Here is a 138,616-nt window from a genome sequence, read left to right on the forward strand (position 1 = left end):
ATCAGCAGAGCTAGCCACGACTGCTCAGGCTAGTTAGCATGGCCACCGATGATAGTGGGTAAACATTTTTCCTGTAAAGGTAAGTTGTTTCTCCACCAATAGCACATCGAGCAGCATGAACCCGAGATGATTGACAGCATTGATGACTGACTCCTCCTGGCTTTGATTTGCTGTTATTGACAGACTTCAGAGCATTTTTAGAGATTGCAATAATAGCTCAGGGAAGGGGTGGAGGAGGTTGATTTTTTTTCATGTATTATTTGTCTTATACTGTCACAAAAATGTAAAAAAAAAAAGAAAAGAAAAAAAACACTTTTTATAAAAGTTACATCCTTTAATGTGATAAATGGAGGCCTGTGACACTGTTTGTTGTTTGCTTCTACAGCAGGTGAGATGATGGCAACAAAACAGGCAACAACTCAATGTCTCTCTCTTTCTAACCCGCATCTCAGTAAACCAGAATACATATGGTGTTGTCAGTTATTTATGTGTAAACATGTGAATAATAAGCATATGCCGTATTCATAAGCGTATTCCAAGGATATAACTATTTTTAGTTTAAGTTGCTTTGAGCTGATAGAATCTATGTGTCAACCTGATCTATCTACTACATGAAAGGCAAATATTTCACTGAACTTCACTGAATAAATTCCACACGACTGATCTCTGTCAACCCAAAACCCACCTGAAATTATCTCTAATAGGAAAAAAAATAATCCGGAAGGTTGGAGTGTGAACCAGACATTCTGTTCAAAACTGGAAATTTCATCAAACAAGCTGAAAATACCGTGGTTATAAATACATGATTTTAAAAAAGCAGCATGATGACACCACAATGCTTTATGGAAAACAACAAGAGAAGTGCCAATCTTTTGAAACAATGAGACTTTATTCATACTAATTGGAAGCTATCGCAGCATGTCCTCTCCTGGATGGTCTTCAGTGCCATCCGTAGTCTTTGGTGCAGCCCAGATCTGAGCTGCATGAGAAGGACTTTCCGCTTTGCTTTAGTTGAAAGAACCTCACTGAAGGCTCTTCCTCTGGGATGCTCTGGGGAAGTCCGTGTGGGTTAAGAGAATAATCTCTTTTTTCACTGAAAGGATTATGCTTTTGATTTGGTATGCAAAGAGTGTCTTTTTTTCAGTCTTAACATTTCTCCCTTGCTTTTATTGTCCCCCCCATTGAAGTAGGAACATAAAAAAACACTTAACAGAGGAATGTCTAGAAGTGTCACATACGAGTCTGGGGTCTAATAATAGAAAATAATTGGTACAGTTGTTTTGACATAAGTGTGTGTGCATGGTTGTTTGTCCTGTCTGTCTCTGTGTTGCCCTGCGACAGACTGGCAACCTGTCCAGGGTGAACCCCGCCGCTCACCTGGAACGTAGCTGGACATAGACACCAGCAACCCTCCTGACCCCACTAGAGACAAGGGTGTAAAGAAAATGGATGGATGGATGGATGGAGGTTTTGACATATGTCATCTAAATCTGGTGTGTTGTCCCCTTAAATTATAGAAATTATTTGTATGCGCTTGGCCCTTTAAGTATATTGCTTTTCAGGATTTGAGAGATGAATGTCATATGTACTTTAACTAAAAATGGCATCTGTTTTCATGTAATTTCTGATTTAAAATAAATCCCAATTTCTTCCAATTGTTGCAGTCAGGCTTAGCAAAACATAGGTCAACACAAGAGATGAAAAAATAAAGCAGAGCTAAAAAAAAGTGGAACTTTTTAAAAATCTGTTTAAATAACTGCTCATTTATACTTGTACTTTTAAATATTCACTCTATGAAGCAACAAAGTGGTTTTCCTTTAGCGTCGGGTAGCACAAAAATTCCATTAGAAGTTTATCTTGAAATGTTGTTTACATTCGGCGTCTAAGCAGTTAAGCTCCATCTCTTAATAAGAAAGTAGTTAAGAGTGAATTATTCCATATGGTCCCAACAGAGCTCTTCACTCTCAGACTGAAGGTTTATTGGCGATTCCTAGAGTTTCTATAAGTCAGTGCTTCTCAATTCCAGTCCTCAGGCCCCCCTGCATGTTTTAGATGTGCCTCTTCAACAGCTGATTCAAATGATTGCATGACATCTTCTGCAGCCACCTAGTACTGCAGGAGCCTGTTAATCACCCAAAGATTCAATCCAGGTGTGTGGCAGAAGGGAAACCCCTAAAACATGCAAGGCAGGGGGGCATGAGGACCGGAATTGGGAAACACTGCTATAAGTAGATGAAATGTTTTAGTTATCATTACCGATCTTCCAGTTTTTATCCATTAGGCAGACACCCTGTCTACTTTTAATAGGCTCAACATTTTCCTTTTTGACAAAGGCAATTATTAGAAGTTACACTGAACTATCAATATAGTTGTGCTGCTTCAGGCCTAGGCTATATGAGAACATGTTCACCCACTTTTCCAGACTAATTTACTCTTACTCTTCTCCATTTGTGTGTGATTTCTCTTCTTTTTGTAGCTCCTCTTTGCCCAGCTCTTCTGTGCTTACATGTAATTCTTCCCTAGAAGGGGCCATAAATTGAGCTATTGCACACATTAACGTTCTGCTCTCAGTTTGTTTTCCTTCCACAGCAGACACAATTAGCCCGTTGATTCTGTCTTTAACTCTGTATCTCTCCTGGACAAAAGCCATTCAATGAGCTATTACTGCCATTAAGCTATCCATGTCTTCACACCTGACAAAATGCTTGTGTGCTTCGCCCTGAACAAAGATGTTACCTCTATTAACTTTGTGTACTCTTCGTTTTTCTTGCCTGTAGAAAACGCACCTGCCTCTGTGATTCCGTGCTGCTCAACCGGACCCTGGTTCTGCTGGATGTTTCTTTCTCGTATAAAAGCGTGGTTCCTTTCCATCACAACTTGCTCAATCTGGATGAGGGATTCCTGCAAAGCTAAACGTTTAATGCAACCTACTCAACTTCCATAGCTGACTTATCATCAATTGATTTTAAATGAGGAAATTAATTTTGATTTATAGTAATTTAAAGTTGGACTTCATAAGACTTAGATCTGAGTCTGATTATAGTGCTGGATTGGAGTTGATTCTATTGAATGAGCTGGACTCCCAGTTTGAAATCATGATTTTTTTTTTTTTTATCCAAAATCCAAAAATACTGATCAGACCACACCACTACTCTGCAACTACAGCTGCCACTCACACTTTACATCTAAGGTAGGATAGAGAAATATAAAAATGGAGGGATCTGGAGGGGGGATGCACCCCACACACCTGCAGCCCGGGTTCGCCCTTTTCCAGCGGTGGTTCCTATTAAACCGGTGAAATCAAAGGAATCCACTCTCATCTTTTCACTGTGAACACGTAGACAGCTTCCTCCTCATTATCACAGCTGTTTCTCTGGTTACACTTTTATTATATAAAATGTTTAACTAGACAAAAACCCAGCTGTCATTTAACAAACTGTTTCCAAGTGCGGCCAAAGCACCAAGGTCATTCTGCGCTTATTTTCTGCTGCAATTTTTCCCCTGGCGAATGTTTCTGCCGGAGAGGAAACAACAAGGTGGAATGCGTCTTTGTAAACAGAGGACACATCACAGTAGCTGGAGTTGTTGAACAGCTAAATTGAATACCAACTTTTATGTGCAGACAAAACATTGCCCAGATGTAGAGGACCCTTTAGGTCATGTACTTTAAAATAAAAAGTGTGTTTCAACCAGATTGTGTTGTCAGTTTCATGGTCTTCTCTGTAACAGTTTTGTTCACGGAACAAGGTCAAAGAAAGGGTAAGAGTTGTCTCCCTTTCATTTTTTTAAATTTTATTTCTAAGACAGGAAAAATCTTTGCTCAACCCAAACTGAACTAGCAATGAAGGGATGCAGCTCATGTTACCTTATTGCTTCCTTTCAGTGGGCTTGTAAAGTCAACTTGCATAGAACATTGTACGCATATTAATTACACTGTACAGTCCATTTTTATCTTGATGAACCTCTATCAAGAATTGTCTTAAAGATTTAGTTTAGAGCACAATACTTTCTCATATGAAGCTATTTTTTTCAGTTTAAAAGGCTTGAATATAATGAATATTCTCTGTGTTTGTTACTAGAGAATAGCATGATGTTTAATCAAATTCAGGCTCGTTCGCATTGACAACACTTTGGCTGTAAAATAATTGCTCTCCCTCTTGGCTTGTGGTAAATAATAAGTAGTTCTTTATCGACTCTCCTAAGACGAAGGTTAAATTGAAATGAAATCAAAACTAAATGTTTTATCAGAGCTCAACTAAAATCTATACTGACCTGTAAGCCATGTATATTAAATAGATCATTTCCAGATTCCCTCTTGATGCAAGCGTATATAATCAGCGCTATATCAATGTTGGTCAAATAATAAACAGTTGGAAAGATGTGGCAATGGAAAGATGTGCCCAGGGCGCTGCAATCTGAGGGGCTCACATTTAGCACATTTGAAGTAATTATTTACTTTTGACAAGAAATAGCAGACCTTTACTGGTATGAAAGTTCACTTTAGATTGAGGCAGGCAGGAAAAACAAAATAAATTGGTCCAATCTGGACCGAAATGTTCCATATTGTCTGACGAAGCATTAAAGTACATCATGAGCTAGGAGTTGGGGCTGTTTTCAGTTTTCTGCAGAAAACACTTTAAAATATTTGTCAATGTGGGTTGCTATTTTACTCATTTACCTTAAACCAGCTTTGAGGATCTGTAACAGCATCAGCAAAAGTGCAAACTCATTGGCAGAGACAGACAGACAGCTATCACCTTCATAGTCTTAGATGAACTGTTGTTTCAAGTGAACTCAATCAGGTCTGTGTGGTTGCTAAAACACCCCGAATAGAAAGAAAAACAAGGAGACAGACTTCTCTACATAAACAGTGGTTGTTTGTAAATTGCCATCTACTGTCTGGCGGATGAAAACAGCCAGGTTATTATAGAAATAATATGTATCGAGGGGAGCTATTTCTACAAATGAAATGCGGAAAAGAGTTTTGACACATGTGCAGGTCTGTGCTGTGACTCAGAAAAACAGTGGGTGAAAAATGGATTTCAATTATCTGACAGACATCTATTATTTATGCTAGCCCATAAGCATCAGGGTGGGTTTTATGTTGCACCTAAAGGATTCATAAGGAATGTTCAAGAGGACATAACTTGCAAAATGACCAGTGGAATGAATTATTCTACGTCAGACTCATGGTTCTGCTTCAAAGCTCAACGCCTGCTCTTTCCAGGTCTCACTGCGGACAAAAGAAGAAATGAGGCATGTCTGATGTTGTTTAGCTTTGTATATTTATGTTTTATTAATAGCAATTGCTTGTATGTTTGTAAAGGCCAGATTTAATGAATGCTTTGCCTCCTTGAACGTAATAAGCTGCTACTGGCTCCCTGAGCAGAACAACGAATGTTCACAATTACCAGTGAGTTTTCAGGTCATTGTTATTTCAGGTCTCTAGGAGAGAAGGTGTAGTGGAGTGAGAACACAACAAATTATTTAAAATCAATCTCAAAACCACTGGAAGAGTGTGCCGTGTTTTCAGCAGAGATCTGCTGTCTTACATGAAAAGCAGCATCTGCATAAATATCAGATAAGCATCCTTTACTTGCATCCTGTCTGCTAAATTCAGCTCCAGGAGTTTACAGATGAGTATCTAACAAAGCCTGTCTCTCAGACTGATGGAGCTGAAACAGAAAATGTTGGCCGCAGTCAAAAACGCTCCGTTTAGAGAAAACGGGGGACAGAGTTTAATTAAAAAAAAAAAAAAAAAAAAAAAAAAAAAGCTGCAGTGAGGCATTTATATCAAATAAAATGGATCCAGTAAATGCTGGAACAGATGAACAGGCAAGCTTCAGCAGCAACATAATGATTTAAAAAATATGGAGACGGTTATTACTTTGCCTTAAATATTTGCAGAAGAACATCAAAAGTGGCCTCTTGGTTGGATTCAAGATTTGAGTTTTAAGACAGGAACTAGAGAGCACAAGATGATCTGTCTTTCTTCCATTTGGTTTGTTGTTATGATAGTTTTAGTCTTTTTTTGGCTTTTGGTTTGTAGATCCTTTTAAGTTCAACTCTAACTGTGTTAAGTAGTCTCCCCCTCTGTTTCCTCCTGCCACAGCTGTTCCACATCCACTAACTAACTCACCACATTTCTTTGTCATTTTCCATCTGTCTCAGTTTTTAAACTGAGTTCATTTTAATCAGTTTGTGATCAAATCTAAAGTATTTGCAGATATCAAAAAGACAGAGCAGAACTTTCCAAAAATAAAAAAAAATACCATAAATGAAGACAAAAATCACAAAACATGAAGAAGATAACGCTTGCTGAAATTGCTCATCAAAAACTTAGGTTGATCAATGAAATAAAAAATGGTAAATATTTAACTTTAAGTTAAAAAAAATAAAATAAAATAAAAAAATTGAAAAGAATCACTTTTAAATCAAAATAAACTCTCCCTGACCTCTTCAGTATAGCTGTTACACAACTGAAGTCCAAAGTAGAAATAAGACGCCTTACCATGTTGACGTCAAACAGACAACGTCAGGTGACAACAGCTATTTAGATTCAGTTTTAAATACTCAAGTTTAAGTAGATATTTAACTTATTTCTCACAGTGCACAGATAATAAATACATAAACTTTAGAAGAAATTAGAATAAAAAGGAATAATGTGTGTAAATCAATTTGCATATCTAATATATAATGGCAACATTTAAAGATTAAAAAGTGTGGGACCTAAAACTGAGCCTTGGGGAACACCATAGTTTGATACTCCACTGAACAGTTTTATATATTTATAAAGAATTTCTAACCCTGAGACACAAGCTGAACAGCTTGAGGACGGCTGCAGAAGTTCCATCATGTCTGAGTCGTTCATGTTCACACTGATCGAGTAACAGCCTGTCTGGTGACTTCATCTCATCGCTATGCAGAATCCTGTTGACTTCAGCAAAGGACCTCATGTAGAAAGATCTTAACCAAATATATTCTGAAAAAACTAAGAATGAAATATAGTTTTAGGGGTGCTGATTTGACAAGATCATTCTGCACTTCCTAATCACAGAGGAATGTCACATAACATGTTATATGACGATGCATGTTTGTGTATGCACTACAGTCTCACTGTTTCTCCACTTTTCAAGCACTGGCTGCCTGAACACTTTCTTGTGTTTCAGCCTCTTGAGATCGGAGCTCTCAGAATAGCCCTGCATGACGGATCGTGAGGATTCTCTCCGTCTTCTCTCATCGCTATGCAGAATCCCGTAGACTTTAGTGTGTCAGCACTTAGCTCTAAGAATAACCCAGCACTCATGCCAGAATGCATGTGAGGAGTTTCCTTGTCACTAAAGTCCATGCCACCTATTTGCCTGCTTTCTTTTTCCTCATTTCATTTTGTGTATTCCTCTGTACTCCATTCTGATTAGGTTGTATTTAAAGAGAAATGTGTTTCTGGAAGACTGGAAGATTATTCAAATAACTACCAATCTGATCTGAAGGGATTTCTTGGACTCAACATTTCAGGAAAGTTGCATTGTAAACTCAGATATGAAAGTCTGGCATTAAATCAAACTACACTTTTCCTGTTTTTGATCAATTTATTTCAGACAATTTTAAGAGAGACTTCTGTGTAAGAAGTTTACATGCACTAGGATTACTATATCTTAAAAAAAAATGTATGAAAGCCAAGATGATACTATCTGAAGCTCCTGAGGCAACAGTCATTACTCACAGTGACACAACTCATGTACAAACATGGCAACTCAGAAATGAAGAAGCTGTTATTTCAAAGAGAACAAGAGAAAAAAAGCCAAATTATTGATAGTAATTGAACCTCAGAGACAAAGATCTTAATTATTGGACACACGTTTTGTGGTCTGATTAAGTTAAACTTGACAAATACACAAGTTTCCTATTGCTTTTACGTGTGTTCAGCCATAGGGGAGTTGGAGTTGATGTGTGGTGGGTGAATGCCTCATCTTTGGTTTGTGTCGGACTCAACTGCATTTTATTCAAACAAGGATATTGAGATACTTTTCTCTACTTTGATTGGTTGGGAAGCCACCAAAAGACAAAGTTTGCCTTGTTCTCCATTCATGCAACAACGACCACCAGTCAAGAAACTGTGCGTGATTAAACTATTTACACACTTTCTTACTGCTCATGTCTGTTGAAACACAGTTCAGTGATTAGCTGTACCATTTCACATCTTAAATGCATGTGTTAAACTGAGATGACACCACAGTACCAAAGATCCAGCTGACCAAAAAGTGGACCATTTGGACAAGTTGCCTCCTGTGCTGATTTGTTCCTCTGAGGTTCTGTAATAACTCCATAATAATCACACACCATGGGATTCTCCCACCAAAACAATTTCAAATTAGGTTAAAGGTTACTCAGTAGGGTGGTTCTAATTTTAGTTTATCAAAAACAGGAAGGAACAGTGGGAATATTGAGGAAACCTTGGGTTCATGTTTTTATTGGGGGCTGCAGCAGCAGCAGAACAACAGGCCCTGTGGAGCTTTTGAACATTCGGCACACCCTGGATCCAAGTGATGTAGATATGCTTTAAAACCAGCTAAGCTGTCATGCGCACATCCCTCACTTCTCACTGCTAATGTTCTGCAGTATGGAACAGTGAGCATGACTCTTCTCTGCATCCCTTCTTTGTTATTCAGTGGCCCTTGCTGGTGGAGAAAAACCTGGGGTGTGTGGCCTGATTTCACCCCTGGAGCCCTAAGGGATTCAGGCAGCCTGTCACAGCCAAGCCTTCCACTCAATATATTATTGATTTAGCTTATAAAAGTGAGGTTAAAGTCAAAGAAACAAGAGTGGGAGTAAGTTAATCATGAGTATTTGGCAAAGAATAGTTATATATTGCAAAAAAAAAATAAAGACCCAAACATTTTTAACTAGAGTTGCGAACCACAGTGACAATGACAGATGAGCTCAGAAACAGAACGTGAAGTAAAGAGTGATGGGAGTTTGCATGGGATGCTGTGTAGAGCAGGTGGCCTCAAAGCGTTGCCTTGTAACAACAAGCTCCCTGCTTCCTGCAGGCTGTTGTGCCACAGGCAGAAACATCTCCATGTCACAGCACATCATCCAGGACCTTTCACTCATTCAGAGAGTCACAGAGGAGTGAGGTTTCTTTAAGGTCAAAATGTGGAGAAGTTGGTCGAAAAACAACTAACTTTGAATTTGGTCTTATATCTGGTCACTTTCACTCTTGCTTAATTAATTCAATGAATTTAACTGATTAACCCGCAAATCATCTTTTTTTCTTTTCTTTGCAGATAAACTGTCTAGATTGTTTCTTAAGGGTGCTATCTTCATGTAAATTTGTCCAATTCTGCAATATTTTTTGCCAAAACTCAGAACTTAGTGCTGCCCTCTTTGGGTCGAATGGTGGCTACTACAGTTTAATTTTCCTGTTAGTTGCAACAGCATGGTTGATGACTATCTCTCTGCCCTGGGTTCTCGTCTAAAACCATCTCACTCAGAGTCACCAGGAGTTTGAATAGCAAGCATTTGCGAGCATTGATTGACAGCATTTCTTGGTTTTGCCCGTGTGGTTCGTGTGCAACGTGGACACAGAGTGGAGTGGGTCTCCTCTGCTCTAACTGCAGCTAGTTTGCTGCAGGATGACTGGAAATATGTCGGGGATTAATATATTAATGTCTTGATGCTTAGGAAGAGAGAGTGGGCGATGGCAGCAGTTGCTTCTCACTCTGAGCACAATTATTACAGAGCAATGTGTGCTTTCACTTGTTTTTGCCATAGATATCTCCAATAAAACTTAAAAGTCACTAGTTGTGTTTTTGAAACACAACTAGTGTGTTGTGTTTCTGAGAAGTCTCTAAATATTGTGACAAAGTGACATGTTGGCAACAAGTCTTTCCATCATCCTGACTCCCTACGCTCATCGTTGTCTCTTGGCCCCGTCCATTTTGGTGGAGTTTTTCAAAACTTTTACTGGGGTTAGGGGACTTCTTATGTTTTTACAGGGGTTTTGTTACACTTTAAAAGCTACATTTTATTGCCAGCCTCAATTTTTTATTTTATTTTTTGAATGATTTGGTAATTATGCAGTACAATGTAATACATTCATTTCCCCCCTCTAAAGCAATGGTTATCCCTACTGATACCATTAGCTTTGTGTACCTTTTTGTTTTTTATGAAAGGTACCAATGGTTAGTGCCTCTGTGTTTAACTGTCTCATTTCTGGTTGAAGCAATAACTATATGCACCGATTGGTTGTCTGTTCTATATAAAATACTCCCAAGTCCTAAATACTAATGTAAATATATCAAAACCTGTCTTTGGTGTGTGCTTTTTTAAAATGGTGAAATTTCTAAAGGTATGTGGATTTCAAGGCTTACATGTTGACATATTTTTGTGTATGAGGCAGTGTTTGCTTCTGTCATTTTAATTGGAGTCAGGTTTGAATACCTGCCTTACTTCATTTAATCCAGTCCTTCAAACATATTGGAGTTGAAATGTTTTGTGTCACAAGCCCATCAAATTAGATTTCTATGAGCAAAGTTGATGCTCATAAGAGTAAAGAATCTACAAAACTACCTTTGAACAATCTGAACCGCAGCGGTTCAAGGAAATACAAACAAGCCGAAGACATTTAAAATCCTTGTTATCATGCTGGGGGGTGACAACCACACCACTGCCTCCAGAAGTTATTCTTTTTTCAAAATAAAAAAAGAAATAACAAGGTAGGAAACATATGAATCACATTACTCACAATGGCTTAGCTAAAGGCTTGTAGCTCCATATTAGAAAAAGATGAAACAAAATATCCCCGCAAGGATACCAATAACAATGTACTGATTTACAAAATGGTCAATGCTGTTTATAGAATTAGCCTGTAAAGTATTATTGTGACGAGTCAAAATGATGTGAAAAAGAGTAATCCCCAGCAAGTGAGTCATTCATTAAGCTTTAACCACACAGGTTCTTTCATCAAACATTGGATGCAGAAATAAATACTTGAACTTGTTTACCTAGTCAAATACCTGATCTTATCCCAGTGAAGCAATTCTTACCGATATTTTAATTGACTGAAATTAATTGCCTTGTACCACACTAATTTGTTGGAAGATATTTATTTGAGAAGCAAAATTGTTTCAGTGCAGGGTGAAATGAATATATATAGTTTTCTTTTGTGCAAGATCTTAGTTGATTGAGTAATTTGGAAAACAGTGAAAATGACTAGAAGCATGATGGAGAAGTTGGGGAAAGAGCAAGCAGTTTGCCATCACATTTCATCTGCCAGTCTTCAGCGCCTCCTAGTGGTCACAGTGTGGGATTACGTACCACTGCACAGCACTACATTAAAATAAAACTAAAGACACTGGCCTCTCTCTGTATTAACTTATTAGTACGGAAGAGTTTTGCCAATTTCACTTTTTACTCTCAGATGAGGTGTAGTACTGCAGAAGGGACTGACGCATTTGAAATAAATAAGCGGCATCATGTGGAAACAACATATTTGGAAATACCAACGAAAGGTCCCACAACATCAGGTCTTGCAGATGAACAATGACCCTAAGCATACCAGCAAATAAGTTACAAAGTAAAGCAAACAAAACATTTACCCCAGGTCAATGAGTTCCTAACAAATGTAAAGGAAATATGTATAAAGTTTTTAAGCTTTTCAAAGCTTTTCTGGCATTTATTAAATTACATTATTTAAATAATGATCACAAACCTAAAAGCTTAGTCTCATTCAGTGCCCAGCAGTGGCTTTGTGTCCAAGTATATTTCTTCAGCAACGTGTGAGGAATGGTGGAAAAAACAAAAGATGTAACCAGTCTCTGTTTTTTTCTTGCAAAATGTATTAATAGCTGGGTTTACTGTTTTCAGATCTTGCTGGGTCAGAGCCAGGTTCGACACTTTGAGATGACTGATTTGATTTGCGTCACCCACTTTACCTCATAGACTGCAGCAGCTTCCAGGGAAAGATGAGACTACCAAATGATGCATTGATTCAAGAGGTGTTTAACCCTCCTGTTGTCCTCGGGTCAAAATTACCCGCTAAACTCCCCATAAATCCACTAAATGTTATTTTAGGACAACAGGAGAATTAATAAAATATGTTGTTATTTTACAGGACATGCAATTGCTTCAAACAATTGCAGATTCCTCGTCTAGGATGGGCCACCCCCTTTTGACTTCAGGAAGCCGCTGTGGGAAAACAGGAATGTAGCTAAAACACTCCGTGTGTGTGTGTGGGGGGGGGGGTGGGCTTGCGTGTGCATGTGTGTGTGTGTGTGTGTGTGTTGTTGGAGTTACCATGCAAGCTAACAATGTTTGACAACAACAGAGGAGGATATCTAAATGTGTGAACTCCACAAACACTGGTACATATGATGGTACCAGTATTTGTTTGTTTTTTAAGATACAAAAACTTTTTTTTAAAAAAATTATATACTTTTTTATTAAAATTAACTACCTTTCTATTATTCTGAGGGTAAAAGACTGATGTTATGTAAAAAGGATAATGTGTAGAAACGCTGGCTGTAACATAGCAATCTTAGGATGAGGCACTCTTTATGAAAGTGTTACCTCAAGTGTCAAGAAGTTAAAAAAATGCTCCCAATCTTTGCTAAGCAGTTGCTGTAGATCAGTTTTGTTGTGCAATGGGGCAATAATGGGAAAACAAAACCCTGCTTCAGATTTTATGTTTCCACCAGGCATTTTGGATGTTTTTAGGCACAGAAATATTCTCAATTTCATAATTTATTTTATTTAGATTAGACTCCATTCACCTAATTTTGTTTCCCTGGGTCTGATAATTAAACATTTTCTCCATCCGTCCTTCTATTGTCTTCTGCTTGACCGATGTCAGGTCACTGGGGCAACAGGTCCTGGAGGGAAACCTAGACATCCTTTTGTTTGGTTTTTCTCTCCAGCTTATTCCTTCAGGCCAGAAATGCTATAAAGTCCCTCTAGTATAATTTGAAACTGCACCTGGGTTTCCTCCCAGTGTCCAGAGAACCTGTAGAATGAAAATGCACTTTTTGTTTTTGTTTGTTTGTTTTTTTGTTTGTTTCATTGCTTTGTTTTTTGTTTGGTTGGTTTTTTGTGTTTGTTTTTTTTGTATTTTTTTACTAATTCAGGTCAAATTGGAAAATCATTATGTACAGTGGTGTGAAAAGGTATCCAGCACTTTACTTTGTCAACTGAAGTGTTTTTTTAGACAATTAAACATGGCTCACTCTGATTCTCTGTAATCACAATTAGTCATAATTAGAAATGGCCACAACATTTCCTCTTTAGATTGGGGCACAATTGGATTGTTTGTTTTTATTTATTATTTTTATATATATATATCCTTCTTCATGTTGTTTGACAGGTTTGAGGTTAGTTTCCAAACTCTATAATATATAACATTAAAAAATGTTTGGTACAAGCTAGTATATTGTTATACTAGAGTTATACAGTATGACACAGCTTATATTTCAGCTGCTGTTTCTCCAGGAAACAGAACTTTGTATTACATCAATCAATCTATCAATTTTATGTATAAAGCACCTCTGTGCTGGAAGCACATGTGGGGGGTTGTTTTAGGGAGATTGTTTTTTTCTGAACCAAGTTACAGCAAAGCTTCATGGTTGCAGCAAAATCCAGAGTTGTGAGTCATTGCTCATTTTCTTTGCTTAATAAAATAATAATTAAAATGCATTTTGATTCGTTCTCGATTGACTCAGTGTTTCACTTTAGGTGAGATTTAACTATTTCCTTAACACAAGCCTCCTGTGCCGAGACAAAACCAAGGAGGATATGAGTTCAGCGGGTTCATCTTTTTGTTCTCTCCTCTCTTCACAACTAAAGAAAACAGCAAAGTAATGCTGGGTTCCTGAGGAAGCAGGGTACGCTTCTGGGCAGTCAACGCTGATAAGACAAGCCACACGCCCCCACAGACAGTCTTCGTCTGCTACGCACTCCACTTCTCCCACTGCAAGGTCCTCCTCCGTCCCTTCCAGTGTCTCTTCTTCTGCTCACAGGAGTTGAGTTTTGATCGCACAGCAGCAAACCACCTTCACTCAGGATGGGCTCCAGACCCCCTGGACTGCTGCTGCTTCTCTCCAGCCTCCTCCACATATGTAAGAATCCGCTGCTGTGTTTCTTTATGGATAAAGAATAACGCATAATTAAAGCGAAATCCCTGGATTCTCACTTTTCTGTTCTCCTTCCTCTCGTTTCCTTTTTACCTAATACAGTGAAGTGTGCCAGAGGAGAGTCATGTAAGTATGGCTTTTTTTGTGTGTTTAAAAAGTATTTTTATGGTATTATCAATCCATCCAAACAATTTCTATATATTAAGTGTGAGATTTCAAAAACTTTCACATCATCGTAGTTAAATAGAACAAAAATAACGTGAAGAACTATATTTGTTCAAATTTTATCCTGTCAAAGCTTTTCTTAACATTTAGTCTTCTTAGTAAATCTCCGTCACACCCTCTTCCTTCCCGAAGGTCTTTGTATCAAGTCTTGGGCGTGCATCAAAAACACAAGCAATAGCTTTCTTATACAGATTTTCAAAGAGAAATAAAGAAAAAAATGTATCTAACATTATTTCACTTCAGTAAAAGAAGGAGCTTCATTACATAATTTCTTTTAGGCATGACCTTAAACTCTTTTTCCTCACTGTCTGAAGTTAAATCAGACCAAACTTTGATTGCTTTAAGTTAGTTAGAATCACCAAAATGATCTAAATTTACTACAGGCAACAATAATGAAATCGAAATTATGTCAGAGATTAAGATATTAATGTCTTCAAAGTCTTCCTGAGGCATAGTTAGGCTTGCTCTTTTGTCAAGTTTGTTCTAAAGTCAGGCTAATCGCTTTCAGGAAACTTAAGTTCCCTAAAAAGTATTTCAACCATGTAGTTTTCAAGACATCTGTTTAGTTTCCTTGTTTTTGCTGAGCTTAATTGTGATGCTAACCTACTTATGCTAAAAGTTAGTTTTCTATCTCTAACCAATGTAAAATATTACCTCAGTAACTAATAGTAGAGTGCCCAACTTATAATTATGTGTTAAAGTAATAGTTACTAAGACAGCTTGTTTCTGTAAAAAGAGGATCCTGGTAGCAGCACTTCTCAGGGAGACATAGGCCCAAACATAGTTTCCTTCCTTCCTTGTTGTGTTTGTTGCATCAGTCATTCTTCCTTTTTGTTTCTGACTGTTTACCTCTACTGTTTTTTTTTCTTGCCTCTGTGCACTTCTACGGGATCCACAGCATACATTATAGATACTGTTGGTCTCTCAATCCTGCCTAAAGACAATGTTCAGAGTGGAACCAAGGTGATGATTCGTTGCGACGCACGCGTCAGTTCCAGCAACATTTCTCATCTGGAATACCTTTTCAAGTTTAAACGGGATGACGTCGAAATCCACACAGCCAATACCACAAAAGACTCTACTTACTATGAGATCAACCCAGCCAGGGCAGTCGACTCGGGAAATTATCAGTGCCAAGTCTCTGTGAAGAACAAGCGCAAGCTCAGCAACACCAAGGCACTTGATGTCAAAGGTATGTTTACACAACCTCACACAAGCACTGTACATTTTTTAGTTAAAGCAACACGTCATCTGCATATAGCCTAATTTTAAGGGTTTTGTGAACAATTCTGTTTTGAGGGATTAATGCCAAAAATTAGCTAAGACGCAGGTTTTGTATAAGTCCATCCTGGTCCAGGTTGATAATATGTGAAGTCATATAGATTATTTAGACACCTTTCATCCATTAACATAAAATTTTGGGTTATTTTCCAAATAAGAATGGGCAAAGCATTTTCCTTAGGTGTCAAAAGTTTGTACGACATTCCCTCTGACCTGAAGATGTGATTTTTAAGAAAGGCATCTACACAAAGTATTGACTCAAGGAGGCTGAATACAAATGCATGCCACACTTTCACAATTTTCATTGGCAAAAAAGAGAATAAAACCTATTCTTCCTTCCTTTTGACAATCATCCACTACTTAATGTTAGTCTTTTTCTAATCTTTATGAAATATGCAAAAGCTTTTAGTGATCAAATATATTTTAAAAAATTTCTTCTGTGTGACTTTTGTAAGGTCTGTGTATATGTTTCAAGTGATTTTCACTGTCTCTGTGGGCTTCCTGCTTTCAGGCCTACAAACCCCCATTCTTCATCTTAATAATTCAGCACCCTATGAAAGTGAGGAGTTCAAAGTCACCTGCAGTGCTCCAGATGAGAAAGGAGGTCTTACATTCAACTTTTACAAAACATTTGGAGATGGACAGCCTCAGCGGATAAAGAAGCAACAAACCACTAATAATGTTCTAGAGACCACTCTGACACTCAGCCACATAGGGGACTGCTTTCTGTCCTGTGACTACGAGATCAGTTTGGTCTCAGGTCCCACAAGCTCTAACATCAGCAATGAGATTCAAGTGAAAGTCAAAGGTATTTATATGAAGTTGAAGTTTTCCACTAGACACAAATGCTTAAAGAGAAAATGAGTGTGCCTTACATTTTTAAATTATGCTTTACAGAGCTCAGCATCATCCCGGACATGACTATATTACCCAACGATATCTATGAACCAGATATAGTAGAAGTGACCTGTAAAGTACAGATTCATTTAGCAGACATCGAAATATTCCTTGTAAAGGACCGGACTGTTCTCAGTAGAACCACGGGTAAAACTCTCATTCATCGATTTAGTCCAAAACCGACAGACTCTGGAGAGCTTGTTTGCAAGGCAGAGTGGAGAAACGTCCAAAAAGAAAACTATAAAACCATCAAAATCAAAGGCAAGTCAAAGTGTCCTCTTTACTAAATGCCTGATGTAGCACCAGGTAAATTGTTGCTGCAACTAAACTATAAACGATGACAATTTTTGTATTGTGCATGAATTTTGTTCTCTATATCCAACAGAAGTATTTTCAAAGCCCCAGCTGTATTTGGAGCCCGTGGACCTGTTTGAAGGAGAATCATTCAGACTTAACTGTTCGGTCAAGGTTTTTTTTCCTGAGATGATTGGTAAAACTTTGAAATACCACCTCTACAAAGATGGCACAGAATTGATCAGTTCAGCCACATATGCTGCTGTTGCACACCCTAATAGTAATGGAAACTACTCCTGTAAAGTTGAGGGCACTCGTATTTCAACCCCTCTTCATAAGGAGAGCGAAGCAGTTATTGTTAAAGCTAAAGGTAAGTCCTCTGAGGTATGCAGTTTTAATCAATCCAACGATTCTCACGTACTAACCACATTTATTAGAGATCAAAGCGCAGATCAAAGCCCTTTAGATGCCCCAAATTATTGGCAGATTTAAATTTAGCGTACAGATTTTAATTTTAACTAAATTTTTCTTTTACGTTAAAATTTTGGAGTGTACCATCCAGAGGGCTAACTTTGATATCCCTCTGGAATCTGTGAAGGCAGCTAAAGATTATGGTAAAGGAAAGACTGGAAAGACTTAGAGTTTATTACCAAAAATAAACTGTCAAAGTACCATGTGAAAATTTACAAAAAGCTGGTCAGCAATTGTTAAAAGGTATTGAAGGTACTGAATGATTTAATTCTAGTCAAGGTTTTGTCTTCTTATATCGGGAAAGATAGAGATAATTCTAGATGCATTTTTTAAAATGAATATAAAATAAACAAAAGCAGATAAATTATTTGCAAGTTGCTTTTTCGTAGTTCTAATATCATTTGAGGAAAGTATTTCTCATTTTGCCAAAACAAACTTTCTGGCAGAGTAAAAATGATCTTATTTCTAGATTTGCCAGACAATATTTTAACCTAAACTGTAACATCACTGAATTGACATTACAGGACTATCAAAACAGTTGGAACCAGATTTTGTGCTTAGCTGGTGAAACTTAGATGGTCTATAAATTGAATATACAACCGGCTGATATATTTCAGTATATTAGTGTACTGTGATGAGAATGAATTACCACTAATGAAAACCCCAAATTTGGTCTATTAGATTTTCTGCTTGGTCTATTTCTGTTGTACTTGCAGCACAATCAAGCAGATTGGGTTTATAGTCATACGATAAACAGGAAATAGTACTACTGCCAGTGTGAGCATGTACCAAGTCCTGCTGGAAAGCAAAATCAGCATCTCCATAAACCTGTCAGCGCAAGAAGAATACAAAAAGTGTTCTGGTTGTCCAGACCTTGAACTTGATAAAGCACAGTGGGACAAAACCAGGAGAGGAGACGACTCCCCAAATCACGACTGACTGTTGAAACAAAAACTGAACCTCAAGCAATTTGGATTGTGTCCCTTTCCAATCTTCCTCCTAACTTTTGGGACCAAAAGTTAGGTCAAGTCCCTTTTCTTATTGTTAACACACCTTTGACTGTGTTCTGAAGCTGCTTAACAAAAGTAATACAGCAATTGTAGCTCGGGTCCCGGTGACTCATGAAGCACTGACTCCAGTTCATGTCCACTAAATCTCCATCAAACTACTGGATGGACTTAACTGAGTTATTGTATGAAACAAAACAGCTCAGGCTTTAATCATTCAGTGAATGAACTGTCTTTCATTCTTTCCTTTGTCTTGTTGTTCTTCCCAGTCCCTGTTTCAGATCCTGTGCTGAGTGTGGTCGGGGGCAAAATTCTTTTAGGCAAGGAATTCCAACTGATCTGTCACAGTCACACGGGCTCTTTTCCCATCAAATACACCCTTTTTACACATAATGGGAGGAAGATGAGCAGGGAGGTGAGCAGATCTGAGGACCGGGCTACCTTTGACATACCTCCAATTTACAAGATCTCCGATTTAAAAACTTTTCTATGCCATGCAAGTAATAATCCACGTACACCTTCTAAAAAAGCTTTAGGGCAGCTTCTGCTGAAGTCAACCAATATTATCGGTAAGCTGTATGCAGTAATATCATAAATGTTGCTTTTTCAAATTGTTCTCAGAACATGCGTATTTCTAACACATGTTCTGTTGCTCAGAGCCCATCTCAAAACCAGAGCTGACCATTCATCCCAGCCAGGACATCACTGAGGGACAAAGTATACAACTCGTCTGCTCTGTACAGACAGGCAGTCGACCCATTAACTTCACATGGTACCACCAAGAGTCCAATGGAGCGCTGGCTTCCCTCTCAACCAACAAACTAGAAGAATACCACAGCATATCTAGCGCCAATAAAAAGCACTCTGGGAAATACTACTGCACGAGCACAAACCCAGCTAATGAATCCAAATGGAGTGAATCTGTCACAATCGAAGGTGGGTTACAGCATGTTAGCACGGTGTGCAAATTCTTGTAATTATGAGTGAAGTGTCTTTCAGTAATTGATTATGGAAAAAATGTGTTCTACAGTGAAAATGGCAGGGTGGAAGAAAGCACTTATCATTGTCTTCTGCTTCATACTTCTCCTCATCCTCTTCCTTGTGATTGCCTTAAAAACACGGCTTTTTCATTTTAAGAGGCAAAGAGCAGCGAACTTGTCAGTGTAAGTGGTATTTGCTCATGGACTTATTCAAATATCACCTCTCTTAAAGGGCATGCTTTATTATTTCTACATTTATTTTTGGACTTCTGACTCTCAATAGTTATAATTTATATTTCCATGTCCAAAATGGAGAACCATGTAAGAAAGTCTTAAAAAGAATTAAAAGAATGAAACCATGCAGGTATAAGACAAGTGAAAACACAACTGAGAAATGTTATATAAGGAACACCTAGTTCAGATATCAATCTGTCACACCATGTAAAAGAAAACAACTTGGAAATTTAATTCCCTTTAAGCCAAGAATATGAAGTAACTAGTGTTTTGCATTTTGGAGAAACCACCCGGTTCACCTACTCAGTATATGGCTTTTAGTTATTGTGCTCACACTACCATTATTTATGTTACAATGAAAACTACATAACGTTGAATCTATTCATTTAAGGAAGGACTTTTTCATCTGTTTTCTGTTTAAAACAGCTTCAGTCAACATCTTGTCATTAATAAATTGTAGTGTGATTACTGTTTCAAGAAGCCCTCCCCTTCAAAATGTGACAGAGAAGTGTGTCACAGTGCTTATCCGCTTTTATTCATGTTAGTACTGTTAAGATTTGAACATTTTGTTGCACAAAGCTATGATAAAATATGCTCGCTAAGGTCATTACATGTCTAAAACGCCCTCTGCTCATTGTGCTTTGTCTCAACCCAACCCCAGGAAGTCAGTCAGCACCAAAGTAGAGCGACTGAGTCTCACACAAGCTGAGGTCATTGATTCAAACGGTAACATTGGTCGTCCATCAAAGCAATGCAGTGGAGTGCAGTATACTGGAGTGATAAGAACGTTTTATTAATTAACACTGCTGATGTTTTTGTCTACCCTGTGCAGCCACCCCAACCATGATGGGAAAAAGTGTTTGGAGTGACCAGGTCTCAGGTTCTGGTGGGTATGGTGCGTCAACGGCTGTCATCTAAACATGTGGAATTGAGAATGCTATTTTAGAGAAAACTAACTTTAACCAAACTGTTGTGCAGAGTCGGATGACCAGAACAGCAGCATGTTACCAGAAAAAAAGACTGAACCTGAATATACTGAGGTTCAAATAAAAGATGCAGACCCAACCAGAGGTGAGAGATTGCATCCATGCGAAAAGACAAACACAGACGTAAATTTATACAGCAATATTCTTTTAAAAGTCTAATATTTTGTTTCATGTTAGCGCCGGCGAAGCGGGGCACGGACAACATCTACAGCGAAGTCCGCAACTCCCAGCAAGGTATGACAGTCATCACTCGCTTTAGTGAAATCCTTCTTAGCAAATCAGTGAACAGAAAAATTGTTGACATTAAGGAGAGAGAGAGAAAAAACAGGAAACAGGATCAACTGAGACTGTGGACATTTCATTGTTAGTGAAAGAATGACCCATTAAAAACAGTAGGCTCAGTCTCCAGGTGGCCACTTCCTGCTTTCGTCAGAGAGAACTTCCTGTTCAAGCAAACAGTTTGCGCTCTCATTCAAACTTAGTGACCAGCCGTTTGATTGTTCGATGCCAAGGAGACTACTGCTGCCCATTGTCTAGTAATGGGGTTGCTTTGTTGAATCAGTGACTTTTGCTGAAATTAAAGCGGAAACACTATTTCTGTACCCCATAAAATCTGCCTGTGTTTGAAAGCCGTGTAAGTGGCTACAATGCATTTTAAATCATCCTGAGAAGCTCCTTGTTTCCTGGAACTACTGTGCTGCTTGTGGAAATTATTATTACTAAGTAAGTCCTCCTCCATATCCTTCTGCTTTTGTTTCCTGAGAATGTCCTTTGGCTTTGTTTTGCAGGTGTCCCAGAGGTGCCTGATGGTGTAAGTGACATTTGGTATTAGTCATGCATGCACACCCAGACACATGCCGTCCTGATCCAGTCTTTGTAGTAATTTTCAGCTACGTTAGACAATCTGAGAGAAAGAAAAGTTGTTAAACTAAATTTTCAGATGCCAAATTGGTGGTCTTCAGAAGTGTAGAAAGATGAGGCTGTGATAAATCATGTCTAAGGTTTATTCACATTTTGTATGTGACAATGTATTCTGCACAAATAAGCAGACAAAGAAACACGTGTTAGAAGGAAAAATCCTCCCCAAAAGATAAAGCTGCAATAACCTGTCTGTGAGAGTATTTATGCCCTTAAATTTATACTTCGTTGAATCATCTTTTGATAATGTTTTAGCTTTCAGCATTCTCTTGTCAATTGTCTCTTTTGGGTGACTCAACACATTTTCTGTCAGATTTAGTTTTGAACTCTAGCTATGCCACTCCCAAACTTTACTTTTCCTCTTTTCATCATCGAATAAACCTTTTGGTTTATTTGACTACAAAGATAATCTGAGATTAGGGTCTGCTTGAGGCCGAGTCGGGTCAGACTGGATTTGACTCTGAAACGTTTTCGGGGTTATCAGGTGGTGATGGGGACCATTGGAAAGACTCTGTGGCTTCATTATGGGATCAGTGTACCTCTCTTTGTTTTGCTGTTAATGCAGCCGTTCATTGGACATGAATGGCTATATTAATGAAATAAGAGGGTTGATTTAAAAGTTTAATCAGGTTTACTTTCAGGTTTATTAGGGTCTTCTTGACCTTAATAAACCTGAAGACCCAGAAGACCCAGATCATTAACCTGCCACCCCCATGCTTCATAATAGCTGTGGTGTTGTTCGGTATTGGAATCAGCCTTTAGGGTGCCTGCTAAAGCACAATCTGTCTTGTCTTTTTATCAGTAATGGAGAAATGTCCAGTTTCATCAACATTATAAGGCGTCAGGTGAACTCAAATTCGGATTAATCGGAATCTTTGTAGCTGATGACAGATGACAAGACGAAATGATTTTTGCAATTTTTAAAATTCTTGTATTTTTTCTCTTCAACAGGTTGTTTTTGATTGAAAAACACCAGTTATATATATATGTCAAATTTAGTGTGAAGTAGTTTTTTATACCATAAAAACATGGAATTTTAACAAAGGTTCAGAGATTTATTTTTAAAAGCCAGTGTATGTTTTTATAATTTATGTCTTCTTTCAGTTCTCTAGCGTTTAATTGGATATATTTTACTTCACTAACAGTGATATGCAATTTAAACTTCTGCTTGCCACAAAAGCCTAAGCATGCTGCTTTGTTTAACGCTGGAAGATGCATTGTTTCTCACATTTCCGCAAGCTCATTTCCTCCACGCTTATCTTTACATTCCTCTTTTTTTTCAGCTAAAAGAGTTCAGAAGAGTTACAGGACAAAAAAATAATAATCTGCATTTAGGACTTTTTTCTTTCACCTTTCCATAATACTCATCTTGGTATTGCTTCTGCCTTACACTTAAAAAGTACACCATCAGTCTTCTAATCCTCAGCTATGTTTTGCAAGGAATATAACAATTTTCATCTGTTATTATTGCTGTTATTTAGTTCTGTTTGTTGACTTGTTTCTGATCACCGTTAAACATGATTTGTTAAAGAATCTTTAACTCTGAGATTTATTTTATTTTCACTCATCTTAATCTGAGTGTTGCGTTTCAACAGAAACCAGTGGAATATGCCCAGCTGAATCATGACGGAAATCACCAACCTGACAACAGTCAGGTCAGCGATCAGACCCTGAAGCGTGAAAACATAACCGACTCTGAAAATAACACTGATGTTTGCACTGGTGACCTAGAGGAAGGAACCTGTGACCCTGCGCCAGACTGCTGATGATCCAACAAACGTATTTGTTCCCCTTTTCACCCATCATGTTATTGCAGCTGATGTTTTTTTTTTAACTAGAAGAAGATGAAACCTTTTGCATTGCACAATTATATTCTTGTATTATTGCTGAATTCTGTTAAAAGGTTCCTCTTTTTGATCACATGAATAAAATGTTTTGCTATTAAGTGTCATGTTTTTTCGGCTTGAGAAACAGCACGTGTCTCTTTAAACTACAAAGACTAAAACTTAAACAAGACTATTAAGTGGAGGGCTTTGAAAATGTGTTCATCGCTCACATTTTCTACCATTTTAGATTTTCTTTCAAGCAAAATTCTTCAGATCATCCAAATATGTAATATTAGCAGTGGATAATTTGTTGTTTTTAAATGGTAATTTTATTTCTTAAGAAAAGCTATCCAGACTACAGCCTGAAACCTGGTTGTGTCATCGTTTGCGGCAACAGCAGTCAAGCATTTGTGGTGACGATTATGAACCTCACACATGATCGTCGTCGTCATGTTAAGGAATTTTGGTTAATTCTTCTTGGGGAGAAACCTTTTAACCCTTTCATGCATGAATTGTGATCCTCGTCTGTCTGCCATATTGATTTAACAAATTTTTTTTTTTTTCTGCACTTACAGCGGATGGCTAGTGATGTTGGTTTCTGAAAACCCGTCCATGTTGTATGCCAAATGTAGCGGGACACGCTGTACATTTTAATAAGGCCTCTGGGATCAACAAGATGTTTTTAGGAAACTTGAGAAGAGATGGGCCTTTGTGTTTATTTTGATCAGCTGGCCTTGGCTCTTTCTAATGAAGTCTCTTTCTCGCTGTTGAATCCTGAGCCTACTGAGACCTGCATTGATTTAGGTGTCGTTTCAGAATGTTTTGTTACCTTCTCGAGTCTTTGAAGAAACTTGGGTGGTCAACTACTTTTGGGATTTTGTCCATTTTTTGTACAATGGCATTTACTGTGGTTTTAGATTGATAAATGTCAACAAATTTAATTCTCACCTGCTCTTAAATTTCCTTAGATGAGTTTGCATGACGTGTTGTTTACTTCTTGTTGTAAGACAGGTTGTCTTTAAATGGGTTCTTGATTCTACAGTTCAGGCAAGATGTTATGTTTGGGTGTGGCTGGTTAGATTGAATAAAAAATGTGCCTGATTAGCGGTTAATTCGTAACCTAATGAGGGGGACAATTGTAGTTTTACACAGAGCCACTTTAAGTTTGACAAATTTATTTCACTTAATAAAAGAAATTATCATTTGAAATCTGCCTTTGTATTTACTCCCGTTATCATTGTCTGATATTAAAATTTATCTGATGATCTGAAACACAGAAAAAGAAGAAACCTTGACTGACATTCTGCAATGATTATTCACACCACTAGAGGGCATATTAGAGGCAGTTCTTGAGCTGAAACTCTCTTCTGGGTGTGATCGTCTTTAATATGATTAAGTCTGTCACTACACCCACTTTATCAGGGGATCAGTTTCATTTTCCATTATCTAAGCATAAACTAAACGACATAACGCTCATTCAGGTCAAAGCCAACAAGATTCAGGTCAATCCTGCTGGATCAGAAGGTCCTATGAGGACTGCTGGCAGAATTTAAAGGCTAAAATGCACTTAGGTGGAATTATAATTGTGATACCTAGAAATAAATCGCCTAACCCAAAAATGGTTAGTACCATGAGTATTTATAATTGACTGTACAGTATATGTTGCTAAATGTGGTGATTAGATAAACGTTATTACTTCAAGAAAAGGAAAACCAAAGATGAGTTTGTTTGCTCTCATCTATTGACCATCACTAAAAAAATAATTTAGTAAGACTTTACACAGAGCTCAAAGGCCTAACAGAATGTAACTTTGTGTTTGTCTTAGAAAAGGAGCAAGCACTTCTGGTCCTCGAGGGCCGGTGTCCTGCAACTTTAAGATGTATCTCTACTTCAACACACCTGAGTCAAATAATGAGGTCATTAGCAGGACTCTGGAGAACCTGACTGCACTTGGGAGGTGATTCAGCTGTTAGATTCAGGTGTGTTGGACCAGGGAGATATCTAAGAGTTGCAGGATACTGGCCCTCCAGGATCAGGAGTGCCCACCCCTGTCTTAGAAACCTAATTTTAGCAAGAATCCACGGTATATTTCACATTTTCGTGCTCCATTTCTCTATTGAGTATTTAAGGATTTTTCCTGTTTCCAATATTACTAACAGCTTATTAATTTTAAAATACAAAACTGCAATAGTCATAAACCTGGTTATACATGGATTAGCAGAGCGTATGTACTCTTCATTTAAGTCACTGCATCGTAGCTTAGCTCAGTGGAGGTTACTAACCTCCTCAAGTTATGCTTAAATAAACCAAAGACAGAAAAAGATCTTAAATATCAACTGCTAAACGAATTAACCAGCCATGTATTTCAGTATGTACAGTAAGCATGTACAGTGCAGATAATACATCATATAGCAGTGTAACAATATAAAACCTCTTTCTTTGTTAAATGCCAGGCACATTCTCTATTTGCACTCTATATATCTAATGATGGCGTTTTGATGAAATAATGTTTTCAGTCCAGTGTTTATACATTAAAACTTATTTGAAGAATTATAAAAATTAGCTTTTCTCTCACTCCCAAAAGGTTTAGTCAAGAATCAAAAAGTTAATGAAAAAGGAACCTGTTGGGAGGGCAGTTAAAAGCTTTATGGAACAGTTATTTTCACCAGGTTTATTCGGATAACTGTCAGGATCTGTGTTTTTCTATGTGTTTATGTTGAGTTTCTGAGTCTCCGTGTTGTCCTGTCTCCCCTTGATTGTTTCCCAGGTGTGTCTCATTTCCGTGATTACCCTCTGTGTATTTAACCCCACCTGTGTCCTTTGTTCCTCGTCGGGTCCTAGTCGAAGCTGTCGTATGTTGTCAGTTGTCCAATTGTTTTCCCCGTTGCTACGTGTGTTGAGCCCTGGCTCCAGTTCAGCAGTTCTGCTGGGGCTTTTGGACTATTTTGGATTGTGTGTCAGACTGTTTTAGGGCCTCATATTCATCATTAAAATCATCACTACTCATCTCATCCTGGGTCTGCTGTGTTTCCCTCACCGCTTCCACCACAACTCAAGACAATAACTTCTTTCCCTTAATGATTAAAATCATCTAACATATTCTGCCCTTCGCATTTATGCATGCTATCTTTGCGTATAGTTTTAGAATTATCTAAGTCTTTAAATCCGTAAGGAAGCAACTACTTTCCTAGATAATAAAACTTTCTTTACAGTGTAAAATAGCATTAGTAGTTTTGCGTATCTCTTTGAAGCACATTAGACCTTTCAAATAAGCTTAAAGACTTTTGCTAGTTCTCACTAAGTGCTGTAGAGCATCTGGATTATGGGAATCTCCTTTTCGACAGGAAACTCTGACAGAGTCTCAACAACAGATCAAATGTCTGTGAAAATCTGCAACACTCTACACCGGTGTAAACAAGGGCACTTCCACTAACTCACGAGCTGCTGTGACTTGTTCATTTGCATGTGTTATGATCTGTATAGAAGAAAGTTAATCTCTCTTTCTAAATGTGAATTTATTCTAATTACAGCAGGTTAAAGACATGCCAGGTTTGTACTCTTTCTTGATCTCAGAACTTTGTTTACCGAATGTGAACTGGCTTAATGAATCCATGCGTTTGTGGTAACAGAGTTTTACAATATTTTTTGAGTGTGTACCATCCCCTCGAACTTCAAACGGCTAGTCCACGCTATGATAAGGGTCCTTCTTGGCTGTATGGCGTCCACAGAGGTGCCAAAATGAAAACACACACGTGTAATAAAGACATAGCTGTACCTCATTCCACTCATGTTTTATTTGTCACATTACTTAGTCAGAAGACTGGACTTGACAGCAGGGAACAGTATATTCTGAACTTCAGGTACACAGTAATTGATACTGTGTTATGTAATGAGTTGTACAGCAACATTAGAAAGCTGCTGGAGTGCAATTAAACCTCAGGAAGAGAGTTTGCATTGGTGGATTAATGTACTAAAGATGCAAAATACATAATTAGCTGTCTTTGGAGGTATTGACTTGGGTTTGCTGCATTGCTCAGGGTCAACCCAGATGCTGTACACCACAGGTGTCAAACTCCAGTCCTCAAGGGCCGCTGTCCTGCAGTTTTTAGATGTGCCACAGGTACAAAACACTGGAATGAAATGGCTTAATCACCTCCTCCTTGTGTAGATCAGTTCTCCAGTGTATTTTAAATGACCTAATTATTCTATTCAGGTGTGGTGCAGCAGAGGCACATCTAAAAGTTGGAGGACACCGGCCCTTGAGGACTGGAGTTTGACACCCCTCCTGTACACTCTGCCCAAGGATGGCTCCTGGTATGGTCTGGAGATGATGGATCTGGTACTGTTGTGCATCGTAGTTATAATATATGAGGTCAGGTGTCCTGGCAGGATTTACTATACAAGGCATGACCCAGAGCCCATCAATACTTTTCACTTGATTACCAAAGTGTATAGTGTCAAAAAGTACGATTTAAAAGCAAAGGCGGCTTGACTTTGCTTACATGTGTCAGGGTTAGATAAATTCAGTCAGAGTGAAGTTCTCTGCTCACCCTCCTTCACTGCCGCACGTACCCTGTCTCTGTCACAACCATGTAATCAGATCCAGCCCCTTTTGGATCTGGAGCACCACTCTTCAACTGTCATTGGCTGTTGTGCTAAAATTAGCATAATGGCCCCTGGGAAATGCATTCTGGGAATAAATTGCCTTCAGCTTTGGCCTTATAGAGCTGGTGCCTTTTCTGATTTTCAGTTGCAGCAGTGAGGTCATTAATGTCTCGCTTCGGCAACCAAATATTTATAGTCATTTTCGCACTGTACACATATTTGCGCACTGTAGCCACAGTTAAATCCTCCTGCTTAATATGGCTTTACAGAGGCGACAATCATGATTGCAATTAACCATCACAAAGTGTCTTATATTTTATTAGAGTAATGCCTTTCTCTAATAAAGGCATATAATACTGTATGTCCAGCTGTGGTAATAAATCATAGCCACATAGTTGCACCAGTTACGTCACACAACGTGATTGAGCACATGTTTCACTCACACCTTTGAGGGAGGCAGATGACAGAGCAAATCTTTTGTTACAAGAAACACATTTATAAATTTGTCCTAATAAACACAAAGAAAGAATTCTGAAGATAAATCATTTAGAGTTTCTTTTTTTTTTTTGATTGTTTGACTGTTTCTTCTACGTAAGACTGTAGTCACACTGTTTCTTATCTTGCCATGTATGTACAGTATGTTGGTGCACCAAAAGAATTTCAGGACTTCAGGAAATTAAACATATTTTTTTGAACATCAAGTCCTGTCATGTCTACGAAGTATCTGTCTCATTCATACGTGAGACAGATATGGTTAAATTCAATAAACTAAAATACATATTTAGATTGAGCCTGATTGTCAGATAACAAGTACTTTTTGAAAATAACACCCTTAAAGAAGATTTTAAACATACTTTTCATTAAACCCATTTTGGTGTTCCAGGTGTGTATTTTTACTGATCTGATGTGATATTCAAATTTGAAATATCAGGTTTCCATTACCTGTATGTGGAAAATTATCTCATTTAACAGAAATAAAAGCTCTCAAACATCTGTATTTCAAACATTTATCTGGGTGTAATTAGTGTTTCACTTAATGATAAAGTTACTGAAATAAATGAGCTTTTCAGTAAGGAGTCTGTATCCCATTTATATTGAGATGAAGTACCGGTATACAAATTTTACAAGGGATGAAGCAACTTAGATTCTGCAATGTTGTGGCCCCTCTTTCTGCCACTTTTCCATCAAAGCACCTTTACTCCAGAGCCACATCCAGAACATTCACACATTGGTAGAAATCACAGGCTGAAGAGCCTCGTCTGAAGCCACATCGGTACACCGGAAGTTGTTCTCAAAAGTTGGTCTCAAAAGTACAACTTTCTGATTACAGCACAGCGACTCTTCCCACTGAGCTACAGTCGCTCCAGTAATGAGATGTAACAAAATAGATCCGACTCCCCTGACATCCCAGCAACTCCAAGCATTCGCCATACCAAGATGAGTTTTCATTAGTTCATACAGAGCGTCTGCACAGTCTAGCATGTGTCAGTTCCTTCCAGTGACATTTGTGTGTCATATATATGGTGCCTATGTAAGGTGTGCATGTTAAATGACTGATGAAGTCAAGTGGTTAAAAGTTTTAGATAACATGCTCATTGACTGGATATAGCTACAAAAATATAATAAGTTAGTAATCTAAGCAATCAAGAATTATAGCACTAATCAGGACAATTGATAAAATTTTATCAATTGTTGATTTTATCAATTGAAGATTGGCAAAATAAATAAAAAACTAAATTGATCTTTTTGTTTTGTTTGGTGCACAACTGAGTAGAAAAAAAAACAAAGCCATGATTTGTGCTGGGAAGTTTTTTCTGAAGTGGAATCAGGTGAAATATGAGTTATAGCCATTCACATGTCAAAGGCACTGTCTGCTTTGAACTGGGTGCATGAGATAAAATGTATATGATATTTTGCTGCAGGCAACAAAGCGGTCTAGGTCATTCGGTTGTGTAACACAGAATTGCCCTTCTTTTGATATGTAAAGGAGACATTATGTCAGTCCACCTGTTTGATGTCCTTGATCTTTAATTGTTTAAGCCTTGATGAATCCTGAAAATTAATTCTCACAACCTTGTTCCAACCTGGTTGAACAGGAGAGAGATGTTCAGTGGACCCATGGCAACTTTATTACTGAAACACCCATTGTGCAACAACAGATTAAAAAATTAGGAACACTAATGCAAACTTTTAACCTCCGTCCTCCTTTTCCACGGACGTGGACTCCAGCTAAAGTAACCCTATCCCCGCACAATCAGCCGCTCCAAGTGCCTCTGGTCTCATTGTACCCCAGACAGCTGCAGCTTTGTGTATGAAGAGCTTTGCACCCCCTCTCATGGGACAATTTATTCACAGCTGTACTGCGAGTGATTTAATTTTGGATGACACAGGTCACTGGAAAATATAAGGAGTGTGCAGAAAGCAAAATTCAGCTTAAATCCAGTGTTCAGAAATCTGCAGAAATCTGTAAAAATACCTTTACAGATATTTTTTTTTAATCTGTAAAAGGTTTATGCCTACAGGCAGATGAAGTGACCAAGATTATAAGGTCATGAAAAGGTGTCTGTTAATAGCAGGCAGAGCATACTTTACCATCAGACAAAATAAAATCTAAGTAAATGCAAAAAGCAACTTTTTGCTTTGCTTTGTGCTTGACCAAATTTTGGGAGAAAAAAATTAAATCTGTCTGAAAACCAAAAAGTAACAGTAGGCCAAAAGCAACATAGATCTGGGACCAAATAGCAGTGTGTCAAAGCCTGAAAGTTTTTTTAAATGGTGTGTTGTATCAACACAAGTAAATATACTTCATATATATTTACATATAAATGGCAGATCTAACATACTGAGATATCATTAATTAACATTTACCATTTCCAAAGGAAATATGAACTCATGAATGGAGAGTGTCAGGAAAGTTTGTGGTTTTAACATAACAAAAGGTACAACAAAGTTAAAGGCATCTGTTTCCTTTTGCAAGGTACTGAATGTGTTCCTTGAATAAACATATTACGTATTTATTTGCAGTAATCGAAATACATATTTAGATAACTGTATAAATATGTTCCATCCATCAATCCATCCATCAATCCATCCATCCAGATCCAGTGAGAACCCTAGAGATCCCTTTATCTGGTGACATCTTTAGGAATCATTCTGAATCCCAAGGCATTCCCAGGTTCCACCTCCAAACAGGGACCTTGGAGGCATTTTAATCAGATGTCCAAACCACTTCAACCAACCTATTTTCATGCGAGGAAGCAGCAGCTTGGATGACAGAGTTTCTCAATGGCTCATTGGAGCCATTTGTTCTTTTGATCAGAAGGTAGACAGCCTGGTAAAATGAGAGCTTTGCTTTTTGCCTCTAGGAAAATATTGCAACCAGCGGGGGAAAAAAATACTTTTGGAAGCTAAAATAAGAACCTAATCTGCGAACTGCTGTAGAGTGAGACAGAAATAAAACTGAGGCTGCCAGGAATCTGGTCATGAGTTCAACAGAAGATCTCTAGCAAATACCTAGAAATCACATTTGATATAATGTAAACCAAACCACCAACAAAGTGGTAGCCAGAGATTTTGTAGGAGGCTATTGAGTTTCGCTTTGAATTTCCCATAATGGAATCACCTCTATTGAAGCACACATCACCGTGTCCCCTCTTTCCCACTAACCCACATGGGATTATTGCTTCCAGATTTAGATGCCAACTCCCTTATTTCTGCCCTCTGCGCGTGCCGTAACCTGAAACTTGTCGACCTGAGCGAGTGTCCTCCAATGGGCCATTCAGATCCAGACTCAAACTAATCCCCACTGTGCTTACAGCGGTACAGGTGTGCTCATGTGTTGACTGACCGGAGCCACAGCACTGCTCCGGACATTACATGTAACTAGGAAAGCAGAGAGGTATTTTTCACAGCTCATATTTTTAGAAGTTAAAGTCCCAACCAACCTGCCTCTTACTTCCATCAACAATCTCAGCAGAGTTTTAAAGAATCTGTAGCTGGATTTTCTGCAGATAGATTAACTTTTACTAAAGGACCATTATTACAAATTTTGTCTTATCCTTGGCTCGTCCTCCATTCTCTCTGTCCTTCTTCTCTGCCTGAAAAACAGGGCAAAAAGATACAGAGGAATTCCTGAATATCAGTAAAAGTGGGGAAATTAATAGATTTTAAATATAAGTGCATTTAGACTCTCAGAATTGGGGAGTCTAAATGCACTTTAGAGTCTCCAGTTTGAATATTTAGAATGTGACTATTTTATTCAAAGACATACAACTTGTACAACTTTTTCTTTTCAAACTGTAATCTGTAGCTCTTAATACTTGTAATAATTTGTATGTCCAAATTGAATAAATACTTTAAGAAACTGCAAAACAAAGGGTTTCACAAGGCAACCAGAATGCAATCAAAACTGAGGAAGAACTCCAAACTCAGGAGTTGATGCATAGCACAGTGTCCACGTGAGAGACAAGCAGCAATAAAAAAGTCTTTGGTTTGAATTTGAGTTCATAAAGTGAAGGTTTAGAAGGTGTTTTATCCAGTGAGCAGAAGGAAGGAATCAAAAAAACCTAAAAAATAAAGATTCTGCAATTAAGTCAAAGTGGCAAATGACTGCTTGTTTCTTTGTCACCAAAATTTTTGGGGGCTGTGAACTCACAGCATCATTGAAGTTAGTTTTTAATCATTTCTGCTCTGTTAATTACCAGCAAAACCCTTACCAGCACTCCCATTTTTTCCAAACAACTTTCCACCACAATACTTTACATTAGCAAAGGCATCCAGTGGTTTTTTAAGTTTAAAGTATTATTTGACCTCAAATGTTTTTGTTTTGTTTGTTTGTTTGTTTGTTTGTTTGTTTAAGGACATGGGGTAGTTTAATTGTTCCTATTCGTATCAACTATCACTTCACCAATTACATTATTTGCTCTTTGGCTTTTTAATCTGCCTGCATAGGAATGCATTTTTATTTTATACTTCAGGTTAAAACTGTTAAAGAGGATCAGAGCACAATATATTGCTAACAATGTTAGCTTCCTTACTCAGGACACATATGAAACAGCTTACTCTGCCAAAGACAAGGGTTGACATGTGGGCTTCCATGGACTAATAAAACTTACAACAAACAAGTTAAATGCGGAAGGTATGAAACATGCACATCGAACGTTGTTGCCTCAGTGGTGTGTGATTGGCTGCTTTCCCGTCCCTGTTTTTGAAATGTTGTGTCCACAATGACCTTGTTGAAGGCAAGAAGCCAAAATACCTTCTTTTACAGGGCCTACAAAAAGGGCTGAAAATCAAATATTAATGTAGTCAATAAAAACTAACCCTGTACCTCAATGGTTCATGACAAACCTGGTGCCAGTATGTGAAGGAGACATGTTTGATATTCGAATTTTAGTCACTCCGCTTGTTTATAACTGTGTCAGATTGGCAATTTGACAAACCATAACGCTGGCTCTAAAGGACAACATGGTCAGATGGGTGTGTAGTCTGACTCTATGTTTAGCTAGAAGCGGCAATGTGTGAGACTTTCACTCTGGTATGTGACAAACAAACATTCCAGACAAGCAGAAGTTCGCATTTCCTTTGGTGAGCACATCGCTGCCAAGTGCCATTGGAGACGCTGAAAGATGCATCAAGAATACCCGAGCACTGCCAAATAAGACACTGTACAACAGAACAGCCACCTCAAGAACTTGCCTCACCAAAAAGTACAGTGTCAGGACTTGTTTTTTCACCAGTCCTCAAGGTGAAAAAGCATTAGGCTGCAGCTACACATAGATACCATACTTGATTGTCAAGTGGATCACATTAAATCCACATTTCTCTACAACATTTTGGAAAAGTGTTGTAGATACTTTTGTAATTATCAACAAAAAACAACAACATATCTATTAAAAAGAGATGCAAATAATGAAAAATCTCCTTTCACATGAATGTATGCCCTGGAACTAATATAAACTAATACTTTTCTTTAATTTCTGCACTTAATATCAATTCTAGCATTTAGTTTTCTATCAGCCATCAGTGATAGAAAATTATCATAGCTGTTAATACAGCTCAGCTGTCCTAGTGGTTTTCACACTTGCAGTATAAAGATTGGAGAACTTTGCACATTTTACAAGCAGTATGAGGACAACTTATTTTTCCTCCGTTGTTAAAAGAACAGAGTTACAAATTAAATTGTGCAGTATTAAGCTATACACAAATTCATTGCGGCAGTAGACCACAGGAAAGCAAATTCAATTTTTACTGCAATTTTAAAACCTCTCCCCTGATCTCTAACAATAGTTTCTCAACACGCTATGTTCAAATTCACCAAAATCCTCTTTCTTTCTCATTTTGCTGCCTGGATTGAACTTCATGTTGTTTACTGGTCAAATAGTTACAACAAAAAATGTCCTCAGAATATTCCTACAAGTTGTCTAAGTCACTTCACTGACACTTAAACCACAGTTTGAGAAGATGTAAAACATGTCTTTTTTCTTGACCTCAGGTCACTGCGTGTAACCACATCAAACACCATGTCACTTTTAGATCATGTGTTGTTGTTTACTACTATAGAGCTGTTCTGCAATCTGTTTTTTATCATTCTGTTCTTCTGTTTATCATGCATAAACAAAATACGTCAGTATTACTCCCTGCATGGTGTAGCAGATGTTAATTATAGTTGTTTATATCGGCACGCTAAGTCTGTTTGGCTCAGGAAAAACTAAGTGAACTTTGTGGCTGTCAACATTTTTATGATCTAGGGGCGGTTACAGTGTCAGAGGGCATGTGACCAAAGTGGGTGGAGCCTGCCATGGGTCACTCATTTCTAAGCTGAAGTCATTGGATTTTAAGCCCTAAAATAGCACTACAGAGCATATATAGGGGTGCAGCTCCAGTTGCTCCAGTAGACCATAGTTCTGTGCAAGAGTCGGCATACTGTTTGACAAATTCTGATTAAAAGAGGCGAAATGAACCTTTGACTAGAGGTTCATTTCTAATCAACAAAAGAAGAAGAATATAGACTGAAGATTTGAAAACTGTTGGTATTATTAGGGACAAAAGGACACATCGTAAAGGATATCACGAATTCCTTGGATTGTTCTGCCTTCTGGGATTTCCTATTTCCCTCCTTTTGATCTAGAAAGGAGGTGCGACATCTGCAAAGATGAAGTACAACTACCCAACACCGGTGACCACCTACACACGAAGTTCACAGTACACACCAGTGTACCACTCACCTTCCTACTACAGCCCCTCGCATTTCACGACGACATCCACGTATGCTGCTGTATCAAAGTACACCCCAACGACACAGAGTAGCACTTATTACTCCCCGTCACTTTACACGTCCACCTACAAAGCTGCATCGACGTATGTCCCTTCATACAGCAAGGTTTCAAGGTATACCTCAACTCGCCGCACTCAAGCGAAGGAATGCCCTGCACCTGTAATACCGGTGGCACCTGCAAAGAGGACTGTGCACTTCCCCAATGACATCATCTTCCTGGACATCGTCAGGCGAGGGGATCTGGAGCAAATCGGACGCTTCATGAGAGCAAGGAAGGTCCGCGTGGACACACTGTTCCACTCTGGTGAGCGAAGTCTTTTTCTATTCCGTTGGCAGGTGCTCATCTACTGCTCTGGTCTTGGAAATGATATTTATTAGCAGAAGAACCACGTGTATATCTAAATGCATGGGATTGATTTTTGCATATCTGCAGGTATGGCTGCTCTGCATGAAGCCGTGCTATCGGGAAACCTGGAGGTGGTGAAGATCCTGATTAAATACGGCGCTGATGTCCACCAGAGAGACGAGGACGGCTGGACACCACTGCACATGGCCTGCAGTGACGGCTACCCAGAAATTGCCAGGTACTATCCTTAGTTTCCCATGTCAACTACTTGGATGTGCAACAATTAAATCTTCCTAAGATTAAATTCCTCAGAGGCAAGAAACTAATTACTTATTTCTGCTTTTATACGGAATTTACAGAAACAAGGCCACACAGACAGCTACTCAAATCTATAAATGCATTTAGAAATATGGCAAAAATCTCTGTTTGATTTTTGCAACACTATTTTTCTGTTCTTTTTAGGTATCTCCTGTCAATGGGAGCAAGCACAGAAGCGGAGAATGAAAGCGGACAAAAACCTGCAGACCTCATTGACCCAGACTGCAAAGATCTGGCTAAACTGTTTGAGACAGGCTGTGTGTGAGAGCAAGTGGACCCGAGGGAGAGAGAAGGCTTAAATGTTGTAAAAATAAAATGAGTAGCAACACCAATGAAGCATTTTTCTGCGGCTTGTGCAATACCTTTGATCTTGGAAAGCAACATTTTCAGAAGTGCAAATCGTCTCTGAAGGTTATTCAGTTTTTTAAAATGTCATCTTATATAACACAAACTTTATTGCAGTTGAGTATTTTCTCTTAGTTCATTGTAAAACTATGACATATTTTGAATAACTCTCATATCGGAGCTGTAAATAAGATTGTGTGGCTGTCTGTTATGTGATTCAGTACGTGTCCTTTAACCTAAATGTCTTTCCTTATAAATTCTAATTCAAAATTAATAATGTGTTTATGTTTGAAGAAATGCTGAGTTTTTCTGTTACAATCTTTTATCACTTGTATATGTGCTATATTTCTATATAGCTTGATGTAAGCTGTAAACTGTTGGCTCTCAAGTCATGGCTAAATCTACACAAGAATCTGGACTTATAAAGTGTTTTGTACAATGTTGTGCATCCTCACTGCTGGGCAGAAAGAGGATCAATCAGATTGGTACAACCTACTTGTATGTTGTTCAGAAAGCTTAAAAATACAGGTCTTGTTTTGTGAAAGCTCTTGCACCTCCACAGCATTTTGAGAAATGTATTTCACTGATATTTGTTGTAAAAAGACAGAATATTTTAAGTCTTATAATTTTCAGTACAATTATTATTTTTGTACTTTTGATAAATAAAGGACTTTTTACAAATAAAAGGCTGTAGCAGTTTTATTATGGAATGCAACAATGAACCTCAAAAAAAAAAAAAAATTAAAAATGAAGTAATAAAATCCTAGTTGATGGTCCAGTTGCTGGCTCTCCAAATTGTCCTTGGGAAGGACCAAAAACCTCAGAGTGGATTTCAAGATGGTCAGAGCATAAAAAAGCACTACGTGTATGTGTGAACGACTGTATTAATATGTCTATCACTGTACAACACAGAGTAGTCAATAGTTTTAGTGAAAAAGATATGAAAACAAATTAAGTTTGCATAAAAAATGTTTGACATTTTGTGTCCTGCTAAGGTTTCTCAATGGAAACGGAGGTATGGTAATGTAAAGAAATAATAAATAAAAAAAACAGCTTTTAAGATGAAAATATATATATGTGAATAATAATAGTAATAAGAAGAAGAAGAATAAGAATAAGAATAATTTTGTTTTTAAGTTTGTACTTCGTTTATTTATTATTATTTTTTTAGAATTTTATTAGTTGTTTTGAAAGTCTTTCATATTTCTTCCGCGTCTCTTCCCGGAAGTGATTGGTTGGCATTGGCAACGATTTTTTTAGCCATATCTTTCGGCGTACTAAGTCTTTGAATAAAGAAATAAAGGAAAGAAATCAACGAAGGTTTGTTGTTTATCTTAACGCTTATTTAAAGGACAGCGTGAACGTGTTGTTATGACCAGTAATAACTCAGACATATTAGCTGGAACAAGCTAACAATGTAAATCGCCAACTAGCTAGCTGCAAGGCTACTGTTAGCTTGGTAAAATGACTGTTTGAAATGTTTTGGTTGCACCCCATATGATAAAAGCATGGCGTATGCCAGAAAACAGTATTAGTTACGTTTAGTTTTGTCAGAATTTTGTGATAATGTCTCTGTTACCAACAGTTAACATCATTGAAGCTACTCGAGGCAAAACGTAAACAAAAGCTTATTTTTTTAGCTAACCCCTTACGTTGCAGACGTGTTGTTGAGTATAGATTTAAATAAAACACTCCACTCTGTTTGCCGCTAAATACTTCTGCTGTATAATGGGGTATCATGCCTTAATTATATAATCTAATTTATTTGAAATGATTAGCTAGCAAGGAGCTGTTAACTCTGGCTGCAAGCTAGTATAGCTGTCGGATTTGATCAAAATAAATTGCTTGTATTGTATGTAAAACTAAAATGAATGCCCAGTATTATGATCAAATACTTACAATGGTTCTGTTGGGCTTTAAGTTTAGGACTTCGAGTTGTTGCATCCCTCTAAATCCACTCACCACAGAGGAGCAAGGAGCGAGTACAGACTGCAAACAGAATGACCAGGTCTGCAAAACGTTATGTTAGTAGTCAAGTGCCTGATTGTAAACTGTACTTAAAGAGTAGCTTGCGGCGTAGTTGCTGATTTTATTCTTTGTATATGTGTGAAGCTCATCTGCTCCCAGGATGGTGAATAGTTACAAGAGGACCTCAAGCCCCAGATCTCCGACTAACAGTGGGGAGCTGTTTACTCCAGCACATGAGGAGAATGTGCGCTTTATACATGATAGTAAGTACTGTATTCTACAATTTTGTATCAAAATTGTATATATATATATATTTTATCTTGGGACTAAAGTTGAATCGTATTGTCCTAGAAAAGTCTTGGTCGGACCTTATTGCAACATATTGGAATTTACAAAAACATCTTCTAGAAGTAAAGCTCCTGTTAAAATTTGAAATGTTTCAATCTGTATTTTTCTTTCTGCATCTTTATTTTTTACTGGCTGATATGTTGATGTCAATTCAACATCTTACACACTTTGAAAAGGCTGCAAACTATCACGAACTAGCCAAATAGACATGTTTTTCTTTGTTGTTCCAGTTTAACCAATAGCTTCTTTGCAGTGAAGATAATTTGGAAAATGTTTTAAAATGTTGTGTTCAGTGAACTATGCAACAGAACTTATTTCACAAAAGTTGAGCTGCTGCTCCTATATGCAGATCTGTTTTCTATGTCCTTGGGTCCAGTTCTTCTTGCTAAGAAGTAGTTGAGATGTTGTCCATACAATTTTTTTTTCCAACTTTTGGACTCAAGATTGTCACAGAAGTAAATTGATATTATGTCTGGTGACTGCTTTCTGCTTTGATTCGTCCAAATGATTGGGCTCCTTATTCTTAAATGATGCATTGACGCAATGTTTTCTGTTTTCTTTCTTTCTACCAAGTTTTGAGTGTTCTTTGAATAGAAGCATGGTGGGGCTTTCAACCTTGTGGTTGAAATAAATAGATGTATGTGTTCTGTCATACTTATATCCTAAAAAACCCCAGAAGATTATTGTTTTTTATGGTATAAGTATCCTAATTAGACTTCTAATTAGTCTAGGTAGACTAATTAGTCTAGATAGACTAATCAGAAGATCTGATCTACCTAAAAAACATATATTTATTTTAAATGGATGGTTGGGGGATACTAATAATTTTCCCTCTGGGGATTTTGTTAAAATGATCTTATAACGTAGGTTTATTTTCCCTAATGAATAAACGTAGTAAATTTTAATGTTTCAGTGTGATCATACCACTCTAGTAAAGACTAATTTTATACATCTCTGCCAAAAATGCAAGTAAATATGGCGAGTATTATATAAAATAAACTTTCTTCTGATCATCTTACAGTGTGTCCTTGTAAGTGGCTTCTTTGTGTAACAAATATTATCCTGTTATCTTTACGTTTTTTCCTCCCAGCCTGGCAGTGTGTGCTCCGAGATATCAGATCAACACAAAATAGTGAACGCAATGACCGTGGACCACAGGAGTACGTGGAGAAAAACCCAAATCCTAACCTACATTGTAAGTTAACAGAATAAATTTTATTCTAAATATGTTTTATATTAAAATATACTTTTTTTTATACATCTTCTAATGTCTATTTATTTCTTGTTTTGTGCTGTTTGTTTCTTCATCTTTTTATGTATGTATATTTATATTGTGTGTTGTGTATGTGTATATAACCTGCACTTTAACTCGAGTCAAGCACGGTCTCAATCTCGTTTTAATCTGTTGATGACAATGACAAATAAATCTTATCTTATCTTAAACCAGTCGACTGCAGTAACAACCTTACTTTCCTGTCTGCTTTTCCAGCTTTCACACCAGTGGACCTGAGTGACCTAAAAAAGCGCAACACACAGGACTCCAAGAAGTCTTAGTTTTTTTTGTCATGTTCCTGTTACTTTTTTTTTTTTTTTTGTCCATTATCCTCAAGAACTTTTTGTTTCTCTGCCCTCTGACAGCCAGAAACTTGACCCTGTTGGCAAGTCTAACACAGAATACAAATCTCATTTGTATACAATGGACCATAGCAACCTGTTTGTTTGGGGTTTTTTTTTTTTTTCTGTTGACAATGACTAAAAAAAACTGGGGCTCCGAGGGGAACAGATTCTCCCTTCTCATCTTTTCAGGTATCAAAGTGTTCATATTGATGCTTGTGGTGTGGATGAGACTGCTCCGGGTGCGGGGGGGTTCATCAAAATTTGCTGACAACTGTTGCTGAAGCACAGAGTGAAGCCCAACAGGACACAAAGACTGAAGTCTTAAACAATAGTAAAACTACTTAGATATGTTTGGAAGAAATTGTAAAGGGGATCACTTCTTTTCTGTTTCATTCCGAACAATAGATTGATAAATTGTGAAATGACCACGTTTGATAACATGTTGTGGGCAAGTACTGGAAGGCAAAATACAATGTAGAAGGCCAACCTTTTGATTAAATCCTCTCTTGCCCTTGGTGGATTTAATTTTACAGCCCTTAGTTAACCTCTCTGCTCAAAGCCTTGAAACAAAAATGTTGAATAAAAGACTTTTACAGTAGCTTTTTATCTATTGATCCATGTCTATACATAAATATTGATAAGTTGTAGTCCCACATCACTGAATTACATGAACTCTAGATCACTTCCTAATGATAAAACAAATATTGTGCAAACATCTCAGTAATGCATAGGTGGCCATTTTTGACTGTAAATTTAAATTTGGATTAAATGAAGGTGAGATTAAGAATTAAAGATTTAATTTTGTTTGTAGGACATCTGTAATTTCAGGCCTAATGATACATATATTAGTAAGATTTCACCGTTCTATTTACCTTTGTTAAAGCTGTAACAAAAGGTATTCAATTTGGCTTATTAAGTGTAAAAATGGCAACTTTCCTCACTGAGTCTTCAAAAGTGTGCATGAATGAAAAAGGTCTCCTACAAAAGTATTCACTCATTTTGTAAAGCAACAACCGCAAACAGTATTTTATTTATTGAGATTTTCTCACGGACAATGAACTGGAAGGTATGTACACCGGCTTCTCTGTGTTTTTTATGGAAGTGGTGTATTACGGATTGTGTGTTGTAGTTTTCTTCCACATGAAGTGTTTAGTATGGTGGTCGAAACGTAATTTATATCCCATTTAACATGACTTCTGGTATCTCATGGTTTTCTTTCAATAATGGCCCGGTTTATCACTTTTCCATAGTCAGCTGCGTGGCTAAATGCACTTAACCAGACAGAAGAGGGCGCGTTTTCCCTTACGTTGATGTACGTGTTGACGTTGGAATATACGTGTTACGTAATGAGGCTGTTCATATTGTGTGGCCGTTAGCTTATTGTGTGTTCAGTCGACGGTGCAGTGCTGTGAAAGGGCAGGGAGAGCGACCAACAGAGTCTAGGGTTTCATTTTATATTTTCCTCACAGTTTAGTATTATTTGGGCAGAGTAATGGCCGATAAAATGGATATGTCTCTAGATGAGATTATCAAGCAGAACAGGCAGCAGAGAGGTGGAGGCCGGGGAGGAAGAGGCCGCGGCCGAGGTGGCCGTGTAGGCTTAGGCGGCGGCCGAGGAGGAGGCCCCGGGCGACTTGGAGGCGGCGGCGGTGGAGGATTTGGAGGCCGAGGCGGCGGGTCCGGCCCCATGAGGAATCGACAGAACCTGAACCGCGCTAGAGGCAGGCCGACGCCTTACAGCAGGGTATGAGAATGTTAGAGGAATAAGCAGTCAAAGGGAAAAAAAACCTTCGACACAGCTGAAAATTCCCGGTTAACATCCTTCAGTTTGCTTCTAGCTAATCCTCTTGCCAGCTTGCTAAGTCAAGCAAAAAATGAAAGCTAGCCGCCGAGTTCTCCCTCATGGCGAAGCTCTGTAGTTTGCGGTTAAGCATGAATGGAAGTTGTTTGTATAACGCGTCCCTTCTCCCACAAGCCAAATGGTTTCACACCACTTTCCAAGAAGAGCGGATGGCTAGGCCTCAACGGCGCCATTTTGAATCCACTACTCGAAATTTAAAGCCAGACGTTGGAGGCGATAACTTCTCCCCAGCTTGCATTGGAAAGAAGGAAACCACATCATCGAGAATGCTGACCCTCAGATGAGCTTTTCCTACTAATGGGAGCACCGTGATTCTCCCTATTCGTCGACCAGTCGGCCTTTTGTTCTGGGAGTGGCTGGCGGGTTTATCGAGGCCTGTTTTGAAGGCTTTTCAACCACTCTCGTTGGCTGTTATGGATGGAAAAGTGGACTTTAACACCCTGATAAATTCCATGTAAGGCAAATCTCCATCCTTTGGCTATTAAAGAGTGCCTCGGGAAAAAAACCCAAACAAAGCCCCAGTCAAAATGGCGTGGTCTCAAAATGGACGCTCGCATAATCCACGCTAGTAAAAAGAAGGGCATGGGGCCCCTTTCTATATATTTTTTTCAACCATATGGACATTATCCACATTCACGAGACAACAAAGAACTCTCCGGTGGTCGAGGACGGGCTGTTCAGCGCTGGAGGCGACTGCTTCAGAAGGAGACCCTGGTGTATCAACGGAGCCTCTCTGGAGGGCCTTTTGAAGGAGGCGCAGATGGCACCACAACAATGGGAACCTCTGGTAGCTAGTATGGGCAGTTTTTCAGGTTTAGTGTACAGTTTTGTTTTGTTTATTTTGTTTTTTGTTTTTTTGGGATGTGGGCTATGAAATTCACTTTGCACTATTTTTACTTTGACTTTGGGCAGTCATAGTTTAAGGAGATTTTGTAATATTTCTAAGGATCAGTTCGGTTCTGTCCTATAAATGTAATCCTCCACTATATCCCCTTGCTTTCAATGAGCTATCTTGTCTATTTGAACTGATTCACTTGCTTGTAGTGATGGGGTGGGCAGGGAACGTTTTGGGGACCAACCCCTCCTACAGTAAGGGAACTGACCACCCTGGCCATGTTGGAAGTGGAGCCCCTGCTTGCCCCAACACCCAGACGTGTGGACTCTGTGATTGACAGAGAGGCAAGGGGATCCTGAAGTCAGCAGGTGCGTTCTCTTTCGTCTGTTGCAGCCTAAACAGCTCCCCGACAAGTGGCAGCATGACATGTTCGACAACGGCTTCGGAGGCTTTAATGGTAGTGCCGGTGGTGGCGGAGGAGCTGGTGTGGAAACTGGAGGGAAGCTCCTAGTCTCCAATCTGGACTTTGGTGTTTCAGATGCCGACATTCAGGTACATTATGTTTTGTTGCGGTCCTTGGTTGCCTATGTTTTCTGTTGTCCAACGGATAAAAATTTAACTTTTTAAATTTTTCTTTTAGGAACTTTTTGCTGAATTTGGGACTCTGAAGAAGGCTGCCGTTCATTACGACCGCTCAGGAAGAAGCTTGGGAACAGCTGATGTCCATTTTGAGAGGAGAGCAGATGCACTCAAGGCTATGAAGCAATATAATGGCATCCCACTTGATGGTACGATTCAGATCAAAGCATCATACGTTTATAACCTGGGTTAGAGGTAGAGTTGGAACTAAAAAGGGTTCCTGTGGGGTCTTAAAATTATAGTATTAGTCTTTAGTATGGCCAGAATTTAAATATGTTAAGTTATCACTCTTTCTGCAAATGTGCTGGTTGTTTTTACTTTTTGACCTTTATTTATAGCTGGAGAATTTGGGTTGACACTGTGTTAAAATAATAAGTTAAAGGGATTTTTTAGCCAGAAATTCAGCTTTTTTAAATTATTATTATTATTTATTAGTTTTTTTTTCCTCAAACCTACAAAATGTATTGATATTTTTTTGTTTTTTTTTATGTATGGTGTTCAATTTGTCATTTTAGGGCGACCAATGAATATTCAACTTGTCACGTCACAGATTGACACACAGAGGCGGCCTATGCAGGGGTGAGTTAGAATTGCTTCCAATAATTAAGAAGACTGGTCAGTTCACCCCTCGGTCATTTCTTATGTTACCATTATAACTTGTTCTACTTCTATTTTTAACCAAGGCATTTTGCTCTTATGAACTTGCATTATTCATCATTTTGTGTGTGTGTGTTCTGTATTTGATGGTAAATTTCTCAGTATTTTGCATGGTTCTGATTAGGGCTGAAACGATTAACAGTGTATCGATTATTGAAATGTCAATTAATTTAGTAATGGGTATATTAACCGGAGAATACAAGGTCTAAAGGCCATTTGCTGAAAGATAACAGAGGAATAATTAAGCTGAAACCATACAAAAATGTCAATTTTGGATTTAAGATCGAAATTAAACTGTGTTGAAATGTGCTACATAAAACTCAATTGTTTTAGCTTCACCTGGTGTGAAAGAAAAATCTCATACTAAACAACATTTTCTATTAATTCACTAACCTATTGATGAAAAAAATAATAAACATATTAGCCTAGGTTATACTGATGCTAAGGCTAGCAGAAAGTGCTGCGCATTTCACGTTAATGTTGAAGGTTTTTTTTGTTTGTTTTTAGCTGGAGATAATTTTTTTTGCTACAAATGATCAAGCAAACACTAAAGAAATGCTTTATTTATGTGCTAAATGTTTTCTTATTTAAAAGAGTGAGATGTTTGTGTATTTTACTGTATGTCTAAGTTTGGTTAAATGAACTTAGCCAAACTTAATCTGGTAGTCAGAATAATTGATCACTGAATTAATTACTTGCAGCTCCAGTTCTGATCCCCATTAAAAACACTTGGCTCATATGTTTTTATTTATTTAAAACAGGGATACATTTGATTTTATCCTTTTTGTTAATTTTATTTCAGGCTGGTTGTAGTTGGGGGCATGAACAGAAATCGCACCTTTGGCATGCAAAGAGGTCGAGGTGGCCGTGGGTCAGCTTTCTTCAGAGGGAGAGGACGGGGTGGCCGAGGTGGCGGAAGCAAACCGCTTTCAGCAGAGGAGCTTGATGCACAATTAGACGCCTACAACGCCAGGGTACGTCTAGCTGACAATCTATAGTAGCTTTCATTTGGTAATGTTTTGCACCTGTCGTGATGGTTTTGTGTTTTTGTTTTTTACCAGATGGACACCAGTTAAGAGACGACGTTCTTCTTAGTTGTCCTCCCTTCCTTTCTGTGCAGAAGAGGGTGTTTGTTACAAATGTCCAGAATATTTTACACATGCTTGTCTTCTGATGTGATTTGAAAGTGTTCCAGCCTCTTCTTTTAAATACTCCAAAGTGTTTTTTACCTGTTTTGATTTTTTTTTTATTATTTTATTTTTTTTGATGGGGAAAAAAATGGTTTTGACTGTAGGTCGTTGAACTGGGGTATCCCAGCTTCCCTCTGCCCTGTAGTTAATGAAACTTGTAATAAAACCTGCAGTGTATATTAACCAAAAAGTCTTGGATTTATGTATCTATGAATTTGTAATGTCTGGTTTGTTACATATAATGTTCCACCATATGTTGTGAAAAAAATCCTCATCGCTGGTAGTTTGAGACTGTTTTAAGATGTATGTATTTGGTGTTCGATTATGCAAAATATAAAGTTAATCTTTTGGGATGCTTGTGGAAATATTTTTACTTGTTGGGCTTAACTGATGTGTAGTACTGAAGGTTTTAATAGACCTGAGAATTCTGCCATGCCAGAATACAACCACTAGGTGTCGTCTGCTATTAAGATTTTCCCGCCCTAGTATGGCCTCTTGGACTGGCACCACTTCTGAGTCCATATATGGAGACGTACAAGAAACGCATTGGTGAAAATGGTGTTTAGGTTAAAATGGACTTAATTGTGACATGAACAGTAAGGACTCAAATTTATAAAACAGAATTATCAGTGATAGTTTCCGGAGATATTTTCTTTAAAGGTTTGCAAGAACCACTTCCGGTGGGATTTTCAGGATTAAAGTAAATCACCACTCGGGAAGAAAACACTCATCACAAGTTTTTATTAAACCCCTAAAATATTTTTAAAATTTTTGGGTGCGTTCAAACACTAAAGCATACCTAAATCTATGCTAAAAAGGCAGAAGAGCAATATTTGTTTAAAAATAAACACGTTAACTCTAGTGTTTTCATAATTTAGAATGCAAATCTCGCCTCAAATCAACGAGTAAAGTAATTTAGTCCAGTCATTGCCAGCGACTGGAATTTAAGTTGTACAGCGTTTTTTAATATAATTCAAAACATTTGTTGCTGCATTATAGGAAACATTTGCTTTAGCACTGATTACACTGGGGTAATCGGTGCTAAATCCTAATATTAGGGACAATTAGTATTCTATGCATATGGGGTTATCAGAACTTGTGAGTTGTGTTTTACAATGCATGTGCCTCAAGTTTTTCCTTTTGTCTTGGTAAATAAAGTTAACATGCTGTGTCTTTGCTTTTGTTTAATCGATGTTAAATTCAAGTAAAGGTTCTGCATTTCGAATCTGCCTGTGGCTGTTTTTGATAAGACAGCATGGCTGACCGCCCAGGGTCCACAACGAGTCATGAGTTGCGCAACCAATTTTCTACTGGTTGTATTTATGTCTAGTTGACCATAAAGAAATTGGTATCTGATTTAAATTCAGTTCATCTTTATCACGCTGATCCTACTTGTTCAAATGAAAGGACTCCCAAGAAGTGCAATTCATTCTACAATCACACTGCTTCTGGCATGGAAGATGTTGAGGCTTGTTTTTATAAACGAATAAAATACATCAAAGCTGAGTTTCGTGAATATTATAAGATGCGGCAAAAATCGTCTAATTGTAAGTTTAGACGTGTGATTCTTTATAGTTTCATCGCATTGTTTCATAAAATATAGTTTGTAGGTAAACATTTATAGTGGGATATTTTCTTCTCGTAGTTTTGTTTGCATGCTTTTATTTTGAAGGAGGTTATGCGGAAATGGCAGTGAGCGGTCTCTTGTTCAGATTTTCCTCCGCCGCGGAGCTCCACTCTCATTCACAGGAGACTGGCCCAGCCAACCACAAGTGAAACGGTAAGATTAGACACGCATACTTTTATTGACTTAATTTAATGCGAACACTGCTATTGCTAAATCAGTAATGTTTTTGCTTCGGGACTGAATTATAATTTTATAATTTTAATATTTTTTGAGCGGAACTAGTTGTTTGCCAAAACGCAAGTTTCCGTCGAAAGAATTGTAGTTTTTAGTCTCAAATTAAATAGACTTTGCGTTAGTATCAGTGTTTCAAACTGTTATTATGAAGTTTATTAGTGACTCATTAAGTTATCCGCCCTGAACGAGGAACGTAGACGGTTGTCAGTTGTGAATTTCCGGGTGTAGGCGGTTAGGTAAGTGTGCCCTCTGAATACAATAAACTTATAATATAGCGCATGCATTAACCAGTGCAAGGTCAAAAGTGTAAATAAAGTGACTAAATTGGGTTGCTTTAAGAAAGAAATGCATGTGTGACGCCCTTGACCTGCGGCTGGCTTTAAGAAGAACATTTGAACTCACTTCCTGGTACTCAGCCTTGTTTAAATTTGATTCAGCTCACACCTTAAACCTGCCTCCATATTTGTTTTTTGTTCTTTAATTTTGAAAGCCTCCCGAGTGAAGTGCCCAAGGGCACCTTGCTCTGATCAAATCAGTTTGAATCGACTTTTTTTCCGATTTTGAGACTTTGTGTTTCACTGAATGGTTGCCGAGAAATTTGTACAAGAGATCATTGAAACCGTGAATCCTCCCTTTTCCTTCCTGTTGAAGAAATAAGGGTCTTGGGTGCTTTTCAGCTTTTTTTGTAAGCCTCATTTCTGTTTATATTTTTGGTTGTCCATAAACTTTAATTTTTACTTCCGCTCAGCATGAAAATCTGCAAGCTTGCATTGCCGGATGTCTTACTGAGCGGTTCCTTTCCTCTCTGGTGTATGCTGGCAGACCGGAGAAGGTTGATTTTAAACAGGAAAATAAAGCTTTGCATTTATAATAAAAAGGTTTAAACTTCCTAGCAGCTCATTGTAAGGAATGCTAGGGTCAGAACCAAATTTGAAAAGTTTAAAACGTTGATGGACTGATCTAACTTTTCAAGACCAATATAAAAATTTTCAAAAGCCAATTCTGATTTCTTTTTCTACAACACTTTAGGGTAAAAAAAAAATAGATAATGATGAATAAATATAACCTTATATTGCTAGCCAAACCATTATCTGATTTTGAATAAACTCGGAAATTTATATAGGTATATTCTGTTGGTTCATGCATTTACAGAGTGGGAATGGTGAATTTTGATTAATGGAAGTAGATAAAGAGTTGTTTCCTGGATTTTGACCTTCCAGTTGAGGAAAATGGGTCTTTCTCAATTTATTTTCTTCTGTAGCCTTAAAAAAATCCTTATGTTGTAGGAAACATTTCCTCCCTCATCCTCTCGTGCCAGAGCAGCCCTCTTTAGTTGCCTCTCTAAACAATCATGTCAGCGACCTGTTTCTGTTCAGCCTCACAGGGGAAGGCATACAGGTATGACGGCCTCTCTGCATACAATGAAGCGTCTGTCCTCCTGATAGGCCAGCTTGACGGCTAGAAAATAGTTTTCTTCTGCAGCTTTGGTAAACAGTTAAAATATGAAACAAACGCCCCCCCCATCCCCCCACCGGTTGTGGGGTATCATGCAACAATTTTAAGTTGAGTAAGTGTCGGTATTCTTTACACATTTCATTTTTACGTTAATTGTTGCAGGTCTCGTAGTTTGCACCTGAGTTCCCTTCTACCCCCCCATCTTCTGCCTGTTTCCTGTAGTTGCAGGTGCTATTCAGTAACCATTTATTCCTTTTTGTTTTGCACCTTCTATTCCCACAGGCCGCTCTTTATGTGGAGTTTTATTACCCGAAATTAATCTAATTCTTTCCTGCAGATGTACAGAGGTTATCAAGCCACTTCAGACCTTCTCGTAGTTGTCCAAAAATACCCAGTCACCTTTTTCTTCACCCTCCTGGTCTGTTGGCATTGAGCTCTTCTGCATTGCATCAGCCCTAAGGTCTCGTGGCAACACTTCCTCAAAGCTTTGGGCAATTTCTGCTCTATTTCCTCAACTTACTGGGATCGAACATAATTTAGTCTACTGGTGTACACATATGTGTCAGGGTTTTTTTTTTGTTTTTGCATTTGAAACGTTTTTTGTTGGTTTTAAGAGTCTATTAGAAGTACGAAGAAGATGAGCTGAGGTTCATCTCTGCGCTGCTGCGGTTTAGCACACTAAAGGATGTGAATCATCGCGCTCCTCCTCACATGAAAAAGGAAGTTTGCAGTCACTTCTTGACAGCAGAAAATGGCCGCTGCTGCGCTGGCTGGCGTGCAAGGCTCTCTTAAAATGTGCACCCCTCGACTTTATCATCGCCTCATCAAACGTCGACTTTTGGCCTTACCTAAACATGATTGCAGCCATGGCAGTCTCCTTGCAAAAGCAATACAGCAGAAGTGTAATGAGGAAGCGTAACTGCGCTGCTTAGAAAGGACGGGTGCAAAGGTCTTGGTTACACTCGGTGTTGCATGAAGAGACTTCAGTGCCAAGAGACCTGAAAGGATCAAAGCAGCTGCATAGCTCTGCTAAATGTCACAGCATACAGGTTCCCCAGTCACCATTAGTGCAACAGTACTCGTGTTCTTATGTTGTCACTAAGGTGAATATTTGTTCCTTGTTGGAGCATTCTGTTGTGTAAATTATGAACTGAAGGACCAAAATGTTCAATTTCAAACTTTTTTTTTCCCCCCCTGTTGAGTCCCTTCCTGCCTACTGAGTGTATATTCAGTCATCTTGGACAAAACTCACATTAGGTCTGCTTTTATATCACTGAGGGAATGCTATTTGGGCTTAAAGTTGCATCATAATATATTTGTCTTATTAACTGTGATCATGATAAAACAGTGTGGTAATACATCTGTTAGAGCTTGAAAATAGATCCCCACAAACACATACGCTGCTCTAAAAACAAAAAGTTGGGTTGAGGATTAAAAAATCCTTTATTATTCCTAAGGGAGAAATGAAATGTTGCCACTCATATTTTCAAAGCTTCTTTGAAGAGTTGTTGTAGATTGCGACGGCAAGAATCTCCTGTAGCGGTCTGTGTTACCGCGGCTCTGAAAGAACAAAACCACTAAGTTAACGGCCGTGTTAAGATCACAATGGTTTTAATTATTCTCACTGAGATGGGGCAAATTGAGCATTTATGTTGAACATAAAGTTTAACATTGAAAACTTGTAAAGCAGGATGTGCCATAGTTCACTTTACAGTCTTTCTCAATAACATTGTCTAAACATCAAGAATCCAAAACTGAATCTGAAATGGAGATGCACCAGTCATTTGGTAAAAGATCACAAATGGGTTTTGCCCCTAAATGTATCAAAACAAAAACTTAGAGCCATATCTATAAACACACCACCCAACAGCACAAGGTTTGCTCCTCTGATTGAAATAAATGTAACAGAAGAATATATATCTGATCAAGATATGATTGGCTGGGTGCATAAATTGCAATAACCTTGTAATTTAGCCTTATGTTCGATTTAAAACAAGCTCCTCCCTCAAAGAACCTGCAGTCGATGGAATTTTCTGTCACATGGAACAACTGAACCGACAGGCCAGACTTCCAAGAAAACACAGAAATCTGTATCGGGAAGGAAGTGCTTGAGAGGTGCATCTCAACTCTTACCACAGTTACTATTTCAGGTTTATTCTCGTATTTTTGTTGTTGCTTTTTGGCCAGTTTGTCTCTGACCTTCAATGGAAAGCATAAACATAAACACCCACCCCTGCCAGAAATGTTTGCGGATGGAGCTCTGAAATCTTGCCTGACCGGGTTTTGTGTTTAAACTTTTCTTCAAAAATGTTGGAAATGGTAGTGAATAAAGAAGACATGGTTGTCAGAAATCAAATTAGATGTTGTACACTCGCAATAAATCAGAAGCAGCATTAAAAAGGTAGCAGGTCATAAAACATGGAGGCAGTGTGATGATTTTATTAAAGAAGAATAACATGTTTATGATCGTTGCCCAGCCCTGTGAAAACGGAACTTTCTCAAATGGCAGTGCTTGACTAATCAAGCACTGCCATTTGAGAAAGTTCAGTGTACATTTGAGATGTATCAATGTACATCTCACATCAGCAACATGGCCGCTACAGCCATGCAGGGGGGAGACTGTGTCTCAGGTGACGGTGAAAGCAGTTTGTCCACTGCTTTGACCATCAGAGGACAGCTGACCCCTGATCCGCCCACTTGCTAACAGTTCTCCCTTAATCAGCAGAATTATACTTTGCTGAAAAAAAAAAAAAAGAAAAACAAAACCGCCTCCTCAGCCATAACTCAATGTTTCAAGAGCCTCCGCAGCGTTCTTAAGGAACGGGTCTAATCTCCCGCCTGAGCCGCTGCCAAGTCTGGAGTGTTTGTAACTTTTCTGCTGCTTGCTCAGTGCGCTCAGGCAAACAGTTTATCCAGGCTGCGGAGCTGTTCAGGTGGCGGCCGAGACACCCAGCAGAACGTTCAGTCCCATGACCGCAAGGGCTTATTCCCAGCAGGCCCAACAATGACAGGGCCTCTTTCTGGCAACTTTAATCACAGCTCGCATTGTTGGAGACTGAAGAGAGAGAGAGATAGAGGGAGAAAACAAAATCTCCGTCATTGTAAAGGCGATGATGTCAGCATTGTTTGACTGTTATATGGAGCATGTGGGCCTTTTTAAATGACCAAGCCAGCAATGTCACATTTGATTAAGAAGGCATCTCTGAATAATGTGATAAATTGCCATCACTGCATAACACTTCAGATATAAATGGCTCAACACACTGCATAAATCAATGCAGTGTTCATCAGGCTGATTCATGTTTAAAAAAACGACTGTTATTTATGGGTATTTTAATTTGGAAAAAAAAAATATATTCAAATATAAACACTAGCTAAAGTCAGTTTTATTTTTGTAATTTTCAGTCCTACATGATACTGCAGCTTATTTTAAGTTTTATATTTACCACCTCGTAACAGCTGCCTAATTGGCCATGCTAGCCGGGAGTCTGCTGCTTTACAGATACGCTCATTTTAACTTTAGAAATTGTAGTTTTTAAGTCACTGTAATTTTAAAAGGAGAGGAGATTGGTGCTGTTTTAGTTTCCATTCTTGTGTCAAATTGCCCATTCAGTGAAAGTCTTCCAAGAAGCTGCGTGCAGCTGCAGAGCACCTTCTGCTGCATCTCATTAAAAGGACTTTTAAAAATGTAGTTTAAGTAGATTTATATTTACTCCCGCTTCTTATTTTTACCTCATCTGTCTGCGTTAATTTTAACAACAAAAAAAGAACATGACTGTCTTAAAATAAGTGCACCATTTGGGATCAGTGGTCACGCAAACGTCCAAAATGGGGAAGTTCTAATCAAACAGCGCGACCTCTTCAGTAGTTTCCAGTAGAGCGTTGTGTGTCGCTGAGTTGACTGAGCACTTCCTGCTGTGGGACAGCTTGGTATGCTGCTGCACTGCGTTGCTGCAAGACGAGTCAAGCAGAGGAAGCGAGAAAAGGGAAAAAAAAAAGCCAACAAACTGCTCCCCCAGCTCTTGAAGAACGAAAATTACGGCACCTCTGCCTTATCTGCTTCTGGTTTCCCTCCAAACGCTCTCGCACCGCTGACCAGCCCAAACATGCACTCGCTTTGAAAGGAATTTTTAGATTTTTTTTTTTTTTTTTTTTTTGGGTGCGCCGAGGCCCTTAGTTGGGAAAACCGAGCTGCTTTCAGAGCTCCGACTCGCCAGATGTGTGGAGGTTTAGAGGCAGATGAGCAGCAGCGTATTTGCTTTGGACTCTTAAGCGTCCGCCTCCTCTGGACAGGTGCAGCTAGCCTCATCAGCTGGCATCAGTCAGGAATGTTTGTCTTCTGAGAGTTTAGGTTTGTTTGACTGTCTGTGTTTGATAAACAGCACCTGGGATGTCAAGCGGTTTAGCAAGTCATAAATTACAGGGTGAAAGGATTGTCTTTATAGGGGAAGAGTAATTTGTAACACGAGGAAACTGTCCTGGTACCTTCCTCTTTCTCTTCAGAACAGTTCTACTGCCAGCCAGTGAGCTCATATTTTACAAACATTCAGCACCAATCTTCCTCTCACCCATTTTATGTTAGTAATGGAGTCGCAGACCTTTGTCGCTCTTGATTAACTCTTGCCCCTTAGTTTTATTTTTTCAAATCCTTGCTTGTCGCGTGAAGCCAGGCCCTTTCAACATTGAATTCTTGAGAAACGTCACTGAGATGCTTCAGATTGTTTTCTTGTTGGCTGAAAATGTGCTGTAGGCTTCATCTTAAAGTCATATTGAGTGTCACTTCTTTAAATTAAGGAAATGCTTTCTACTGTGTTTTTTTTTTTTTTTGCATCCCCCCCACCACCACCACCACCATAAAAGGAACGTTAAGCTGATTTGAGTGTTCTTAACTTCAGGTCTCAAACCAGAACAAGTCAAGAACCAAGTTATGGCTGCAGTGTAATCCAACTGTTGTTTGCAGGTGTTGCTTGGCTCTCATTAAGCTTTGCTCTGCATGTGTACACCAGCCGTTCTCAATAATTATACTCTAACATTACCAGGGCTCTGCAACAAGATATGTACCGATCAAGTTTTGAGGTCAATACCTATTTCCGCTTTTCTTTGAGATACCTGTATTTTGAAGACAAGAGAAAATACATATGCTGCTGCAGGTTCTTTCCTAGAGCTAATGGGTTTCAATAAAGAAAAGGAACTTCAAGGTCATTAATGCATCAAATGCATATCATAACCTCTATTTGATTTTATCAAACTGTAAAAGTTCATTAAAGTACCTTCTCCTTGTTAGTTGATGCCTTTATGGATTGAGAATGACGAGGTTTAATTGTTTTGATGCAACTTTATTAATTCTTCAAGTTATTGTTGCCAGTCTAAGTTATGCCATTTAAACCAACCAAACTATGACTAATTGTCCTAACTCTGCTTAGAAGTGTTTTAAATTATGTTGAGCTTCATTGTGTAAACATACCTTTGTTGTACAAGAGCTTGGGTTCTCAGGTCAAAGTTCACCGAGCAGCCATGACTCTTTGCTGCTTTGCTTCACTTGTAGTTTTCATTTTAAAACAAAAAACAGCCCCTCCTTCTCCTCCATTTTTTATCGTTCCCTCCCTCTCTGTTGCCACAGTCTAGCGCACCATGGCAGAGCAGGAACTCACACCGGAGCAGCTGAAAGAGATCGCCGCGGCCAACGAGGAGAAAGAATCGGACATAAACTACAAACCTCCTGCACAGAAGAGCTTACAGGAGATCCAGGAGCTGGACAAAGATGACGAGAGCCTGCGGAAGTACAAGGAGGCGCTGCTGGGCAAAGCTGCCGTGGTCGCAGGTTCGTGCCGACCGGATTCGTTTATCCGTCCGTTTGGCCCGTCGGTAGTCTCCATCATCGAATGTCAGCTGTTTGTTGTGAAAACAGAGCAACTGAGATCATTAATCTCACATATGAACGCGGTACTTAAATCGCCTTTCAGAGAGCAATGATTGCAAAGAGTTTGCCAAGGCAACCAGCGCCTGCATCTACTTTTGCTTTGGGTTTAATGATGGGTTAATACCACCATGTGTTGTAGGGCCTCCTCATATAAACAAAGATGGTTATATGAGATTAAACTGATGTCACGTGTCAGACGTTTCCATTTATCTCCGCACGCCATCACTAGAGGCAGTTTTTGAATATGCCACACTTTTACAGTGTTTTGGAAAAGTGTGCACCTCTCCTAGGTTTTATGAGATTGACCAGTACATGAGAGCTTTTCTAATAAAGATCGTTTGCCGTTTAATCCCCTTTTATTGTGAACGAGAGTAACCCGTCAAAGTCCAGGCGGAAATGCATTTCAGAATTTGAGTGAGGAATTTGAAAAATGTTCGGACTCTTTCATGCCCATCTGGTTGAGCTACTTTGCAGCAAAGAGCGGGGAAAATGTCACTGTCTGTGCAGAGAGAAACCAGAAGTAACTTGGAGCTGTAATTACGCCACAAGGTGGTTCTAATAAGTATTGATTTAGAGGGAATATAAATGCACACCACATTTTCTGATTTTAGTTTTGATTTATTGTTTCACAATTATGTCCTAGTCCGTAAGATTCCCTTCTCCAGCCCCAAAAAAAGCAAACTTCTTTAGCATGTGGAATTTATTTGTTTTTTTGTGGCTGAAGAAGGAAACAGTCCTCAGGATGTGTCTCAAGAACAACAATATGATGTCCAAACAATCCGCTGAAGGAAGATGTTGCCTAATGAATGCATTTTAGAGAAAGAAAACGCAAAATACCCATCATTTATTGAGCTTTTCTCTTCACTAGATCCCACTGCACCAAATGTCCAGGTGACACGCATGACGCTGTTGTGTGAAAATGCACCCGCTCCCTTGGTCCTTGACCTGCAGGGTAAGTACCGTTCAGCTGTAGGTTTTAGAGGTCAAAGGGCAGGAGGAGGAGCATTTCCTCTGCCCTCATACTAAAGGAAGTCCAATCACTGCAGACAGTAAGCAGTCCCTTCCCTCTGCGCAAATTTAGACGCTGCGTCATTAGTCTGCTAATTAGCAATGAGGAGATTCTTATGGAAGTGGGTTAATTAGCCACTTCCTGATGGTGCACTTTGTCCCCTCTCAGTGGTCAAAATGGGTTATAACAAGAAAGAAAAACTGCTGCCTGTTTTTATTTACTGCACCCCCTGGTGGACAGTGCACTCACCACCTCACGAAAAGGAAGAATGTTAGATTATGAAGCAAACAATTTGCTCCACGTGTTTAGAAAAGTTATTTATATATATATATATATATATATATATATATATATATATATATATATATATATATATTATTTTCTACATTCCAGGAGACCTGGAGAACTTCAAGAAGCACCCATTTACACTGAAGGAGGGAGTTGAGTACAGAATAAAGATCAACTTCAAGGTAATGGTTGCTGTCATTCTGTGCATCAGCCTAGAACAGCTGGATGTTGTTTTGAAATTTATGGTGATTTTTATTTATTTATTTTTTATTTTTTTCCTTTTAATGAGTCTTGAAGTTGATGGCATAACGCATGATGCTTTTTTCAGGTGAACAAAGAGATCGTTTCAGGCCTCAGATACAATCAGCAAACATTCAGGAAAGGAGTTAAAGGTAAAGATGTTTTATTATTATTATTATTATTATTCTGAGTTTGTTGTAATTCGAAGTTAAAGACACCAAAGGTCTAGTGTAGATGGATATATATCAGAATCCCTTATGCATCATGCTTCCTGTTTCAAAGAGTTTTAAAACAAAACATGTACTTTTACCATTTGTTTTATGAACCAGTCCCTTCTCCTAATGATGGCTCTGCTGCTACTATTTTGTTTGGATGTTTGTCCAAACAAAGTTTCTCTTTTTGGATTCAATTACAGAAAATAACTTGTATGACTTACTTGTTCAGATGCATCTGTGTAGAGCAACTTATATTGGAAGGTGGGGTTGTTTGGACTGTTTCTGAGCTGTCAGTATCTTATCTGGAGTAGAAAAGTGGTCAGAAGGATGCTCCTTTTCTGGATTCTGGATGTTCTGCTCATGCCATTGTCTCCTTTCCCTCCTTGTTTCGTGTGCAGTTGATAAGTCGGACTACATGGTGGGAAGCTACGGCCCGAGACCGGACGAGGAATACGAGTTCCTCACTACCCTGGAGGAAGCCCCCAAAGGGATGCTGGCCCGCGGCACTTACAACATCAAGTCCAAGTTCACAGACGACGACAAGTACGACCATCTCTCCTGGGAGTGGAGCCTCGCTATCAAGAAGGACTGGAAAGACTGATTTTTTTTCTTCCCCACTCGGCGTTTTTCCAGCCTTTCCTCGTCTTGCTGTCATTCCAGGATTTCTCTCCGCATTATCGTCTTAGGCTTCTGCTCTCTCCGTCCATCATCACAGCCCTCTCTTCTGCTCTCGCACCTTTTGTTTCTAGCTTTTAATCACGTGATTTTTATCATCATTCCCTCAATTGTAACAGTTAATTCGTTTACACCCACCCTTTTCTGATAAAGTATTAAATCCTCAAAAATGGAGAAAGCAAACTGTGCACAATCCAGATTTTCAAGATAGTTTGTTATACAAGAGAAAACAGTGAAAAAAAAAACCCCATCAGTGTAGGATTTCCTCTCCCCCTGTACTATTGATTCTTTCTTTTCCTAACATTTTTCATTGTTCTGTGTAATCATCATGGCCTCGGGCAGCAGCGTGCAGAAAGCCTGCCAGCGCTCATTTAGCAATCACTGCTGGACGTAACTCTTGGACAGAGCCCAGCTAAAGCCTCTGAGCAGATTAGACGTACTTGGGTCTCGTTAAAACTGGTTGGACTTCCAAATAGTTTGGATCTGGATATAATCTACTCAGAGAACAGGGGAAACAGTTGCCTCTAACCACCCCACAAGCCCCATTTCGCTTTAGCTGCGGCTCGTTCTCACCTGATCAGGGTTTTTTAATAATTGTTTTTTCTATTAGCATCTACGTGGCCTTAATAGCAGTTATGAAGATCTAGAAAAATAGTTGAGCCATTCGCCTTCTGACTATGTGAGCCTGTTTTAACACATGGAATCAGAGCTAAGAGTTTGTTTTTACTTCAGGTTTAATTACTCCATTACATGTTTTGTTGGACGACATTATTTCTTCATTTTTCTTCGTAGTGGCCTAAAAAAAAATCTAAAACTGAACTCTAAGAGTCCCGATCGCTGTGTCTTCTGTGCTGAATCGAATATAGGATGCGTTAAACCGTTCACTGTACGACTTGGAGATTATTTCTGCTGTCTGTGCCTCCAGACTCATCGTCTCTCAATCAGTATCCAAACCTCAGCCTTTAAGCACGTTAATGGTTGAACACACAGCTGGCCATGCTAAGTGTTTTCTCGTTTTATACACTCCATATGTAAATGAACGCCAGTTTGGCCTCGTTTAGCTCGTGTCACGGGGTTGACTGTTCTTCTCAGTGAGGTGGGTTAAACTTATTGTGTGCTGTCTGTATTGCCTGGAGTTTACGGATCTCTGGTGTTCAAATTAAAGTGTTCAGACTGGGCGCGTGTGTGTGTGGCTCTTGTTTTTGTTCAAACTGCATCAGTTGCATTTCATTGATTTTTAGATTTCCATCCAGTACTCTGGTCTTAATTCATGTTTTACTGTAGATCTGATCAGTCATGGCATTATGTTCTATTAAATGTCTGGGTTTCAGTGACTATTGAAATTTATAAAAACAAAAATTGTGCACCAGTTTTATTTGTTCTGTACATTTTTTCTAAACCAGTTTTAAAATAATTGAATCACTGAAATCTTAACTGCTGAATCTATAAACCTCAGTGTTTTTGCAAAATCCATCAAGATAGCATTGCTGTGGTTTGATGGAATGTAAACTAAACTGAATTGAGTGCTGGTTTAAACTGCCCCACCCAAAGCCCTGACCTCTATTGACCTTTTCAAAACTGCTTAAGAATAAACTCCGAGCCATGAATGTAAACAGTGTGACTGAAAACAAACAACTCGCCCAAGAAGAGTGGCTAAATATCCACCCAAAGCTTTTGTCTGCAGCTTGTTGATGGCAACAAAAACACAATTAAATTTACTGAGGCCTTTAGAGGGGGTATTAAAGACGCTGTATGAATAGTTTTTTGGTCCTGCAGCCTGTGCAAGTAAACTTTATATATAATTTAATTGATTCTCTGAATTTATCATATCCAGGAAAACAAAATTAAATATATAACATTAAGATTTGCTTCAGTTTTAAAGCTTGTGACTTTATTTTATTTTTTTTTTAAGCATTCAGTGAAGTTATAAACAAGTACATGCTGGGAATGTCCAAAGCCCCTCACGCTTTCTGCTTTAGGTTCATTTGGCTTCTTATTTAAATAAATAGTCAGTCACTCCAACATCTCGATTACAAAAACAAAACAAAACCCATCTTTACCTTCTGATCTCTGGCCTGTATAAGACATCCTGCACAGCAAAATAACATTTGGCAGTTTTACATAAATAAGTAGCGTTTCCTATACTTCAGCAGCTGAACTGTGAGGTAATGCTTTGCAAATTAGCTTGAGCTTTTTTCAGTGCATTTAGGTTCTTCTCTGTGGGGTTGAGGATGGGTGGGGGTTCAGTTTTATTTGTGAGTCTTTCGACTCTTCGGGGAGTTCATGTCCCTCTTGGTCTTCTGCAGCCGGGAGAAGATCTCTTTGAACAGCGCTTTGTACTCTGGCGTGTTCTGACTCAGCCGCTTGTCCACCTGCTCCACCTGCCTGCTGATCCCCTCCAGGGCCTCCGGGGTGGATGGGGTTTGCGGGGGCGTTGGGGGGCCCACGGCGCCGGCCCCGGACGTGGAAGGCTCCGCTGAGCTCATGCAGTACTCCCTCATGGAGGGGTCTCTGGAGACGGGCCGTGAGGTCTGGACCCCGGCGTGGCACAGCGTCTCCTCGTGGCGCCTGCACTTCCCCAGCAGCTCCTCGTACTTCTCCAGCAGGGCGTGGTACTGCTCGTCCACCTCCCGCAGGATGGACATCCCCCGTTTGCGGGCGCCGTTGCCCTGAAGAGGGTACCCGCCCTGGCGCCGCCCGGACGCGGCCGAGATGGCGTTCAGGGCCGTGTCACTGCAGCTCTTCCGCACCGGGCCTCCGCCCTGCTGCCCGGCTTCACCCCCCTCCTCCTGTCCAACTTCCTCCTCCGGGGTGTCCGTCTCGGGGCCGTTGCCGAGCAGCGTCTCCAAGCCGTCCTCCATGTCTCCGATGAGACACACCCTGGACTTCCGGAGCTGCTGCATCTCCAGCAGCTCCGCCTCGAGCTCCTGGACCCGCAGCTTGCAGCCCTCAGCGCCCAGCAGGCGCTGCTCCAGCTGCTCGAACTCCTGCAGCACCATTGCGCACTCCCGCTCTACGCTCTCCCGCTTCGACCGCTCCGAGGCTATGGCTGAGTGCAGGGAGGACACGATGTCTCTGAGGCGGTCGTTTTCCTTGTCGAGAGGCTGCTGCTCCACCAGGTCGACGCTGCCAGGGTTGGCCAAGAGGAACCCGTCCTCATATCTAAAGAAAGGGTCACAACACTGGCTTAGAAACCAATGCATGGAGTGTGCTTCGTTGTAATAAGCACACTCCATGCAAAGCCTATTGATATGAACACTTTTTGTATCCAAAGGTCCTTCATGATGTACATCCGCAATCTGGTTCTGCATCTGACTACACTGTGTTCCATATTATTATGCAAATTTGATTTAAGTGTCATAAAAGTTAATTTTTTTTGTTGTGCTATTAAATTTATAGATGGTATTGTGTGTCAGGGCTTTTTGAATCACTATGATTAATTTCAGAGAGCTGGGCTGATTAGTTTGTCTGGTGAGCTCAATTAAAGGAAATCTACTTAAAAAGGATGTTCCACATTATTAAGCAGGCCACAGGTTTCAAGCAATATGGGAAAGAGAAAAAATCTCTGCTGACCAAAAAGTTCCAGTAAACAGATATGACTTAAAGTTTGTCTTGTATGTTTTGTTAAGATGAAGTTTCTAGTGACCTGTTGGGATAGAAATGAAGCAAAGAGAAACTGCAGCATGTGCTGCAGCCGGCAACCTGGGAGCAGTGCAGAGCTCCTTGAGGCAGGGGAACGAGTGGACCGTCTTGCGCCGCTCCTTCGTCTCTCTGTGCACCCTCAGCTCCTCCAGGGTCCGCAGCTCCTCCACCCGAGTTGTGAGACCGTCCACCTGACTCTGCAGGGTCTCCATGGTGCCCGTCAACCTGAGTGCACAAACACAACTCAGATTAATCTGCTTGGAAAGAACAGAGGCAGCTATTGAGGAGGGGGTTATAATTAGCCGTTAGCCCCAGCAACATGATTTGTAAATGACTAATCTCCGATTAGGGAAATTTCTGAACGTGTTACGAGCGGTTACGCAAGAGGAACAGAAACAAACAAAAAAAAAAAAAAAAAACTTCCCCGATACATGAAATACCAGCCCTGTGTAGGTTAACAGCTCTGAAATCGCTTTAACGGGTTTATGAGCATGAGGGAAATCATTGCTGCTGCTTAAGTTCCCCGTTTTTCCATCAACAGACTAGAACATTTCCTCATACTCTTCAGAGAGTAGCTATTAAAACTCAGCGTACACCAATAGATGTCTCCTATGACCGTCTCACTGTGGGCTGTAGGAGGTCAGAAGTCACCTGTCTATCTTCTGCTGTGAGGCCTTGCTCTCCAGCAGCAGCTTCTCGTTGGTGATCTCCAGCTCTCGGGCCGTCACGTCCAGCTGCTCGTACACCTTGGCGTGCTGCTCGTTCATGTCCCTCAGCATTTCCAGCTGCTTGGACAGGTACTGCGAAGTGAAGCACGTTCGATGGCGTAAAGAGGTGGCGGGCAGCGATTCATACTAAACGTCCGTCCAGAGAGGACGTCGTTTCACTCCAGTCTCATCATGCATGCATAACACGACAAAATACAAAGAGCCATTTGACCTTTTTGCTCAAAGCAATCACAAGAATTTGCCAGCAGGGTTGAAACCTAGGACCTTCTTGCTGAAAGGCAACAACCCAGAACCGCAACTAGAACTGACTAAATTATCCAAGTAAATCCGTTCAGTTAGAATAAAAACAAAAACCTGTTGTAAACGAGTGATAAAAGTAAAAAGGTACGGTTTGAAATAATAATAAAAACCTTTAGTTATGTAAAACGCCATTAAAAACATTTTCTCTCACTGACTTGAAACATAAAAAAGTAAACATGGACGTAAGGAATATTGGAAAAAACGTTTCACTGCCGTACCTCTATCTCTTGCACTTGCTCCTCGTTGTTGATGTACATCTGCTGGAGAGAGTCCTCCAACTCCTTGTTGCGTTCGAGGAGAGTCTTGCCGAGTTCCGCAGCCAAATGCAGGTCTGAACGAGAGTCGAGACAGAAAGACGGACATAAACGAACAAACAATCTGTGGGTGCTTTTAGAAGAACAACTGCAGCTTTTACAGAGGGGCTGTTGACAGTAAGGAAAGTCTGTCTCAGTGAAACAGAAGAAGACGTTTACGGATTTGTTTGACGAAAAACACGCATAGACAATAGGGCTGAAGTGATTAATCGGATTCATCGTGATTAATCGATTGTTGATGATCATCAACTAATTTAGTAATTGATTCATTGTTAACTGGAGCATACAAAAAATTGTTATGCTGAAAGAATGACATAGTAATTTAGCCCTCTGTACAAAAAATATAGACATTTTGTGTTTAAGATAAATAAAAAAAGACTGTACATGTTCTAGCTAGAACATTAGTGACAATTTCTGTTTCACCTGGTTCAAATTCAGATAAAAATAATTCTCCTATGAAGTACTTTTTGCTATCCAGTTATTAATCAGTTAATCAAAAAAAAAGTCACCAGATTAGCTCTACACAGTATTGATGGGAACAGAAAGGGCTGAAATTTGTAAATAATTTTTTTAGTTGGAGGCTACAAACTGTAACCATAATTTGTTTTTGTCATTTAAAAAATATATATATTATCTTTTATACGATAGGTGATCAAATAAATAATTTGTTTAATGTGCCGATTTTAAACGATTTTAATCGTCAAAATAGTCTGTAGAATAATTTTCAAAATATGTGTTAGCTGTTAGCTCTAATAGAACAAAACAGATGAACATGCTCTATGCCCATTTTCATATATTTTTGATACATTCTGCCGTTATCAAGGTTAATAAAAAAAACCTACATTTTTGATATTTCATTAGCGTCATGTTCTGTGTTGTACTTTAGCAGTCATATCAATTCAATTACTCACTTTGTAATTGAATTGATACAAAGTGTCAATTTGTCAATTCAATTATATATATATATATATATATATATATATATATATATATATATATATATATATATATATATATATATATATATATATATATATATATATATATATATATATATATATATATATATATATATATATATATATATATATATATATATATATATATGATTGTGCCACAGCGGTTTCCAGACAGCACTTTCCCAGGCTTAGAAGATTAAAACTGGGCCCTGGTGGGAGTGCACAGTCGAAGCTGGAGAGGGAAAACAAATTAAAATAAATAAATAATAAACAGAACTGGACGAGTGAAAGACGGCAATTAAGAGAATCACTGACATTTTCGGGAGCGTTTCCTCACCACAGTAACGAGCACTGACAGGAACACGCTTACAGTTTATCACTGCTATGAAACTCAGAGCTGCCGTTTATCACAACATCGTTACTGAAAGCAGCGGAAATCTTCGAGAGTTATTGAACGCACTTAGTGCTCATCTCTGCTTCTGCGCTGAGGGAAGCAGCGGCAGGCTGCAGTCTCGAATGAGGGGGTTACGCAACTCCTTAAGGAGAGGAGAAAAAAAAACAAAAAAACAAGGCCAAACATCAGATATGTTCTGCTCGTGTTCCTTCGGTGGGATCTGTGAATCACCCCCCTTACACACACCTGGAGCGGCAACCGCACAAGCATGGCATCACCATGCAAACGCCCTCCGCGCACACGCACACAGACACTTCAGATGTTTGTGGAATCGTAATCAACACGCGGGGTTAAAAATAGAAGAGCCGGCGGCAAAGATGTTGCATAACGGCGTCGTTTCTGGGGTCTAACTCCGTGAGTGCGTGGAAGATAATAATACCATCCACTCTGACCCCGAAGCGTCAAAATCTCTGCTCCCGTTTTTGTCTGGAGGGCCGGAGGGAGGTCGGGGCTTTAATCAGCTCAGACATTTAATGTTTTCGACCTCAGATCGGAATAATGGCGACATCAGAGAGTCAAATCCACCTGATTTCCTCCTCTACGACGACGACGCGGAATTTGGTGATGATGAGATGCAAAGCCGCTTTGGTTCTCTGGGTCAGCAGGTGATCAGGAGATGGAGTGATGTTGAGGACGGAAAGGAGGGAGGGCGCTCTCATCTCGCCTCTAAGGAAGCTCCGCTCCAATTAAAGTGAATCCATTTAAATCATCAGGGAAGGATCGATCTCTGTCGCAAGCCAATTACACCTGGACAAGAGCATCAAAGCACAAATTCGCAAGTCGGTTCTTCAGACGCCTTTCCATAATAAACATTTGCGTTCACGTGCATTTATCGTCATTTTCCCTCGATCCAGAATAAACATTTAAGATAGTTTCAGACGATTGATTAGGCCATGCAACTCCAGAATAATGCCTAAAGGGAAAACTAAGTGGACAGAAGAAAACAAGAAAAGCAAAAACAGCAAAAACCGGTCAGATGCAGGGATTCTCCACAAAAAAAGACATTACTACTACAGAAATATGGCACCTGAACTCCATGCAGCCGGTTTCCTCACCAGAGTTATTCTGAATAAGCAAACAAACAAACAAAAAGCCTAAATTGTAGCTGTGAAAAGCTATTTTGTCACTTAATTGTGAATATCTACAAACATTTTGAAATTAGCGAGAGGATATTTCATCTTCGTTTTTATGATTGGTAATTATTACTGTGATGTTTTGAATCTATATAGGAACAGATTAACTTTTGGATACCTAAAGTTAATCTTCACCAGTCATGTTTCTTAGGATTTTGTCACCATATATATACACACTGTTAGCCTTTGCTGTATTTTCTACAGCTAAATACCGCAAAATGCCCAGTAAAACTAACATAAAACATCTTTACAATTAGTTACTGCAATTTGCATTGCATTATGGGTAAAGGACATAGTATTACAGTAACTTACTGTATGTTTTGAAGTTGCAGTAATTTACTGTTTACACATTGCAGTAGTGGTACTGTATTTATAATGTCTTGCACTGTTAGCCTTTGCTGTATTTTTTACAGCTAAATACCGCAAAATGCCCAGTAAAACTAACATAAAACATCTTTACAATTAGTTACTGCAATTTGCATTGCATTATGGGTAAAGGACATTGTATTACAGTAACTTACTGTATGTTTTGAAGTTGCAGTAATTTACTGTTTACACATTGCAGTAGTGGTACTGTACTTAGAATGTCTTGCACTGTTAGCCTTTGCTGTATTTTTTTGCCTAAATACATAAAATGCCAGTAAAACTAACATAAAACATCTTTACAATTAGTTACTGTAATTTGCACTGCATTATGGGTATAGTACATAGTATTACATTAAATTACTGTATGTTTGGAAGTTCATCGTGGTTCCCTGTTTCTGAATTTTTACTCCTTTAGTGGTTAACATATTTTTAAGGCAGAAAGAGAGCGTGTACTTTTATTTTTTTCACATCCTAGCTAACATTAATATGCAGTTTATCTAGCTACGTCATCAAGGGTGGCTTCGCTTCCAACGTTTTTCTGATGACGTTTGTTTTAAACTCCGAAGCTTTTTCCGTCCAAGTGCAAGTGCAGCTCTGTCGCCGTGCTGTGGGCTCACACTGCTTCAGCTCTTCGCAAGACAGGTAAAACCACACTTCTTAGAAAACTGTTTGAAGCCAAAACCTAATCTGGGTATGTACATTTTAGATGGAGCTAACGTAACTTATAGCATCATGCTGTAATGCTATAACTTAGCATGAGGTGAAAGATAGAAAAATATGATGGTGTTATTTTTTGAGCTGGTTCGGAATTAACGTTAGCTAAGGTGCTAATTTTACCGAAGGTTTTAGCTTGACTTTTGCCGCTAAATCTTCCTCGAGCGACTAGCTTTGGGTTGAGATAAGCTCAGTGATGAGTGTCTGTTAGCATTGTTGTTACATCCTTTGTCGAACAATATAACGTTAACTGATAATTGATCCCCCTTTTTTAAAAAATAACTAATTATCTAATTATTTTATTAGATAATAAAATAATCTAATAACTGTTCATTTGTTTAAACCATGACCTTGCAAATGTTAAGAGTGCAGATTAGCTAGGTCAACAAGGATGAATTCTAACGTTGTTCTTTTTTTTCTTTTTGTCAGATGACTTTTTTTTTAACTCCCAAGCTTTTTCCCTCCAAGTGGCTGTGCAGTTCTGTCCTGCTGAGTGCTAACATAGTTTCAACTCTTCAAAAGACAAGTCAACAGGTAAAAAGACAGCTCTTCAAACATATTTGAAGCCACAAAATAGTCTGGAAATGTAGAGGAGCAGCTAACCTAATCTATAACTTTGAGGTTGCTACAGCTAGTTAGCCTGCTAAAGTACCATTACATCTCCAACATAGTGTATAAGAGTCTGTAAATGAGGACAAAGGTGGAAAACATTCAAGTGGTTTCTGTTATTTTTTGAGTTGGTTCAGCCACAGTGGCAGGTGGACAAAAAAGTTAATTTCCAACCCTGGTTACATATAAGGACTGTTCACCTGTTTAAACCATGCTCTTACAAATTTAAAGTTAAGTCAGTACTAACAGGTGCAATTATGTACAGGTGTAAATTCTGCAGCATTTGTACTTCATAATTTAGAGAATTTTGTAGTCATGTGAAGAAACATCAACACACAGCTAATTATTGGTTTTGTTGTGGAATAGAGCAATGTCCTACTTCCGTCAGAGAAAAAGAAAAAATTTCAAAGAAAAAGAGGACTCAATCTTCATCTGGGCTGATGTAATTTTATATCGACTCTTAACTTAAAACACACATCTTAAATCAGAATTGTTCAATTAATTTGTTAAAGGTATCAATTCACCCAAATCACAAACATTTCATTTCATTAACCCATATTGTACTTAGCCATTCAGATACTGTATTTGTGGAATGTAATGCTTTAAAAAATCCATTTAGCCTCACAAACTGTCATTCACATCCGCTGTTTCAGAGTGGTAGCAAAATGTAGGGGTAAAGTCTAGTCTAGTCTCTGGGGTGAGGTTCTCAAAAACCTGTTGTAATCTGGGTGAACTGGCCCTTTAAATATAAATTACTACCATTAATTCATATTTAAGAGTTTTCCTTTTATGTTTCAAAGGTATCTTCCACCAAGATGTCTGTTGAGATGGAAATGACCTTACCTACAACACCAAGGGTAATCATGCTTGGTAAGAGGAATATTTTCTATCACTATAATTGTTTTGTAGCAATGTATGTAATAGTTATGGTAGTCTGTACTTTTACTCACTAGCGTTAGCCTGACAAGGGTTTGTCTATTTTAGGAAATAGCTTGATGTCTGCAACCCGGTGGATGGTCAGTATGGAGGAGAAGGTATTTTTCGAGCCTGAGCAACTATATGACTTTGCCAGCGTCCTTGCTGTCTTTTTTGGGTCATATTATGACTTCAATCTGGAGTATCAGGAGTCAGCATCCACCACGCTGGAGATGATACAACGGTAAGTACTTTACACCAAGCCATTTATGAATTAAATTTAATGACAGTTTGACTGATGATGAAGATCCATAGCTGATTGCTGTATTGTATGTCTTCATTTTAAAAAATACAATTCATATATTTTATTTCTGTTAAAAGATTCTTTGTGAGGATCAATCCAGATGTTGGTACCAAATGCACAGCCAAAGTCAGTACAAGCTGTAAGACGGGAAGTCAAGAGGAAAGTAGTCAGAGTCAACTCCCGGATCAACACCTTCCTTCAACGACTCGCTGAATTTGAATAGAGGACTTCCAACTAGGTAAGCATTTTAACAAATGTTTATTATTTTATTGTCTTTTCCTCCTATCTTGCATGTTCTGACTTTACTTTAGCCTTTTTAATATGATTTTAATGATTATTTATAAATGGCCTGTGATTCCTACACAATAGCCCTTTAGAGTAGCCTGCATCTTTTCTGTGTCCGTGGTAAAAAGTGGATGTCGCTGCATCTCTTACTAAATCACAGAAATGTATAAATGTGTAGTCGTTTTTAGTGAGGGTTTTTTTTTATACTATGCAGTTTTCAGTTTATTAGGCACGCCTTTGCAGTGATCCGTCAGCACCAACAAAATGACTAAAAAGATTGTTATGACATGTTGTATTTCATCGTCTCCTTGGGGACACTTGCAGGGTCTCAATACAGTACGCAATCGTTTGAATTGGTGAAGACTGACTGCCATAAACAATCCAAAAACCTGAAGTGAAGCCAGTCCTGCTCATTCTTTATGCAGCTTCTATTATCACTTCAGTGCAATTGATTTTTTTTTTAAACAAATTATCAACTTAATGCTGCTTTATGCCAATGATTTTATGCATTTGGACATTGTCACTTCAGCTTAATTTGTCAGCCTTCCTGTTGATTTGAAAATGTAGATAACTTCCTGAACATCTCATGACCTCCCACATCGTCTGTCTTATTCTTTACAGTTCAGCTTCCACAAGATGGATCCCTCTGATTTTGTTTGACGAATGGAATAAAAGTTCTTCTGATGTAGGAAATGCATCTGATATAACAATATTTATTGATATGAATGTCTACCATACAGTACATTATCACACTTGCACTGTTTTTGTGATGTATTGTGTAACAGAGCACATTTAAGCTACTGTTAACTGCTTTCTGACAATGCAGCCTCTGCTGGTTTTTGACTGTTCAACATTTGAATGATATACGTGTTCATGTTGGTGCATACCTGATGTCGTACATAAAATTTGTAGTGCCCAATGTTTTTAGTTGTTCTTTTGTTGTACAGTGTGCAACAAATAGAAAAGGTTATGTAAAGATTGTTACTGTTATTGGATCCAGATGCATTCAAGTGTCCATATTGAATGAAATACAGTTCATATTCAAATGAAGTTAAGTATATTCTATATATTTTTTTAAAGTCAGTCATTTAATAATTTATGGCTGGTACTTGATGCACACATGTTCATGTTGATACATACATGTGCCATAAAAAATATTGACATGACCTGTAGTGTGTTCTATGGTTTTGTTGTTTTATAGCACATTATATTGTATTGTGACATTGTTCTTTATGACATTGCGAATATATAAATGGATTTTCTTTCAACAAATCTGCTGAAAATAAATACCTGTTTTTATTCACAGTACTTGGACTAAAATTTCTTTTATGAAATTTTTCGGTTTATGGTAAAATATTCTTGTATTAAAAAATGTAAACTTTAATTTACAGTAAAACTGACATTATGTTGTGAAACAAGTTTACAGTAGACCAGCTTTACTATAAAATACATTTACAGTTTTATGCTATAAACTGCATTTACAGTAAAGCAGTTATAACTGTAAATCACACTCGCAGTAAAAATTAACTGTGAAATATAACAGTAAAGGTACCGTAGAATGGTGATCACAGTAACTTACTGGCAACACTGTTGCCAGTAAGGTACTGTAGAATTACAATAAAAAGTCTAACAGTGCATGTGTGTGTATTTGGAGAAATTCTTCCTAACTTTAGGTTCTGAAGATAGCTACGTCTCACATTTGCATTTCCGATGCAAATGTGAGATGTAGCTGATATCATATCTGGTATCATATCTTTGAAACCCAAATGGTAAGAGCTCTAACTCTCATAGCTGTAAAGTCCACAAATACTTTAGCTTTATGACACCAGCTCAACATCTATGTAGAGTATTTTGTTACCGGCAGCTGGTATAAATCATGTTTAGAGTTCATTTATTAAAATTATTCACCCCTCTTTCTGTGTATTTTCAAACGTTTTACACTTTGTTGGCTTGAGAATTTAAAGTGCAACTATAGCTGCAAACTACATCATCATATCCCAGTTGTTATTGCACAGGACTGTTTAGATGCAAAATTTGGTAGGTGATAATATTTCAGATGTGTTCAAATTTACAAAAGCATGTTTGCCCATCTTCGCAGCCCTTTATGCCCACAGCTGATCCATGTAGTGATCGAATCATCATATCCAGCAGTTATACTGCATTGTCATGTTTTCCTGTTGTGCTGCAAAAATAAACGGAACCAATATTAGAGCTAGTATCTGGACAGGAAGGTGCAATAAAACTGATTTGTGTGTCCAAGTAACTTGACATTGGAGGATGCACATTCTAAATTAGTAATATATGTACATTTCTGATTGAGCCTAACGGATGGATCTCTAAAATAATGTCGAATCAAAAGGAGATCTTTGCTTTCCAAGCTTGGTGTAGCGAGCAGCGTCAGTACAGTGATGTGCCAGGACGGAGGAAGGAGCTGAAAACAGAGGCAGCATTCACGCAGGGTTATTCCGGGATGCCTCCCTGACAAGGTCCCGATAATTAGCGGAGGAAGGGCCCGGGAGACGATGCAGGGAGGTTCGTTCATTCTGCATTTTGCAACCCTGCGACCCACCCATCACCACTCAGATGACCTCACCTTGCTCCAGGTCCCGCTGGTCGTACCACGGCTCCTCCTCCTCCGTTACAAACTCCTCCATCCTCCCAGCTCGAAGCATCGATGCCGGGTGAACTTCTCCTCCTTCTACCGCTCCTCTCCTTCTTGTTGTTCTTCTTCCACCGGCGATGAAGAGCGGGTCGGGCCGGAAGTGGAAGCAAATACACACAAACAAACAATAGAGGCGCCGCCTCTCAGAGTGATTGAACGCATTAAATCCAGGCAGAGCAGCTGCTGCTTCTGAAACCACCTGCAGGTGTTGGAGGCTCCAGAGAGATGCAGCAGCGCTGGTAGTTCAGGGAGCCTCTGCTGGCGGGGGCCTCTGCTGCTGCTGCTGCTGCTGCTGCTGCTGCTCCTGCGGCGGCGTCCTTTAAAGACGCAGACTGGCAGCCAGCAGCCCGGTGACAAACTACTGCTGCGTTCATGGGCCGTGGGAAATACCAGCTCCTCAGAGATCACAGAGCAATAATCAGTAGGTTGTTGGATTAGTAGTGGCGTGGTTCCGCCCACAAGGAGGAAGCCAAATAGAAAGGAATAAATAAATAAATAAATAAAGTTGTTAATATTGTTAAATTTTAACAATAGAAAATGTAACAATTTTCTATTGTTAAATTTTCTATTTAACAATAGAAAATTAGATTGGTGTAACTGATAGAGTGCTTGTGATTCCCCTAAAACCATTTCACCCTGGTTATAGAGCCATGTGGCGTCTAAAAGTGCCACTATACAAAAAGCATAAATCTGTTTAGAAAACAAAAAAAAATCAAAGTTTTTATTCTTAGCAAAATGATACAACATCCAAGTTTCCACTATTTGCTTTTTTCCTTAAAAGACAATACTTTTCTAATCTTTCTCATTTGCTGAACATTTTCTAAAGTTAGAGCAAGTATTTCTTCATCAGACAAGTCAGTAAACCACGCACTGGGTTAGGTGTTGATGGAAACAAGATAAACCAGTTTATTCCATCTTCGCATCCATTATGTTTTATTATTTTCCAACATTTTCTGCAACACAATGAAATCTTGATCAAATAATAAATAGCTGGCGATAAAAATTAACCAAAGAAATTTTTTTAATATACAGTACAGACCAAAAGTTTGGACACACCTTCTCATTGAATTCAATTTGAAAGTGTGTCCAAACTTTTGGTCTGTACTGTAATTTTTTCCCTAGTTGTGATTTTGAACAGTCTCTTGTGATTAATCTTTGCTTCTCTTAAATCCCACCAAATGTATTTTTTCTCTAATTTTGGCATTCTTTTATACATCCCTGCTAACCTAAGCTTATGTCAATAAGATTAATTTGTTTATGCGTCTCATAAGATTCTTCTGCCTTTCTAATGTCCCTGTTTATTATTTGTAAGCATGTTCTCTGTCTCCTCCAGCCTACCTGACATAGACTGCATCATTTTCTCTATAGCTGATAGTTTTGACTGTATCCTGGCAACCTGAATGCTGGGAGCTGATGTATAGACATCGATATTTACTGGATTTGCTCATAACCGCTTCCATAAACTTCAATTTAGACATCAGAAACCAGGAGATGTTTTTTCACCATGCAAGACACACCCTGCCTATAGTTTATTTTATCATAAACATTAATGAATCTCTATGTTTATCTTTTTGCTTTTCTTTCACACATTCTGCCATTACCAACAGCAAAACTAAAACAATCTTTTATTTACAGAAGAAGAAAAAACAGATTTTATGAAATCACACGTTTTGTTGTTTGAGCAGCACAAATACAACATGGAGGAAACTGTTAAAATATATTTTTAGCCCCAACAGTGAGATGCAGCTTCCCCCATGTTTTAAAATCCAGCAGTGGCTTCATCCCTATCTACTTTAAATATACAGACGCATACATGTTTGGAAATTCTGAAAAATACAAACTAAAGCATTTTAGAAACAAAACAGAAGCTTTTATTTATTTATTTATTTTAAATAAAACACATTGAAGGCTGCTATGTGATTTGGTAAACATGTGGCACTCAGAATGGGAACCTCTGTTTTATTAAACTCTTCCAGTTCTAGTCACTTTTCCATCAGGATGCACTGCAGGACTTTAGTCTGAAAGCTTCTAACCGTTAAAGTACGACGTTGATGCATAACGAAGATGAGAGCGAGCGTGTCAAACATCTTTCCTTAGAAAAGCTCTTTGTATTTTCACATTTTACAGGGTGGGATCTTTGATCCTCTTTTCCCACTCCGAGTTGATCACCCAGAATCCTCTCTGCTTTTCAGCTCATCATAGACTTTTCAGAGGTCTTAGGTCTGAGAACTGAAATGGAGGTTGTCTCTGTGTCACATCTGACCATATGATCTGTATCATTTCCTTCTTTCTTCCAAGCATGCATTTAGAAAACAAACAGGCCCACATCATGATGGCTCCTCCGCTGTACTGAACAGCAGATATGAAGGGCTTTCCAACATATTCATTTGCTTGTGATAGCACCTCAAACATATAAATTAAATACAGTTGTGTGTGTGATGTAATCTGTTCACACCTGCGCTTTTATTTTTTACCACACAGAAAAGAAATCCCGTTGACTTCTTGGATTCAAGTTGAGGACCAGGCTGTAGCGTTACTAATCCAAGCGGACTCAGACATCTTGCACAGATTTTAAACATGACTTGACTCAAGGGGGCTAAAAGATTAAGAGCACTTGTCTCATCATTACACTGACAGACTGTCAGTTTTATTGCTCATGTGTTGACATGACATGCAAGCAGCTGCAAAAGCCCTTCATTTGAAGCTTTTTGAATAAAAGGCCTGAGATCAACAGCAGGAACCACTGATAAAGAAGGCTTCGACACAAGAAAAGGACTCCATGTCCCATCAGTCCTTGCTCTCGGGGGCTTTGGAGTTGTGTGGTCTCTTCAGGTGCGCCCAGTCGGCCTCGCTCTCGCAGCGCTGGACTCTGCTGAAAAACGTCTTGATGAGAGCTTTCGCTTCATCTTTAACTGCAGACACAGAGGTTATAGTTACTGAAAAGCCAATGACAAAACAAACAAAAAAGATGTTTATATGGCGTTAAGTGTTTAATTACCTTGGCTTTTTTCACAACTTTTACCCTCTGTAAGAAGGTGAGACAAGTATCGCGCAAAAGACTTAAACAGAACCTGTGAAAGCATTCATAGCTCTATTAAACACATATTAAATTTAGTCCTAATTTGCTAATATGGAACTCTGCACACCTTAGTAGCAAACTTTCCCTGAGTATAATAGGGGTTGAGATAATGGACCACAATGTTAGCCGTTTCCTGCAGCGTCACGGCCTTCAAAGGTTCACCGGGGTCACCGGGCGGCGGCAGCGACCTCTCCTGCACCTCCGGGTTGAACGTCACTCTCCTTTTGCTAGAACCCAACGTCCGGCTGCGCTTCGCCCTGGGAGACGCCTCCTTCTGCTCCGTTTCCACCTCGTCAGCAACCTGCGAACACACAGAGCTGTCATCCATCGCCGAGAATGAATAAAAAACGTAAATCCTGCACAAAAAGCGAGATTTTATATCATGGACCAACACAAAGCAGTGCATAACTAAGAATCAGAAGGAGAAGTGAAACCTGCTCCAGGAAAAGCAGTTTAAGTAAATAATGAGACAAAAGGTGGAATAGTTTAAGCGTTAGGAATATTTTTGCAAGACACTCTACCTCTTGAACTAAAAGTCCACTAGAAGATGCTTCTTCTTCTTCTTCTTCTTTTTCTTTAGGTTGGTTTGGTCTGAAAATGGTGAAAATGTAGTTGAGGTTGTAAAAAAGATTTTTGCCAGTAAAGTTTGATAGAAATGTTTTCTGAGGTTAAAGTACGCAGTGATAGAAGTCGTATCCTCATGAGGAATGTCTTCAACCAGAGTCAAAGTTGCTTCTCTTCCCGCTTCCTGCTCTTCATCGTCAGACAAAACGATGACTTCCGTTTTAGGTTCTATCAGGATCAGATCCTGGCTCTCTACAAGCGCAGGGTCGCTCGGCAGGGAATGAAGCTCTTGCCTTGAGTTCTCCTCATAAACCTCACCGAGAGTCTCTGACGACAAGCCGCCTGCCTCCGGGCGCAGCTCTTCCTCCTCCGCGGGTTTCTTCTTCACAAAGTACTGCGAGATGTTGCGAGAACTCTTCGCCGCTTCCGCCATTTTCTGCTGCTTCCTGCTCATGACTCTGCCTGCTTTGGCCGGGCTGACGGCTCCGGTTCTGACGGACGATGGCGTCTCTGTCTCTGACTCTTTCACCCTGATCCGTTTGACGTCTGACTCCACGTAGGAGTCGCCGATGAATCCTCTGTTCTCTGTCACTTTGCTAGACACGGGATTCAGGAGATCCTTGGCGGACTGGAAGCAGTTGGAGGAGCCCCTCTGGCCCGCTCCCACTCTTTTCCGCTTCATCTGGAACAAAAAGGAGGAGAATTAAATTGTGCTCAATGTTCTTGAGATGATTTTGTAAAAAGCCACTTGTACAGAGTAGATCTGAGAGGCCGAGGTGAAGCCCTGCAGCTCCTCTGGGTATAAACACGAGGAACTTCCATCGGCTTTATGCTTCGTCTCTGTTTCTCTGGAGTCATTGTTGCTGCCTTCTTCCGTCCGAGGTGCTGATTTTGTAATCTCCGACACCTTCAGGACAACAGATGAGTTAAACAGAAAACATATTTGGTTTTACTTTTTTTTTAAAAATAAAAAAATCACTCAATGTAGTGCAGACATTTTCAATCTACCTTCTTCAAGATGGCAGCTTTGTACAAATTGGAGGATTTGCAGCTATTGAAGACCTCATGCTCTAAATCCACCGCTGACATCAGACTGCTGCAGCTGAGAGACAAAGAGGAAATAAAGGAAGACTGTTATTCTGTTATTTATTTCACTCTATCGGGTTCCAGCTGAAGGGTTTTTGAGAACAACTGAATCCTCCGACCTGAATATGTCTTCTGACCCCTGGTGGTCACGCAGAGCATCTCGCAGGCGGTACAGGCAATGCTCTCTGGTCTGAAACGAGACTCAAGTTTACTAAATTCTTTTTTTTTTTTTACATTTGTTATGTCAAAATTTATTTATTACAGTTCTCGGGCTGCTTTGTGGCATGTTTTTAAAATGTAAGAGCAAAAATTCACCATTTATTTACTGTAGACTTTTTTTTATAGAGGAAGGAATTTAACTTTTTCCAAACTTTTTGATTAATCCTGGAAACCTGTTTATTAAACTTCATATCTTAATCTATTCATATGAAATGAACATCTGTTGTGAGGTAATACCTAAATAAAAATATAGGTCTCACATTCTTGCATCAAAAGAGCAACTACATGGTGGACACATGTAGGAAAAATGCAATTCAAATAAAGTCTACACAGACATCTGCTAACCGGACAGACAGCTGCTAACCGGCACCTGGCCTGTGCGTTAACGAGCGTTTTTTTTTTTTAAATGAATGCAGGAGAGGAATGTGTTCCAGTTCGGTCATGTACCTTCACCGTGAGCCGGGGGATCCTCTGGCTGCTGGCCTCTCTGAGCGGACAGTCAGCATCTGCACAACAGGAACGACTTGTTACTCCACCAATAAGCCTCTCTACTCATCTCTGTGTCTTATCCCACAGTTGGCAGTACCTGGTGGAACAAAGTCCTTCCTCGGGCCGTCAGAGCCCTGAAGACACACAAGCATCGACCTGAGTTAGCGTTTTCATACCGACACGTCTTTCAGCCTCGCCGTGTGAAAACGATTCTGTGATAGTCATTTTTCTATTGGACTGCACTGTCAGAAAGGGGTTTAAGTTTTTATTCGGCTCCATCTTGACATTCCTGGGTTGTTATGTTGTTCTGTAAAGGGTTTGGCTGGCCGCCGCTTAGAGCAGTTTGACTCAAACGTTGTGCCGGCTCTCTCCAACATGTGGGAGTGATTTCACAAGACGGGCTGCTAACAGCTTGCATACAAATGGTAGAGAAGCTCCAAAATTCAGCAAATGTTGATTGAAACTAATTGGGGGGGAGGTAGGTGATGCGTTGGGGCACATTTTGTTTCATGCATTTTTAATGTTTAAAAATACATTTTTAAAAATCCCATTAAGGTAGAGAAAGTCCAACTGGAATGTGATCAGCTAGGCATCAAATTGTTGAATGAATATTAAAAGTCACCTTCCGTAGATTCATCTGCTTCTTGAAGAGGTCAGAAAACTCTTTCTTCCTCTTTTTAGTCTCCTCTTCAACACTTCCTTCCTCCCCTTCATCGTACCTGCAGAGGTAGAATGCAGCATCATCATCATCACTGCCTCACACCAAGTCGCATTAAAACTGCATTTCAGAAAGCGTCACAAGCGTTTGCCCTGCCTTTCGAAGCCATAGCCCTTCTTCCCTCCTCCATATTGCTCCGGCAGGTACCCGAACGGCCCTTTGGGCTCCCCACTCTGGCCCTCTTCGGTCTTGGTGCTGAGAGCGGCCGCTCGCTCCAGCTGGGCCCGCACGACTTTGGGATTGAGGCAGAAGTCGCAGGCACCTGCGCACTTCGGCGTCTTGTCCCCAAAAAACTTGGAGATGTTGGCATGGCGACATCTGATGAAAATAAGGATGCAAGATAACGATTAATGAGCTAATAATCTAAAGTTGATGGATCTTTTCAATTGACCAGCAATTTTCTTAAAAGCCTGAGTTTTCTCTCGTATAAACAGGATTGACTGTATTTACATAATATTAGCTGCTAAATTTTTCATATGCTTAATTTTATATATATATATATATATATATATATATATATATATATATATATATATATATATATATATATATATATATATATATATATACACAATTACATTTTAACATTAGTAAGTGTTAGCTGTATTAAATGCTAAATAAATTGTTGTTTCCTCATGTTATTGAACTTTAGATTTATAAAAGAACAAACAGGAACATCTAAGCTGCTAAACCAAAAAATAGAAGATAAAAAGGATAAAATATGTGAAATAAATAAAAAAATTAATCCCCGTGAATCCCATAAACTGGAACTTAAGAAGCTTGCCAAGGGTTCATATTTCTAAACAGAACCACACAAAGTGCATTTTGCATCCTAAACCAGACTCTGTTTGGACCGTTTCTCTTTCCCATTCTGTTATGGTCCCGCCATCTTTATTTCTGTATCCACTGACTCCATTTACGGATGACCAGAGGCGCCCTCATCTGGATGACGTCCAAATTACAACATTAATTGTAATTTAGTGTTGCATTACAAGAGAAGGCTTAAGTGGATGTTATTAGTGAGTTGATTGGAACCAATTTTAATCTAATAAACCATTAATCGACAATTAAACATAAGTCTAGGAATCGTTTGAATCACTAGATGAGAGGATAAAAGATGAGAGAAAGAGGTCCAGCTAATGACCCTCCATTATCCAGTAGAGCCTTATTGATCATCAGCTATTGTGTAACCAAAACATATTTAGAATCAATGCTTGTGTTATGAAGTCAGTCAATAATTACTGTCTTTTTTAAAAGAAAAAATACAAGTTTATCACACAACTCACTTTCACAAAATGTCCTTATAAAATTCAGATTATAAAGTTTGTTAGAAAAAACACCAGACAGCCTCGCTTTGGAACCGCGGTTACATTACGGCTCACATCCACACATCCTCGCAGCCGTTGAGCCCGTTTGGGAATCAGCCGCATCAACCCCAACGCTGGAAACGGGAACACTGCCACTTCCTTTTGTGTGAACAGGGAAGCTTAAGCAAAGCAGGCAGAGGAGTAAACCAGAGGGCAGCATTAAGTGTAAAGCAGTTGTCCCTCCCAGACAGGACTGTCAAAGAGAAAACTGCAACTTCTGAGTTAGGCGAGGCAGCAAGAGGAAGAACTCAACAGCAAAGGTAAAAGATGACTTTCCGTCCTACTTTAGGACGTGCAGCAGCGTCACGCAACAACAAACCAACCAACTAGTTCTGCCAAACAAAACCCTCTGCAGGGGAACTGCTCCTGGGAACACACTGTAGCATGCTCACACGGTCTCCACCCTGTCCTCCTCCTCCTCCTCCTCTTCCTCCTCCTCTGCTGTTAGCTCATGAACTTCTGGGCTTGACTAATTGTGGGAAAGCTACTGAGACTCTCACAGGTAGGTGTCTTTCAGTCCTTTTCAGCACCAATATGACTTAAAAATAAAGAAAGTCATGAAAATGTTCGAGGAATGTCTTAAAAATAAGGATTTAATTGTAAACATATGCTAGAAAGTCAGAGCAGCATGAATCAAATTACATGGGAATCACTGATTTACAGCAGTATCTTGTACATAAAGGTTGTTTCTAAGTTAAATAAATCCATCTGAGATTTATGGACCCATCGTTGTGGTGCTACCCCAATTGGCAAAAGCATCCTGCATTTTTTTGTTGTTGGAAAAAGCAAATAAGCTGTCCTGGTACTTGCGTTTTAGACTGAAACAGAAAAAAAGTTCATCCAGTCTGTAAAAGTTTGGAGTGAAACGAACAAATCTGACTCCTTTCAATGCATTAAAAAAAATGCAAGTAAAAAGTCTAAAATTACAGTAAACTGATGCGGATAGCTCTGCTCAGAGCTGTTTCTGATTATATTTGGTACATGCTGTCCAGAGAAACATATGTTTGTGCTTAAAGTCACTTAAGCAACGCCAGCTTCTCAGTGTTTTCAATGATCACGTATCCCTAGTCGTGAAAACACTCGGCTAAGGCTCTTCGATACATGCAAGTTTAATAATTGTAGAGTTTTGTTTAAATTGTAATGTAAATCTAATACTGTAGCACAAAAGGAAATAGAGCGTCACACCCATGTGAGTAATTCAGCAAGAACACGGCAGCAGCGTCAACAGTAAACTGGAATCTGTTTCACCTCCCATTATGCTCATTACAGTGTAAAACTACAGGGCAGAAAAGGCTACACTTACAGTGAAAGTGCTTCACAAAATTATTCCTAACTCTTGAATCTCTTCGCGTGTTCTGACATTACAACAGTAAGCTTGATTTTATTTGTTGTTCTTTCCATTTTGTGTCAAAAGCAGAGCGCAACTGCACCTGATACATGGCTCCTAAAAATGTCCTTCGCATAAAAATCTGAAAAGTTAAACAAGTATTTGTGTTAAACAATGTCTTCTAAACACCCACACCACTGGGGTGGAGTTTCACCTTCCAGCCGAACAAAACCAAACATTCAGCCAAAGCTACAAGGAATGCATGCATGCATTAGAATAGCCAAGTCTAAATCTTTTAAGAAACTATCCGTGGCAATAATTTATCAAATAAATGTTTACTGTGTGCAAAAGTTTCAGTACCCTTCATATAACTATCTAGGTGACTTCTGAAGGCAACTGGTTGCACTGGATTTTAATTGGAGGTATCAGAGTAAAAGTGGTTACATAAAAACACACAACTTTCTTGTGGTTCTTCCACTTATAAGAAACGAACCAATTTGTGTTGCTCTATCACACCGCTGACATTTAAGGAGACAAAACAGTAAAAAAGTTCAATGAGGATGATCATTGTTGCAGGTTACATTTGGGTTTAAATCTGCACAGAGTTGTTTTAGAAGTAGATTCACTTTCAGACACACAGGCAGTAAAACTCCTGGGTTCCCTTTTCCTTAATGTACAGAAACTGACAGCAGACACACACTAATGTGACTCAGATATGCCATTTGTGCTCTGTGGTCTCCTCAGCAGGATGGATGCCAGAGAGGAGACAGTGGGTCTCCTGAACAATATCCTGCTCAAGCTGCAAAGTCTGCCCAGTGCCCACCCTCTGGAGCTGGGAGGCTTCTTCATCCTCCTAATCTTCATCTGTGAGTCATGCCTCATTAAAAAAAAAAAAAAAAGCAAAAAAAACAACAACACATTTCTAGGAATTAAAAAAAAAAAAAAAAAACTAAAATACATAACTTTCCAACAGTAATGGTGATTCTCATGATGGTGCTCACCTGCGTGAGCCACTGCTGCTGCTGCTGCTGCTGTAAGTCCAAACAAGACGAGCTCGACGTCTAGGGGAACATTTTTACTTTCCGACAGGTTTTTCCTGCCGATCTGCTCACCACAGTGCTTAGAAATCCCGCCTGGGTTTCAGACATACGCTGCACAGCGTGTGCACAAGAAAGGAGACGGTGCCACAGCACAACAAAACAAACTCTTGGATTGTGTTCTAGGCTAACAAAGCACACCTGTTAATGCTGCCAGGCTTTCAGGAGAAGCAGCATTCCTTTGGAGCATCCCGGCCTGCGGAGCAACAACAGCTCATCTACCATGAGGAGAAGGCGGGGCCGGAAACAACTGACTTATAAACAAATACGCAGCACCGAACAGGCTTACCGGTCTTTTAAAAAAACAACAAGCTGCTCAGTGTTAGATGAGCTGAAAGCCATAAATGACCTTATATCATACCACTGTGAGGAATATTAGAATGGAAAGTTGATGTTTTAACTTTAGAAACTAGTAAATAATTGCCTGATGGGATACACTATTAAGAAAATAGGTTTTAAATTTTTTCCCCCCCAACTTTTTATTTTATTTTAGCTGTTTTCAGGATTTAAATTACAACAGATTAATTTCAATGTTTGAATTGAGAAATGCAAAATAGTGAGAGAGAGGGAAAAAAGGAAGCACAATACAGGAATGCAGCTGAAAGTTGTTTAAGGATCAGATAGCTTCATATTTCTGAGACTTTTAGGGGATTTGCCTCTAAAATAAAAATTTGCCTTTAAAGTGTTCATTGAAAGCAGGGGATAGGAGGTCAAGTCTGCCCCCTGCTGTTCTGAAATTGAAAATGGATATTCAAAAAGGGAATAATGTTTATATCTAAACCTGTTAAATGAGTTTAAAATATACTGATTTTTACTGCATCGTAATGTAGTGAAGTGATTTTTATACAATAAAAAAGTTGTTTCTAAAGGATGTGTGCGTCAAATACGTCTCTTACCCTTCATGCTCACAAAACAAAACCATGGCTTCCAAATCCGTGAGAGCTGCTTTGTCGGTCTCTTTAAAAGAGCCTCGTTTCTCCTAAAGGAAATTAAAGAAACCTTCAGGCAAATGTTTTGGTGATAACGTTTCATCCTTCTAAGGCTCTTTTGCTGCTAATCCAACCTGTCTCCGGGTGACTTCCTGCCGAATGAGGAAGTTTAGCTGATCCTTATCCTTCCGACTATAATATGTGCGACACAACGAGGGCAGACCGTCTCTACCTGCTCGTCCGGACTCTTGGTAGAAACCCGCCAGAGACTTTGCCAGGTTCCAATGTGCAACAAATCTGCAATAACATCAGCATGTGTGTAAAAATAAACACAAGAGAACAGGAAAAACAAAGGCAGGATATTTGCCCCCTTACCTGACGTTGGCTTTGTCCACTCCCATGCCGAAGCTGATGGTTGCAACAATAACCAGCACCTTCCCCTGCATCCACTCGTTCTGCGCCTCAGTGCGATCTACTGCCTTCATACCTACAAAAAAAGCCAAGTCTTGTCACTTGAAACCCAGAATGCATGTGGGGTTTGAAAACCTCAGACACATTTAAACATCCTACCTGCATGATAAGCCTTTGCTACGACTCCAAGCTTGTTCAGCTGATAAGCAACCGTTTCGCAGCCTTCCCGAGTTCGACAGTAAACAATCCCACAACCCTGAACACAAACGGTGTAAAAAAAAAAAAAAACCCAAAAAAACTCATTATGTATGAATTGACTCATTTGTATCTGATTTAAATAAATATAGACAGAAAATCAATTAGGAGCTGTGGCATACTATTGCTTTAACTCTGGATAACAAAGTTAAACAGTAAAAGCTGAGCGATCAAAATGATTCTCATAGATGGGGGGCAAAAAATATTACATCTGTCTATTTCTGCTAAAAAGCTTTAGAGAGTTTTCTGTCTTCACCGATCAAGACTTCAAGAGCATGTGACAAATTCAAAACTTATTATTATTTACTGGTAGAAACGGAACCGATAACAAGCAAGGCCACAGCTGCAGACCCAGAGATGAGCAAACTGAGATTTTGTTGTTATAAGCATGAGGGAAAAACTCCCTAAGAAGAGGTAGCTGAACAGGAAGTACTGTGTGTAAGTGACTGAAAACATATTAACATATTAAATTGAATTGAATGGTTTTAAGTTTCACTTCTCTCTCTAGCTTGATCTCTGAGAATCACTCTTCATTTTGCTTTGTAATAAAACAACTAAAAGGTCAATCAATCGCATTTCTCCGATTGATTCAGCGTGTCTCTCTTTATTAAATAAGAATATTCAAAACAAGTTTCAAACTGAGCATTTCTATTTCTTAAGTGGGAGACATAAAGGCGCAACGTGAACCAAAAGACTCCAAAGATGCTTCATATCATTCCCATTGTGGTAAATATCACCAGGTTTGTGCAGTATGTTAATATAACCACTCAAAGTTCTATTTTTCAAACCTGTCCAGCGGATCCACTGTCCATAGCCAGAGCTTTTTTGATGAAGGCATGGAGGTGAGCATAAGGGTTCGGCAGCAGATCCCTGAAGATCACGTCATAATGAAGGTTGCTGCGGAAGACGGGCGTGACGAAAGACATCGGACAGCGCAGCCTAAGCGACTGAACAATGTCTTCTTGAACGTTCTTGGGAGCTGTTGCCGTCAGCGCCAAACAGGGAACTCCTGGTATGCGAGCCCGCAGCTCACCCAGTTTGAGGTAGTCTGGCCTAAAATCGTGGCCCCACTGGGAGACGCAGTGAGCCTCGTCCACAGCCAGGTAGGACAGCAGGCCGCGGGAACACAGGCCCGTCAGGCAGGGCTGGAAAGAGGGCGAGGCCACCATCTCTGGAGTGATGTAGAGAAGCTTCAGTTTGGGCCGCTTGCTCCCCAGATCAGCCAGGATCAGACGGCGCTCGCCCACCGGAAGCTTGGAGTTGATGGAGCAGGCAGCGATGTTGAGCTCCTTCAGGTGATCCACTTGGTCCTAGAGAATATCATGCAGTTCAAATAAAATATCAGCAGTGTGTAAGGTGAAGCAAAACCTCACATTGATACCGTCAATATAATCCGCGGTTATCTTAAAATTGAAAAAGATGAGCTAACTTTGTTGGTTAATTGAATGACTTGGTTGCCTTAGGAGGAAATCTAAGTAAATCTGTGTGGTTACCTGAATGGTGCTGTGGACTGAGATATTCAAGTTTGAGAGGCTTTACGAAAAAAGTTGAACGAATGGGCTGTGACATAATAACAGAAAATCTAGGGAAACAGAATTCCATAGGAATCAAAGAATTAAACTATCAACCTACCAAAATCACTGTACATGCAATAAAATAGACAATTAAACTCTACCTTACTAAACGTTTATTGGGTAGAAGTGGGTGTTAGACTGCAGTAGATGTTATATTGTAGATAGTTAATCAAAAAGGTGACCAAAAAGGCTCTGTATAAAATCACATTCTATTCTTCCTCTTAAAGAGGCATTTCAGAAATCACTTTCTGTAGTATTGTTTTTGTTGTGTGATAGCATTTACAGAAACTTGTTGAGATTTTCTTTTGTTTTTGAACAAAAACAAAAGAGCTTCCACAGATTGCTCTGCAGAATCAGTATGAGGAGAGGGAAGAGTCTGACCTGAATGAGAGCGATTAGCGGGGATATAACCAGAGTAATACCCTCAGCCAGCACTGCAGGCAGCTGATAGCACAGAGACTTCCCTGCTCCGGTTGGCATGCACACGAACACATCCCTCTGACCTAAAACAAGACAAAAGAAAGTCACATTTTTAACAATGAAAGACAGTTTGAGTTCCTTTCGTAGCCTGCTTCAAATGTTACATGTACTGAATGGGATAGCACATCTGCTACTCTGCTGCTAGGCAGAGAGAAGACAAAGACCGAGAAGAAAATATGAATTAACTACACTGTTTTTTTGACTTACCTCTAACGACAGCCTTAACAACATCTTCCTGAAGTTTAGACCTAAAGCCGTCGAAGCCAAAGTGAGATTTTAAAGCCTGTTTTAAACTTGTTGACATCCTTCGTCTGACTACAGACAACTTTCTCGTCGTCGCACACCTATTACGTCATTTGAGTCGGAAAAAAGACGAGGAAATAAAAGTAATGATAGTAATTATCTGTTCTCGCTGTACTTATATATTGTAGCCATTTAGTTATTTACTTTGATGATTTTCAACTTTAACCGAAAATAAAGAAAAAGTCAGCGCTGATATGTTTGGTAACAGTGAACTCGAGCTCTGATTGGTTCAGCTGGGTGCACCTGCTAAGTTGTTTTTTTAGCCTGAAATTTTAATTACCTGTCGTCATTCTTGACCCTTGCTTCCTGTTGCTTGAATTTGTTGTGCATTCATAAAAAAACAATGACCTGCTGTGATTTATAGGTTGGCGTTTGTTGCACTTCAGTCAAGTTTCAACATTAATAGAAAAAGATTGTAAAATGAATGAATGAAGGCGGAAAAATTCTAAGAAAATTGGCTTTATTTGCTGTAAGTATTTCAGTTTTAAAACAAGTTGGGCTTAGTGTAAGTTGTAGATGATAAAATAGTAATCACTTACAGATTGATGTTAGTTTCTAAATGTCAAAATGGCTATTTTGTTGCACAAAGCATTGCTAGAGTAAACTATCTGACTGTTCATTAGTCTTAAAATTCTCAAAAGTCAAAATACTACATATATGGAAAATATAATGGGCCGCTTGCGTGAAGCCACAGTAGAGCATGGCTGCACGATATTAGAAAATCTGATGTTGTGTCTTCCCCGTTTTCAATTCATTTAGAATGAGGAAGGCGAGAGCTGTTGGTAGCTGACAGGCTTATCTCTGATCATTTAAGGAACTGCTGATCTACTGGTATTTGCAGACACAACCATCTTTTGGGCAAACAAGAATACTCTAAAACAGAAATCAGAAATGTTCGGTTGTAAGTAACTTGGTAGAAACTCAGAGATCTACCCTCTCACCATCAAGTTAGTATTATTAACAAGATTGGACAATCTTAAAATTGTAGATAGACCTGGACTCTACATGAATATGGTGCTTGTTTTTTCCCCTTGATAATTCTGATAACTGATGTCATATCAGAAGATGTGATAAGGTCAGAAGAGCATGGGAAGGAAACGACAACTAACAGTGGGTAAAATAAATACATTCAATAATTTAAAGGTTTTTTTTAAGGTTTAAAGGAGAAATAAACAGCGCAATTAAAACTGAATTTGGTTTATTCTTTATTCACAGAAGTGCACTGTTGTTCTCATATTAGTATTGCACATTACAGAAGATTCTTACATCGGAGTTTCTGCTTAAATGTCTGAAAACAGAAAAGACCAGAGAGTGGTGCTCTAATTCTTTTGTGAGAAAATAGCAGCAGAAATCACATTAAAGCAGAAGCAACATACAGAGTGGTCATTCATATCAGGATTTCACCGCTATTCCGGGTTCTTATTCTCTAAATTTACTGGCTCATACAGGAAAACCTGACTAGTGGGTGGTGGTGGTGAGGGGAGAAACCTAGGCCCACAGGCAGGATGTGGGGCAGAGACAGTGGGTCTTAGCTGCTGGAGACCGGATTACGAGATCCCTAACAATCTCCACTGTACCAAACAACGGGAACAGCCTCTCGGTGAAGGTCTCATTGTAGGTGTAGATGTGCAAATGTTTGTCCACGTCGTAGAAGGACAGCTGGCCGTTGTCATAGTCGAGGTAGATGCCCACCTTACGGGGGATCAGGCCGAGTGGCAAGGCGGTGAAGGGGACCGTCAGGGCTTTAAACTCAGTGCCCCTCTCCAGCCGCAGGGTCATGTACCCGGTGTCAGTGTTCAGCGACTTGAAGCCCTTCCTCAGCGCCGACTCTTTGGCCACGCCCAGCCGCCAGTCGCGTTCACCGACCTCCGCCTCCCAGTAATGGCGGCCAGAGCTCAGACCGTGCATGCCGACGGCGCACCACCACCCGTCGAAACGCTGGTGGTAGTTGGGGACATCTTTCCGCTCGAAGCCGCAGCGCATCCTCTTCTCGTCAGCAGAGATGAGCAGGTCTGGATTGGCTGTGTCCAGGTCCAGAGTTACCTCCACTTTTGGGTGGGAAGGAAGACGGTTTGAATATCAAGACGACTCAGAAAACTGACCAAAAATATTTCCAGGAAACATGTTCAAGTACCTGCAGCATCTCCAATCCAGTCCCACACTACAAGAACAATAAAAAAAAAGATTTATTTCAGCATGAACATGTGAACATATTTGCAACTGATGCATGTGAGGAACATTTCTCGAAAACATTTGTCTTTTAAACAAATAGATCTCTTGAAATCATGGTTGTCTGTTCTTTCATTGTGGTCTAAAGTCTTGTGAGGATTAAGAAAATAATTCTCACATAGGAAAAACTCTCATTTCTATTTGGCTGCCTAATTAACCAGTTTTAAACTTCAGTTGTTTTTCCTCTGAAAAAAATGTATTCAAATTAATATTTATTTATGTCACTGTTGGATCGTGTTCATGCTACAAAGTTGAATCTGTGTTAATCCCTTTAATAAATTTCTATCTTAGAGTGCCAATAAGAGTGCTAGATGCTGTAAATAGCAATATTTCACAAATATTTCTACATGAAAGCAATGTCTCCCGTGTCACTGTAAGGATAAATCCTATACGCTTTTCTTGAGTTTTTTGGAGCAAAAAAATATTTTCATCTTACTTGTACTATAATAGCAATATAACTCCTGTGTTGCTTGGAAATTGTTTCTATTAAATAATCTGTAACTTGTCAAATCAAAACTATAAATTTAAGCTGCTTTGATTTCTGTCTTGAAGAGATTTGCCAGACAAATTTCAAAGTTTACTTTGATATTCTTGGTCTCATTTACCTGGTTGAGGAATGTAGGATATGGCACCTGGAAGGGAAACGATGAAACTGATGAAAACGAACATTTCCTTTCATTTAACTGCATCAGAATGAATTCTGGAGTGATTTACGAACCGATCTTGTGAGTTCTCTGCTTCCACAAAAGCCACTGCTGTGGGATGGAGTCCTGCAAAAAAAAAAAAAGAAAAAAAGGAGAAAAAAAATTAAAAAATTGAGTTTTGTTGTTGAATTTTTTTGGCCCAGAAAATGTTCAGTAATCTCTGTGATTCACAATACAAGCTGTTACCTTGTCAGGTCGCTGCGACACTAAAGTCCACAGAACCAACTCCATAGCGGTCAGGAGATTGGGCGCACGCCCCCAGCGCCAGGCGGACTGGAGGTCCTCCAGGATCTTGGCGACTGGTTCTCCTGGCCACACGCTTTGCTGGACATTCATGTGTTTAGAAAGAACAGCTTTCATTTTGAAGGTCCAGTACAACAGGAAGGGTTTAGTCGCATGCTTAAACTTCCCACCTCAGGCTGGGCCCTCAGGTCTTTGATCCAGTTAAGGATGACAGCTTTGGCCTGCGCCAGGTCCTGTTCATTAATCAGATCAGGCTGCTTTCCCTCGTCCATCTCTGGCCAGCCATCAGTCTGCATCAGTGTCTTCTGCATACAGAAATTCACCATATGGTACACACCTTAGCTTTTATATCGCTATCATTTTTTTTTAGATAAGTGACATGTTGTCGTTGTTGGGGGTTATTTTGTATCTTGGCTTGGCACCTTGTTCTCCAGCATGGATGCCGACTGCAGGATGAAGAATCGGCAGAGAAGAGACGACCAAGTGTCATCTTGGTTACAGATGTGCTCCAGGACTTCTGACCTCTGCAGGAATTAACAAAAAGAGAGAGAGAGAGAAAAAAAACCACAATAGCAAAAGACATCAGATAATTCTCTTATTGGGAAAAACTTAATTATTTTGTACAGTGACAGATATTTAGCTGCATAGTGCAGTGTGACGTTACAGAATAAGAAAGTAAAAGTAACAAAAGAAAACGCAGACAAGAAAAACCAGCTTAAATAGATAAAAATGTTCTGAGAAGTTGAGGGAAAAAAAAATTAAACTCTAGATTACTCTTGCAAATATGCTTCTTTTATGCTGAAGGTGTACCTGGCAGACCCGGCTCAGGTCTTTAGCCAGCTCCACCACAAACAGCTGATCCTCATCCAGAGGCTCCTTCTTCTCTCTCTTTGCTCTCTTGTTCGACTCCTGTCAGAAGAAAAAACCACACAAACAAAGGGGTTTCTGTTAGACACTCATTGGAATGAGAGTGAGGCTTCAAGACCCACAATGAGGATGCCAGTACTCGTCCAGAAGTGCTTTACAAAGTAATAATGTCAATCTGGAGAGGAGGCAGTGGCACAGCCTGATCAAAATGCAAGTCGAGGCTCTAATAGTGTTAGCAGAGACATCCAACTTTTCTGCAAAATAAAAGCAAGGTGCGCATCCTAGATGGCCATGATAACAAAGTTTTCAAATGAATTATCCACTTAAGTAACAATGTGACCTAAAAATAAAAAAAGTTTGAACATTAAACATGTTGAATTATGCTGACCTTAATCTTGGCTGTCAGGTTTTTGGCCGGCTCGACCAGGAAGTGAAAACACTGCATCATCTTGCCTGCTGTCTGTGCCTCTTGTCCTGCAATGACAGATGTAAGCAAATGCTGCTTACCGAAAGCATCACGGTTAGGTCTAGTAAAAACAAACATGACCTCTTTTATTTATTGTTTGCCAGCCTGTGCTGTTGCCCTGACATGAAGGATAACCAGTTTTTAAGAGAATGTAAAAAATCTGAATGGTTTGGCCAACCTGAGGCCAGTTTACCTGTCACATTTAAAGTGAAACCCTAACCCTGAAATACTTTTTTTAAATTTTTTTTATTGCATTTCTCTTCATAATAGAATTAATTCTTCATGGAAAGATCAAAACAGGAATGCTTCTTTGAAGGAGGTGGACTTTGTGCAAGAGGTTAGTTAATGCTTACGGCAAAAAACATCAGCATGGAGCTTATGACACGTGATGGAAACTTCACCTTTCTACACAGCGTGATCACAACAGCAATGCCTTAGAGCACCTCTGCAACATAAACACACTCAAGGAAGTGCAAATAGTTCGGAAAATAAGTTATCAAGCCAAAAGCTATTATTAACCAGCGCTGAACCAGAAAACTCAGGATTTTATTTTTTTTTATCAGTTTCCCTCAGTTTACTATAACTATTCAAGTTTTTCTAATGACGTGTACAATTGCTGAATGTGTCAATCTGTTCTCTTTCAAAACCCCAAAGCAGTGCAAAGTTTGCTTATATGTCGGGCCTGCTCTGGTTGTGTCCTTGTTAAGGTCCTCTCTCTGTCTGAAATCCTTACACTTTCTCTGTTTATGCCACACTCACATTCTCCTACAATCTGCTGAGCAATACAAAGCAGTCAGATTGTGCATCAGAAAGGCATCACTGCAGCTCACACAGTCCAGCCCCATGCTCAATAATTAAGATGCAGCAACAAAACCTGAAAATAAAGAAGACTACCTGAGTTAGGGTTGAATGACGCTTTTTTTAAAAAAATTAAAAAAAAATTAAACATTTCATTTTAGAATAAGCAACGGTTCACGCGGATAAGAAACATAACGGATTTTGATTTAAATGCATGCAGCACATCCGGTGATCTTATTCATACTGTAGGAGAGTATGACCACGCAGTTTCAGCCTCGACCCAGTTTGAGGTCAGCTGATGGCTGCGCAAGAAGTAAACACAGAGCCGCAGAGCGACTTTGCAGCAGATCTGCACCAAAGCATCAGTAACTCTCTTCATACAGTGTGCAAACTTATTTTGTTTTTCCACTATCACAGAGTCCCATTAAACGCGTTTTTCTTTCAGGCAGCGACACAATTTCACCCCTGCAGTGCGTCATGCAGATAAACCTCGCTGGTTTTTACGAATCGCTGTAGCTCAGCTTACCTTAAAATCGGGATTTAAGGAGATTTTGCTGGGTCTCTTCTTGGTCTAAAAATCAGGATGGTTCGGCTCGGGAAGAAATCTAGTCTGTGTGCTGCAGAGTCTGACCTTGTTTACATACCAAACTGGCAGTCGGCGGCTCGGGGAAGTTCGGTTTTCTCCGTGAGTGACGCAAGCGGCTGTCCAATTGGCACAGCGCTGAGTCACGGTGGAGAAATAATAATACTGCTGTTCACAAAGCGTAAGGAGCTGAAAAAGAAAAACCTTTTAATCCATACATTACTAGATATATATAAAACGATTTATGCGTTTTCCTCAGAGAATCTCTGTTCAGTTAATATTTTAAACGTTCTCCTCCTTTTAAAGTATCACACCTACAGACAAATCTCTTTACACTGTGGCTTTGTTGTGCACATGGGTTTTCTTTATTCTCTGCTAATCATATGAAACTTAAAATATGACAGCCCATCAACAAAATAGTAAAACTGTTTATTTCTTGCGTTTCCACGAAGTAGAAACATGAGGGAAATTATTGTTGTTCAATAAATACGGTACAGAACCAGTTCAAGTTTAAACCACGCCATGAACGCACAGTGAGGTAAATGAACACAATAAAAACAGATATTGTTGCACAATGGGAAATATAAGAATTTGATTTTTGTATTTAAGTTGCGTGATTTGCTCATATTGTATGTTGCATTTCTTTACTTTTGTTTCCCTCTGTAAACCATACCATTGGATTGGTGACTACAGAGGACGATTCCCAGACTGTTATTTTAAGTTGTGTTTTATTGTGTTTTACAAAACTAGCTCCTTGTTCTTCATTTGTTCTCTGGGTTTGAGTTGTTCCTCCCACTTTTATAGAGAACATAAAGTTTTGTGAGCATTTAGCTCAACTTTCTTAAAAGTGAAAATTACTGTGTTTGGCCCCTTTTGTCTCCCTCTCTGGTGGTTGGCCACACAAACAAATATCTGCTTGACAGCACATCTGAATAAAAAGATACAATGTGTTTTACAATGTGTGTTTGATTAAAAAAAAATCTAAACCCCCCCCCAAAAAAACAAAACTATCATTAATGTGTTTTTCATTTGTTTGTTTTGGTCAGTTTCTTTCGTTAAGATGTCCCAGCCACCTTCGTTTCTGAATGTTCAGTTTTCTGAAGTATTCGTGTGTGCCTCTGATTAGATGGGATGCAGCTCCTCTTTGGGTTGGGTGTTTGACTCAGTTTGAGGTATCTGGATCAGAACGTTCTGTTCAACTCTTGCAGAAACTGAGGCACAGCTTCCTTTTGCATTCTTTCGCCGGCTTGAGGACTTGTTTGGCATCATACAGGAGGTAGAACAGTGCTGTCTGTGGTGTAACCTGGGCTCACGCTCATGTAAGCTCTCTGAGGAGGGGGAACATCCAGGTCAGATGACAGGATGTCACACGGCAGCTCCACAGACTGGCGGATGCTCTCTTCATACGACGGAGGAGACTGTATGGATCACAAATGACAGAGGAGGTCTGTGGCCTGTTTCTCCAAATAACTTCTTTTTAGGTAATAGGTAATAGATTTTGGTTACTTGAAGATCAAAAACAAAGAAGAAGTCTTCACGCACTGGGGACTTTAGTGACCTGAAAAGAATACACACTGATACTAACTTATGATGACAATCACAAAGGTAACTGAATAACGCCCAGTGGTGTTAGTGGCCTCCATTTGATTGGAGTTTTCAGAAAAATCACATTTCCTGATTCAATTCCTGTATGGCATGTTTGTGGGAAAAAGGGAGTTAGAGAACATCATGTGGCCTGCAGGGCTTGAAGCCTATTTTTAAAGAATAAAAGGAACATGTTTGTATTTACATTACCAATTAATCCGGTTCCACTCCAGCTGGCTGGAACGTGTTTTTCTCCCTTCATTATCTGCCTGATAAAATCGAGCAGATCCACGCTGCCTTACTGAGTTCTCTTATCTTTTAATTGCTGTGGGACCCTCAGGCAACACGAACAACCCCACACCCTGCACTCTGTCTCACACCACACACATGCGCCAGGCTGCAAATGTTTCCTTGCCGTCCTGCCTCAGGCTGCAGGACAGATGGGGGACAATGAGCGGGCATCACTATCTGAATTCTCGCTCACATTCAGCCCAGAAGGGGGAGGAGGCGGGAGGGATATTTGCTTCTTTAATGACCACTGCTGTGATGGGCAAAAAGCAGCGGGTGTGAGCTCGCTTTCATGTGTGTGTGTGTCATGTCAGGGAGGGTCTGATTAAGAAAAAGGAGGGAAGACGACAGGAGCACAAAGCTGCTTTCTTGGCCACTGTTTGCACTCATGGATGCAGCCTCTAATTATGTTCGATGTGCCTTTTTCTCATTACCTTGTTTGCTGGAGCATTGTGCGCACCCAAAGCTCAGCCGTAGATCAGCGAGGTAAAATGTTAAAAGCGGTAACACAATGCAGAGGTGCTGATTGTGCTTCCTGATTACCCCGATGCGACTGTCTGTCTAATCTCTTGCAGCAGAACTGTCTGTCAGTGAAACAGTGACAGATAAAACCGTACTTTAATGTATCTTTATTTAGTGCTAAGCCACATATTGAGCAGACCTTGCATGACTGAAGTGACAACTGTCTCCAGATCCCATTAAAAAAAAACTCGACTCTAGTCTCCGAAGGGCTTCATCGTCACGGGATCTGTGACTGTATCGGATGCTGCGGCGAAGTCTTGAATTAATTCACCCTACCTCAGTAACAATAGGTCCATTGAGGCCGAAACGGTCTGCGATCATCATGTGGATCTGCCGCTGGCGGTCCTTCTTTCGGACGCTTTCGTAGGAGGGCAGCCTCGGCAGGGTGGTCTCCAGGGTGGGCAGGCTGTAGCTGGAGGGCAGGCCCACGTAGAACAGCTCACCCTGCAGCTTAGAGGCACAGAGGACACTGGACACTTGAGGCAAAACGATGACTTTAAAATGAAACGCACCGAGTTATGATCCAAGGAAGTGATTTCAGCAAAGGATTGATTTTGATAGAAATGATGCGTATACAGAAGTGGGGTTACCTGGGTGACACTGTCTTCAGGGATGTGAGTTTGCTCAGAACAAGGAGATCCAACCAGAGTCTGTCTGCTGCTGTAGTACTGAGGGGGAGCATCCTGAAACAAACAGCAGTGACTTCAGAAGATTCGGCTGATCTGGTGCCTTGAACAAGTATTCATACAAATTAAGTCATGGGAACCACAAATTCCAATGTTTTTTTCTTTTTTTTTTTCTTTTTTTTTTGTAAAAATGTAATGTGATAGATCAATGCAAAGTGAAGAATTGTAAAGGAGAAGGAATATTCCACGTGGTTTTTTAAAATCATTTTTGGCTAATTAAAATCTGAATAGAGGTATTTTAATCTCTTAACCATTAAATATGATAGAACCAAACATGTGGATAAAGGTGCTCTGGTCAGACACAGCCAAAATGTTAACTTTTAATACCCTGGACACAACATGCCCACTGTGAAACATGGTGGTGGATGCATCATGCTGTGGGAAGTGTCTTTTTTGAGCAGGCTCATTAAAGTTTTTGAGAAGATGGGTGGAACAAAAGCTGCTACAGGCTGCAAAACAAACAACCAGAGCTCCAGTTTATATTTTGTAACAAAAAAAAACACAAGTAAAAATGTCAGTCTGCATGTGCAAAACTCTGCTAATTTCTGTTAAATCCCCCCAAAATACATATATGCAGTATGTTGAAGTTTGTGGTTGCAACGTGACAAAAGTAACAGAGTTCAAGAGGTAAACGTATTTTTACGGGGCTCTGTATCCCGACAAGCAACACTAGTTGTTGTTTCCCCATCTGCGAACGATTAGCCAGAGAGCCACTAACTTCAGCCCAATTGACCAATTTTCATGCCTTGTTTCATCCCTGTGGGCCCCGGACGGTTTAGTAGCACCATAAATTATTAGATCAATAAAGCGACAACATGACCACCCTCCGATTTCCGCACCTCCTCCTTCCCACACCCCTTTCATTAAACAACAAGACCTGTCAGCGTCTCACTGTATGTGGTGCTGGGATGCAGAAAAAAAGGCTGACAGAAAAGCAAGTTAATTGCCTTGCGTCTAGATGAGTGTCCTTTGTGAGGAGAACAATGTGATGTACTGACTGTGTCAGGAGGGTCCAAGAGGTCTTTTGAGTGTTCTCCTTGTAGCTGCGGCAGGTAGCTGTTAATAAGCACACTCCAGTGACCATTATCTCCCTGCATGTCATGATCATAACAATGTCAATTTGTTGCACGGATGACACTAAGTCTGAGTATTCGGAGCAACAGGCTTCTTCTGGACTTCAACATTTTATGGCATTTAGCTGTTGTGAAGTGTTAAATTGATCATTTTCTGAGGGCAGATTAAACTAACACTTTTCTCACACTCGGAAAAGACGCACAGCGACGACCTTTGGCTTGACGCCTTGCAGCATTTCGGCAAAAAACAGAGGACACTCGGAAAAGGTGATGGCAGAGGTCTCGTTTGTACTTTAAAGAAGTAGAAGAACGTCCTCAAAAAAGAAAAGAAGGTTTGTCCTTTTGTCGCCTGCCATTGATTCGGCCAGTGTGAAAAAGCACAACCGTGTAAAATCGGTGTTGAAGTCGGGGGAGGATCCCAGCAGCGGCTCGTTTTTTTTTTTTTCCCTATTGCTTCAAACTAAAGGAGATCCATTGTCTCCGTTGTGTCCCCAACACCCACAGTGTGGTCTGTCCCCTATTCATGGGGGCAAAGGGAAGCAGGGAAAGGTATGTGGCTATGAAGTTGAAGACGTGAAATATCCCTCTGAGAAACAATGAAAGAGGGCTTCTGTTTGTTCTGAACTTTTTCTTAAGTATAAGTCCAACAGACAACAGAGTTTGCTGTTAATGAGTCCTAAATAGATGAATCATATTTGGGATTTATGATTACTTAAAAGCAAAATCTCATCTTAAGCGTGTTTATGGACGTAACTGGAGTCAGAGCGGACAGTTTAGATCTGTAAATTAGGCTCTCTTGGTTCCTTTAGCTAGCCGGCAGATCTATCTAATCCAAACCATGGCTGAGCACAACTTCCTGTCTTGCATGTGCTTGTGCTCCTGCAGTCCAAAGATAGCGCTCAAGCCTCACCCCTGGGACTAATGGAGATGAAAACCAAGTCAGGAAAAGGGAAGTGGAGAGAACGGTTGCCGTCTTTGAACTGTTTACATTTCCGCAAGTAACCTCCTGGTGCACCAAGCTGATAATCGAGCGTGTTATCTGGCAAACATTTTTATATGTTTTTCCAAATTATGACCTCAATCCCAAGTGTTGTTTTTTTTTTCTTTTTGTTGTTGGTATTTTACATGATAGACCAACAATAGTTATAAAAGGAATGAAAATGTCACTTATTAATTTTCACAACTAAAAATAAAGAAATATATGATCTTTTCTGACATAAGGGTTTGTTGGAACGTATGCAATTACAGCTGCGGATCTTTTCAGGTGTCTCATTGCCAGCTTCGTACATATAGAGATTGAAATTTTCAAAATTCTTCTTTTGCAAAGTAGCTGCAGCTCAGTTAGACTGGATAAAGACTCTTAGTGAATGTTCAGTTTTTCCACAGACTCTGCAGAATTTGACATAGAATTATATTTCAGTCCAAACAATTTTGTTGTAGCTTTGACTGTATGCAACAGGAAACACAACAGGAAAATCCATTGCCACAGCATAATGCCGCCACTTACATGTTTCGCTGTAGGGTTGGTGTGTTCAAGGTAAAGTCCTGTACTAGTTTTCTGTCCCACACAGTGTTTCGCATCCAGGCACACCTGACCAGACACATTGTTTCCTCTGCTTAACTCGTTCCAGACCTTCAACCACAATTTCTCAAGGCATTTGCAGTTGTACCATAATCTTTCTGCGTTTAGGTGACGGATTGAAGACTTGGAATATTCACACAGAGTGTCAGTAAAAAAAAAAAAAAAAAAAAAAAGAAGAAGTGATTTGCTCTGATTTAATTACATTGGCGGTGAAGTTGCATCAGTATGCACGGTAAGAGCTAATTCTGTCCAATTCCATTAGAATCACCGAGTCTCTGTGAGATATTTCTGGAGGGCAGTTAATTCACACTGAGGCGAATCCATTGCTGCAGAACGATGATATCAAGCTTATTCAGTCCTTTCGCCACAGCCAGGCAAAACTTAATCTAACACTTGTTAGCGGTGCTACACACACACACACACACACACACACTTCTCTCTCTTGTCAGGGTGTCTTGCAGCACTGAACGTACAGATCACCTTCAGAAGAAAGCTCAGCACAGGGGAAACTTTTCATGGCGTTGTGTGTTTATTTGTTTATTTTTGCTCTCTCTCCGAATAACTCACCATATCTGCGTGTGAGTCCTGATAGGAGCCGTGTTTGCAGCACTGGGGATCTTTGCGGTAAATGATGGAAAGCAGCACGATGACGACGAAAAAGAACACCAGAGAAGAAACTGATTCAAAAGAGAAAAAGGGAAATAGTGAATTAGTAATTACTGCTTGTTTATGAGGACACATTGTGGTGTAATGCTTCACATTCTAATAAGGACGAATCGATATTCAAAACACTTCACTTTAGACAGAGGTGCAACTTACAACCCGCAATTAATTGGATTTTCTCTAATCAGAGATCGGCAGATCAGCTGCTTATATTTTTTTGTTTCATTAAATGCTTCAGAACTAAAACATTACTTTCCTGAAACTTAAATGTTACTCTCTGAAACTCACAAGGTATTTTCTGAAACTTTCCTGGTATCTGCAGGTACTTTTGTTGGCTCACCTGGGACTCTCCAGAAAGATGTGGTACTGAAAGTATCATGGAGTCTAATAATTACGTTTTATGAAAACTATTTGCTCCTTTTTTCAGAACTCAAGAAGAAGATTTACCTTACCAATTTACCAGTTTACTCCTTGCACTTACTAGTCACTTCCCACGAATGCACCTGCTGCTTTCAGATCTTAGCAATTAGTTTCAGGAAAATGTCTTCTAAAGTCTAGCAAAGTATCAGAATAAGAATGACAGAAAAAAAATCCCTTAGTTGATTTGCCTTAGAATTCCCCTCTAGTTTTCTTTGGAAAGAGATTTGTTATGTTTGAGTATTAGACAGGACATGCCACATACATAAATTTGTTGCTACAAACCCTCCCATATAGGAGGGTTTGTAGCAACATCCTCGTTTAATTTAAAACTACTATTTACTGTCAAAAAAAACAAAGACAAAAAACAAAACAAAACAAGCAGACCATTTATGTTTCACTCAAATAAAACCAAAAACTGATGTCAGCCCAAAACAAATTTTTGACTGGTGCATCTCTGCTCAGCTGTTCAACAATTATCGATAAAAAAATATAGCCTACACAAAATCACATGACAACGTGTGATAGCAAGTTGGATTTAAATAAAATAATCTCTTTGGCAGCAGCTGAAATACATAACTGATCTTGATGCTGCATCTAAAGCAACTTCGGGATGTTTTCTTCCTCTTGCAACTTATTTGACGAAGTTATGAAAAGTAAATATTGAACCGGATTGGCGTTTAATGATCTACTTACAGGAGGCAACGAGCACCGTGAGCTGATCCGAGGTCAGCTGTGAGGAGGGAATGGTCGGGCTGGCAAATGTGGACATTTCCTCTGCTTGGACAATTAAAGTTGCTTTCATAAATCTTCCCGAGCTCCCCAGCCTCAGTGCAAATGCTCTCATCTTACACCTCAGGAAGAAAAAAAAGAGAGAGAGAGAGAAAGAGGAACTCCAGTTTAGCGGCTCCTCTTTACGACTGCCATCTCCGCGGGGGAACACATGCGCTCTGGAAGTCAGGATCCCAAACTCTCCTCCTCTCCTCTTGGTAAACACGCTGCAGCTAAGGGCGCGTAAAATGCGCACTGACCGACGCCCTCCAGCAGGCTGCGTGGCAGCAAAAGAGGCTGCCTTTCACGCACTGATACAACACACTTATGATGCAGCGATTGTTTGGGAGCGGTTTGTTTCAGCTAGTGTCTGTGTGCACATGAGATTACAGAGAGAGCGGCTTGTAAACACAGAGAGTTACTGAGCTGCTTCCTCCGCCGGTTTAATTAATGGCATCCAGACTATAGCAGGTTAACACACGACGTGCCTGAGGCTGAGTCCCGTTACCCTGGAGACGGTAGGGGTCCCATCCTGAGGGAATTTCTATGCAGACAAAGAGCAAAAAAAAAAAAAAAAAAAAAAACTGTAGGATTGGTATTCATGAGTGGATTTCTACCTAAACGGACAGCTTGTATTATATTTTAAAAAATGTGAATTAAGGAAAGATTTGATATTGTGGCAAACTTTTGCAGAGCCAGTGAATATGAGATCAAGCCTCCCATAAAGGAAAGGCAATAATTGCATATTTGTCATGGAATCCATTAACTGTAGATTAGTTCTGCTGACAGATCAACAAATTAAAAGTTATGGAAGAAGTGGTGTGTGTTTACATTCAACTGAATAGATATCAAAAATTATTTAGTATGTGCAGTGCCTTGAAAAAGTTGCTTACCTTGACTTTGAATCACACCACATAATAAAATAATTATAATGATTTTGAACTAGCAGGTAAAATACACGGTTTTTAAAGTGTATTTTTGAAAATACACTTTGAAAAAATTGTACGACTAAAATATTGTAAGAACCTTTTACACTGACAACCCAAAATAAAATCCAGAGCAAACAATAGTCTTCAGGTATGACTTTATTTGTAAAAGATCCACAGCTTTGCTGAGTCTGTTGATAGGATAATTTTATAAGCACTGCTTTAAAAAGTGTTGGCCCTTTACAAATGTCTTCCTTTTTGTTGCAGTTGTTTCAAATCATCAAGTTTTACTTTAAAAATTGATTTAAAAAATTATGCGCTGCACTTAGCTTCAGCCCAATTGAGGTAGGATCTCAAATGGGTCCTACCTCGATTGAGGGTCTGCTAGTTAACCAGATAAGGGGTATCTAGCAGACCCTATATCTGCTAGATAAGGGGTCTTCAACATGCAGTTCCAGAGCCTCAAGTATCTCTTTGGTTCTGTGTCTCATTTAATATTTTAAACAATTAAACATTTCCCTCATTGTTTACTTTCTACTTTTGTTTTGCGAAGCGATAATAAAAAAGGAACACTGGCTCATCACTTATAAGTTAGGTCCACTGAACACCGGCTGTATGTTTTCAAGTGAAATTGTAAAATATCTTGATAATAATATTTAACTTGAAATACTTTTGTTGTAATAAAACTTTAACTATAGTAAAACAAGTTAAAAACGCGATTAGAAACAATTGATTGTCAGGAACAGATGTACAGTGCCATTGTGTCTTAAATTTATTTGTCCAACTTTTTTTAATCACCCCACTTGTCTCCTTCCAAGTTTCATTTAAAAGTTGGCAACTCTACTTATCTGTATATTTTTGGAGAAAGACTGAGAAAAAATGCTGTATAGTTTGAGTTTAGACAGGAGGAAAGCAGTCCCCTAAGAAGTACACAGAAACATAACAAAATCCAATCCAGTTATTTAATATTAATGCAGCTCCTCTGCATTAAGAGTCGTTTATCAGCTTTGAGAGTGAAGAACAGTTTGAGAAGCAGAAGAGCCGATTCTTGCTCATGAGCTGAGCAAAATCAGTCGAATCCCTAAAACGAACCGGGAATCTCACGCTGAGCACAGAGCGACCCCGCGTGGACGCTCCGCTCAGAACGTGCCGTGCTGGAAAAATGGTGGCCAGCGTGCGAGTCCGAAAGCTGCTTCGACGGTATAAACTAGTGATTTCCGCTGCTTTAATGATCCTCCTGATCCAGGGACTTGTGGTTTGGAGTCTTAGGAGCTTGGAAGAAGGCCCACCAGAGGTGAGAAACAGTCCCACTGACTATTTTATAGGCAAGGCTCTGATTTTGTTTAGATTAGCCGTTGGCGTTTAGCTCATCTCACTGAGTTATTATAGTGTAACGGCAGCTTATGTTAGCTCTTAGCAGAAACATGTTACTATTGATGGATCAGCCTTGCCTCTGTTGTCACTTATCACAAACGCTCAAGAGAAATAAGAGAGAGTAGAGTGTTCTTCTTGTTATAACTGTACATTTTTGGTTCTCGCTGTGGAAGGCTGAATGAAAACGAAGTTGTTTCAGAAGCAACAGTGGGCTGTGTGCTGCTTGTTGTCATGCTGTTTCATCTGGCTCCTTCAAATAGAGAAAATGTAATGCAAAGACAGGAAACAGAAAAACATCTAATAGGGAAGTCGTTTATTAAGTAATTCAGTTAGTTTGCGTAAGTCTGAGTACTCAATTAAGACTCTTCATAGGAAGTAAAGTATCAGTCTGAGGCTCTGTTTATAGCCAGAGTTCATGTCCAGGCAGGGAAAATATGAAATATTGATTACAGCATTTTCCAGGTTTGAAAAATTCTGGAAAAAGAAAAACCTAAAGTCTAAACACAATTTTAAATCCACATTTTATTCAATGGCACTTTGTCTAAAGTTAATTAAGTTCAAATATTTTCCCCCCTGGAATTAATAAATGTTATATTAGTCAAGGTTGTTCAAAGAGTTCTTGTAGATGTTGATGACTTTGGGCTGGAAGGATGTCCTGTAGCAATCTGTATTACACAGGCTCTGATGAAGCTTCTGACTGAAGACAACTTTTTTTTCTCTCTCTCTCTCTCTCTTTATATATATATATATATATATATATATATATATATATATATATATATATATATATATATATATATATATAAACTTGTTCTTGGCGCCATCATCTCCTAGTTCTCCACAGTGGTCCCCCGTTTCTCATGAAATCTACAATCACCTCCTTTGTTTTGTTTACATTTGAGATGAGATGATTGTTTTCCCACCACAAGGTGATCCACCAGCTCTCTCAACTCAGCTTCTTAACCATCAGTGATACACTTCAGTCTCATCTGAGTATTTCTGTGGAGGACAGAAGTCTGACTTGTGCTGGCAGTCTGAAGTGTACAGAGTGAAAAGTAATGGTGAGAGTACAGCGCCCTGTGGTCCTCCTGTGCTGCTGACCACTTGGTTAGACACACTGTCCTTCAGTCTCACAGGCAGCCACTGATCCAAGCGATAAATTCACCTTTCTACATATCATTTTAAAATGGTCTGAAAATGAATTAATAGCCCTGGAGCTGTGAGCCTGGAAGTTCATGTAACTCCTAGAATGATTTTTTTGCTTTGTAGTTTAGGTTTTACATCCCTTTTCATCTGAATCTGCTGCTTTATTTGTTTATAAAGAACATGACCTGGATACGAGCTGAAGTTGAAAAAGTGGCTCAACCTGCTCAGGTTGTGCTTGTACAAAAAAAAAAGACAAAAAACCTGGAGTGGCTTCACCAAGTTGAAACCTGAAGCTGTGATGACCTGAAAAGTGTGGAAGGTGCATTATTTCCCCCCATTGTGGAGGGTAGATTTGTGGGCGGAGCTTTGAGGGTTTGCAGGGTTGTGTGACCTTTGCCTCAGATAAAGGTAGACAACCGACTTCCCAGGTCTTCAGAGGAGATTAGTGCTGCAGATCATTTCGGTTTAAACCCCTAAGCTCATCAGAGAGCTCAAGGCTCAATTGGCCGCAGCCTTGGCTCCTCTCCATTTAGTCAGGAGAAAATCTAGCATCTTAAACAATGAAACGCCTCCATTTAAATGTCAAGCCACTCGTCGTTTGTTTTATTGACTAAAAGGAAGGGTGAATCAGTTTTCCATAACCGCCTGTAAGCCCTAGCTGGAGGCAGAGAGCGGTCTCCTTAGTGCGGAGGTCAGCTGTATATTCTACTGTGTTGGCAGACAGCTATGCAGATGTCAGCACCAAGTCTGTGTGCGCCTGATGCAGAACGCTAAAAGACCATCAGCCCTGAGCGAACACACTCAGTCACATGCATTTTATTAAACCTCTTTGTTGCTCAAGAGTCAAGGGACAGACAAAAACCACAGTCTTCCTCCTCCTTCTCCTCCTCTTCGCCCCTCCTCCTCCTCCTCCTCCGTTGTCGAGTCCCGCTCCAGCAGATGGTGACACTGATTCGTTCTCGCTCCACTTTTAATTGGGAAATAAAGTCTCTGCCTCGCCTGCTTCTCAGTCCATGTGTTTTTTTTTTTGTTTTTTTTTTCTGAAACAAAACTTTAAAAAAAATTTTTACTAAAAGCCGTGAAAGCTGGTTGATAAGAATAATTGAAACTTCAGCCACCGGGTCATGTGTGCTGGATGTACAAGGTTTTCTCTCGTAGCTAAAAAAAAAAAAGAATTATTATGAGCTGCTTCTAAAAGCAGAAATCATGGTTGTAGCAAATTGTCAATGTTTTGCTGCAATTTGCACTTGGAAATGAATCATAGTGAAATATTTGCTGTAAGTGAAGAATGCTGAATATGCTAAGCCACCATTCTAAGCATTAATTTTCCCAGATTTTGTCACGTTGAAACTGCAAATTTCTATTTATTTTATTGACATTGAAGAAAAACAGTTGTACCTCCACCCCTTTACTCGGTTATCCGTCTAAAGTTACCTAATTAGTGAACAGAATCCACCTGTGTCTAATCACTGATATATTATTCACTGATAAATTGCTTTATTGGTTGAAATTAAATCAGGCACGCCATACTTTTCTGATTTTTCTTGAGAGAAACTTTCAAACCGAGTGTTTCACAACATTCCCGAGGGAAACTGTGCAAACTCGTCTTTATATAAAACAGTTGAGGTATGTTGTGAATGTTTGGATCCGCCCTGCAACACCTCGCTGACGATCCAGTGGCCGCTGTCGGCCGGCAGCAGCTGACCGTCCTGCATCGGCTGGCAGCTGCTTTCCTGTTGGCCGCGGATCATCTGGCTCTCGATCCGACCACAGAGCCCCCGGCCTGCCTCCGTTTCCCAGCATCCCCCCGCAGTCTGCATGCCAGCGGTGGGAGGCGAGCGAGCCTTCGTTCTACCATATTGGTTTGAAGTGTCTGAAAGCTTTCTGCCTACTCACTACTTTTTTTTAATTTTTTTATATGTGCATATTTTTAAAAAGCCGTTGCAGTGTGCCAACACTGTGATGCTGAGAATTTAAAGATGGGTTTGATTCAGTTTTCTCTTTCTTGTCCTTTCAAAGGATTGTGTTAAAGTGTACGCTTTGTGCTCCTGACTCTTTTTATTGCTACTTTAAGTCTTGCACAGTAGAGTGGAAAATGAACCTCAGTCCAAGTCCTAATTGGTTCCCCTCGTTGGTTCCAACATGCAGCAACTCTCATTATGGCGCTTTAGCAGTTTATGTCTGAATAAAACACACAGGCTCCTTTGCTCCAGTCACTGCAGCACCAAAATAATCCACACACAAACACAGACACACACAATTTGTTTGGATTTTAATGTTGCACACACCTGACCCAAATTTCACGAGTGTGGAGTTTGCCTGCCAAAAAGAGGCAAGTGGGTTTTGTTGGTCTGTGTGGTGAATCACGGGATTGTTTGTGACTCTCCACAAAAACATGGAGGCGCTGCTAAAAATAACTCAGATGAGAGAAATGGGAAGAAAGCCCCCCAAAAAATAAGAACCAAGTAAACACATCGTTGCCTCTAGGGATTTCTGCTGATGCTTTAGTGGCCATCTTTGTTTACCTTATGTCAGAGTATGAAATGAATCAGCATTTATAACAGGATTACAAATGTGTCTTTTGTTTTTTTTTTCTTTTCTGGTCTTATTTTTCAGGGAAAAACAAGACGGTCCAAGCTGCCTGACCCCAACAGCCAGGACTCCAAGAGAGACAAAGCAAATTCTTTGTCTGGGCAGAACAGGGGCAAATGGAGCACCAGGTTTGAGAGGCAGAGGGGAACGGCAACCCTCCCGCAGAGGAAAGGCGGCAACCGGCGAGCCGTGAAGCCCGGCGTCAGACAGAAGGCCCCCCAGGAGCGGGGGATGACGGCGGCCGGGCTGGACGGCGCGGTCTCTCACGATCTGTCGAGCAGCCGCCGCAACTTCAGCCTGGACGGAGCGGCAAAGATGCAAGCCGCCGGGATCCCCGGGGAGCCTGGCAGCGTGGACGGCGCGCACCAGGCGCCGAACGGTGACTTCATGCCTAAATGTGACATCGTGGGCAAGGACGCGTTGTCGGCTCTGCACCGCGCCAGGTCGCAGCAGTGCCGGCAGGAGATCGCCAACATCGTGTGCCAACATCAGGCGGGGCAGCTCATGCCGGAAGCGCTGCCCCAGTTCTGCCCTCAACTTGGTGAGCCCCAAGCTGCGCTCACAGGACTTTACTTTATGGCTGCAACTATCGAGTATTTTAGTTATCAGTGAATCGATCGATTACCGTAATTGGATGAAACAAATTGACACAATGTGCAGATTTTTCATTGTAAACAATTCCCTTACTTTTTAGGTTAGCATTCTTTGACTGAGAGCTCGATTTTTGTAGTAAAGGATTCATGTGGAGCTAAAAAATACTTTGAACATCAACATGTAAAGAGATCAGGAATTAATATAGCTAAGGCTGATCTGTTGACAATTTTTTGGACCAACTGATCAATAATTGAATAGCAAAAATCGCTTAAAAGGTGATTTTTAATTTTTTTTTTTTTTTTTTTTTTACAGAATTTGAACAATGAAGCTAAAACTGTCACTTTATATGCTTTAGGTTGAACATATTTACCAACAGTTTGTTTTATTCCTTGCAAAATGTATTTATGTTTTGTTCAATTTTGGTGTTGTTCTTTCAGCCATTGTTGTCTCTTTTTGAGTCTGCATACTCCATTTTACGATTAATCGATTACTGAATTAGTTGATGGGTATGTCAATAATCAATTGACCATGATTAATCTGATGAATCATTTCAGCCCTACTTTACTTTTAGATTGTTTACAGTGTATAACCATCAGTTTCTAATCTGCATCTGGATTTCTGTGGCCAGGTGTGTCTCAGCCGGTCGAGGCGGCAGGCGACGTGGAGCTCTCCTTGTCCAAGGTGGAGAACCCGGTCAGGGTGGCGTTTGTGCTGATGGTCCACGGCCGAGCCGTACGGCAACTCAGGCGTCTCATCAAGGCCATATACCACAGAGATCATTACTACTACATTCATGTAGACAAGGTACAGCCAGCAGATGAACCACCACACTGCTCTTTGTAGGTCAGGAGTGTATAAAGTGCGGCCCGGGGGCCGCTTGTGGCCCTCTGAATGATTTTGTGCAACCTTTTGCAGCCCAAGGCCTTTTCTCTGGGTCTCGCTAACATCTTTGTTTCAGAGCTCCTAATTAGTGCTGATTGGAAATGGAGGCAGCTGACCAGTGTCTCCAGAACAAATTGAGAACCAGCTTGAGATGCACCACTGTCTCTCACTCACCTCGCCCGTTCTCTCTCTTTTCGCCCTCTCTTGCCCCCTTTTCTCCAGCCATTCATGATTTTTGTTAGATCTAAGCTTAAGTTGTCTCTTGCGTTGCTTCCCTTTATTTGTTATGGTTCTAGAGCCAGACCGTAACAAATTGGGGGCTTGTCTGGGATTTGAACCTGGGACTTCTCGACCTTAATGGACCCCTGACCACAAAGTTGGTGTGAAACAAATCGGGCCTGCTAGAACAGCAATAGTAATTACAAATTTATTAACCAAGCTTCTGCGTTAATCTTAACCCAGAAAATCAAGAAACAGTGTGTCGGTTTATTATTAACACTTAAAAACTCTCTGAATGCAATGATTGACAGATCCTTCTTTTACAAAAGTATGTTTTGTTTGATTAAAAGTTGTCTTGCATATTTAGTTTATTATTGAGCAGATACAATAAAAAAGTCTCAAGAAATGTATTTGTAGACACCAAAAGAAAAAAAAATATATATATTTTTTGTGAGTTTCATATTAACAATTTTGTCCCTCAAGGCAAAACATTTGCACATACCTGAATTAGGTCCTACTTCCTGGTTACATTAACCAGGAAATTGTTTTTCTTACTGTGAGTTTTAAATGACCAGCTCTCCCTCCTTCCCAGAGGTTGCTTTTACCCTGCTCTCCTCTCTCTGCAGTAAAACAGGGATGTCACGGTTATTGTTTTTTTTTTTTTTTTGCTTGAAAACTTGCTGTTGTGTTCGAAAGGAAAGCAGATGGCGAATCTGTTGAGCAGAGAGCAGGTTAGGTCCCTGAAAGCAGGACTCCTGTTGTAGCCAGACACCTGGTCGCTTCCTCTGTTCTGCTGCCAACAGACGGCGGCCGGTTTTCACAGAGAGAGACTGTTCGTCTCTGTGAAAACTCCTGCTTGAGCTGAACAGTTCGGGTTATATGTGAGTCTCCAGCTCTGTGCTTCATCACCCAGCCTCTAACTCTACAGCTGTTCCCTTTGCCTTTTTCTTTCATTTGGCCTTATTTCTAAACACCAGGCAGGAAGCGGCTTAATCTTGTCAAATCCCGTTAAAGTTCTTGCCCACTTCTGCTGAACCTCGATCGGTTTCTCAGAGCAGATTCATTACGCACCATTTGTTCTTCTCTTAACAAAATTGGACTTTATGTCCCTGGACAATCTTTTTTAAGGAGTCTGTTTCCCTTGAACTACCCATTTATCGCTCCACAACCTTGAGTAACCTTTTTTTTTTAATAACAAATCTAATTAATCTCCAAGGAATAAATAAGAGCTTTTATTTCCTCCTATTTGGAGTCCACAATTTTAGCTTGCCAAAGCACGCTCTCTCTTAAGTTCAACATTTCCTTTTAGATGACAACCGTTTTCATTTCCCTTTTGTTATCATTTTGATGGGTCATAGTAGAAAGCAGCGTTCAGTGTTTGGGTTTTTATTAAATTCTTTTTGTGATGAAAAGCTTTGAAGCTGAGCCAGCGTTTTCGGATCTGCTCCGTTTCCTGCAGCGGTCCGGCTACATGCATCGGGAGGTGCTGCAGATAGCCGAGCGGTACCCCAACGTGCGCGCCACTCCCTGGCGGATGGTCACCATCTGGGGAGGGGCCAGCCTCCTGAAAGCCTACCTGCGGAGCATGCAGGACCTGCTCGCCATGCAGGAGTGGAAATGGGACTTTTTCATCAACCTCAGCGCCACAGACTTCCCGACCAGGTTAGCTACATGAACAGAAACGGAGCAAAAATAAGGTTGAATGAAGTGATGGATGTTCGTAGAAAGAGGCTGGTCTAAGATTGAAAATGGTGTCTCTTATAGTATCGTAGTTTCAAAACTGCTTTTATTTAAACCTGAAAAGCAGCAATAATTTTTCCAAACTTAATATGTTATTTATCACAATGATGATTCTTTTTAGCACAGTGTTTCCTTCCACTAAACTTTCTATGAATATGCTTAGATAAATCTGTGAGCAGCCAACTTCAATAGCACTGACCTTTTGTAGCAATCCTAATTGTAGATAGGTTTGGCACAAAAACAAACTTTTCTAGTGTTGTTATTAGCCCATTTTCAAGTGATGATAATGCACTAATAATATAAGTTTACCCTCTCAAAGAGTAATAAACTTCAACGTTGTAAAGAACACTTAAAACTGGAAGACATTTTAAATATCCAAAATCAAACGCAACCAAAAACAATAAATGAAATGGAAATAAAACGCATAAAGCCAAAACCATAAATAAAATAAATTATAATTGTTTTTTATAAACACAATTTTCTGTCAAAAAATATTAATCATCAAGACGTAAATTGTCAAGCTCATTTTAATTTATTATGGGATTAATTGATTCATTAATCACTTATTGTGACAAGCTTTATTGTAGGCGGTGTTAGTTAGTGTCTGCTGGACAACTGTCAAGTCAGCAGTTTTGTTTAGTGATTTTTGTCAACCATTTGTCTACCATAATATATCTCTATTAAAAATAGTTTTTTTAATTGATCTTTTTTAACCCATCATTACCAGAATTAGTCAAACAAACACTTAATATAAAGCATCACTTTGTGTGTAATGAATCTATATATGGATTTCTCTCTTTGAACTGTGAAATAAAGCATCACTCTGAAAAATCAGCAGAATAAACATTAGCAATTTTTAAAAACACCTTTATTTATAACTAGCTAATGCCCAGTTCTGCAGTAATTACTTCATTTTAAGGGTTTCTTCCTGTTTTGGTCTCTAACTGACCCCAGCAGCTTTAGAAAGTGGCAGCCGTAGCATTTCTCCTGATGGAAACATTAATCTGTTTTGCAACATCGTGGCTAATAAACCGTTCTGGTCACTTAGTCACAGAGCCCACGGTAAACAGTCTCCAGCTGGGTTTTTGGGGGCAGCCAACTGCTTTAAGTGAGCCCCAATCAAAGTAGTTGATTGTCCACCTGGATTGTCCCCAGAGAGGTTCACTTGCTGGTCCTAAATCTTGTCCAAAGTAGTTTATTACTCGAGCTCCTTTATATTCAACAAAATCTCCTATCTGCTGTTTTTTTTTTTTTCTGTCTTTTCCTCTCACCATATCGAATTCATGTAGGACCAACGATGAACTGGTGATGTTTCTGTCGATGCACCGAGACAAGAACTTCCTCAAGTCGCATGGGAGAGAGAACACAAGGTGAGCGCTCTCATCTTAAAGGTCGACCCCTGACCAGAACTCCCAACAGTGCTTTGGTCTGTGCTCTTACTTCCAGGTTCATCAAGAAGCAGGGCCTCGACCGGCTTTTCCACGAGTGCGACAACCACATGTGGCGTCTCGGTGAGCGCAGCATCCCAGAAGGCCTGGAGGTCTCCGGCGGCTCCGACTGGTTCGCTCTGACCCGCCGCTTCGTGGACTACGTGGTCGGCTCCCGGGACCAGCTGGTGTTGGGTCTGAAGCAGTTCTACACCTACGCGCTGCTGCCTGCGGAGGTAAGAGAGCCGTCTGCGGTGTTTTTTCTTTTTGTTTTTTTGTCTGCCCTGGCCGAGGCTCAGGGTGAGGAAAGAGCCCGTCTCAGGCTCCACTTCCCTGCCAAGTCAGAGCAGACTAGCGGCAGAGATAATGGAGGACTGTAAGCTGCGCAGCACAGCATGCAGCAGCGGCGCCGCATGAGAGGAACTACTGTACAGCTGGATGACCTTCTGTAATCCAGACCTCTTGTTTGGAACCAGTTCATCCAGCCTTTCTTTTTAACTCATGTTTATCTTTTCGTCTCTCTCTTTTTTTTTCTATCTTTTGTTGATCTTTCTCTGTCTTTTTTCTTAGTTTTTTCCTTTGTCATTTTCTTTTTTCTGTTTTTTGTCTTTCTCTTTTCTTCCTTGTTTTCTCTTTTTTCTGTCTTTCAGTCTCTTTTCCTTTGTCTTTTTTCTTTCTGTTGTCCTTCTTTCTTTATCTCTTTCATGCAAGAAGAAAAAATGGTTTTTCTTTGGAATTTAATTGAGCAGAAAATATAAGATTAACAATGAACAAAATTCTAAACGTGTACAACTTTTCCAGGGTGCAATTAAAGTAAGAGTGATGTTAGAAAAAAAAATTAATGAATGAACTGGATGTTTTGCAAAATCTCTGTGATTTTAAAGGTATTTTGAACTTTCCTTTATGAATGTGTTGATTTGAGTTGACTGTTTATATGGATCACTAATGTTGAATAAATGAGTTTTTAAACGTCTGTCTCCCTCTCTTTCTCTCTCTCTCTCTCTCTCAGTCGTTTTTCCACACAGTGCTTGGTAACAGTCACATGTGTGACACCCTGGTGGACAACAACCTGCGTGTCACCAACTGGAACCGTAAGCTGGGCTGTAAATGCCAGTACAAGCACATCGTGGACTGGTGCGGCTGCTCCCCCAACGACTTCAAACCACAAGACCTCATTCGGATTCAGGTCAGGTCACCACAAGAGGGCAGCGTCTCCTCCTTCTGAGATTACACTGCCTTGCAAAAGTATTCATACGCCCTCAAAATAAAATCCTCACTGGTGTTTTATCTATTAGATTTATTACATTTGTAAAACTATTCTATTTTTTCTTTTTTTTTTAAATCAACAGCAATTGACTCGTCCGACGTTTTTCGCCCGAAAGTTTGAGTCGACGGTGAACCAGGAGGCCATAGACATCCTGGACACCCACCTGTACGGCCAGTACGCCCCGGGAACTGTCGCCATCAAGGCGTACTGGGAGAGCGTTTTCGAGCAGCTGGAGGGCGTCGGCTCCCTCAGTGACGTGGCGCTCACGGCTTACACCTCTTTCTTCCGCCTGACCCTGAAGGGCCTGACGACCTCTCAGAGCCAGACAGAAGCCTGCAGGTTCACTTCCTGTTTCCTCTTTGAATATTCTCCGGCTGGTAACAGGATGTTGTTACAAGGAACGTCTTCTTTTGAAGGTTTGAACCAGTAGGTGACCCTCTGTCCGTCCATTTGTACTTCTACGACGACCGTTTCCAAGGCTACCTCGTTCGCCAGGAAGTGAGCGGCGTGGAGTCGAAGCGCAGGGAGACGCTGGAGCTGTGGGCCATGCCTCAAGCGACGCTCGTCTTCGAGACGAACCTCAAAGAGTTCGAGAGGCTCAAGAATCTGGAGGTTTTAACTTTTTAACATCGATGACCCCTAAACCAAAATGTTCCCTAACGAAAACCCAGATTCCAGAAAAACGCTAATTGACGGGTTTTTCTCCGTAACAGATCGGGACAGACTGGGATCCCAAAGAAAGGATCTTTCGTAACTTCGGCGGCGTCATCGGCCCGATAGACGAGCCGCTGGCGGTCCAGAAGTGGGCCCGCGGGCCCAACCTCACGGCCACCATTGTCTGGATCGACCCGGCGCAGGTGGTGGCAGCGTCCTATGACATCACAGTGGAGATGGACGCAGAGTACACGCAGTACAAACCGCCTCTGCAGCACCCCCTGCGGCCCGGCGCCTGGACGGTGCGGGTGTTGAAACAGTGGAAGCGTGTAGCGGAGGTTCGATTCCTCGTGATGCCGCTGACTTTTAATAATAAGGAGCCGCTGCGCAGAGGTACGTTTACTCTGTTATAATAACTAACAAAACTCAATGAAGTATTGAGATAAAGTTGAAGGGCTATGAATTATTTTCTAAAACATCTTATATTCCAGGTTCGTATGCGTGCTTGAAATCCTTAAATTTCAATCAGGTGTTTTCAAGGTTTGGAAAGTAATTGATTTCTGTATAAAGTCCTTGAAAGTGCTTGTTATTCAAACTGAGCAGTTTTGTAATAAAGTGCAATCTTGATTAAAAGCCAAAATTTGGAAAATTTTAGTCACAGTTGAGACCAGATGTTTTCATGCAGCTAATAGAAAGACACTTTTTTTCCTTTCATTGTCTGAAAGTTTAATCAGACTAAACATTTAATGTTTTAGGTTTGCTAGAACGCCCAAATTTATTTCTTTGATAAAAGCCATAAGAAGAAATATTTTTTTTTAGAAATTTTTTGTGACTTTTTTGTATAAAACGTATTAAATTTGAGTAGGAAGGTCATTTACCTATAATGAATATTTACTACTCCTAATGGCTCAGAGACTTATTATTTGTCTTCTGTTTTGTATGTTCAAATGATCAAAACTGGGGTGTCTTTTTTTTTCTTTTCTTTTTTTAAATTAATGTTTTGTGCTCAAGCTAAGGTATTCAGGAGACATTTCAAAACATAAAATGTTGCTACATTTTAGATGACCTTATCTGTGCTGTAGAATGTAGAAAACAATATTAACAACACTAATAAATTAAATCTCACAATAGTAAATTAAAACCATTTCTTTCAGTTGATTTGTATTGTGTTTATCTGCTGGAAAAATTTGAAAAGTGCTTGAATTTTGCTGGGGGAAAGTGTATGATCCCTGTATGTGTACTCTATAAATATTATGAGAAAATGGTTTGTTTTTTTTTTTTTTTACAGACTAATTTTTGTTTTTTATTTATTTATTTATTTTCTGTTCCAGAGGAGGACAGCTGGCTGCATTCGGGCCCTCCTGGTAACCTGTACCTGGACCAGAGCTTCCAGCAGCTGAACTCCGTGCTGAAGCTGCCTCCTCAGGAGCCCGCCATGCAGGCGGCCCGGCGAGCCGCTCAGCTGGTGGGCCGGCCCCTGGACGCCTGGGTGGACAGCCTGGTGGGGGCGTTCTGGGTGATAGGCGACCTCTGCTCCGCAAAGACTTCCTCCTGCCCGGCCGTGGGGCTGTGCACCAAAACTACCTGGAGCTCCCTCTCCCCTGATCCAAAGTCCGAACTGGGCCCGGTCAAAAGCGACGGGCGGATCAGGTAGCGCGAGTAGAAACACTGAACACACAAAACACTGCTGGAGAGCCTGAATGAACCCGATTTTATCTGCACACACACCGAGGAGCTGCCGCTACCACAGGCAGAAACGACGGAGGACTGCAGGAAATTTGCACATCGACTGCAAACACACACACAAAAAAAGAAAAGACAAGCTTATCATGTTTTGCTGAACGGGTACATGAAACCCCACGTGTTTCGGTATGATTTTAGCTGCCGCACACATTTCCAGTCACACAACTGTCTCAAAATGCAAGGGTCCTCATTCAGCTGTCCCCTTCAAGCAGCTGTTTCCCTTCATTTCAAAGGAGAGTAGAACCTCTGGATCTTAATAATGTGCTTATTTTGAAGCATAGGAGAGATGCATGAAGTGCACTTTACTGCAGGAAGTTGTCGTCGGTTACGGCTGGAGGGGTCGAGGGCGGGACGTTTTAATACGTCTGTGCAGGGTCACATAATTTTTTGCAACAACACATCACTAAGTACAAGGACATGTTAGAGAAAATAGCTGTTTAATCTTTCCTTTCAAAAGTATTTACACCCCTTATATTTATCTTTTACATTTTGTCAGGTTGCAAACACAAATTTTTTTATAGGAAACTAACATGAAATAGTTTACAGTTGTGCTGCGTTCAGCCTCTTTAACTTTGACACCCCTATATAAAACGCATCCATTGCATTTGATTTTGTTTGGTGGCATCAGATTGATACAAGAAAACTTTCCTTCACCTTGATGCTTATCTAATGATTTAAACTAAAAGGTTGAATTGCAACAAAATGTGAAAAACATTGAAGGGTGTCAATACTTTTATGAGGGACTTTTGGTAAAAATATATATCTCTAGTATTTTAAAAAAAATCTCAGTTGGTGTGTTAGTTTTAAATAGTTTTTTGTTGCAAAATTCCTCTTGAGGTTTTGTTTTTTTTTTTTGTTTTTTTTTTTTGCATTCAAATCAATCTGAAAATCTTAACCCAATCACCTGAGGTGAAAGATCAACATGAGCTGGAGTCTTTTTCAGTATCAAAGATGAAACTTTAAACTGAGATTTATAGCATTACTCTAAAAACTATAATGAAAATAGTTTTAAAAACCACATTTCTTATCAAGTTTTGTTACGCTGCGAGGAAGAAACTAAATGTCGTGTTACCTTGTTTGCAAGATCAACGTCTCTGCATCCATCAGGGAACTTTAAAGCTCGTTTTTTTTCTGTTAGTTTTGAACACGCTGACCTCAGTGTTAAGCGTTCAGATTCTGTCTTTTTAAAGCAGTCGGGCTTAAAGTTGCATATTTCCACTAAAAGTGTCATTCTTTTCCATTGCATGATAGGCATTGAAACAACAGATTGTTATACCTCCTGTTTGCCTGTGCAGATGCGGTACTGTCATGCCTGTTTGTGGTTCTTTCTTACATATCTGTTCTCATGCTGTTTTATTTTAGTATTTTTACTCCTTAAATTTTAAACAGTCCACTGTAATTTTTTTATTCTGTTTTTTTTTTTATTTATTTTTTTTTTTTTACGCTAATTGTTTTAGTTTGATCAGGAAGAATCTAAGCTGCCTTTATGTGGAAAAAGGTTGACGTTTGCAGAATAGCTTGCAGAAACTAGTGTTTTAACTTTAGTTTTTTACTTTTTTGTTGTTGTTCTTCTTCTTTTGTGTTCTGAAATAATGACCGTCCAACACGTACATTGTTTTTAAGTGACCTTGTTTAGCTTGCACAGTACAGTCGCTTCAGTGAAGCCCCGGTTTTATTGAGAGAATAAGCAGATTAATGGATCTTAGCAAATGTTATTTTTCTATCCAGTCGGAGGGAAGCTGTACGCTGTCTGTTCGTCTCTTGGCTCCCTGAGCTGTTAAAACTGCCCTCTAATTGTGTTACATTCGACAGTCCACCTGTTCGGTGTCGCATGAAGCGGCTCCTCTGGGTTTTGGGAGGTTGAGATTTCTGTCCGTGCTGTTGCGATAGTCGGGAGCAGCCCGGACGGTGACTCATCCTCGGCTCCGTCGCTCCCATCTGTAGGGAACAGGAGCCTGTCGCTGCTGTGGAGAAGATCAGACAGTCTCACTGAAAACTCAATAAATAGATGACTATATTCCAGCTTTTGTTGTTATACTTGTTTGTGCCTTGTGGCATGTCTGGATTTAATCTAGTGTTTATAAAACAGCTCACTTTGAACGGGAGTTGTTCTTGCTAGGAGCAGACCTTTGGGCACAAAAAGTCCTTCTGAATCCTTGATGAATTTAAAATTCTAAAACGTGAGATGCAGCGTATTTTTATTAGGATTTTACGCAGCCGACAAAATGCTGCCATGGTGTCGCACACCCTTAAAAGGTCTTAAATGTATACATCTAAAATTCAGGCCTTAAAATAGCTTAAATTTATTAAAAATATATATTTGTCCTGGCCTGAAATGCATTAATCACAAGTCTTAAATGTTGTTTCGTGACTATTTAGTCGTTGGTCTTTTTTTTCTTATGGGACTTTTCCGTGGCTTGCGGATGCTTTCATTGCGTTCTGTGACTTCGAGCAGTTGATGCTACCAGTGACCAGATGCTAAAATACCGTTGCTAGCTCGATTCGTGAATTTCAACTGTTTTGTTCAACTAAATAATCTGAAAAGTGTGGCGTGCATTTCAATTCAGCTCCCTGAAAGCATACTTTGAAAATGAACTTGGTTCTACAATTACACTCATGTGGAACAGCTTTGCACATATAGAGACTGTCATTTTTGCCCGTTCCTTTTTGCAGACTAGCCAAATGATCAATCTGACACCTGAATATTTGACCTGAACCAATCTTTTATATCTCACCAGGTTGTGTGTGTAGAGTTGCTGTAGGACCTGGACTCCCCTGCATGTTGCTTCATCCACTTTCTCTGCCACTGCTGAGAATAAAACAGCCCTTCATGGTGTGTTTGTGGTGATCTACTCGCCGTCACCACAGGCGTTCCATGAATGAATGATTTCCCTTCATCTTCACAGTTGTGCTCTAGCTATTCTCGATGCAATCCACAGACATCACAATTTAATGTGACAAAATATGAGAAAAAGTCAAGAATGAATAGTTTTGGATTATATGAAGGATGTAAACACCCTCTGGGGTGCTGAAGCTTTCCTCCTTCATAAATACTGTAGGCAACATTTCTGGGCTTCCCCGTATAAATATTTGAAGTGTTTTCCGGATGAAGGCAGTTTTCCCCTCTGTGCGCCGGATTTTATCCACATCGAGGAAAAAAGGAGACCTGCGGAGAAGGAGGGCCAGGTGTTGAGGACAGCGGGCTGTAAACCCGACTTAAAAGGAGTGAGGAGTGGAAGGTCTCTGGGTTGAGTTCGCCTGCTTCTGAGCAGAGACCTGATTTGTGAGAGACAGAGATGCAGGAGACAATGGACAACCTGTCTGGATCATCTGTGATTGACATGGAGGACATGCAGAAACCCCATAATGAAGAACTAACACATAAGGTAAACTAAGAATTTTATGCTAGTTTGCTTCTACTTACTAAATTATTGGTTTATTTATAGTTAAGAGCTAGTAAAGCAATAATACTATTTTGAATTTCACCCAACAGCTGCTGAGCCAATCAGGCGCTTCATGTTCACAGATGACAGAGCATTGGTGTCGGCAAACTGCTCAGCTTCTCTCTGCCGACTTTTTGCTGCTTTTGTCACAATAAAACGTCCAGATTTTCAAATAATTGCTCTGGCAGGTTAAAGCTCGCTTCTATCAAACAAATTGAGGCTTTCGCTGCGGCAGCACGCAGCTAACGGGATTAGAGGATATCTGAGATTGTAATTACTGGATGTTGAAACAAGTATTACTTTGTGGCGAGCTGAGATGGAGATCCTGCCTCTCCGCTGATTGAATTTCAGCTTGTGTTTGTTCCTTTGCCCAGTCAGAAACAACAAAAGGCGCCACACTCGGACGGCTCCGGCTTTCTTGCTTTGTTTTTTTTGTTTGTTTTTTTTTAAGTCAGGAGAAGATTACAAAAAAATATCCAAAGCATTTTATATTTGACAGCAGCCTGCAGGAAGATGTGATATTCAGTGTTCCCTGTACGACAGGAATGAGAAGTTCGACTCTTTCCTTCTCAAGAAAACATTCACAAAAACTTGACACAAAAAAAAAGCATCACATTTAGTGAAATGTGGTAGTGGCAGTATCATGATGTGGTACTGCCACTACCACAATATCACAGGATGTGATTTTTGTGTCACACAAATCTGGCATTTCAAAGGGGATGTTCACTGAAACTTTTAACAGTAACCCGTGTAATTAGGGGCTGGTTTATGAAAATATATCCAGTTATTTATATAGGCCATATTTCAAGACAGAAGGTGGATTTAACATCTAATTAATCACAGCATACTTTCTTTCACCTTTAGTATACATCACTAAAAAGTGAAAACTCGATCCCTTATTATCACCCTGAGATTTCTTCTTATCCGAACTATGAGGTTTTCACGAGCTCCTCAAACCATCATCCATGGATATTTTTTTTGTTGTTGCTTTGCTCTCATCATCAAAATGCTAACGTGTCTGAATCAGACTTTAATGCGTGAGCGATGAAATGGTAACACTCTGATTTCACTCGGGCCTCTGAAACCCAGCACAGCACATCCCCCTCACTCTGACTCATCAGCCTCTCCTCTGGTTTGCATCGTTTGCTCTCCAGGCAGGGGTTCGGCCTGCACCTCCTCCTGCTGTTGGCGGTCATCAGCCGCCTGCCTCTGCATCCACTTCTCTCAGAGCGAGCCATTCAGGAAGAGAAGTCCTGCGTTTCCAAGGAGGGCTGATGGAACAAGGAGTCCAAGGACACAGACGGTTTGAAATGCACATGCTGTGGCAGATGTTTTGATGCGTGGTTGCATCTCCGGACACAAGCATCCGATTGCTTACTGCTTATTTCAGACGCAAAGAGAACACAGAAAGTTTCCCCACGCAGAACAGGATGTGGGTGCTGTCGGCATCTTCATTGGCTCTCTGAACAGCTTCAGTCTCTTCTATTCATCAAGTTTAGGAACATTTTGAGTTTTAGTAATTATCAATGACAGCACTCACTCTGAGCAATCCTCCCGACTTCCACATGGATATTTTATCCACGTTTAGACCTAAACGGCGTCAGATAAACAAAACATATCGTAAGGCCCAGACAAAGTCCTGTAAATAACGCTGCGCAGATTCTGTTCTGACAACAAGGCTATTCCTCCATGTCGCTGGAGACAGAGGTACGTTTTTCATTTTTAACAATGGCGGTAGTTCAGGATGAATCCTAATCTCCTACTCTCATTCAGCGGCAGCTTCTCTGTGACTGAGCTGCTTGTAACACCGAGCGGCTGCAGCGCTGACGGAGCGTCTCCACTGCACATGAAGAAGTGAGTTTAATTTGCGTTCCTGAAAGCAAACAATAACAGTAATCAGTGTTCCTGGTGCACAAAGAATACTCCTACACACGTTTCCTTTCTGCACCACGAAGCGGGCAGCCGTGTTGCTCGAGGAATAAATGTTAGAAGTCGAAAGGTCTTGAGTTTTTTGGGGGGGGTTTTTCCACTGCCTTCTACTGTTTTGCTTTTAAGAAAATAATTAATTTAGACTTTGTGAAAGCGTTCACTTTCTGATTAAACATGCACATTTTTGGCATTGCTTGCTTATTTTAAACCATAAAAACTAAATCCACTGGCTTCACTGTGCCATGCTGTATTTATGTATCACGACGGATTTGTTTCTGTCCTTCTCCTGACTGATATCTTTGCAAAACGAGATACTCTTCAACATTTTATCCACTCTGCAAACTTGGACGTTACGGCTGCTTCTTGCCAGTGTTTAAGTGGAAACCATCCATCCATCCATCCATCCATTTTCTTTACACCCTTCTTCCCTAAATGGGGTCGGGAGGGTTGCTGGTTTCTATCTCCAGCTGCGTCCCGGGCGAGAGGCGGGGTACACCCTGGACAGGTCGCCAGTCTGTCACAGTAAGTGGAAACGGAATAGAAATGATGTATCAAAGTCTCCTGGCATTTCGAACAGGGCTGTGCCGACATTTGAGAGGCGGAGCGTGCGCTTGTTGACATTTTGTGTCATCGTATGGTATTAATTGTTCAGTTGTCTGGTGTGTTCTTTTTATTTATTTATTTTTTATCTCCACAGTCATGTTGTTATTTCTTCATGTACTTGAGTGCGGTCGGCTGCAGCTCTTTGCGGAGATGTTGTTGTCCACTTGGCAAAATTTTCGTTTTCACTGATGAATTCATCTTCCCAGCCTCTTTCTTCATTTGATGGATGGCCACTCGCTCTATGCTCAAGTGCAAGTGAAGAGGCGAGCAGAATGCGACTCCTATGGACCGAATAAATTTAGATCCGCTCCAACCTTCGCCAGCTTGTCCGTTTTAATGGAACATCAAAGCCGACGTGTCGTACATGCACGAGGATGATTAAAGAGAGCGTATTACCAGCGGTGGAGCCCGGCATGCTGTCACTCTCTGCTGTACATTTGCTCTTGTAGGCAGCAGATTAGAAGCAGGAGAAGACTCTGGCTTCCTGCATGCGGAGTGAAAAGGAGAGAGAGAGAGAGAGAGGACTGTGGCTGTAAGGTGATAAATTTCCACAATAAAAAGTAAACATCTGCTGCCAAGTAGCTCTATTGGTGCTCCGGCTCTCGGGAGAGGCAATAACCAGAGATAAAAAGGTCAGCTGATGCCCGCATCCGGAGCGACGCTTTCAGATCTGCAGACCGCTAAATGTGTTTGAGGCTGGCTTTCAGAGGAAGTGGTGGAGGAAGAGGAGAACATTCATTGCTCAGAGTCTAATAAGAAGCATGTTTTTTTATTAGCTCCACTTTTAATTAGCTGTAATGTTTAACAAATTTTAAAGCGCTACGTGGTTCATTAGCGGACAGACATTTTTACACAGAGCCTCGCAAAAGTATTCATCCCTGAAGTATTGGTAAATGGACTAAACCTTTCTATGTTTTTATGACTTTTAAAAGTCATCTTCATCTTTCTGCAGCGCTGAGGAGGAGGAAACCTGGAATCAAACCTGCAACTTTCTTTAATTTTCAGACCTGATTCTGAGCTGGATGGAGATTAATATCAAAGGCCAACCAGATGAATGTCAAGCAGAATGTTTATATATGTAATTTTGTTCCAAATAGAAAAGTAAAACGTGTTATAAATTTATGTTTAGTGGCCTGAATCTGTGCTCCTATAACCTCTGTTGCTTTAAATACAGCTGCATGTGGTTTTCAGCTGTTTGTCTAAGTTTTTCACTACATCAGACCCAAAGTAGCTCAAGAGGCCTCAGAAGTCTTGTTACGGATGGGTAAACGGCACTTTGACTAGGCCATTCTATTTATCCCCGTTTTAAACATTACCATCCTATTGTAACTTTAGCACCGTGAACTTCTAACTTTTATTTTGCTTAGTTTTCATAAGATTACTGAACAGTTCTTTCTTTTTTTTCTTGGACCTTGGTAGCTTTTCAACCATTTTCTGCTTAATTCTTGACCTAAATCAAGACAGCATGTTGTGTTGTGTGTGTGTGTTTGAAAATGATGGAACTGAACAAGTTGAGATCAAATAAATAAAATCTACCTGGAACAGTAGCAAAAAAGAGAAAAACCCCCAACACATATTCCCCTCTGTTCAGGAGCCTAATGAGTTATTTAGCAAGTGTGAGGAATTATAACTTAAACCCACTTCTATGACTTTCCCAGAAGGTCTGGAAGAAAGTCATAGATCTGTGAAGCTTCTGCACAGATCTGAACATGAACAGAGCAGGAGCATAACGGAGGAGAACTTCTCCGTGTTCCCCTGGGGGAAATTGTTTTCTTTCTGACCTTCCGCTATTTGTGAAGCAGGTCCTGCCTTCGCGGCAACGCCGACCTTCCCTCCCGAAGACACCAAGCCAACCTCCAGCTGTCACAAAGCATCAGACAGTGGCGGGCGGCGCGCTGAGCAACACATGATGAACTCGTACAATAACCCACTCCGCGTGCCCACACAGCGCTGTGGCCTCGGGCGATTACAACGGCGCGAGGCTGCAGAACATGATGTCTCCTGTGTGTGTGTGTATGTGTGTATGTGTGGGGGTGTTTGGGTGTGTGTGTGTGTGTGTGTGTGTGTGTGTGTGTGTGTGTGTGTGTGTGTGTGTGTGTGACTCAATCTGCAGACCATCCTGGTGGGAGACAACGGCGTGAGCAAGACCTCTCTGCTGGTTCAGTTTGACCAGGGCAAGTTCATCCCGGGGTCATTCACCTCCACTGTGGGCACTGGCTTCACAGTAAGTCAACACACACACACACACACAAGCACACAACCTCCCTCCACTCCCACTGTCTGTGTTTGTCCTCCTTCCTGTTATGTTGTTGACTTCATCCCAGTGAGAAGGACATGTCACTCCGCTGGGCTGTTTGTACTTAAGTCGTGACACAACAGCACGGCCGAGCAGATCCTCTCTGAGTCGCCCATGAATCAGTGGTGCTCTCCTGAGTGGGATGCCACTTCTTTTTTTTTTTTTTCTCACTGCATGGATTACGATCCATAACAGTTCGTTAGAGGAGAATTATGATGGTCAACAATCTCAGCGCTGCAATTAAATTACTGGCAAGAAAGCGCATCTAATGAATGTCACTGAGCCCGTGCTGCGGGAGCCGTGTAACAAAGCTGTGCCAGACTGGGCTGATTTTATGCTCCGTGACAAGTTTTTAGGTGGGAGCTGATGGGCAAGAGACACTGAGACGCGGTGAGGCAGAGCAGCAGAGGTGTGCCGGGGGGGTTTATTCAAGGAGCGATTAATCTGCTGTGACACAGAAAAATCTGTGACCGTCACAAATTAAAGGGAAAAGAATCAGCGAGTTGCTGTGAAATTGGTTTGCCATTTTATATTAGCATATGTTTATGCATATACAGTAACAGTGTGCGTGACTCAAGGTCTGTGAGGAAAAAAAATGACTGGCAGAGAAAGAGAAGGGAGGGGGGGGGTGTTTGTGGGAATTAAGACACTTTGATGAGTTTAATCCAGATGGATTTAGAGTCAGAGCCTGGGAAGAAGAGTTTGATCACATTTATTGTGAAGCCATCAGGTGTCATTTTTGATTCATAGTGCAGTCAAAAAAAAAAAAAAAAACTCATCCAAGGCTGATTCCTGCTTTTCTCTGCTTCAAAACATTTCTCATCTTTAACATTTCAGACCTTTTCTGCCTCCATGTTTCCTCTTTCTTCTCCAGTTTGCTGGAACTGGTTTGTCTTTACAGCAGTGGTTCTTGCATGAAAAGCGCCTCTCCCCCTTTGAGTACTGCCCTGGGCAACTGCCCTTATAGACTACTGGGCTTAAAGTTGAAGAGAACTTATTTTTTTCTATGAAGCGTTTTGCTTGTATTTTTTACAGGATGTTCAATGAAAGTGGATTAGCATGTAATATCTGAACTGTTTTTTCCAACGTGTAGCCTGGGAGGAATTTGCAGGAAATTCTGAGATTGTTCTTTGTTGTTTTTTTTTTTCTTCAGGTAAAAAGTTCATTTTACATTTCAAACATTTTCTGTTTTTCAATTAAAAAAAAAAAAAAAATCTGCATACAGATTTATAATCACCATCGCAATATCAGGTGTTGAAATTACAAAGGAAGGACTCAATATTTGAAAGGAAACAATATTTCTAGTGTGAGGAGATCAAGTTATAACCGATGTAAATCATATTTCATTTTACTGCACCATAAATGTTTTTTTAGTTATTATTAGCTCGGTGACCTAAGTTCAGGTTCCTACATATTTTAAAGATCTTGTCACCTCTCCTCAGGGCCTCTAATGACGTTTTCTAGTCCAGAAATTGAAATGCAGCCTTTGGTTATTCTGCACATCTGATACAGCTCCCAATTCTTTTGTTTCTTATTTATCATTTATGGAATGAAAATACTTTTAGTCATCTTTGTTACTCTTAAGCCAGTAGTTTCAAAAGGTTGTGTTCTCAGACCTGTTTAAATTGTGCCTCATTTGCTTCCATTAAATAATCATTGAAGACAGTTTATGACCATCTCCTGCTACTGCTCTGATAGTAACATTGATGATTAGCTTTTTACAACTTGTAAATTTCAACACAAAATTTAGCTATCTTTGCTGATTTCTCTGCTCTGGTTTTCAGCACAAAATGAAGAAAATTTAAATTTTTGAACTTCTGCAGCCATATACTACCACCAGGACTTGACTGATCAGGGTTTGTACCTCAATCAAGCACTAAGACGAAAATGAACAAATGTTAGTGCTCTAACATTGCTCTTGAACTCTTCGCCCTTTCATCGATGTTGTGACTCCATCAGAAGAACAAGTTAATGTTTGGAGGCAGGAGGAGGAGCAGCGATTCCTGCGAGAGCGGCCTCTGGTTTCCTGACATGACTGCGAAACTTTAGCTCTTATTTTGTAACGTTTACACCTTAAAGTGATTTTCACCCAAACCCCCCAAGCAGCCGCATATTCTGCTTATCCCTCCAGCCGGCTCAGATCATGCAGGGAGTCAGGAGCTCAAATATGTCAGTTATGTAACTTTAATGATCTCTGCTCCTGTGTCATTAACACAAAAGGAGAAAGGGACAGCTGGATGTCTGATTGCGCCCCTAGGGGGAGACAAACACTGCAAGAAAAAAGATTCATTCATTCACTTTATGAGGAAATTGAGTCTGTGAGACCATTTTAGATATGTATGAAGTGAAGAGGTGGAGTAACCGGTCATTTCCCCGCTGTGATCCAAAAACAGGTAGAAGTCTAGATGAGAATCTCTTGATGGCAGAATGAGATTTTCTAGTCCAGTCTGTGCATGCTCCGTGGGGTCCGAAATGCGCTCTAAGGTGTTAAACTCTCACCTCCTTTTCCTGCCTCCCCTCTGGTGGGTGTAAGACCCTGTGACCTTTCCACCTGTAGCAGATCGGACGAATCTGACCCCTCTCTCATCCTCAACTCCGCGTCAACAATAACAACAACAACAACAACAACAACAACAAAACGATAGAGAGAGACGCGGCGCAAATAAGCCAACCTGTCGACGTCCTTCAGTGCATCTGTGGCCACAGCTCTAATTATCTGCCCACGCCAGGATGCGCCGCGCCGCTTCGCCAAAGCAGAGAAATGTTTCCGCCTGCTTGTCATTACCGCTCTCTTGACTGCTGGATGCAGACGCGCCGACGCCGCCTCAGCTCGCCCGCCGCGCAAGTTTCTCCACCGTGCGCCTCCGTGTTTCTAAACACTGTTCAGGTGTGATCTTCCGCGCGTCTCCCTTCTCCCATCTCGCCGCCCCTGCAGGAAGTGTCTTTACTGTACATTTACTATGCGAGCAGAGGGGCTGGAGGTCGGCGCAGCCCGGGACTGATCGCTCTCTGACACCGCGCGCCTCTTCCTCTTCCTCGGACGCGTCTTGGCGATACAAAAGCTGCTGCACCGGATCTCCTTGGTTAGTGCCATGTCCACGCGAAAGACGTCGTTGACGGACAAGCAGGCTAAAAACGGCACGTCAAAATATGTGTTGGAGAGATGCGCCTCTATTAACGAGTACTATGATGTTGCCTTCAAGGTGCGTGTTTCCGTTTTAAGTGTGTCGTTTTTCTGCATGTTTTTTTCTGGGTGTAGACGCCGTAATAAACAGGCATTAGGAGAATGTGCACCAGTCCTGGGGACCTTAACCTACCAGCTGATTGGTTTCCCTTTTGTTTTTATTGCCTTCGTTAACACCAAGTCAGGCAGCAGATGGTTGGGAAATCTTCTCGATTCAAATATTTACCAAGGGTGTACTTGTTGCTTCTCTCCTGAATATTTGCTTGGAGACTCGAGCAGACAAGTGGGTGATCTCTTTTCGCATCTCTCATCAGACGTGTAATATTGTACTCAAATGTAACTGAAATGATTGCATAATTGCTCACCCTGCTGTTGCAATTATTGTTGATTAGTTTTTGGAGAGAGAGAGATATATCTATGCTGTAAATGCAGAGTTGGCAACGATCATTTTCTCTAATTATTTATTAGAAAGCTGACAGTTTGTGGGCATGGGTCGGTGCAAGATTCTCACTGCACAATGACAAATATTTAAAAAATATGTATTTAAAACAGTTAAAAAGCTTTATTCCTACTGCTGCTGAAATAACACAATATATTCGTTGTAACATTTACGTGCTGATTTATTTTTATTTGAAATTTCACTCTCAGACAGAAGCAAAAATGGTCTTAAAAGTACTTATTTTGTTGTTGAGGCATAAACAAACTGAACAGCTGCCCTCCAAACCGACAGGGGGAGCCCAAGAGTACTAGAATTCTCAATCAAGTCAGGTTTGCAAATGTATTTCTTATTTAGGCAAACACATGTATGATAATTGCGCAAAACAAAATTTGCGATACCTTAAATTTGAAATCTGCGACAGACTGGCGACCTGTCCAGGGTGTACCCCGCCTCTCGCCCGGAACGCAGCTGGAGATAGGCACCAGCAACCCTCCCGACCCCATTAGGGAAGAAGGGTGTAAAGAAAATGGATGGATGGATGGATTAAATTTGAAATTTGACATGTAAATCAGCAAAGAGAGGCTGCAAATGAAATTATTCAGATCAGACATATTTATGTCAATATGTCACCTACACACAGGCAGGTCTGTTGCCCATTATTCAATCTATGTGGCTCAAATACAGAGATACATTTCACAAGTATTTGCTCCACCTTTTCATGTAGTGTAATCATCGACTGATATTATCTTGTAATTGTAAACTATAAAAATGCTTATGTTGTTTACCACAAAGACTTTTAAACACGGATGTTGATATTAGTTGAGCTGTGGGGATTGTCAGCATTAAAGTTCTTGAAAATTAATTTCTCTTTAAAATGGTTAATTAGTCAAGCTATCCGCACATGTAGCCTGCAGCTGACTGATGAATGGACATGCAGCTGACTGATGAATGGACATGCAGCTGACTGATGAATGGACATGCAGCTGGTTACTTTCCATCATAAAACATTGCAGTGGTTGGTACTCTACAACTGTAGATGTTTTTCATAGTTTCTGTAATTAAATCTCTGGTTGTGAGCTGGACTCTACGATCTGGGGTTGTTCAGTGTGACACCGACAGCTCTCCTTACCGAAGATGACCTAAAATTAAAACTAACTGCTTGCCGTCTGTTCATTGATGGACTGATAACTGTTAGATTTTTCTGAGTGTTTTGTTTGCAGCAAGAAATCCTAAACACAAACTGTGACATGTTCAAATCCTGTAGGATTTTGAAGTCAGACAACAGACAGCTGGTGCAACTTTCCGACACTTTTTCTTGAAATGTAACTTTTAAGAACTAGATATGCGCCAAGCATATCTAGCTAAGCATACTGGCTAACATTTATTTCTAGTTTTCTCTAATGACCTTATTGGCCAAAACCTATTTATTTTATTCTAAAAACTTTAAGAAATGAAAGAGGATATTATAGAAAGTTGCTATGTCTACTTGATTCCTAACTGAAAGTACAGATATCAATTAACCACAGATGAAATTTTGCCAATTTGCTGAGCTAATAGGCTAACTAATGAAAAAAAAATGTTTTTCTTGTGAAATACACCAAAAAAACTCCCACCATTCAGACCTCATCTCAGCATGCTCTTTGATGCCCATTTTTTAAGTTCTGTAAAGCTCTGATGAATATCAAAGTTGCACTAGTCAGGGTTTCCCTATTTTTGCTTTTCTTTTGGGTCAAATCTGCTGATTCAGACCATTTTTTCTGGGGTTATTGTACCTAAATGCTGCTGCATGTTCAATCTGACAGAAGGAATAACAATGTCTCAAAGTGCAGGTTCCTGAGCTTTATCTGATTTTATTTATTAAACTTGCATCAAAGTGCATGCTGGTTGCTGATGGATCTGAGTGATTGATTATTGCATCTCCACCAAAATTAGTGAGTTTCTTGTTTGCTGAAACAAACAAGAATTTAATAGCTGGGAGAGAAAATCCAATTTTTTCCATATTCAACCTTAATCTTTCAGAGCTGTGTAAAGAAAACTTCATTGATTTCAAACTTTGGTCTATTGATCGGTGCATCTCTACTTAAGGCGCTGATATAATTTGACCGCAGTAACTGACCCATGCCTACTCCCAAACATTATAAACCAACTTGTGCAATTTAGTTTTTTCACAGTTGCTGCAGATTCTGTTTAGATAATGTGAACCTGGTGTCATAACATTCCTTCCACTGACCAGATGTGACCTGTGACCCTTCTCCTCTGCTGGCGGGGTGTCTGTAGGTGATGCTGCTCGGAGACTCTGCGGTGGGGAAGACGTGCATCTTGGTGCGCTTTAAAGACGGGGCGTTTCTGGGAGGAAACTTTATAGCCACCGTCGGAATAGACTTTAGGGTGAGAAACGATACATCTGACCCGTGTGAACCATCTCGTTATTTTGTGTGTGTGTGTGTGTGTGTGTGTGCTTCCACTTATTAGTTTAATGAGGTAAATTTTTTTTCCTTTAATAAAATCAACAAAAACAACAAGTGATCCCCCTGGCAGGAGTGCCATCGGCCCAATTAGCGCCTGTTTCCACGCGGAATGCTTCGTCACTCTGCGGTGATAGCACCAAATGTACAAATCCTCTCGCCAATCAGTCAAGTTCACAGACCACTTGTGCTGCTAGGAGCTTTGGACGGCTTCGTAAATGTCTTGGCAGATGCCTGCCCACGTCTCTGTCTCCTGGAAAGATTGGCCGTGGCTCAGCTCGGCCCTGGAGGAGTCACCCTGCTGTCGGATGAGCTCCTACCTCGTCACACGCATCTGTTGCACAAAGAGACGCGCCACACATACGAACAAAGGCAATGGCTGGTGGTGGATTTCAAGCAAATGTCTACTGTGCATCATTCTCGTCTGTGCAAGAGTGGGGGAACAAGAAAAATAAAACAAATAGGCACCTGGGCCTCTAGCTTTGCTTCGCCTCCTGTCAAAGAAAAACATGTGCAATGATGGCAAGTGAAGTATATGGGTGTTCGGTCTGAGAGGAAAGTGTGTCGCATTAGTCAAAGTGATGCCTAGTCTCTCAGCGGACACAAAAGGACATTGTCCGTGTCTGACAGATTTTTTATTTTATTTTTTTGTAAATGCCTCAAAATGTCACTTTTGCTTGTATAAAAGCAACAAGTTTCCACTGAAACGCTCCGACGACGGGGGGGGGAGAGGATGCTGGCTTACATTAATTAAAAACCATAATTATTCGATACCATTCATTGAGAAAAAGTGGCTGAGGGTGTAATTACCTTTCTGTCTCCATGCTCGTTCACAAGCAGGGCTCTGAAGCTGCTCGGTAACAAAGCAATTTGAGATAAACAGTTGAGTCAATATGTTGAGGATGTCCTCTTTGCATGGTTAGGCAGGCAAGGCTGGCAGCTTTTACATGCCGGTCTATTTTAGGCCCGCTTCCTTGTAGCAGTTTCTCAGCATGCAGGCTGCTCTCACGTCATAATTGGGGGGAGAGGGAAAAAAAAAAAGGAAACCCATGGCAACTAATGCAAGGGTTGAACTGTGTTCCCTCTGCCAAGGCTGAGGCTTCGGCGGGTGGCGGTGATCACTGTTGCCGACGGCTCGGCGCGCAACATTTAGGCTCAGCGATGTCATTGAGGTAGTTTGGTTGCTGCGTTTCCTTGTTGAGCAAGTGGATGTTTTTTTTTTTGCTTGTTTTTTTCTTTTTGTGGGCTGTTAGTCATGACCTATCACTGATAAGATCCTCCAGGAAGTGCATTTTTCTTGCCTCACTTCCTTCTTGTGAGCATTTTTTTTCTGTTGTGGTTTTTACTTTGCTTCTTCGTTGCGACCTGCTGCCTGTAGCAGGAGGTCATGATGACTAAGAGAAAGCACAGAGCTTTTGCATCTAAACCGTGGCTCATTTACAGCGCCGCACAAAGATTTTGCACCCTTTGAGCTATATCACTTTTTCTTTATTACAAGATTTGAGCCGCGGTAGACCAACACCAGTTAAAATCTAATTGTGAAGTCGAAGAAAAAGGATGCATGTTTTTTTTTTTGTTTTTTTTTTTTATTGTTGCACATAAAAATGACAAAAACCCGTTTTAATCTGAGATGGCTAAACGAAATCCAGTTTAAAGCGATGCAATCAGAAGTCATCTAATTAGTAAAAGGAAGCAGCTGTTCTTTGAAGACCTCAGGGGTTTGTTAGAGAACATGAGGGAACAAACAACATCAGAAAGACCAAGGAGCACAGCAGGCAGGTCAGGGAGAAAGTTGAAGAAGAGTCGGGTTATGAAGCAATATAGCAAGCTCTGAACAAATGTGGAAGGAGTAAGGCACAAAGACAAATACAGCAATCCACACTCTGTTGATAACTCTAGAGGAGCTCCAGGAAAGTTTTGTTTTGTACGACACATTTTTAGCCACACAGGGCTTTATGTGATTAAGAGGAAAATAAAAGGACAACAAAAAGAGTAAGAGAGAACGATGACAGGTGGAAAGACGGACAGGTTTATGATGTTCTAGTTATTGATCAGGCAAGTTTAATCTGGTGGGTTTTTAGTCTTGATTTAAATGAATTAGTGCGTTATCATTTTTGGAGGTTTATTGGAGATTTGTGGCATAAAAACTGAGTGCTGCTTTTCCGTGTTTGATTCTAATGGGGAAGCAGAGTCGACTTGAACCAGAAAACCGGAGGCATCTGAAAGGTTAATACAATGACTCCTGATCTGTAGTGTACTTTGGTTCTAAGCCGTTCAGTGATTTATGAACTAACAGAAGTATTTTAAAATCTAAGGACTTTAGAAGTCACCTTGATGTGCTCTTTCTTCCTAGTTTTAGTCAGAACCCGAGCAGCAGCGTTCTGGTTCAGCTGTAGCTGTGAAGACACCGTTGCGGTAATCAATGTGGCTAAAGATAAACGAGTGCATGAGTTTCTCTAGATCCTGTTGGGACATTAGTCCTTTAATGTATAATTTCACGTAAAAACAGTTAAAAAGGCCGACTTTGGAACGGTCTTTATGTGTCTCTGAATGTTAAGGTCTGATTTGGGGCCTGGTTGCCTACATCCAAAACTATATGTGACAGAAAACTACCATCACAGTGGGTACGTCATGCCCATAGTGGAACTGGTGACTGGGAAGATGGTTAAAGTGAAATATAGGAAGAGCTTGGAAAAAATGACATTTTTAGATGCATTAAAAGATTTGAGGGTAAGACAGAAGTTCACCATCCAGATCATGTGGCCTAGTCAAAGTCCATACTTTTTTGGGTTTTTAAAAATCTTGTATTAACAACAGTGAAAACCACAGGCTGCTTTGTGTTGGTCTATTCCATAAAACCTTAACAGAATGCATCAAGGTTTGAATTTGTGATGAAACAAAACCTGAAAAATCACAAGGGGTGTGAAAGCATTTACATGGATCTATACAGTAATACAAAATCCTCATGCTTAAGAATATTCCCGCTCTTCTCAAAGCACCCGTCCGCAGCACTTTGGGGGGTCATACCCTTTTCCAGACTTGCCTTGGGTTTGCAGGAAATCAGAGGGCACCCCTACAGGGCTGCAGGAAATTAACGGGGGAGTCCGTTGTTATGCTGCCAGCCGCCTTTCTCACTCTGCTGTAATTAAGTCTAATCCCGGGACCTTGTTATTGTGTGGGTGTTGCAAATTACTTTCTCTGCCAGCATTCAAAGCCACTTTTAGCCGCCTTGTCTCTCCTGCCGCACGCTGAGTCGCTGTGCTTTTTTAGCCCGCCATAAATGCTTATCAGCCGCTTCCGTGCCATTTTTTTCAAACATATGCCGGATTGTCTTTCACTGCCGGTCCCTCTTGTTTCCGCAGAATAAAGTGGTGGATGTTGACAACCTGAAAGTCAAGCTGCAGGTGAGACCGCTGTTATCCTTTTGCACCTTTCAGATCCTATCAGCTCATCTTGCTGATAGATTTGTGACCTAAGCCGAACACTCATCCAGTAGGTGTTGCAGGAGCTAAATAAACAGATCAGTGTGAAACGTGCTTTAAATTCGTTCGCCCGGCTGCCATTTTTAATCCATTCCACCCAAGGCTCATACTCCCTCCTTTCATCATGACCCGCTCATTCAACACTGAGTGGGAGGTGACAAAATTAGACTCCCTCCAGTAGCTCCTGTAAATCATCAGTTTCTCTTCCACACGTTTTTCACATGACATAGTAGCTGCTCTGGTAATAAATAGATTCTGACAGTAAATTTAGCCCACGGAACAAAAAAGGGACGCGAGACTTAAGAAGTCTGTGTTATCATTTTAGACGGACAGGGAAGCAGAATGTAATGAAAAGAATCCTCCGCACTTTAGCTTAAAGGCCTTTTCCTCATTCCCTCTTTATCATAGATTTTTTTTTTTTCACTTTTTAATTACTGATAAGGCTGAATTTCCTTTCTCGTGAATAATCTGATCATTTGAATGGAATGTTCTCACTTATTTCCTATTTTGAAGAAATTTTAAGGAAATTGGCTTCTGCAGTTTCTCCTTATTTATACCAAAGTGAAGCTAAGAGTGATAAATCACTACTTAATCCTTAAAGCACAATATAAAGTTTATTTTTGGAAAATTTTAAATACTTCAGGTACCTTCATTTTACCATTAAATAATGGTACTGGTATTTATAACAGCTGTGGTTTTGGTAAAAATACGTATTTATTAACATGTTATTTAAAAAAAATAAATAAAGTCAGAGTAAAAGCAGACGTTTCTGACATTTTAAGTGTGAGATCATGGTAATGTTATGAAAGCTGCATTTTATCTCATCTGCCAATGAAGAGAAAGTTTTTTATGTTTAAAAGTTATATTTAAAACAGTTGTATTTATTAAACTTCTGTTTTGAGCAGTTTTATAATTTCTTCAGCTTTATGAAACACTAATAACATTAATCTTTGTGAAAATCTCTTTATCAGGTTATTGAGGAAGACTCAAACATGTATGAATAACTACAGTACAGTCACTTTTGTTCATTTGTTTGACTTCCAACCAAAGTTTTAGAGTTTACAGTCTATTGATATTTTATTTTTCTGCTATTTGCACATTTCATGCGTTTTTTGTTTTTGTTTGTTTTTTTTGTCAGGCGGCCATCGTGGTGAGGGTTTACCAGCTATTCTCAAACAGATTAAGGAATAAATGAAATAAATGTTTATTTGATTTAGATTAGTCAGCTAGAATGCCTTTATTTCTTTTCCAGACATATTTGTTGTATGGCAACACATTTGTGTGTGCTTTTACTTTCAAGTTCAGTTTCACCTTAACATATGTCACCTTTAGTGGCATATGTTTGTTTTTTTCATACACTTGAGAACATGGGACATAAACAAAAAATATTAGATGGAGAAAAGAAAATACATCTTTAGGAAAACTTCAGATATTACAAACTATCAGGGAGTTACATGTTTTATGTTCTAGCAGTCGTCAGATGGTTTAAATCAAAGAATATTCTTATTTTAAAATGGTCTAGTCAAAGTTCAGACTGAAATTTAATTGAGAATCGTTCCAAACACAAAGACTGCTGAGGCTTGTGGTAATAATTTAAAAACAAAAATCAAGGGGTATGAAAACTTCTGCTAAGCACTACGCCAAAGTTAAGAACCCTTTTATATGGTATTTTAACTCAGCAGTGTGCATATCAGATTATATTTAGTTAAAAAAAATCCTCAGACTATGATCTGTGCTTTCTTTGCAGTGCATTTGTAGATCATTAATATTCCATGGTGCTGCTTCGTCCCTGGGCTGGTTGGGATTAGCTGGGAGGTCTTTCTGTGTAATTGTGCCGCTTGTTCTGCAGATCTGGGACACAGCTGGTCAGGAGAGATTCCGGAGCGTAACGCACGCCTACTACAGAGATGCCCAGGGTAACCTTTGCTGTTTGTATTTCACTTCCCCATGCCGAGTGTGAGCATGTGTGAGTGTGTGTGTGTGTGTCGGTGATGGAGCAGCCGAAATTCTCACATGAATGAAGACGCTGACGGTAAAATCTGCTGTTCTCTTCTTATTTTTTTTGCAGCGTTACTTCTACTTTATGATATCACCAACAAGCCATCTTTTGACAACATCAGGGTAAGACACCCCTTCCACCTTCGTTCCTTATCATCGTTCCCTCTCTGTTCCTTTTTTCCCTCTTCCTGCTCCTAAATCTCAAGCTGAACGATTCCGCCTCTCCACATGCAAAGCCCCACCTGGGCCTGTAACTTTTCCTCTCAGATCTATTTAGAAATTACGAGACGCTGTCGTCTGCCTGGCTACACGCTCCCCGGTTTCAGTAATGAAAAGCAATAAAAGCGCTCAAGGATAAGAATGACTCAGTGTCGACATGATTGATAAGAGCGTGCTCACAATGCAACGCAGCTCAGGAGAAGAGTGAGGAGAAGAAGAAGAAGAAGAAGAAGAAAACACATTCCTCAAGTGGTCCCCGTTTGTTTTGGTTACATCTCCTCTTCTTTCTGTACTTTTGAAGGCTTGGCTGACTGAAATATTCGAGTATGCCCAGAAGGATGTGGTCATCATGTTGCTCGGCAACAAGGTGAGCAAAGCTTCATTTTCTTTTCATTTTTTTTGCGTGTGTGTGTGTTTTCTAGACGATGTGAAGGATATTGGTTTCTTAAACTCAGTTTTAACACACTCTTATCACATTCGGGCAGACATGTGAACGCCTTAAAAGGTGGAAAATGTTTCCAGTGTGACTCGAATGCGTACACAAACATGGGAAACATGGAAAATGTGTCCTCAATAACACAGTTCTGTGACAAAGCATTTCATAACACACAGGTTTACATCAGACAAAAATAATCAGAGTAAATATAAAAACTGTATTCAAGGATAATTTCACTTATTAAGGGATTAAAGCTAACCATTAATACGTGGCCCTTTATTGCTTCCGTTATTATATCATTAGCTGTGATCGACCACATTTCTTTGGTTCATTTTCACTCATTACTCTAAAAGCAACACAACGTTCCTCAATATAAAGAAATTTAAGAACAAATTAGAAATAAATGAACAGAAATCTGCAAAGGGTTACCAAACCATTTTCAAGGTTTCGGTTTGTTGCGCACAAATGGAACCAAATCATGTCCCAGTGGTGAAGCTCCTTTTCCAAAATTACTCCATGAGCGGATCGACGACTCATCCAGGAAGTCATTGAAGAATTCACAGCAACGTCACCTGCCTCGGGTAAGGTCAGAGTTCATGGGTCAACAACAAGAGACTGAGCAAAAATCTGCATTCAAAGGTGAAAATCAAAGTCAGTTGCTTTAAACTTCCTGATGTTTCCCGAGATTTTCTAGAAAGTATTCCTTGGACTCAGGGGAGAGAAAAGTGGATGTTTTTGGACGGTTTGCATCCCAAAACTCCAGACGTAAAACAAACACACCTTTTCATATTAACAGAATCATTTTGATTGTGAAGAACGATGGAGGCATTGTGAGGTTCTGGTTCTGTTGCTGTCAGTAAAAACCTCAGAAAGGATAAACGTTTGTCAGCAAAGCTTAAAGCTCCTTGGGTTATGCTGCAAGACAATCATCCAAAACACAGCAACAAGTCCACCGAATTGTTTAATAAACAGTAAATGGATCAAACTCATAAGATGCGTTTAATCACTCAAAGTGATTTATTCACTCACTCTTAGACACCAGGACACAGATCAGTTGGGAACTTGGGATTAGGTAGCGCGGAGGAAACGGGAATCAAACCCATAACCTTTCATCGCTTTCGGAGAGAAAGGACTTTGAGTGGCCTTGTGAAAGTCTGGATTTGAATCTGATAGAAATGTTGAGGTGGGAACTTAAGCAAAAATACTGATGCTCAAGATTTGGACGAATGAAATCAAATCTGCCAAGAGAAGTGGGCTATGATTCCTCCACTGTCATGTAAAAGACTATCACAAACACTTGATGGAAGTCGATTCATCGAAGGATGGCATAACCATCGAAACAATTTCTTCATCACAGAGGCCAAGGTTAGTTTGGGTTGGCATTTTCCCTTAATAAATACAATCATTGTTTTCAAAACTCCTTTCTTTAACTCAAGTAGGTTATCTTTGTCTGACATCACACATTAAAGTGTGATTAAAAAAAGCAAAAGCATGACTTCATAACAGACTCTATAACTTGCCCCCTCAGCGTTTTCCTCTTTTGCTTTAAACCTCTGCGATAACGTCGGGCCAGAGCAGGAAAAAAAAAAAAGCTCTTTAAAGATGAAAAATCCGTTCCCTCATCCCAACCAGCAGTCACTGCTAATTTATCTAGAAAGCTCCCTCTGGTGGTTCAGAGAGGACTCATCAAAGGGTCGTGAGTGTCATGTAGCAGCAGCTCAGATCATTTGCTGTGAAAGCAGCAGGACTGGCGGCGTCGGTCTGTGCGAGCGCTGCTCCTCTGCTGGGGGTGGAGCCGCTGACATCCCATCATTCCTGATGGAGCCGCGGCTCAGGCAGCCCGGCAGCCAGATAAGCAGGCTGACAGGATGGTGCATCACTGTGGCTAATTTTCTGGTGAATCTGTGACCCCCTGACATGTTTCTCTCTCTCTCTCTCTCTCTCTCTCACACACACACACACAGTCAGACATGGCTGCAGAGAGGGTGGTGAAGACGGAGGAAGGAGAGAAGCTGGCCAAGGTAATGAAGGATGTCCTCTAAGTGCGTACATCCACGTAGAAAACACTCCGTCGGTGCTCTTCTCATGTTTTTTTGCTTTTTCGTTTTAGCAATATGGAGTGCCGTTTATGGAGACCAGTGCGAAGACGGGGGTCAACGTGGAGCTGGCTTTTCTCGCAATAGCAAAGTAAGTCCTACATCCGACCCCGAAATGTCTTGGGTTTAAAGCGTCGTTTCTGATGAAGAGCAGATTTGGTCGTTTCTCATTTTGTTCTTTTGTTCAGTGATTGCTGAAAGAGTGATTATGCGCCTCTTTTAATCAGCTTGCTGTGCTGCCACCAAGTGGTGACAAAAACTTTCCGAAGTTGAGGCATTAAAAATCATGACGTCAAAAGCTAAAAGTGAGAGGATTTATTCAGGCGGTGCGGCTCCAAGTCTAAGTTGGAGATTAAAATCACCGTTTGCAGACTCGGCTGCTTTTAAAGTTGCAAACAGTTTCAGATAAGACGCTTAACAATCAAATAAAAGTCATAAGCCTTACGCAGCTTGTTTCTACTGTTCTTGAGTTTTTCTACTGCAAGCTACACGTCAAATGCATCACACTATATTATATTACAGAATTATCTGATCTTACTTACATTTATTTACACCTCGGCAAAAAGTCTAATGTATTTTTAAGGGATTTTGTGAAGCAGCAGCACAAAGTTTCAGGGTTTCTTGCGTCGCCTGTGGTAAACTGCAAAGTGGACGTTTCAGTGGCTTTCTTTCTATGTGCCACATTTCTACAAAGGCCGGATTTGTGGAGTGAATAAGTAAGAGTTTGTCCTGTCAGCTGAGACTTTTCAGCAATCTGAGTTACAGCGGATCATTTGTCAGATCTGTCGATGCAACTTAACCCGTTTATACTTCACATATCCAATACTCAAGTTTCAGGGACAGACAACTAACCTGCTGCTAAATGTTCTACAAATGTATCAGTTTTTTGTATTTATTTTTATTTAGTCAATTGTTCAGGGTTTCAGAAAACTTGTGAGAAATAAAGTATTGAAATCATATGAGATTATGTAATCAGGCTGTATGGTACTTACTCTGTTTAAAGTATTATTTAAAAAAAAAAAAGTCTCCATTAAAAGTATATTATTGAGGTGACTTTAAATTGTTTGATTATTACCAGATGAAACATTTCCCACTTCAAAAGCCCCATTAGCTCCTAACGACAATTTAACCTGCGGTCACAAAGTTAATCTACCCACAGATTGCGCTAGATTTTGCACCTTTCACTGCACATAATGGAAAAATTAAACTTAAATTGATGGAGAATCATTTTTTCATGTGGGTCAGACGACCATGTTTCGCATTAGGGGATTTGTATTTTGATCTCGCTCGTGCTCGCAGCTGACCTTCTCTGAGTTGACCTTGCTGTTCCTTCTCATTGCTGCATTTCGTGCACGAACGCCGTCTGACTCCAGCATCGTCTAATCCAGCGTAATGGTTCTTAGCTAATTTGGTGTCGGCTGCTGTTGTCTCCTATTAACGGGATTGCGTGTGTTTGAGACTCCCACCTGGTGTCAGGCGTTTATGGTGTAATTTCCATTCCTTGTGTGGATGCCCTTCAAACTGAATGGCAAGAAATAATTTCTCTTTTTTTTTTTTCTTCACTTTTCCTTTTAGAAGCCAGGTCGCTCTTGCTGCATAACAGCAGCATGTTCAGTTTGGAAATGTCGTTCAGACCAATAAAAATGTAGATTTATTGCGGGGGGTTTTATTGTTTGTTTTTTTGTGGGTTTTTTTTGCTTCATCAAACAATATAGACAGCTAAGAAAGGCGGTGATGTGTTTAGAAATATTTATTTATTTAGAAAAAAATCTTTAAATCTTGGCAATAAAATGCAGATCAGCAAAGATAGTCTTAGTAACATGTTTGATATGCAGAGCTTAGATGTTGTCCTGGATGCTTTTAAGATTTAATCCACCACTCCAAATATGTGATCAATCAAAGTGATTTCTTATTCAGCAAGAGGGCAAATATATTTTTGCATAAAGTCAGGTTGGTTTGGATTGGTTTTCCTCTTTATAAATTGTTTTAAAATTACAAAATTATTTTTAAACTATTTATTTATTTAAAAAAATTAATAATGATATTGTAATATTGACATAATATTACTGATATTTGCACATTTACTATATACTAATATTAATTTAGAATATTATCTATTATAAAAATGTATTAAATTATTTATTTCAAAACTATTTCCTCTTTATTATTTTAAAACTAATTTAGATTTACTCTGGTTATTGTTGTCTGATATTAAAAAGTTGTTTGATCATTTTTCACATCTGAGCGTGACCAAAAATAAAAAAATAATAATAAAATAAAAAAAGCAAAAAGAGAGAAAGAAATCTGTAAGGAGCAGATGCTTCATCACAACACTGTTACTCTGGTGTGTGAGTCAGATTTATCTGTAACGAGACAAAACTGCAATCTGTCAAATGTGATTTAAACCAGCGTGGTCCAGTTCAAGACTCTGTAGAAGAATATTGTTTTTGTCTGTATCCAATAAATCTCACAAGGCAAGTATGGGTATATTATTTCTATCTTTCATTTTTATGAATAGTTTGAAACCATAAGGTTTGATTTACACTGCAGTGGCTCACTTGTAAAATCAACCTACCTACAGTCGGAACCAGATATCTGGTATAAAATCACAACCAATTTTTTCCTTATTGTGTGACAATGTTAGTGGTACGATAAATATGTATTTCTAAATCCCCAACTAATTACTTTTTCTGTAAGTCAAGAGGTTTGGATACACTAAGATTCCTCCATCTTTAAGCACTTGGAAGCTCAACTTTGGATGTTTTTAAGGCAACACTCCGAACACAGTGTTTTCTTTTTTGGCATTATGGGGAAATATAAAAAAGAAATCGGAACAAAATGTGCACAACCACAACTCTGGTTCATCCTTTGTCATAATTTCCAGATGCTTAAAGTTGCCTCATTCATCTGCTGAAACAATTATGTGCAAGTGTGAACACCAAAGAAAATGTCCAGCCATCATCCTGCTCAGGAATTCATTTAAATTCTATTCAATTTGAAAATACCTTATTAATCCCAAAGGTAAATTAAATGCTGTTGTTTAATTTGAAGCAATTTTGGTAATCCTAACACACCTAAAGCAGAAAACCTTGTTTGCTTTTATGCACAAATATATTTTACGGTCTTTAATTATGCAAACAGAATCAGCAATTTGGTGTTTATTTGTGTCTGAGCCTCAGATAAAGGAGTCAGGAAGTAGCGTCTGGTTTTTAGTTTTCGTTCACAACTGAAGGCCATAAAAGTAATCAGTGAGTCATCATTTTATTACAGCTGAGAGATGTTTGATTCATCTGCATATTACCGGAGGATGAGGTGAAAAAGGCTCTCTTGCTATACAGTGAAATTAAAATGTAAAAGAAAATGTGGTAGAGTAGTAAAAAAACAAAAAAAACAAACATCTACTACACCTACAGGAGAAATAAACGGATCATTTCTAATGTCTATAATAAAGAAATACCAGCCGATTGTGCAAACCCCTGGTCACCATAGATACTGTCTAAGGAGCGCTAACTTCACCTCTCCTTGCAGCAACAACTAGTCCCGTCGTAATGCGCCAGTCGCACAGTCTGCGTTGTTTGGTGACAGCGTTTTGTTTGGCAAAGGAGACGAGAATCATTCCACACCAAAGAGCTTCGTCTCCAGTGGGGCTTCATTAGATTGTGATTCGACAGAGTTTTATTGTACATAAAAATACACCTTAGGGCTTAAATGTAGGCAACGTGTCGTCTCCATGTGATGTCAGTTTGAAGCACAAGCTGTGATAAATGATATTCCACCAGAGGCATTTCGA

The 138,616-nt window shown here is 39.9% G+C and overlaps 11 protein-coding genes and 1 long non-coding RNA gene across 21 annotated transcripts in view; 7 read left to right on the forward strand and 5 right to left on the reverse strand.

The window, feature by feature from the left end:
* Positions 1 to 13,927: 13,927 nt before the first annotated feature.
* pecam1a (platelet and endothelial cell adhesion molecule 1a) lies at positions 13,928 to 24,454 on the forward strand. Of its 3 annotated transcripts, none has more exons than XR_006369132.1 (15): positions 13,928 to 14,111; positions 14,229 to 14,252; positions 15,250 to 15,543; positions 16,144 to 16,440; positions 16,530 to 16,790; positions 16,915 to 17,193; positions 18,571 to 18,870; positions 18,959 to 19,237; positions 19,332 to 19,464; positions 20,177 to 20,241; positions 20,348 to 20,410; positions 20,494 to 20,586; positions 20,679 to 20,735; positions 21,290 to 21,406; positions 22,063 to 22,317. XR_006369132.1 is itself a non-coding variant. In XM_044100889.1 (15 exons), exons 1-15 carry the CDS (start codon positions 14,057 to 14,059, stop codon positions 23,183 to 23,185), a joined length of 2,394 nt encoding a protein of 797 aa, XP_043956824.1. In that variant the 5' UTR covers positions 13,930 to 14,056; the 3' UTR covers positions 23,186 to 24,454. The 3 variants fall into 3 exon arrangements, 2 of the variants coding, with proteins under 2 accessions (XP_043956824.1, XP_043956825.1); XM_044100889.1 differs by lacking the exon at positions 22,063 to 22,317 and adding an exon at positions 23,015 to 24,454 and having other exon boundaries at positions 13,930 to 14,111; positions 21,290 to 21,312; XM_044100890.1 differs by lacking the exon at positions 22,063 to 22,317 and adding an exon at positions 23,015 to 24,454 and having other exon boundaries at positions 13,930 to 14,111; positions 20,348 to 20,401; positions 21,290 to 21,312.
* Positions 24,455 to 34,734: 10,280 nt separating this feature from the next.
* Positions 34,735 to 36,753, forward strand: ppp1r27a (protein phosphatase 1, regulatory subunit 27a). Its single transcript, XM_044100891.1, has 3 exons — positions 34,735 to 35,430; positions 35,560 to 35,710; positions 35,935 to 36,753. The coding sequence occupies exons 1-3, from the start codon at positions 35,004 to 35,006 to the stop codon at positions 36,053 to 36,055; spliced, it is 699 nt and encodes a 232-aa protein (XP_043956826.1). The 5' UTR covers positions 34,735 to 35,003; the 3' UTR covers positions 36,056 to 36,753.
* Positions 36,754 to 37,353: 600 nt separating this feature from the next.
* mcrip1 (MAPK regulated corepressor interacting protein 1) lies at positions 37,354 to 40,666 on the forward strand. Of its 2 annotated transcripts, none has more exons than XM_044100895.1 (5): positions 37,354 to 37,455; positions 38,057 to 38,143; positions 38,248 to 38,366; positions 39,542 to 39,646; positions 39,941 to 40,666. In XM_044100895.1, exons 2-5 carry the CDS (start codon positions 38,136 to 38,138, stop codon positions 40,003 to 40,005), a joined length of 297 nt encoding a protein of 98 aa, XP_043956830.1. In that variant the 5' UTR covers positions 37,354 to 37,455; positions 38,057 to 38,135; the 3' UTR covers positions 40,006 to 40,666. The 2 variants fall into 2 exon arrangements, with proteins under 2 accessions (XP_043956830.1, XP_043956831.1); XM_044100896.1 differs by having other exon boundaries at positions 38,062 to 38,143.
* A 604-nt stretch (positions 40,667 to 41,270) lies between these two features.
* On the forward strand, positions 41,271 to 45,603 carry alyref (Aly/REF export factor). Of its 2 annotated transcripts, none has more exons than XM_044100893.1 (6): positions 41,271 to 41,812; positions 43,158 to 43,316; positions 43,405 to 43,552; positions 43,919 to 43,982; positions 44,863 to 45,034; positions 45,122 to 45,603. In XM_044100893.1, the coding sequence occupies exons 1-6, from the start codon at positions 41,561 to 41,563 to the stop codon at positions 45,134 to 45,136; spliced, it is 810 nt and encodes a 269-aa protein (XP_043956828.1). In that variant the 5' UTR covers positions 41,271 to 41,560; the 3' UTR covers positions 45,137 to 45,603. The 2 variants fall into 2 exon arrangements, with proteins under 2 accessions (XP_043956828.1, XP_043956829.1); XM_044100894.1 differs by having other exon boundaries at positions 41,426 to 42,716.
* A 1,319-nt stretch (positions 45,604 to 46,922) lies between these two features.
* arhgdia (Rho GDP dissociation inhibitor (GDI) alpha) lies at positions 46,923 to 58,091 on the forward strand. 2 transcript variants are annotated; one of them, XM_044100898.1, is made up of 6 exons: positions 46,923 to 47,030; positions 54,187 to 54,387; positions 55,355 to 55,438; positions 55,889 to 55,965; positions 56,112 to 56,175; positions 56,637 to 58,091. In XM_044100898.1, exons 2-6 carry the CDS (start codon positions 54,198 to 54,200, stop codon positions 56,837 to 56,839), a joined length of 618 nt encoding a protein of 205 aa, XP_043956833.1. In that variant the 5' UTR covers positions 46,923 to 47,030; positions 54,187 to 54,197; the 3' UTR covers positions 56,840 to 58,091. The 2 variants fall into 2 exon arrangements, with proteins under 2 accessions (XP_043956833.1, XP_043956834.1); XM_044100899.1 differs by having other exon boundaries at positions 47,025 to 47,347.
* cdr2l (cerebellar degeneration-related protein 2-like) lies at positions 57,667 to 70,709 on the reverse strand. Its single transcript, XM_044100897.1, has 5 exons — positions 70,230 to 70,709; positions 61,802 to 61,914; positions 61,207 to 61,355; positions 60,616 to 60,780; positions 57,667 to 60,075 (listed from the first exon to the last, which is right to left on the reverse strand). Exons 1-5 carry the CDS (start codon positions 70,306 to 70,308, stop codon positions 59,163 to 59,165), a joined length of 1,419 nt encoding a protein of 472 aa, XP_043956832.1. The 5' UTR covers positions 70,309 to 70,709; the 3' UTR covers positions 57,667 to 59,162.
* A 2,186-nt stretch (positions 70,710 to 72,895) lies between these two features.
* recql5 (RecQ helicase-like 5) lies at positions 72,896 to 84,428 on the reverse strand. 2 transcript variants are annotated; one of them, XM_044100901.1, is made up of 19 exons: positions 84,101 to 84,428; positions 83,795 to 83,916; positions 82,628 to 83,149; positions 81,744 to 81,840; positions 81,549 to 81,660; positions 81,308 to 81,470; positions 81,141 to 81,223; positions 76,550 to 76,771; positions 76,358 to 76,454; positions 75,833 to 75,869; positions 75,694 to 75,752; positions 75,147 to 75,217; positions 74,950 to 75,043; positions 74,762 to 74,848; positions 74,055 to 74,623; positions 73,899 to 73,968; positions 73,445 to 73,678; positions 73,297 to 73,369; positions 72,896 to 73,210 (listed from the first exon to the last, which is right to left on the reverse strand). In XM_044100901.1, the coding sequence occupies exons 1-19, from the start codon at positions 84,195 to 84,197 to the stop codon at positions 73,086 to 73,088; spliced, it is 2,934 nt and encodes a 977-aa protein (XP_043956836.1). In that variant the 5' UTR covers positions 84,198 to 84,428; the 3' UTR covers positions 72,896 to 73,085. The 2 variants fall into 2 exon arrangements, with proteins under 2 accessions (XP_043956836.1, XP_043956835.1); XM_044100900.1 differs by having other exon boundaries at positions 74,696 to 74,848.
* Positions 84,429 to 85,384: 956 nt separating this feature from the next.
* Positions 85,385 to 90,173, reverse strand: si:ch211-120g10.1 (butyrophilin subfamily 3 member A3). The gene is made up of 10 exons (XM_044100902.1): positions 90,030 to 90,173; positions 88,628 to 88,713; positions 88,183 to 88,281; positions 87,795 to 87,896; positions 87,543 to 87,677; positions 87,316 to 87,453; positions 87,144 to 87,195; positions 87,031 to 87,057; positions 86,331 to 86,357; positions 85,385 to 86,244 (listed from the first exon to the last, which is right to left on the reverse strand). The coding sequence occupies exons 2-10, from the start codon at positions 88,685 to 88,687 to the stop codon at positions 85,685 to 85,687; spliced, it is 1,200 nt and encodes a 399-aa protein (XP_043956837.1). The 5' UTR covers positions 88,688 to 88,713; positions 90,030 to 90,173; the 3' UTR covers positions 85,385 to 85,684.
* A 144-nt stretch (positions 90,174 to 90,317) lies between these two features.
* LOC122822325 lies at positions 90,318 to 97,888 on the reverse strand. The gene is made up of 5 exons (XM_044100903.1): positions 97,598 to 97,888; positions 96,389 to 96,498; positions 93,071 to 93,163; positions 92,757 to 92,930; positions 90,318 to 91,504 (listed from the first exon to the last, which is right to left on the reverse strand). Exons 1-5 carry the CDS (start codon positions 97,746 to 97,748, stop codon positions 91,352 to 91,354), a joined length of 681 nt encoding a protein of 226 aa, XP_043956838.1. The 5' UTR covers positions 97,749 to 97,888; the 3' UTR covers positions 90,318 to 91,351.
* Positions 97,889 to 99,744: 1,856 nt separating this feature from the next.
* On the forward strand, positions 99,745 to 114,258 carry xylt2 (xylosyltransferase II). Its single transcript, XM_044100905.1, has 11 exons — positions 99,745 to 99,892; positions 103,735 to 104,251; positions 104,933 to 105,108; positions 106,865 to 107,067; positions 108,435 to 108,515; positions 108,592 to 108,808; positions 109,582 to 109,758; positions 109,922 to 110,178; positions 110,256 to 110,451; positions 110,553 to 110,886; positions 111,825 to 114,258. Exons 1-11 carry the CDS (start codon positions 99,761 to 99,763, stop codon positions 112,145 to 112,147), a joined length of 2,613 nt encoding a protein of 870 aa, XP_043956840.1. The 5' UTR covers positions 99,745 to 99,760; the 3' UTR covers positions 112,148 to 114,258.
* LOC122822328 lies at positions 113,374 to 120,754 on the reverse strand. 2 transcript variants are annotated; one of them, XR_006369135.1, is made up of 3 exons: positions 119,993 to 120,754; positions 114,972 to 118,695; positions 113,374 to 114,200 (listed from the first exon to the last, which is right to left on the reverse strand). It is a non-coding gene; the product is annotated as an uncharacterized LOC122822328 (long non-coding RNA). The 2 variants fall into 2 exon arrangements; XR_006369134.1 differs by having other exon boundaries at positions 114,972 to 120,754.
* Positions 120,755 to 122,945: 2,191 nt separating this feature from the next.
* Positions 122,946 to 138,616, forward strand: part of zgc:112183 (uncharacterized protein LOC550410 homolog) — a 16,809-nt gene continuing 1,138 nt past the window's right edge. Inside the window, exons 1-8 of one of the 3 annotated variants that reach the window (XM_044100906.1) lie at positions 122,958 to 123,710; positions 126,408 to 126,518; positions 129,958 to 129,999; positions 131,927 to 131,993; positions 132,146 to 132,198; positions 132,596 to 132,661; positions 134,695 to 134,751; positions 134,841 to 134,917. In XM_044100906.1, coding sequence (XP_043956841.1) covers positions 123,600 to 123,710; positions 126,408 to 126,518; positions 129,958 to 129,999; positions 131,927 to 131,993; positions 132,146 to 132,198; positions 132,596 to 132,661; positions 134,695 to 134,751; positions 134,841 to 134,917 — 584 coding nt within the window. In that variant the 5' untranslated portion in view covers positions 122,958 to 123,599. Of the gene's footprint in view, positions 123,711 to 123,878; positions 123,975 to 126,407; positions 126,519 to 129,957; positions 130,000 to 131,926; positions 131,994 to 132,145; positions 132,199 to 132,595; positions 132,662 to 134,694; positions 134,752 to 134,840; positions 134,918 to 138,616 lie in introns of those variants that run through there. The other 2 variants (XM_044100908.1, XM_044100907.1) reach the window with 2 other exon arrangements.

Source organism: Gambusia affinis, linkage group LG19, assembly GCF_019740435.1.
Source record: "Gambusia affinis linkage group LG19, SWU_Gaff_1.0, whole genome shotgun sequence".
NCBI classification, from domain to species: Eukaryota; Metazoa; Chordata; class Actinopteri; order Cyprinodontiformes; family Poeciliidae; genus Gambusia; species Gambusia affinis.

Excerpts from the sequence above, each read along its gene's own strand:
- pecam1a (XM_044100889.1), top strand. The coding sequence starts at position 14,057 with ATGGGCTCCAGACCCCCTGGACTGCTGCTGCTTCTCTCCAGCCTCCTC. Across the intron at positions 14,253-15,249 it reads GTGTGCCAGAGGAGAGTCAT|CATACATTATAGATACTGTT; the intron begins GTAAGTATGGCT and ends CGGGATCCACAG. Across the intron at positions 20,587-20,678 it reads AGATGCAGACCCAACCAGAG|CGCCGGCGAAGCGGGGCACG; the intron begins GTGAGAGATTGC and ends GTTTCATGTTAG.
- ppp1r27a (XM_044100891.1), top strand. The coding sequence starts at position 35,004 with ATGAAGTACAACTACCCAACACCGGTGACCACCTACACACGAAGTTCA. Across the intron at positions 35,431-35,559 it reads GGACACACTGTTCCACTCTG|GTATGGCTGCTCTGCATGAA; the intron begins GTGAGCGAAGTC and ends GCATATCTGCAG. Across the intron at positions 35,711-35,934 it reads GGCTACCCAGAAATTGCCAG|GTATCTCCTGTCAATGGGAG; the intron begins GTACTATCCTTA and ends TGTTCTTTTTAG.
- mcrip1 (XM_044100895.1), top strand. Across the intron at positions 38,367-39,541 it reads TGTGCGCTTTATACATGATA|CCTGGCAGTGTGTGCTCCGA; the intron begins GTAAGTACTGTA and ends TTTTCCTCCCAG. Across the intron at positions 39,647-39,940 it reads CCCAAATCCTAACCTACATT|CTTTCACACCAGTGGACCTG; the intron begins GTAAGTTAACAG and ends CTGCTTTTCCAG.
- alyref (XM_044100893.1), top strand. The coding sequence starts at position 41,561 with ATGGCCGATAAAATGGATATGTCTCTAGATGAGATTATCAAGCAGAAC. Across the intron at positions 43,317-43,404 it reads TTTCAGATGCCGACATTCAG|GAACTTTTTGCTGAATTTGG; the intron begins GTACATTATGTT and ends TTTTTCTTTTAG. Across the intron at positions 43,983-44,862 it reads CAGAGGCGGCCTATGCAGGG|GCTGGTTGTAGTTGGGGGCA; the intron begins GTGAGTTAGAAT and ends ATTTTATTTCAG.
- arhgdia (XM_044100898.1), top strand. The coding sequence starts at position 54,198 with ATGGCAGAGCAGGAACTCACACCGGAGCAGCTGAAAGAGATCGCCGCG. Across the intron at positions 55,966-56,111 it reads GAATAAAGATCAACTTCAAG|GTGAACAAAGAGATCGTTTC; the intron begins GTAATGGTTGCT and ends TGCTTTTTTCAG. Across the intron at positions 56,176-56,636 it reads ATTCAGGAAAGGAGTTAAAG|TTGATAAGTCGGACTACATG; the intron begins GTAAAGATGTTT and ends TTTCGTGTGCAG.
- cdr2l (XM_044100897.1), bottom strand. The coding sequence starts at position 70,308 with ATGCTTCGAGCTGGGAGGATGGAGGAGTTTGTAACGGAGGAGGAGGAG. Across the intron at positions 61,915-70,229 it reads CCAGCGGGACCTGGAGCAAG|ACCTGCATTTGGCTGCGGAA; the intron begins GTGAGGTCATCT and ends ACTCTCGTTCAG. Across the intron at positions 60,781-61,206 it reads TCACAGCAGAAGATAGACAG|GTTGACGGGCACCATGGAGA; the intron begins GTGACTTCTGAC and ends TTGTGCACTCAG.
- recql5 (XM_044100900.1), bottom strand. The coding sequence starts at position 84,197 with ATGTCAACAAGTTTAAAACAGGCTTTAAAATCTCACTTTGGCTTCGAC. Across the intron at positions 83,917-84,100 it reads TGTTAAGGCTGTCGTTAGAG|GTCAGAGGGATGTGTTCGTG; the intron begins GTAAGTCAAAAA and ends GTCTTGTTTTAG. Across the intron at positions 81,661-81,743 it reads AGCAAAGGCTTATCATGCAG|GTATGAAGGCAGTAGATCGC; the intron begins GTAGGATGTTTA and ends CTTTTTTTGTAG.
- si:ch211-120g10.1 (XM_044100902.1), bottom strand. The coding sequence starts at position 88,687 with ATGATGCAGTGTTTTCACTTCCTGGTCGAGCCGGCCAAAAACCTGACA. Across the intron at positions 87,196-87,315 it reads TGTCGCAGCGACCTGACAAG|GACTCCATCCCACAGCAGTG; the intron begins GTAACAGCTTGT and ends TTTTTTTTGCAG. Across the intron at positions 87,058-87,143 it reads GCAGAGAACTCACAAGATCG|GTGCCATATCCTACATTCCT; the intron begins GTTCGTAAATCA and ends TTTCCCTTCCAG.
- LOC122822325 (XM_044100903.1), bottom strand. The coding sequence starts at position 97,748 with ATGAGAGCATTTGCACTGAGGCTGGGGAGCTCGGGAAGATTTATGAAA. Across the intron at positions 93,164-96,388 it reads AGGACTCACACGCAGATATG|GATGCTCCCCCTCAGTACTA; the intron begins GTGAGTTATTCG and ends TGTTTGTTTCAG. Across the intron at positions 91,505-92,756 it reads ATGGACCTATTGTTACTGAG|TCTCCTCCGTCGTATGAAGA; the intron begins GTAGGGTGAATT and ends TGATCCATACAG.
- xylt2 (XM_044100905.1), top strand. The coding sequence starts at position 99,761 with ATGGTGGCCAGCGTGCGAGTCCGAAAGCTGCTTCGACGGTATAAACTA. Across the intron at positions 110,452-110,552 it reads AGAGGCTCAAGAATCTGGAG|ATCGGGACAGACTGGGATCC; the intron begins GTTTTAACTTTT and ends TCTCCGTAACAG. Across the intron at positions 110,887-111,824 it reads TAAGGAGCCGCTGCGCAGAG|AGGAGGACAGCTGGCTGCAT; the intron begins GTACGTTTACTC and ends TTTCTGTTCCAG.